This window comes from Ptychodera flava, chromosome 8 (genome assembly GCF_041260155.1).
Source record: "Ptychodera flava strain L36383 chromosome 8, AS_Pfla_20210202, whole genome shotgun sequence".
Classification (NCBI taxonomy): Eukaryota; Metazoa; Hemichordata; class Enteropneusta; family Ptychoderidae; genus Ptychodera; species Ptychodera flava.
Window position 1 is genome coordinate 24,387,505 of NC_091935.1, and position 130,626 is coordinate 24,518,130.

General features: G+C 39.7%; 3 protein-coding genes across 4 annotated transcripts; 2 read left to right on the top strand and 1 right to left on the bottom strand.

The window, feature by feature from the left end:
• Positions 1-2,783: 2,783 nt before the first annotated feature.
• Positions 2,784-13,983, bottom strand: LOC139138844 (uncharacterized). Its single transcript, XM_070707396.1, has 9 exons — positions 13,722-13,983; positions 11,240-11,472; positions 10,816-10,948; positions 9,534-9,931; positions 8,841-9,064; positions 7,827-8,087; positions 7,170-7,344; positions 6,095-6,240; positions 2,784-5,064 (listed from the first exon to the last, which is right to left on the bottom strand). The coding sequence occupies exons 2-9, from the start codon at positions 11,411-11,413 to the stop codon at positions 4,965-4,967; spliced, it is 1,611 nt and encodes a 536-aa protein (XP_070563497.1). The 5' UTR covers positions 11,414-11,472; positions 13,722-13,983; the 3' UTR covers positions 2,784-4,964.
• A 41,116-nt stretch (positions 13,984-55,099) lies between these two features.
• Positions 55,100-70,865, top strand: LOC139138031 (low-density lipoprotein receptor-related protein 8-like). Its single transcript, XM_070706252.1, has 9 exons — positions 55,100-55,812; positions 57,952-58,071; positions 58,406-58,534; positions 60,593-60,685; positions 60,720-60,962; positions 64,594-64,842; positions 66,243-66,666; positions 67,838-68,068; positions 70,548-70,865. Exons 1-9 carry the CDS (start codon positions 55,743-55,745, stop codon positions 70,711-70,713), a joined length of 1,725 nt encoding a protein of 574 aa, XP_070562353.1. The 5' UTR covers positions 55,100-55,742; the 3' UTR covers positions 70,714-70,865.
• Positions 70,866-89,354: 18,489 nt separating this feature from the next.
• Positions 89,355-115,621, top strand: LOC139138845 (low-density lipoprotein receptor-related protein 4-like). 2 transcript variants are annotated; one of them, XM_070707397.1, is made up of 14 exons: positions 89,355-89,691; positions 95,067-95,183; positions 96,131-96,247; positions 97,171-97,299; positions 98,049-98,306; positions 100,619-101,072; positions 102,181-102,411; positions 102,756-103,156; positions 103,750-103,932; positions 104,978-105,293; positions 111,483-111,695; positions 112,394-112,655; positions 113,896-114,043; positions 114,938-115,621. In XM_070707397.1, exons 1-14 carry the CDS (start codon positions 89,370-89,372, stop codon positions 115,078-115,080), a joined length of 3,294 nt encoding a protein of 1,097 aa, XP_070563498.1. In that variant the 5' UTR covers positions 89,355-89,369; the 3' UTR covers positions 115,081-115,621. The 2 variants fall into 2 exon arrangements, with proteins under 2 accessions (XP_070563498.1, XP_070563499.1); XM_070707398.1 differs by lacking the exon at positions 98,049-98,306.
• Positions 115,622-130,626: the final 15,005 nt, after the last annotated feature.

Below are 130,626 nucleotides of genomic sequence, written 5' to 3' on the forward strand. Positions count from 1 at the left end.
TGATAGCAAGGTAGCTGTTGACAGACGAAAAACCTGTGTCAACTTGTTAATACTATCCAGTGTATGGATCTGTCAGAAAAACGTGAATACAGAGCGACATTGTTAAATCTATTTCGTACAGTATGGCACTACTCAATATGAGGGGAAAATCAGTTCAAAAGACATTCTGCAAAGTAACTCTGAAAAAAAAAAGAAAAGAAAAAATTACCGACCTACCTACCCCAATTTGAAAAAATATAGCCCGTTGAACAGGATTTTTTTTCTTCTCTTAAAATTGGAAATTTGTTCCTTCAGTTGTGACTCAGATTTCCCCGTAACCGTCAGACACGCTCTGCTTCATGGACACTTTCACAACGTCAAGATAGGAAATTATTTTGCCCTCTTCCTGCAAGGACTTTGAGCTATAAGCACAGATGCAGCTAATTGGCCCATCATCAGTTTCGTTCTGCCTAAATCTGACGTCACAACGGACGATTCAGTGATACATACCTCATTGGTCGCTACGTTCGCAGAGGGCAGCACGAACTTTAGGATTACTCCGTTCACTATTAAGATTCTTTGAGGAGTACTGATGGGCATGCGCACTTTCCGCTATTCGGAGAAACGTGTTTCAGCCTTCGGTTTCATATTAGCTTTCGGCCTTATATATACTAAATAATTGATCATTCATTCATTATTAACTTTCCCTGTGCAATCGAAAGGGCTATCTTTAAAAAGATTTGGTTTGGATTTCATCGAATATTACAGACTTCTTTATTTCTCCTACGTAAAATCGGTTTCAAAGACATGGGGGAAAGGAAAGGAAATTGGGCAGAATTATATTGATTCTGACTAGATACAATTAGGTGACTGAAACCCTGAATTCGTGACTCACTTGTCCGTGTAAAACGGGCATTCTTTACCAACTATTTCGACATATAATATATAATCATGATATTATGGGCGTGTATTTCGAGGGATGATGGCTGTTACAGCTGCAGTAACTTTTCATAGTATTCTCATAATTTTTGTTCAATAACGAACACACTTCTCCCAAGAGTATATCGAATTACGATGAGGCTTGCATTGTGTAAAATTTGTAACGTTGTTGTGAATTCTAGGGCAGACTAAAATTTGATTAGGCCCCTTCGACTCTAACATGCCCTAGTTAAGGTCGTATGCGCCTCGAAAATGAAAGACTTAAACTTTTGCTCAACTTTTCTAAAGGACTCTCCATATCAATCTCTTTTAAAATCAAGAATAAAAATCGGGGGTCACCATGCAAATTTTAGAACTAGAGAATCAAACAACCCAAGATTTATCGATATTTGAAATTCAAAATGGCCGCCATCCCTGTGTTAACTCTATGGCGAAAAATTAAATTTTCGATTTTCGGAAAACTAAGACGGTGAAAATGGCTCTTATACCAAGAGTCTTAAAATGAGCTCCCACAAGTGGTATATAAGAAAAGAATTGTAAAAGTTTGAAAGTCCGAATTTCTGTCCCCGAGGCGCATTCTACCTTAAAATAGCTGAGGCAGTCCTCAATCCTAGGTTCTCGCATTGGTCCTTGTTGATATTTGATATTCACGTTTTGTTTGCCCTTTGTTTTTCGTTGAAATATTTATCAAGTTGGTCAATTTACTTTAAGATAAAGTTGACAAATAACCTGCAACCAAAACGTTGCTCCTTTGATTTTGTTGGCTGGGCAAAAGACATTACCAAATACATTAGAATGATAAATGTTGCTTAAGGCAGTATTCACCTCGAAAGTGAAAGACTTAAACCTTTGCTCAAACTTCCCTAAAGGACTCTCGGAATCTTTCAGCCATATTCGTCCAAAATAGGGAATAAAAACCAGGGTTCACCGTGCAAATTTTGGTACTAGAGAAACAAATTACCCAAGATTTACCGATATTTTGAATTATATTACCATGGCCGCCATCCCTGTGTTAACTCTACGGCGAAAAATAAAATTTTCGGTTTTCAAAAACTAAGGCTGTAAAATTTTGGTTAATAGTGGTAGATCAGAAAAGAATTGTAAAAGTTTGAGAGTCACAATATTTGTTTTTACCCGGGACACATTCTAATATCTGTATTTGGATAGAAATGAATAAACATTAAATGTTGTTTTTATCGCAAACACTCTTCAATTTGACGCCCTCTCACGGGCATTTTTGATACCAAGGAACGCCTCTTTTACCATAATACGGGCATATTTAGATTACAGGTGACTGTATACTTAGTGTCCCAGTGACATTGTTGACATTTTATCCACAATAAGTTTATGATACAATCTATCTAGCCGACGACAGATATTCTCTCACATTTTTAGAAAGTTTTTAGGTCTGCCTCTCCGGCGTTTGGCCTCATTTTCGAGCTGTTTGAGTAAATAACGTTATCACTCCTTTTTTGAAAATAAAAAAATTTCATTTCCCCATAGAGTTAACACAGGGATGGCCGCCATTTTAAATCTCCGAAGTCAGATAAATGTCCATGTTTGGTGACCCTTTCTTTAGTATCAAAATTTGCTCGTTGACACGTACCAGATTTTTATTCTTGATTTTGAAAGAGAACATCGAGCAAAATTTTAAGTCTTTCACTTTTGAGGCATTTACTACCGTAAGGTGGTGTTGCACATAACACAGCCTGGGGATTCTGATCAAAATCACTTGTTTACAAAATTTCATTCACAGTATGAGATTTTCACGTCATCTTTGATGAGAAGTATTGCTTTAAAAAAAGTTGTTTTTGGTTAAAAGTGCAACACCCCTTAAATGAACAACAAAATACACAACAAAATTACAGGGCTTTTTGTGCTATTTTATTTAGATATTAGAAACAATTTTGATCGCATATGGAGTACATTGCATGGATAATTATATGACATTAATATGTATACTAAGTATTAAAACCTTTACAAGTAAAATTGTTGTTGTATAAAAAATCTATTACTATAGTTTTAAAGTTTCATAATTACCACCAAAACTTGAATTTATGTAGACTATTTGAGTGATAGAATATATCTGTGATGCAAAAAATATATTAATAAATCTCTATGCAAATTTCAAAACAATTTAATAGACTGTGTGAGTGATAGCATATATCTGTAATGTAAAATAAATCTATGATAAAATTCTATAAAAAGTTCTAAACAAGAAATGCACAGTGGAAGCTACGGCCGAACAAGAAAAATTGTGCTGTTCCGATAACCCGACCTACCCTATTTTTCATCTGCTGACCCTAAACTTTTTAGAGCTACGTAATTCCAGAGCCTGTGTGGTGCAGAAGAGGGATGATGATACATTAAGCTAACACTGAAAGATTTTTGCTTGAACGAGGATGTCTTTTATGTTTTTTTTCCTTTTATATGCATGATACAATTTTCTGGAAATGTTATGGCCAGTGTTTGACTGCTGTGAACCCCTGAAAAATGCGTATTTAGAAATAAAAATAATTTGAAAAAAAAACCCTGCTGACCTACTTACCCTATTTTTGAAAACCATGTTATCAGAAAAGCACAATTTTGTTTGGGCAAAAATACAACTACATGTACAAACAAGTACATAATTTTAATATTGAATTTATAGATGGAACACAAAATTTAAATCACAAATCATTAAAAATCATACAGACATTGCACATTTCATTGGTTTTATATGATCCATATGGTTCATTATGTTGTTTGGAATATTTTATTTCAGACCAAATGCCCACAAAAATTAGGCCATGACAAAACCTACATGATCAGTATCAAGGAATAATGCGCATTGAAAAATGCAAAATATTTCAGAAATGTACGCTCCTGTACTTTGACTGATTATGTGTGATAAAATTACAGAACCTACGACATACTTGATGGCATTGATGTTGTTTAAAGGCATTGATGTTGTTAATATTTTCTGTAAACACAGTCTTATGCATTCACAGGTTGGCGTAACTAAAAGAGTTAGAAATAATGACATGGCCCTGTATGATACAGCCTAACAGGCAATTTCTACTTGAGCTTTCATGTTTAAAAATGACCTTGTTTTACAAGTATGTATCATTAAATTTCTCAATAAAAAACTCTAGGCATACAAATGACGACAATCTTGACTTAGAAAAATGCTACCCTGTAATGGCTATCTCACTGATTGAGAAGTAAAAATTTAAAATGCGTTTGCTGTGAGAATTAAAGAGTTATGTTGAAATAGTTCTACTTTTTTTTCTAAAAATGTTAAATTTCATGGTAGAATTGGAGCTGTTAGAAGTACGTGGGTTGCACAAATGTAGTTGCAGTTGCCAAAATACTGTGCTTGCTTTGAAATGGCCATAGCGCCCTCAACATTTATAATGGCAAAACAATTACTGTTGAGGGCGCTCTTTCTGTCTCCAACAGTTTGTGAAACACGCAATGTAGTAGCTCTTCAATAACGAAAACTGAGCTGTTCCAAAACTGGTTTTATCATTTTCATAACTTGGGAGGGTCTTCATCATCAACCTCTTGCTTGTCTCCTTTCTGTGAATTAGTTTTGCCATCGGTTGTGTCTGGTGTCTGCTGATCTTTGTCCGTCTCTGGGACCGTGTTGGCATCCACAGTGCACCCTTTATTGTTGCTAGGTTCAGTCACTGGATTGTCAGTTATGTCGCTCTGGAGATTGTCCTGCAGGCATGCTATGTCATCAGTAGAGTTTTGGTTATCCCCATCTTGTTTGTCAACAGTGCTATCACTATGTGTGTCCACTTTCGTCGCAACCTGTTTGTCGCCCTCCTGCTTGGAGCATTCCTTCTCATCACAATTTGCAGAATCACTGACATCCATCTGCTTGAATGCCTTGGTAACGCTCTTCGCCTTGATCTTGGCTTCCATGACTTTCACCTGCTCCACAAAGCTGGCGGAGTCCGCCGACAAGATCCCCAACAAGTTATCCAGCTTGGTCAGGTCCGGTCTGCCAGAGTCTAACTTAAACTGCATGCAGTCGATGCCTTGGCCCGACAGCTCTTTCACCATTTGTCCCTGGCTGTGTTGGTTTGGCAGGAAAGAGACAACACAAGCTTGGCTGGGTACACCTCCTCAAGGTATTTCTTGAAGAGCGGAGTGAATCTGTGATTAAACAATGAAAACACACACAAAATCTTAAAATTTCCTTTACAGGACAAAATATGTTGATATATGCGGCTAGAACTTACCATATTTGGTTTTTGATACTCATTCGGTAATTTTTAGCCTGTCAGGAAACCTTCAATAATTTTCACTGAAAAACGGGGTAATTCAGTTTGTAAAAAAAATTGCTAATATTTTGGCCTTTTAGAAAAGGTGTATCAGCACATTAGCGTACTGTACCTAGATCCAACTCAGTCATGCAACTGAGATGGGCTGCTTCTTGTCTCTGCTTGTCTTGATATTTCAGGAATAAGCAAGACAAACAAGCTGAACATTATCCCAGTAGTGCAGAGAAAATATGACCTTTCGTGCTGATAGACTTATCCATGCAACTTGGTTGAAATATGTTTACAACATTTACCATGACTACATTTCGCAGTTTGATAAACAAATTTGAAACCTATTCAGCAGTATCGTTAGAGTGACTGACTGGTTCAGCTTTCAACAGAGCAGAATAGTATGATGAAGTTAGAATGTGCCTTGGGGACAGATATACAGACTCAAGCTTTTACAATATTCTTTTGGCCTACCACTTTTTGGGGCTAATTTTGAAGCTTACGAAGTAAAAAAAAAGTTGTCACTGCCTTGGTTTTGTGAAAATCAGGAGATATCAGGAGATAACACAGGGATGGTGGCCATTTTGAATTTCAAATACTGGTTAATATTTGGCAGTTTGTTTCTCTAGTACCAAAATTTGCATGGTGACCCCTGATTTTTATTCTTGATTTTGAAAGAGAATGGTTGAAAGTTTGCTTGAGGAAAGTTTGAGCAAAAGTTTAAGTTTTTCACTTTTGAGGTGCAAACTACCTAAAATCATGGAAAATCGGAAATCTCAGTTGAAGTAGAACACCAAGGAAAAGCACATTCATATATAATTTCCCAAATAGAATCATTATCTCATTTCAACAAAGCACTAACAATTTTATTAAAATTACCAAGATTGGTAATTTCAGATTTCCGAGCTATTTACCTGTAATCTTTGTAGGATGTATTTTCTTCTTCGTCAGTGACAATAATGAATGTTTTCACGACTTCCTTCTTCTCATAGAAGTCGTACAGCCCAGCGGCCGGTGCCGTCATGTGGTCAGTCTGGACAGTGGTGGCCAATTCCAGAGCCTGTGTGGTGCAGAAGAGGAATGATGATACATTAAGCTAACATTGAACTTTGCCACGTTTGGAATACTGCGATAATGAGGTGCAACGCTCTTCCAGGGGAGCTTTAATTCAACCATTACCAGGGGAGGTCCTTCATTTGCTGGGAAGGAATGCCTGCTGTTTTACCTATTGCACGCCCTCCACCTTCTTTCTCAGCATTGAGACCAACCCCAATAAGGATTCAACCAAAGTCTGCAGACGGATGGGTAATAGTCATTTAACAGCCTAATATTGAGTTCATGAATCATTTCAGACAACATTCTGATTTACAGTAGTAAGCAACCGTGACTCTGAACTGAAAGTTTTAAACATGTGCCCATACTTTGTTCAACCATACTTTTGATTATTCTTTTACAATCAAGAATTCAAATCAGGGGCAAATATGCAGATTTCAGGATCTGAAAAACAGCATAAACCCATATCTACTGACGTTTGAAATTTGAAACAGCAGATAACACTGTAATGACTCCATGCATACATTTTTTTTTTCCCCACAAAAACAAGACCTTGGAAACTTCATTTGCTACACTGGATTTAAAAGGAGTTCATGCGAGCAGTGGATCAGAATTGTATTGCGAAAATTTCAGTACTGGATAAAACTCTCCCCCGGCCAGATTCACATTCTACCTTAACCTGTTCACCCCAATTCCCCTGTAAACAGGTCCACAATCACCACTGATATTGCAGGTTTGGGCCAAACCATTGTGGTGAAAGGGTTGAACCAGACTGAGCTGACTGATGCAGATATAGGTACAGTGCACTGCAGTTCACTGTTAGGACATGAATAATGCATGGATCAAGTAAAGAATGAAGAAAAGTCTGTGCAGCTATCATTTTTTAAGCAGCTGCACGCACAATGAGAGCAGGTAGCATATCATTAGTACACCTACCTGGCTGACGGTTTCTGGCAGGAATGGTGGCTCCATCAGGAACGAGTGGAAAAATACCAGCTTGGCACGGGCAATGGCACTCAGAAGACTGGCTATGATTGTACTGGTACGAATGGCCACATTCATGGATGGCGATGCGTCTCCAATAACAACTACCGGAGCCTCCAACGGAACACTGTTGAGTCACATTGATAAATATTTTTATCTTTTGTACACCTGAGAGCTAACATTTGTTGGACTATAAAGCAACTCTCGATGTCAAAAATAATTTCATCCGTATATTATCTTGTCTACATATCCAGCACTTCCATTCAATGGGTCATTCTCACGACTGATGTTTTGTCATGCTCATAGATCAATAAAGAACGTTTGCAAGAATGACACAAGTTTTGACCTTAACTCTCTTGCATGGAAACTTACATGTAAACAGATTCTGATGAATTTAGTACAATCTCCACAAATTTATCTTTTCGTCTGGAAAACAAAATCACAGCGTATTTTTCCACGTTCACACACCATGGTGATCACTTTTGTACACAAGTTTACCTTTTAACCACTACTTCCTTGTTCAGAGGTCTAATTTTCCACAGGTGCCGATAAGGTTGTACCAAATATTTAGTGATGAAAGGGTTGAAAGTTAAAAAAAATCTCACTTACCTGATATTCTGAAGTTGCTTTTCAGCTATGGGAACCAGCTGATCAAAGAACGGCGCCTTCTTCAAGGACTCTTCCGTGGCTGTTGAGCCAGTCGTAAACCCTCCCCCACCACGGCCCCGACTGGAAATGTTTTCTCTCAGCATCTTGAGGGTCAACAGTCTTTCCATGAGCTTGCCGTAGGGCAGGCTGACGGCGTCTCCTCTCTCCAATCTCTCCATGATGACCCGGTCAGTAGCCTCACATGCTAGATCTTCGTAGTACCTAAGTACAAATTGGACATGGTACGGTGGTCATCAGGTAATGTTCAAAAGTTTTTTCTTTTCAAGAGGCAGCAAACTGTCATTGATCAACTGCTGGTGGAGTGAAATTTAAAAACACCTACAAATAAATAGCTTTCCAGATTTTCATGAGAGACTAGCTAGCAACAAACATTGCCAAAGATCATAAGCACATCCAACGGTTCAAGAGTAAAGGGGCGCCCTCTGGAGGCAAGTCTCAATTTGGCCAGTGTCGAGCTAAATATCAACATTCTGGTGATAACAGATTTTGTTTTTCTTTATGTCTTAGCTCGCTCCTTCTAGATGGATCTATCTTGGCAGAATGAAGACTTTTGTCTGGTGAGCTTTATTTATTTTTGTTTTATATATCATTTGTCTTTTGATCTTGGCTTTCCGGAAACCAAGTCACAGATGCTTAGTATCGGGGAGAGGGAGCGCATAGGCTTCTGTTTTCAGTAAAGCGTCACCCAAAAATATTTTGTCTATGTCACTTCAGTGCTGTCAATGATGTTGCATGCTGACAGGAAATTCCAAAGACCGAAAGATCTGTCGCTTGAGGGCGCTCTCTATGCTCCCCTTAGAGCGCCCGCAAGCAACGATCTTTCCGTTTAGAAAATCCCCTGATACAGGTCACCGTTTCTGACACAAGTCTGCAACAATATAATCATTAACAAACAACAAATTGACTGCCAAAAGCAAAGTCAATGCAAAACACAGGATATCATTTTGTTCTTACCAGAGCACGGTGTCCAGTTCTCTTTCATATGACGCGATTCTGGATTTACTCTCATCAGTCAGACTGGCTTTGTAGCTTTTGATGTGTGCGTAGGGAACATCGTGGCCTGCAACCAGCTCATTCACGTTTTCCTTGTTCAAATTACCGCAGCTCTGGACCATTGATCCATTGGGAGCATCTCCACCATAGCAGTACCTCAAAAACCATGGCAAATTGGGGAAATCCTGGAGTTGAATAAACAAAAGTGAAGAAACCAGTTGTCAAATAATAAATATTGTAGATCACCCCTAAACGATTAAGCATTAAATGGATGCACATTTTGGAGATAAATTAAGTCAACAAAATGTGTTCTCTTTATAGCTGTTTTTTTTATTCTATTCTTTATCAGTGCATAATGTTTTTGAATTTGCTGTAATCAATTTTGCTACAGATAATTTGTATGAAGTGTACTGTAAAGTTTGAACAAAAATGTTACATTACCAAAAGATTCACTTTAATCAACAAATCCGACCAAACCACAAACATACACAAACCAAATATTCCCTTCTATCACATCATTTCTGTTCATGTACAATGATGGAATAAGATTGTCGAGCCTGCTTCAGCGCATACAATATTTGACAACTGGAAGAAACATGAACACCATGGCTTCATGTTGCTGACTAAGTGCTTGCACTTTAAATTGAAATATACCTTTTCCGGGTGAAAGTGACACATGTCTGCAAGGCGTTTCCATGGCTCCTTAGGAAAGTGCAGGGCGTAGAACTCAAGCTGCGCAGTTGTCAGTGTTCTGACCCACTTCTGTACGTGCTTGGCCACGGCACCGCTAACAGAACCGGCTTTCGGCTTCACCGCGTTCAAGTTATCGATGTTGGACTTGAGTTTGCCGATCGTCTTCCGCTTGACTTTTCCCTGCATTTCCAGACGTCGCATTTTCTTCTCAAACTCGCGCACCCTTCTGCCAGAGTCCAGCAAGGTTAGCGCTTTCAGGATCTCAACCAATCCAAAGCTGTCCGGCTGTGCCAGGAACATGTTCACGGCTGCCAGGTCTTTGCGGGCCCATGCTGCTGCCAAAGCCCGTATCCTGGATCCTGTTTTAAGTACATTATTAGTCAGCCATGAACATGTCACTGACGGAAACATGCAGTTCAAAGAGGTGTACATATTTTCTTGGATGTACATTTGACACAGAGGGCAGCCTTTCAGTAAAGTGCATTTCTAACTTGTTATCACAGTAATGGAATGTTGCATTATTACCAGTACATAACTTTGCAACCGTGTATAATTTTGATTTTATGGCTTTCAAGTTCATTACAGTACATGTACCAGATATATTACACTTTAAATATCAGCTGTAACTCTTGATGTCTTTTCAAATTTTTTGTTCTATGGACCAAAATCATGTCAAAATGCACTGCATATTGCATGCTTTTTTGTGTTTCAACATATTTTTTTTTTGTGGAGCAAGAAAATCAAGTGTATTTGTATGAAATGAAGATAAAGAATGTTCATAAAAATGGTCTGCTGTTGTCCCCGGCCCATTATGTATACGTGCTTTATCTCTAATTTATAATAATGCCAGTTCCTCAAGATTGATCGTTAGAGTTCAATTGATCACCTGCGTTGGCACCAGATTGTCTCATCAGAAAATTTACGTACTAGACTACAGTTTCAATGTAAAACAAAAGGCTATCACACTTCCATAGTTCTCTTAAATACTAGAACAAAGGCAATCCCAGGGATTGCAAAAAGTGCCTTTAAGATCTCGTACCAAACCAATTCTGGAACTATAGTTCCCGAAGAATGCAAGTGCAGTATACATCTCTACTATCATTAACACAGTATTTGTGTGATTGCTTATAAAGTTTCCTGCACTTACTTTAATATGAAAAGTCTTCTTGAAAAGTGTTGTAAAATATTGTTCAGAAATTGATGTCTTTTTTCACAAAGAGACATTCTACAACCTGTAACCAACCTTGAAGGACTTCCACTCCATTTTTCTCTAACACTAGCAGGGTTGCCAGGTAACCGTCTCTGTCTTTCTCCTGGGCGTCGTAGTGTTGATCTGTTGTACTGGCACCCACAAAGAGCCCTTGAAATCCCGCATCCTGTTGAAACAGTGAAGGGTCAAAGTTCAGCCGACATTCATTCAACACACAGAACGGCCACATTTTTGGAAAATATTAATTTTAGCAATTGGGTTCTTGGGGGACTTGGTATAAGGTTTGGCTGTAAAAGATATCAGGACAGCTTGAAAAAGTGGTTTATGGCCAAAAGCAACATGACTTTGAAATAGCCCTGTCACTGTCGTACAATTTACAGTTTTTGACTGCTAAAAATTGACCTTGTTATCTCAAATAAGATTTCAAAAAAGGATGAGACTGAGAGAAGTAACTCACATTGCTGATGAGGGCAACACCTGGACTTGGTGTCGCATCTACACCCCAATCAAGATCTGATTGCTGAACTCCCGTTGAAGACGCAGGCCTTCTTCCCCATCCACGTCCCCGTCCCCGATGGCCGCCTCGTCCTCTTCCTCGTCCCCCTCGACCGCGCCCTCTCCCTCTTGGCATTTTGCTAGACGACAGTTGAAACCTCTTTTCTAAATTTTGCACTTATTTTTGTTTACTCTCTGTTGAAAGACAGAGAGAGAGAGTAAAAAAAATGGTTTGTTGGAAAAGAACTGCATGAATAGATATTAAATTTATCGATACTATTTGTCAGAAGGTTTGATCATACTTAGGGCTGGACCAATATATCTTCTGAGAGAAGTTGTCAAAATGTCAAAAAAAATCAACATCTTACTACTTCCTTAAATATTCAGAGCTTCCCAGCCTTCAAAGAAAACTGTACACAACATTAAATTGACCAGAAAGTGACACCAAGTGAAATTCTGAAAATTAAGATATATGCTGCAGTGTTCTCCACAGCTTTGAAAAACAGAGGGGTTGCCAATTTACATAACAATGCATAATTTGCATATTCATGTATTGTGAGAGCAAATTCTTTTGTATATTCATTGACATATTAATAGTCTGCTACAATGAAAAGATGGGTGGCCCATCCCTAAAAATCCCCTTGTGGAGAGCCCTGATGCTTGCTCTCTCTCTCTACTCCTGAAAAAAATATTTCAAAAATCCCTGGAGAATCTTCCAAAGTGTATGAACATGCGTTTGAAAGCTCTTAAAGGGGCAGATTGTTTATCAGCTTCATCTAAAAGCAAATGGACCAACTTGATCAAAATTTCAATGGAAGGGACAAGCAGCATGTAAATATTTAAAGTAAACAAGAACTAATGTGAGAACCAGGGATTGCGGATTGTCCCTTTTACAGTGCTGTAAAGGAAATGGTTGTCAGAACTGCGCTGTGCGAGTTTCTTGTTTACAAACAATGTATTTTGTGCACGATATCTAGATGCACCTCATCATCACAGCTTCAGCATTTGAATTATACGATGTAGATTATGACAGACATTTTTTAACATTCATCAATCACCATCGTACCTTGGATACAGTGTTTACATAGGTCGTATGGGTCCCATATGACCTTTGAGCACAGTTCAGACGACTGTATCCCTTTCAGGGGGCAGGACCAAAATCACATAAATGGTCAACTGCCAATAATGTGAGACCAGTGATTGTGGACTGCCACATAAGGTAGAATGCGCCTCTGGGACAGATATTCGGACTCCCAAACTTTTACAATTCTTGTCTGATATACCACTTGTGGGGGTTCATTTTAAAGCTCTTGACATAAGAAAACTTTTCACTGGCTTGGTTTTTCAAATTTCGAAAATTTTATTTTTCTCCATAGAGATAACTCAGGGATAGTGGCCATTTTGAATTTTAAATATCGGTACCGTAAATCTTCAGTTATTTGTTTCTCTAGTACCTCAATTTGCACGGTGACCGTGACCCCTGGTTTTTATTCTTGATTTGTCAAGAGAATGGTTGACAGCTTTGTTGAGGAAAGTTTGAGCACAACTTTGTCTTGCAATATTGAACAAAGGGTAAACTGCTATACATTCTTTCAATAACATGTCCGTTCAAAACATGAATGATTTCAATATGCAAATTATGAATAAATAAAAGCTGCTGACTCAAACGTCCAAAACTGCTGACAAGGAGGAAAGCAACGTTTCATAAGCAAATAAAGAGTATGTCAATGCTATTGAACATAAAAGAAGGCATACTACACTAGTAGCAGTAATCATAGACGGTCGTCTAGAAACTGTCGTAAATCATTGTATTTACTAGGTGCGACAGGTATTGAGTTGATCTACACCTGTCACTACCGTCCCTGTAGGCTACTCATATGTACTTTGCATGAATGCAAGTATGTTTTATTAGCTATACAGAAACCTGTCGTCTTTTTTTACCTCCATGCTGGATTGCAACATGGAGGTGGCAAACAGTCTGCGCGCTGCGCCACAGGCACCACCGTAGTTGATAACGCTTTACTACTACGGGGGTGAACATGATTGAAAATAACGATGGCATTGATCAACCATGGAGGTCGAAGCGAGACCAGCCATGTTAAAATCAGTACAAAGATTGCCATAAATGTATGGACAGTGTTTCTTACAATGTAATTCCTTACAACTGAAAGAGTTGTTATGCTGTATTCCATATTATGTTTTGTGGAAAGGCCTTGTGCATGATGGTGTACTGTAACCTACAACTTTATGACTATGCGAACGTTCACGAGGTTGTGTTCAGAGACGTTACGCCTGGGAGATGGAACGAGCAGAGCTCACCTGCTGCATTTTCGTAGCCCCTGTAACTTTCTACAACAATTTTAGGTGGCCAGGAAAGGTGGCTTACTTCACAGCCAAAAATCGCCGGAGAAAGTTGTGGGCTACAAAACTGCAACAACACTCACCTCCGCGCGGTTTCGCCGTCTCAGCGTCTGTGGCTCGATAATTTATCGAGTGTCGTTGATCACCGTCAAGTCGTTGGCTTGTCGTTGGAACGTGTCTTCAAGTTCTACCTCGTCATTGCAGCTGCATATGTCTTTAGTGCTCGCTGCCCCGCCTTTTAAGGCCAAACAGGGACAGAACGTTGCACAATTGCAAGCAAGTGCAGGAGTATACACGTAGAGAATTGTCATGATCACCAAGGGTACGAAACGTAGTGTCTGTAATGAGATACGCTGACCTTTGACACGCCTGTGTACACAAGAAAGGAGAGAGGTATACATGTACTGCAATAACCATAGAGCTTGGAACGAGTAGACTGTGATGTATTTATGGCCCATTTTCAGACCCAAGTAGCGTCAATTCGACGGCAAGAAATTAAATACCACAAAACATTTCTGTAAGAGCATCACGCAGGGACCGCGGCGACAAGGTTTTGTGGGATCTACTTTCCAGAACACCAGTTCGCGAGATAAGGAGACAGGGCGTTTTCATCGCTGTAACGATGTCGGCCCGGCCGACATCGTTGCCACACTTCAAACAGTGGCGGCGCTCTCACTTCCGTTTCACTTCTGCTCTTGTCAGTCTCTTGCTACATAAGCCTGAATATGAACGTATCCATATAAAAAGTCGGCCATTTCTCCATGAAGTTTGTTTAATGCAAGATACTACTTATATTGATTGACATGTTGAAAGATGCTGAATGAATGGGTGACCATGCATATATTTGACCCCGGTTTTAGACACGATACATGAAACCATGGTGACAATGAATTAATGGTCATGACAATTAAATTATTTTTGCCATGGCTTCATTACAAATTAGTAAAATCACTGTTTAAATGTAAAATGAAGGCCCTATACTCATATAGTATACCACTTTGAATGTTAATCAAACGTTGTAGTTTATCTTTTAGGTAAAATTCGTATTAAAATTACTGGACAAGCCCACTACTGAAAAACTCATCCATGCATTCGTTACCTCCAGACTGGACTATTGTATCAGTCTGTTCTATGGTATTTCAAATGACCAACTAAATCGTCTGCAGTCTCTTCATAATGCAGCAGCCCGTCTAGTCACAGGTACACGTAAATATGACCACATCACTCCTGTTTTAATTGATTTACACTGGTTACCTGTGAAAGCGCGTATTAGTTAATAACTACTTTTAAGATTGTTAGTGGCGATCACCGCTTTATTTGAAATATTTAATTGACCTGTATGTAACGACAAGAAATCTACGATCTTCTAAGAAATTGCGTGTAACTCCTCCTCGCGGCTATTTTAATAAGCCTTACGGTCATAGAGCTTTTTCGGTACGTACTCCTTTTCTGTGGAATGCACTGCCTTCAGAAATTCGTTGCACCAGAAATGTTACATCTTTTAACAACAACAACTTTATTGTCTTCAGGCCTTCAGCCCATAATATCAACACAGATAAAAGAATTACATAAACATTATAAACAGATTGCACCATTACGTAAATAATACCAAGGCTTCTTTCCCTAATTCAAAAGCTTGATAAGTATAAACTTTGCTAAATGACATATATTGTTACTCATGAAGAGTTTCGTTAAATTTCGTAGACCTGGGTTTCTAATTGCCAAATTCGGCAGAAATGAATCCGTAGATTGTCAGTGGTAAACATTCGAACAGAAAATGAAACTCATCATCAATAGAAAGAGTATCACAGATTTCACACGAACGTTCTGATCGCTCTAAGTATTTACTACAACAAGTTTCAATCAATAGTTTGTGACTGGAACAACGTAACAGGGACTATGACAGTGCCTTTCGATATCTATTGATTTTAAATATAAAGTAAATAATTCTTAAATGATGGGTTGTGTTTGATTTGACAAAATAGTGTAAACGACGTATTCGAGACATCCTCCCACCATTCATGTTGCCAGTTGTCCTTGACTCTGTTCATAAAGGTGATAAAATTGTTTTGTTTATTACCAACACCTTACGCATGACCGAAGCCATACCTGAAGAGTGTATTTTGTAAATATCACTATAGGAAAATATTGCGAGAAAGTGACGCTTGACCGGTGATCTGCGAGAATGCACTCTTTGGTGAGAATAAAGTATGATAACAGATTCTCACCAGTGAAACTGTAAATTCTTACCAAGTACGGTGAGAATGGTAAGTTTCACGGTGAGAATGTATAATACTTATCATTTACTGGTGAGAATCAAGCAGACTCGCTGTTTACCGGTGAGAATTAATCAGACTCGCCGTTCATCGGTGAGAATCAACCAGACTCGCTGTTCACTGATAAAGTGAACAGCGAGTCTGGCTGATTCTCACCAGTGAACAGCGAGTCTACTTGATTCTCACCAGTGAATGGTGAGTCTGGTTGATTCTCACCGAGGGACGGTGAGTCTGGTTGATTCTCACTAGTGAATGATGAGTATGATACATTCTCACCACGCATGCTTGGTGAGAATTTCCAGTCTCACCGGTGAGAATCTGTTATCATACTTTATTCTCACCAAGGAGTGTATTTCTCGCAGCTCAAGTTCTCACTGACTGCGGTGAGAATAACAAGAGATTCTCACCAATTGCGAGAAAGCGTCATTTTCTCTCTCCAGTCTCGCAATGTTTTCCTATAGTGTATCCGACAATGTTTTGCTATATCTACCTTCCTTCAGTAATGATAATTAAATGTTATCGTTATACTCTTGTTTCTTTTGCATACACAAAGCTTTGAATTTTCGAAGTTACGAAGATTTTTGTTTTTCACAGACTTCAGCTGTTGACACCACAGGTCAAACCGGCCATGGGGCATGTGTACTGATGAATATTGGTGAATTTCGTTTCATTTCTTCAGCAGCACATTCAAAAATATCACATATATATACGTATACAGCTAGAAATATCAGAAATATCAAATGCAAAACGTACATTATCCCACATTTCTGAGGCACTCATGCGCTCAATAAAAATATCTTTCAGTTAATTTTCATTTAAATTTGACAGCCTTTCGTGTACCCTCATATTCATTTACAGAGGGCTTTTGAAGACTAGGAATACACATATTCACTTCAATGTTTGATACAATCGGTAAAATGATCAGACAGATCAATATCAATAACTGAAAAATATGTTACAGGTCTAAATAAATCAGTAGAGATGATTAAATAATCAACAGTGCTGCACCCATTATTTGAGATACATGTACACTCTCCAGGAATGTCTGGTTCGAAACTTCCATTGACGATATGAATATCAAATATTTTACAAATGATAAAAAGACTTACCAAAGTTATTGATGACTTAATTTGTCTTTTGATTTGCGTGGAAAGGTAAACGTATCACAGGAATATGATTCCAATGGTAAATAACCAATAGAATCATCTAAAATATTGCAATCCTCAGAAGAGGTTCTTGCATTAAATCTCCTGTTAAAATTTCATTTACATCAGGATAATCAGACAATATATCTGACATTCACTCTTCGAGGAGCACTATTCCGTTTACGTCAAGTAAACTATGGTATATAGTCGAGTATTCTGGTGCAGTGTAAACACAAAGTAAACAATATCTGTAGATGATTTAAAATGAAAGAAATCATTGTGAAACAGTAGTACAATTACATCTTGCAAATTGCATTTCAATTGAGTGACACCGTCTACAATATTATTACTAACATAGACAGCAACTCCCTCGCCCTGCGCCCTCGTTTACAACGTTTTACTCTTGGCATATTAAAACCAACGTAACCAGGAATACATGGCATTTCATCAGATCCACTAAGCCAGGTCTCTACAAATCCAAGGATATTGTGATTTGCAATTGTTAATTGAAACTCATCTGTGAAAACCTTAGCCCTCTTATTTTAAGTGTCAGCGTCTTCAAACATTAGTCGAAATATCAACAGCAGTATTAGAATGGTTTTCACAGATACAAGTTTTAAAGTAGACATCCTTATCATTTTTTATTTATTACACTTTAGACCTTGGCCTAGACCCTATTTTGATCTACCTTTTGGTTTGATATCATCGTTAACATTGTATCATACACAAACACTCTACCTTCGATAATAATTCTATCATATAAAGAAAGCCTACATCGTTGGTTGTTTTGCCGGGCTTGTCTAACAAATTTCGATGTTCTGTTTTAATGTTACGAACACGGATAGAGACATCTTCAGCAACAGGGTATTGTGTTTCAGAGTCTTGGCATTTCCGTGCAGCTGTTAACACCTGTTCCTTCTGCATAAAACTTGTACACTTGGCAATGATTGGTCGCGGAAGGGAAGGGGTATTAAGCCGATGAGGACGTTCAAATTCATTCAATTCAATTCAATTCATTTTATTACCTTTTTTTAAATCTTGACAAGTTCATTATTACAAAAACTGAAATAGGCAAAAGGCACATATGGATCCAGAAAAATAGCTGGGGCTTTCACTTTCTCCTCACTATCATCCCAGCTTTCTTTACCGTTTGCCGGCTCAGGAACTCCATAAATAATGAAATCATTGCGTTTTAATTGCGATGTAGTACAGTCGGCTTCAGATTCGAGTTTAAACATCGTGTTCGTAGTTCAGTTTCATTCCTGAGTAATTTAACATGTTCACATTCCCGCTGTAGCTCTGACCTGACCTCTCTCATTTCAGCTTCAATTTGTCCTATTTTGTTATTTATTTCATCAGAAAGGGATTCTACTTGACCGGAGATAGACAATTTCATAGTACCAAGTTCATCCATTATATCTTTTATCGTATCATCATTTTCTCCGGTTTTGCCGCTGTCAGTGTTCAATTCTTCAAGTGATATCGAGCGACCGCACAGTACTCGAACCCTGGTAGACATTGTCTCTGTAATTTTAGGCTGTTTTGGCTTAGTTGACTATGGCCCGGGATTAGATTCTATATCGCCACTTAGAATAAGTAATTATCGGAGACAACACATATAAGGCACACGTGAGGGCGTCAGGCAGTGGCTCAGTTCACGTTTGAAATGACCAGACAAGCCGTCACTCATATCAAACTATATTCTGACCGCAACAAAGCTTCAAACGCCAGTTTGTCTTGTAACGCTCTTGCTAGGCCAGAACATTTGATTTTGATTTGATTTATTTAAAAATAATAACCACACAATACAAACAAGGAAAAGGACAAAGAAGAAAGTTTTGGGATAACACAGAAAAGTTAAAAACTTATTTCCACTGTGGTCCCACGAAAAGCAAATTCACAAGCAATTGCAAATCGGTAAGACAACAATAAATAAAAAACAAAATCATTTGCTCACGTTGATTCATTGCTTCATAAAAATACTTCTTTAAGTTTATTTTAAAGAGAGAATTTGAAGTAATACTCAGTATATTTTTTGGAAATTTGTTCCATTCAACACTATAGCTGTATATACAAAACTATTCTGATAAACACCGAGCCCCACCTGGAATAATAATAAATAGGGTCCGGATCTTGTACTATGGACATGACTGTTAAAAAAAATTATCTGACAAATATACATGGTACATAAACAGGCAAACTGAGAAAATTATGAACCGTACCGTCTGAAAGAGCAGCACCAATGACGAGCAGGGTCGAGACAACTACCGTTGTACAGGCAAATCGATAGCCCAATTCCATTGTTGCAGATCACTTGACCATAGGGTTATACGCAGACGGTAGAGTTACCAGTTACCATGATGAGCTTATTGGTTGAGAAAATCAACCGATACGGTAACGCCAGGCAGTTGGCGTTATTCCAATCCTATGTAATTTCCTTTTCCTTAGACACAAACTTGAGGCAATTTTGTTCAGAAAGTACAAAGGGGAGGCCTGTACTTCTCACGAGTTATGGAATTCAGTCAACACGATGCACACCCTTTGAAGGCTCTACGTGCAATCTTTACATCATTTAAACGTTGTTGAAGACACATGTTTTTATTAAATTTTATTCGTAATTATAGTTTTAGCTGTCATGTTTCTGAATCCTTTAAAAAGTTGTATTCAGCGCACTGAGACGTTTGTGAAGTGTTTTTAAGAACATCATCATCATCATCATCATCATCATCATCATCATCATTATTATGATTATTATTATTTACCTTCTGAAATTTAATGTCTATACATCATATATATATATATATATATATATATATATATATATATATATATATATATATATATATACATGTATACTTGAGATGTACAGATAGCTCCCAGTGTTGTTCGTAGCGTGGTTTGGTAATAGCGGATGAATAAAATTGCACACATCTACTGATCTGCATCTTCAACCTGATGAAGTCCTACTTTTAGGACGAAACGTTGTATCAAAATTACCAACAGAATAAACAGAAAATATACAAGCAGATCAGTAGACGTGTGCAATTTTATTCATCCGCTATATATATATATATATATATATATATAGAGAGAGAGAGAGAGAGAGAGAGAGAGAGAGAGAGAGAGAGAGAGAGAGAGAGAGAGAGAGAGAGAGTTTTATTGTATTTAATGATAACGATTTTAGCATATTTCATTCATCGAGACTTTCTGCTCCATTCTAATGTCATGAATTACAATAATATCAACAACACGGCAATGAGATCATGGTTTATAGCTTACGATCACTGCATAAAAACAAATCTTTGATTCATTGAGATATTTAACAGATAAAAGTGACTTGCGAACACACTTAACAATTTACAATTGTTCTTTTTCGGAACCCATTCGAAATTTCGCCTACTATACAGTCAGGTAAGATATTTTCAATTTTAGTGTCCACTAGAAAACCAGCAGGATTCTGAGATCGGGAAAATGACACTTGAATTTACGCTCGTTAACCATGTATACATTATATGGGTCAAAGTTGTGTGATCGTGGGTCAAAGATGGTGCTAGAGTAAAATACGGGGAGTGTGTGAATATTTATCCGAGTACGTGTGATGAGATGAAAGGGGATGTAAAAAAGTTGCAGTTGAATACTTCTTCTACAGGAGGCGACTTAAGGGGTGCGGGGGCTTAAACATTTTCGCTTTTTTGGGCAGCGCACATCACGTACTCAAATTTATTTCTACAGACTACCCTTCCTCTGTCCTGTGATGTAATAAAATAAATTTTGGGACAATATTTCTTGTTTCGTGAGGGAGGATGGGATTTCAAAAGTAATGCAAGATGGGAACTTTTATATGTTGTTTTAGTTTTGTCAAGCAATATTAAAACAGTCAGAGACTTTCATAATAAACTGTCATGAATATATCAAGAGTGCCACAGAAAGCAGCTTCAATAATGATACTTTCCTATAGTTTTATCAACATATCACAAGTTTTCCAGTAGTCTTAAAGCGCAGTGGTCGTCGCGCCGCGCATGCCCTGAGGGGGTCCCCCTTGTTGACAACATATCCGAGAATGCCGCATGAGGTCACGGGTTGATTATTATGTTGCGATATTGCCACTGATATCTAACACGCAATGAAAGGTCAATTAATCTAAGTTACTAATAAATACTGCTGAATATTGAACAGTAATTACCACAGGCGCTCCTTAGCTGGGTCGTCTGCTAAGTAGATCGATTTTCGGATCGATTTATCGATCCCGTAGTCGATATGCCCGCCACTGCAACCTAAATACTCACAAGGTGTGCAACACAATAAAAAAAACACACCACCCGATTTGTCTACTGGCCGTGCGCTCACACAAAACATTCAGAACTACACTCCCATATACCTAGTTGTATCACAATTTAACCATCTCCTCGAAAATCATGCCAAAGAGCGTGTTACTCACGTCATCTTGAAGAAATCGGCCGTGTTTTGAGATCAAGCGGGGTGAAATGCAGCCTGCAGAACGATTCTACCATATGATGTAATTTTTTCCACTGCTGATTGGCTAATCAACGGCCAAAACAAAGGTCACTGCAAGACGTCACTTGTGAAGTACAGTTGAACCAATCAGCAGTGGAAAAAATTACGTCATATGGTAGAATCGTTCTGCAGGCTGCATTTCACCCCGCTTAGTCTCAAAACACGGCCGATTTCTTCAAGATGACGTGAGTAACACGCTCTTTGGCGTGATTTCGAGGAGATGGTTAAATTGTGATACAACTAGGTATATGGGAGTGTAGTTCTGAATGTTTTGTGTGAGCGCACGGCCAGTAGACAAATCGGGTGGTGTGTTTTTTGAGTGATTGTGTTGCACACCTTGTGAGTATTTAGGTTGCAGTGGCGGGCATATCGACTACGGGATCGATAAATCGATCCGAAAATCGATCTACTTAGCAGACGACCCAGCTAAGGAGCGCCTGTGGTAACTACACGCTGGATTGAGATCACATTTGATCATGGTTTTCTTGAATCAGTTGAATGGGGCTCGCTCATGGCACTTAGTCGTACGTGTGTATATGCCAACAGACTATCAATGACCGGGCTCTGGTCTACGACATTGCTAGCAGGACGACAACTTTCATAGGCCCAACAGGAGTACAATTGACAAAAACGCAAGCCACGTAAATCTACAGCTCGCAGAGCAACGCCGCTGTAGCAAGAAACATCTGTTCCGTGGTCTGCATGAACGTCGGTGTCAAGAGAACCAGGAATATGGCGCACTACACTCGGCTGTGGAGAATCCAACTCCACTAAGAAGTTTACCCGTTAGGGGTGCAAACGAGAATTCCGAGTAAAGGTATCAAGTCAAGCGAAGGACCTTTCATGTGTCTTCTTGTTATGTGGGGGTCATCTCATTTGAAAGAGGATTCAGACCTACCCGGCAATCAGGAGGTACAACAACGAAGTTTGCGTAGCACCGGTAGGCCTACACTAATAGCTAGCCGTTGGATCTCTGCCATGACCGTGCACAGGATCTCTCAATACGTCCCTATGTGTAGCCGTGCAATTTTCCTGCCAAATGCCGCAAAAACCCGCTCGTTTTGTCTATTGTGTCCTGTCATTTGACTATTTCTTGCCACGTACATGAATTACTAGAAGCAGTAAGAATTGGTGATCAACAGTGGGTCGTGGGCCAAGTCGTCGCGGGACCGGTACGTTGTACAGCTGGTTGTGGACCGGGTCCGTGTACGTCAACGCGGTGACCTTCTCCCTTATCGAAGCAACAGCATCTCCCGTGTCCTGCTCTGGCTTGCCGATCATGGTCTTGAGTGTAATTTTTGTGTTAGGCATTGTGCTTGTTGCTGGTCTACATTTATATAAACAATGTTGATCATTTTAGTGATGTATTTTTACTGTGCTGTACATAGCATTGTGTACAACCAGAGTGACCGCGCGCGATCAAACCCATTTGTTCACTGTGACTGTATGCAGTAAACTCAGCGACATAATGTGCAGAGTGTCTCAATGTTCGTAGCCTTACATGAGTTTATAGATAGAAATACACCACTGAAGTTCGTTTCCGATCTTAATATTTTACTATTGCATGATGTTGAGTCTTACAAAGGCGTTAACAAAGTGAGGGACCGCTCCCATCTCACTCCGATTGAAGTTGAGAAGACTTATGTTTACAAACATTTATGTTTATCAACAAAAAATCGCGCACGCGCAGCGCGACGACCACTGCGCTTTAAACATAAATTAACCCTTTAACATATCAGTAAGACTGTGACCTTAATGTAGTCAGTCATTGCGACTAAACGTATTGAAAAATGCATGTCCTGGTCTATCACTCAGTATTTATACCTACATTTTTTACTTTAAAAAGGGCAGGGAGAAGTATAGCCTTGATAGTTGTATAGCTGCTGCAATGAAAATATGCACCTTCCTTCAATTTTGTTATAAGTGCCATTACCTGAAATCACCATTCAATTTGTATCCCCATCTCAAAAACACTGAACCAGATGTGATTTCAGTATGCTTGATTTTACTCCCACTTTCATGCATGTCACTGCTTACAGAGTATCCAATGAGTTTCAGATAGTATTATGTCTACTACCTTTACACCCACTATTCAGACTTAAATTTTTAAAAATAAGATTGCATGTTATACATATACATGTTTTGTTGGTGAGCTAAATACTATGCATTTCAACATGCTTTTGGTTATATTCATGAATACTGCAGGGATCGAGGCTAGAGGCATGCATTCAGGGGAGGGGGAATCTGAAAATTTCAGTTCAGAAGAGCTGGAATGGGGACATGAAGGGTTTACTCTGAGTCTAAGGGAGGGGCTACTTAAAGTACTTTTTTTACATACTTTTTTGTATAGTTTGGTACGCAGGTAATTAAATGAGAACATTTTTACATACTCTTCCCATTCTAATGTCAGTAAAAAGTAAGCACAATATAAACCATTGCATCTCATTTCATGACTTTTTATTTAAAACAATCATCACAATCTCCAATCTCATGATGCCATTGAATTTTCACAAGCAAAAACAAAAATAGACCCTCATCACAGACACCAAGCTGCAGCTGATGAAATTTTTTAAATATTTGCATACAATATATCAAATACTGTTTCTTGCTGTCATGTTCAAACATACAACATTCCGTTTGTTAACAAAGCCTGTATATTTTAAAATATAGGTGATAATTAAACTGGAGTCAACAATGAAAGTCATTTGTAAATGATGCAAATCTATACACATTCACAGGTTGTGTTTGCAAGCTTAATACTGGAATGTTCAACATGCTATATGCAGTAGAATAGGAACACACTTGATTAACTTAACAATGGTATTGTTCACATTTTCAAAGTTAATATTTCTACTGCCTATGGGTAGTGACAGAGATAGCTCTGACTTTTAAGAGTTGAAGAACTCCCAATGTGGGTCATGTGACTGACGCTCATGACATTGACTGCTTTCATACAAAATATCAGGCCAGAGATTAACACATGGAAGATTGTTTTATAAATAATGCCATTTAAAACATGCCATTTAAAACATAATGAATACACTGCATTTGACTTTCGGGCTATAAAAAAAAGTCTTAACTTTCGATTAGCTGGCCAATCATGGTAAACTTAAGGTTCTCAGGGCTCCCCCTAAGTCACCAAAATGATTAGCCAACTGATTAGCCAAATCAAAAATTTTGTAGCCACTTTGAGCAACTTTTAGCCAGTTTATGATCTCACGCGTAGCAATTACAGCTTTCTCGGCATTCAGGTGTTCCTAATTTTACAAATCAAGATGTTTTGTATGATGTTCCTGATAGTTTTTACATTAAAGAAATATTTGTTCAGTTTTTATTGAATAATCTGGGTTTTTATGACATTTCCAGGATAGAAATACTTTTTCATTTCAGATGTTAAACTTTTATCACCAGAAATAAAATAAGGTATCAATTGAATTCTAAAAATCTGGTAGCAAAGTGAAGTGTATATTACAAGAGGTACAGAACATTTCTGCGGCATTCATTTAGTGTTCACAGTGTGATAGCTTGTCATAAGCTACAAGCCTCTCATGCGGCAAATTTATGTCAGTTTTCCATAACCAAAATATTTTAGCCACAAGAATAAAAAATGGTGCAGAAGAAAACATTTAGTAGCACACGGCAGTGTAGATATAGTGTTACTAGTATGTCATAGTTGTGATCAAGCAGGCTGAATAGCATTTTGTGTATGAGTATTTTTCTTGAGACCAAAGGGTTTGGCCAAACATAACTCTTGTAAAACAAGACACAATGATATATGCTCATTTGAATTACTCACTGCTTTAAAGTGTACATTGTTTTAATGACTATGATAACATTTTAGCACAGATATATTTTCATTTGATATTTTGATATCATCAAGAAATGTCTGGTGACGTTCACTTTTACATCATTAAACTGGTGGAATCTGCAAAAATATTAAAATAATTCAGAATCACATAATTTCTTGTATAAGTTATAGCAGTTTGAAATAGACCGAATTAATAATTTGTTGCTTTAATGTTTACATGCAAAATTGCAATTACAAACGTGAGGATTTGACAATGGATATGCTTACTGCAATTACTGTTGACAATGTCCCTTTGCGATGACTCTTAATGAAATTTAATTTAAAACTGACAGTCAAGCTGAATGCCATTTAAATTTGAAGGCACCAAAATTACCTTTTACCTATTGGACACCCTAGGTGGCTCTTTTGAACAATAATTGTACACTTAAGGGGTCTTCATGCATGACATCACATGATGAGATGACCTGGACTTGACCTTTCAGAAAACCTGAGTTTTTCTCCTCTTCCTTTGTATTATTACTCCGTTTGTAAAAGTTTCCTTTGAAATTATGGTTTTTACTATCAAACTGAGTAGTTGCAGGCCAAATATTGATTCTAACAAAGTAGGTAAAACTTCTGATAGACTGAAGGACGAACGGGACTCATAGAGGCAAAGTAAAGCCTCTGTGTACTGCTGACGGACGGAACAGCAACAATGTTTGTTTTACGTACCAGGGAATTTGTAACTTTGTAGAAAGGCGAGTGAAGTGTTTCAATACATTGCAACTTTGTATGAAGGAGGGTAAACTGTTTCAACATCTTACAACTTTTTTATTGTTAGCTGTAGTTTTTTGTTGAGTTGACACCAGGGCCGGGCAGTAAAAATTCATTAGCCACTAACTATGTTCGCCAAACTGGAATTTTTGTAGCCATTTTTAACTTTCTTTCACATTTGGCTAATTGGCGATCGGGTAGCGGGAGCCCTGGTTTCATCAATTATTACACATTCATCTGATCATATCATATAAAAATACCGTCAATGACAGTGTGCTCATATTTGGTCAATATGTATTTTTGACACAAATACTAAGATGGTAGGTCAGCAGTTTGGGAGCTTTTGCATCAGACTTTTGTAACAAATTACAAAGCTATCAGACAAGTAATTTTGAGAACACGTTTTCTTGACCAAAACTGACAAGTGACCCATAAAGCATACCATGAGGATAGTAGTAATATTCTTAATCTGCATCACCAGATTCCTGACAGAGAAACCATACTTTGTTATTTATTTTAAGGCACTTAATTGTTCTGTCTGTCGGCAGAGCATGTCTGCATCTTTCAATGAGATTCTTCTATTTTTTGAAACAAGAAATGTAACGGCTTCTTTATATAGGGTTTCCGTGATGTACTGTGGAACAAATCTGTAAAAAACAGAAAATTTACAGGATGTATCATTTAATGTGTTCGTTTAAGGATTGGTGAAAAATATCAATAAATCATTACATCTAAGCCGCACATTTTTACATGCTTTTACGACTTATCCGGACACCCAAGTTTCAATATCATCAGCGAAGTTGCTGGGTAATTAGCAAGTTTGGTGTCCGGATAAGTTGTACCGGTAAAACCACAGTTCAAGATGCATGAGAAACCACACACAACCTGTTTCGAAATGTGAGAAAAATATTCAGGGACTGCAGCTCTTTCTTGTGTTGGTCATGTTACTAGGGTACACATTTGTTTCGCCTTTGCTTAACTCTGAATTGACACATTCTTGCCTGCTAGAGCATATTTGTGTGATGCTACTCAGCATTCACTCTTACTTTACTCAGATACATTAACAATGAGTTCATTGTCATTAACCAGTGGTTGTAAGTGACTGTTTACAACTTGTGACATGTACTACATAGAATGAGCCACAATCTTCAGTTGATATTGTATGTGACTTTAGTTCTATTCTATGATCTGAGTCAGTGTAATTATTCAACTTTCAAGAAAGCAAAATCACAGTCGCCTTTTACTCTATCTAAATATGCAACATTGTCACAAAGATTAAACATTTGCCTTTTCACCATCCTGAGATGACAGAAAAAATTTTTAAACCTTTTTAAACAATTTTTACGCCAGGAAAACTTACAGAGCGGTGAATTTAACCCTGGTTGATATCTTTAAATTGTGCTCAACTAAAAACTAAGTAAGATATAAAAAATCTGAGACACAATTTGGAAGAGTTTGAGTCAGATATTTTTAAGTATTGAGACAAAACATGGGTAAAACAGATTTTTGAAAGGTTATGCAAATTACCTGCCATGTGATAGTTATGTAAACAATGGTGACACTGTGGTTACCAAAATCTTACCCTATATCTTGGCCTTCAGAAAATGTATAATTTACGGGGGTTCTCAGCTTATTAACTATCAGAGAATAGTAAGATTAACAAGTCAATTTCTTGTCTTGGAACCTTAACGCGCTCTCTCAAGTTCAAAAGGTGTATATGGCCAAGCATTCAGCATTGTAACAAGATGGCTAACATGAGTGCTGTCATATTTTCATACTGCCTGTTGCTGTCAACAACTTTTTTGTAATTCACTATCAGTGATTTTATCTTTCTCTGGAACTGATCAGCTATCCTGTTTAAATCTTTTTGTACAGCCCTTTCAGCAAATTTTTTTGTAAACAAGGCTGTCTCTACAGGTTCCACCCAGCATTCTCTGTATACTTTCATCTGCCCAGACTGAGATAAGCAAACTGAACACTCCAAACAGAACACTCTATTTTGAAAGGAGACAGGGGCATGGCTTTTGCAACTATAATGCCCCATTCTCTCAAAAACAATAAAATCAGTCTCCGAAGCCAGCCTTTGTGTACATTCCAGTCATATATATTCTAGATAAGTTCAATAGAGTGTTTGAAGTAAGAATGTATTGAAGAAACTCCAAAAAGAACACTCTATTTTGAAAGGAGACAGGGGCATGGCTTTTGCAACTATAATGCCCCATTCTCTCAAAAACAATAAAATCAGTCTCCGAAGCCAACCTTTGTGTACATTTCTGTCATTTGTATCCTATATAAGTCCAATAGAGTGTTTGAAGTAAGAATATATTGAATAAACTCCAAAAAGAATACTGTAATTTGAAAGGAGACAGGGGCATGGCTTTTGCAACTATAATGCCCCATTCTCTCAAAAACAAGTAAATCAGTCTCCGAAGCCAACCTTTCTGTACATTCCAGTCATATATATTCTAGATAAGTTCAATAGAGTGTTTGAAGTAAGAATGTATTGAAGAAACTCCAAAAAGAACACTCTATTTTGAAAGGAGACAGGGGCATGGCTTTTGCAACTATAATGACCCAATCTCTCAAAACAATAAAATCAGTCTCAAAAGCCAACCTTTGTGTACATTCCAGTTAATATATTCTAGATAAGTTCAATAGAGTGTTTGAAGTAAGAATATATTGATAAACTCCAAAAAGAATACTCTAATTTGAAAGGAGACAGGGGCATGGCTTTTGCAAAGATAATGCCCCATTCTCTCAAAAACAATAAAATCAGTCTCCGAAGCCAACCTTTGTGTACATTCCAGTCATATATATTCTAGATAAGTTCAATAGAGTGTTTGAAGTAAGAATATATTGAATAACACCAAAAAAGAACACTCTAATTTGAAAGGAGACAGGGCATGGCTTTTGCAACTATAATGACCCATTCTCTCAAAAACAATAAAATCAGTCTCCGAAGCCAACCTTTGTGTACATTCCAGTCATATATATTCTAGATAAGTTCAATAGAGTGTTTGAAGTAAGAATATATTGAATAAACTCCAAAAAGAATACTCTAATTTGAAAGGAGACAGGGGCATGGCTTTTGCAACTATAATGACCCATTCTCTGAAAAACAATAAAATCAGTCCCAAAGCCAACCTTTGTGTACATTCCAGTCATATATATTCTTGATAAGTTCAATATAGTGTTTGAAGTAAGAATACATTGAAGCAAACTCCAAAAAGAACACTCTATTTGAAAGGAGACAGGGGCATGGCTTTTGCAACTATAATGCCCCATTCTCTCAAAAACAATAAAATCAGTCTCCGAAGCCAACCTTTGTGTACATTTCTGTCATTTGTATCCTATATAAGTCCAATAGAGTGTTTGAAGTAAGAATATATTGAATAAACTCCAAAAAGAACACTCTAATTTGAAAGGAGACAGGGGCATGGCTTTTGCAACTATAATGCCCCATTCTCTCAAAAACAATAAAATCAGTCTCCGAAGCCAACCTTTGTGTACATTCCAGTCATATATATTCTAGATAAGTTCAATAGAGTGTTTGAAGTAAGAATGTATTGAAGAAACTCCAAAAAGAACACTCTATTTTGAAAGGAGACAGGGGCATGGCTTTTGCAACTATAATGACCCAATCTCTCAAAAACAATAAAATCAGTCTCCGAAGCCAACCTTTGTGTACATTCCAGTCATATATATTCTAGATAAGTTCAATAGAGTGTTTGAAGTAAGAATATATTGAATAAACTCCAAAAAGAATACTCTAATTTGAAAGGAGACAGGGGCATGGCTTTTGCAACTATAATGACCCATTCTCTCAAAAACAATAAAATCAGTCTCCGAAGCCAACCTTTGTGTACATTCCAGTCATATATATTCTAGATAAGTTCAATAGAGTGTTTGAAGTAAGAATATATTGAATAAACACCAAAAAAGAACACTCTAATTTGAAAGGAGACAGGGGCATGGCTTTTGCAACTATAATGACCCATTCTCTGAAAAACAATAAAATCAGTCTCCGAAGCCAACCTTTGTGTACATTCCAGTCATATATATTCTAGATAAGTTCAATAGAGTGTTTGAAGTAAGAATATATTGAATAAACTCCAAAAAGAATACTCTAATTTGAAAGGAGACAGGGGCATGGCTTTTGCAACTATAATGCCCCATTCTCTGAAAAACAATAAAATCAGTCTCCGAAGCCAACCTTTGTGTACATTCCAGTCATATATATTCTAGATAAGTTCAATAGAGTGTTTGAAGTAAGAATATATTGAATAAACACCAAAAAAGAACACTCTAATTTGAAAGGAGACAGGGGCATGGCTTTTGCAACTATAATGCCCCATTCTCTCAAAAACAATAAAATCAGTCTCCGAAGCCAACCTTTGTGTACATTCCAGTCATATATATTCTAGATAAGTTCAATAGAGTGTTTGAAGTAAGAATGTATTGAAGAAACTCCAAAAAGAACACTCTATTTTGAAAGGAGACAGGGGCATGGCTTTTGCAACTATAATGCCCCATTCTCTCAAAAACAATAAAATCAGTCTCCGAAGCCAACCTTTGTGTACATTTCTGTCATTTGTATCCTACATAAGTCCAATAGAGTGTTTGAAGTAAGAATATATTGAATAAACTCCAAAAAGAATACTCTAATTTGAAAGGAGACAGGGGCATGGCTTTTGCAACTATAATGACCCAATCTCTCAAAAACAATAAAATCAGTCTCCAAAGCCAAGCTTTGTGTACATTTCTGTCATATATATTCTAGATAAGTTCAATAGAGTGTTTGAAGTAAGAATATATTGAAGAAACTCCAAAAAGAATCGCCCATCTCTCAAATTATTAAATGTCTCTGAAACTAACCTCAACACCTTCTATCTAGAATGGTGATCTTGGACCTGTTTCCAGGAAACCAGGCTAATCTCTAGAATTTGAATGTCAAGTAAAAGTCTGTATTTTGACTCAAGGATGATTACTCAAGATTGAAGTGAGCAGATATGAGATAATATGACAAATGCCTAGGGTCGTCTCAAATGTGAGAATCTTAAATATGAAATATGTTATTTTTTATCGCTTTTGATGCCCATAAGAGCATGGAAATCTCTTATACTTCCATTCCATGTTTCTAGCATTCATCTAACACACATTTCTGTTCCATAACTCATAAAACAGTCCAAAGTGCAGTATTGGTGTACCTTCCAAAAATACACATATGCAAGGCCCCTAAAATAAATTAGTTGAAAAAGAGGGTCAACAATTTCCCATATCTATCTAACCGCTGATTCGTTTGGCACCATTGTGAGGAATCGGAACCTTGAACATGGTCTAAACATCTATACCAAATATCAACACAGTCTGTTCAGCAGTGTTTGACTTCTTGTCGTTTACGGACAATTTTCACTGTCCGACATCTACTCAACCCCATCACATCACAATAACATGATGACCTACGGTCATTATGTTAAAAATTATCAAATGTTACCGCTTCTCTCCCTACCGGACAGAACAAAGGGTCCTCAGGCTCCGATGATGATGATGATGTTGTTGTTTTTATTATTGTTGTTGTTGTTGTTGATAGTATTTGCAGAAAAGAACAAAGTATGCGCTGCGAAATTCAATACAGCCTAACTATACATGTGCGTTGCAGCCTAACTAAACTATGCGTTGCAAATTCAATACAGCCTGACTATACATGTGCGTTGTTGCCTAACTATACATGTGCGTTGCAAATTCAATACAGCCTACTGCGCAGTTCACCGAAGTGTTCAATGCGTGAAAAGATAAGCATCCCCGTCAGCGCGCCTGACTGCAACTTTTTATGAGCTGTCAGGCAACTTGTCACATGAAAAGTTTAACGCGCCAAACCCAAAACATTGTGGCGCGAAACAAAAAACATTCACTCGCCAAACCGCAAAGTCAAAGACACGCCCACCATGATAATATTCAGTTGCACGCTTTCAAGGCAGACAAACAGCTTCGACGGCCACGTTCACGTCAGCAGACTGGCATATTTAGCGACATGGCAGAATATAAGTTTAACTGGATGGAGATTGAAAAGGGGGAAAACGACCTCCCGAGATTTGCAGAACTGTATTGTACAGGAAATACTGCTGCCTGGAGATCCAGTTACTGGTAACTTTTCTCCATTTCGCGAGGTCGTTTTAGTGATCAAGGGGTACGAAAATTATGGTGCCGCTTTGTATCATGTAAACCAATAAAGGGAAACAGGGGATCGTACCGAAGCTTAAAGATGGTGACATTGAACTGGTTGAAACATTAAAACGCCCTCGGCCATCTATGACGTACAGGGCTATTCAAGAAAAGATAGCGGAGTATGGTGATATCTCTATCAGTACGATTGGACGAGCTGTGAGAACACGTCTATCGGGTGGACCCTGGACGTTCAAAAAATTGACGCCAGTTGCTTATGAGAAATTCACTGATGCGAAAACTACTGCAATGAATTCGTGAACTTTCTGCACGAACAAGACCCGCACAAAATCCAGTTCTTTGATGAGGCTGGTATAAAATTGCGAAAGAGCAGTTGAAATACAGCGGTATATGAGATCTCCTGTAGTAACTTTGCATTTGATGGTCAGTCTTGAGTACAACAAAGACCACATTTCTCGAAAAAAAATGATACATTTGGAGGCGTGGTTTTAAAAAATTGTTTTTGCGAGTGGATGTTTTTGGTTTCGCGCCACAATGTTTTGAGTTTGGCGCGTTAAACTTTTCATGTGACAAGTTGCCTGACAGCTCATAAAAAGTTGCAGTCAGACGCGCTGACGGGGATGCTTATCTTTTCACGCATTGAACACTTCGGTGAACTGCGCAGTAAACATTACCCAAGGGTTGTCACTTCATTGCCACACACTTTTTTTCAATCGCCAAAAATGCACCTAGCAAGCATCGAAATCGGTAAAATTCGACGCAGGGTCAAAGCACATTAGTCCTTCTCAATCATACTCAGACATTTTTACCTCTTGCCGATGAAAAGTCGACAAATCGGCAGGTTTTTCAATGCATCTAGTCGTCTCTTGATTCCAGATTTAAAAGGCAGCGCGAAAGATCTAGTCACGTGGGCGCATTTCAAATCGAACCAATAGCAGAGCTGGATGGGCCCAGCGTGAAAACCCGGCAGTAACGTAAGTTTCTTATGTCTTTTGAAGACTATGGGTGACACTGTCTGCGTTCGTCTGCGTATGAAATTCTGGTAACTTTAACAGTTCCAGTTCACCCATAGCAAGAGAACGTTCTTTCCAAAGACGTGAGAAACTTACGTTACTGCCGGGTTTTCACGCTGGGCCCATCCAGCTCTGCTATTGGTTCGATTTGAAATGCGCCCACGTGACTAGATCTTTCGCGCTGCCTTTAAAATCTGGAATCAAAAGACGACAAGATGCATTGAAAAACCTGCCGATTTGTCGACTTTTCATCGGCAAGAAGTAAAAATGTCTGAGTATGATTGAGAAGGACTAATGTGCTTTGACCCTACGTCGAATTTTACCGATTTCAATGCTTGCTAGGTGCATTTTTGGCGATTGAAAAAAAGTGTGTGGCAATGAAGTGACACCCCTTGGGTAATGTTAGGCTGTATTGAATTTGCAACGCACATGTATAGTTAGGCAACAACGCACATGTATAGTTAGGCTGTATTGAATTTGCAACGCACATGTATAGTTAGGCAACAACGCACATGTATAGTTAGGCTGTATTGAATTTGCAACGCACATGTATAGTTAGGCAACAACGCACATGTATAGTTAGGCTGTATTGAATTTGCAACGCACATGTATAGTTAGGCTGTATTGAATTTGCAACGCATAGTTTAGTTAGGCTGCAACGCACATGTATAGTTAGGCTGTATTGAATTTCGCAGCGCATACTTTGTTCTTTTCTGCAAATACTATCAACAACAACAACAACAACAATAATAAAAACAACAACATCATCATCATCGGAGCCTGAGGACCCTTTGGACTGAACAGCACTCTGAGAATCGATGTAGCACAACGTTATAGCTAGGTCCCATGGCATTTGAGGAGGGACCCTGATTATACCTCAGGTATGTGGAGTTGCCGTGTAGTAGTTTCTCTATCACGGTCCCTCCACAAATGTGGGGACCGTACGCGTGTCTCTTTGCCGCTTGCGTACACGATATAAACTCCACTTACTTGTGGGTTTTGCTAGCTTACATTACACTTGCGGTCCAGTGTTGAAGATCGTATACAGTTTTTCGATTTCATGACGTGCAGCTGCTTGGGCAACAGTTCGTACAGTGGAAAATTGTAACATACCGTGATTCGGCAGGATTCCTGGAGAATCAATCAAACGCAGGGAGCGTGGCCTACATGTACGTGCTCTCAAAACACAAGGCAGCATGGCGATAATCTGCCCATGCGCTTTGCAACGCTTTAGCCCTAGGGCGTTATCTTTGCGACCCAATGAAAACGGCCTGTCTCCTTATCTCGGGAACTGCCTCTATCCTACTTTCTTGCCGCGCAGGTATTGAGGGGAATCCCAATGGTGACAAGGTCGATTGCAAGAACCTTGCATCAGACAATTTCACCATGGAGGTTTATGATTGCACGAGATTGCTGTATTATTAGATCCAGGTCACCACCAAATCATCGTTTTATACAAAGAGATATTCGATTGCTAATATTCCACGCATTTCGTTGCAATTCAGGACCTATTTTCCAACAAAAATGCAGAATTGCAGAATGGGTCAACAAACGTTGTTTATTGTTCAACTTTTATACATTCTTATTTTATCTTCGATGTAATATTGTTAATTCCCTGAAAATTGCCCACAGTTATAATACATAGACTTACGCCAGTCATCACCATATGATTTCTTGGTGTTGTGTAGGGGTCAAGACGAAAGTGAAGTACGTGTATATAAATTACCCATTTGCAAGTGACCAGCATTAAGCTTAAGCTCGTTAACCCTTTATGTCTCACTCTTTCTACATGTTACAAAATTTTGATTTTGATAGCTTGAATTTAATTTTCAACAATAACAATTATGTACATTGCACGTACCGTAGCTGTCAAAATGTGTTTCGGGTACAAAAAAGCAAAACACAGAGTAAAAGCGCTGAAAAGGTAAAAGACTATTTTCCGTTAAAGTTGCTGGAATTTGAGGTTTAGGCCTAATATGATTGAGCTCTTTCACTTTACCCTTACTCCGTGATCTTGCCTCTTTCAAGGCTACCATGGAGAGAGTACCTTTGGGAGTAAAGAGGGTCTTTGCTCGCGTTCCGATACCCCGGCATTTTCACAATTGCCTGACAACACTATCACGTGATCTTAGTGATTTCGACAAGTATCCATCGAGCAAGGAGACAGTCTTGACTTCGCAACAGATTCCGTGGAATTCTAGGCTTGTTTTGCACCATGTAACAGAAACAGCACGCGTCAAATGATACAATCACGGTTGCACTGAAGGCGATTGAGACAAATTTGAGAGAATTAGATCTTTTTTCAAATTTCTCAAAAGTGTTAGGTGCCCCATGGCTGAATGTTTCTATATTACAAATTAAGAAAATAATAGCAGATGAGCTTACATTTGCAGATTAAATCGACATTACTACACCATCCAATTAATCCCAAATCTGTTCCAATCGTGTTACTGTAGAGTCATAAGCTTACCATTGGAATCATGCAAGTCACATCTTGCTGTACAACAGCACTTCATAAGAGGCAAGAAAAAGAGCCGAATTTAATATTTTTCGAAATAAAATTATGAAAACAATGCAGCAGTATTTGCAGTTAGTTTACGTAAGAAAATCAAAACTCTCCAAAAGTAGAAGTAGAGATTCCGACTAAGATTGTAAAGTAAGGTAAAGTAAGCCTTTATTGAAATCGTAAGTACAATAAAGGTTTAATTTGCGAAATCAACAACAAAAGAGTATTAAATAAAAGATATATATTTATATATATATATATATATATATATATATATATATATATATATATATATATATATATATATACACACACACACACATGAGGATATTACGTGTTCATCAATATTTTTACTTTTTTCATTTTTTCTTGTCTAAGTTTACTAGTAAAACATGTATGTATGGATTTTCCCGATGCACATAATGATGATTTGTCTGTTCTTGAAAAAAGTTTATAAGGTCTTGTGTGTCTCTGAATGTATTTTTACAAATGTTTATATACACCCGTGGCCACTTTACTGTTGATTAAGCCTACTTGAAAGAGTCGTCAGAAATTTGTATTTGTACAAAGACAAAACCAGCTCTTGTGATCTGGGGTTGTAAATGAGAGTTTACGATTTTGTCTGGCCACATCCGGTGCGTATAATCCCCTTGGCCCCTCGGCTTATGTTGTCCAAATAACTTTTTGTCGGAATCTTTTGGAATACGTTCAGTTGATGGAATCCTAGAATTTTAACTGTGGAATGCAATTTTGACTGGATTAGAATGCGCCTCGGGGACAGTTATTAGAACTCTTAAATTTTGGCAATACTTTTTTGTCTACCACTCCACTCGCGGGGCTCATTTTGAATCTCATGGAGTAAATAAAGTTTTCACAGTCTTATTTTTGTGAAAATCGAAAATCATTTTCCCCCATAGGCTTAATACTGGTATGGCGGCCATTTTGAATCTGACGAGTCACATACTAATATCGGGTATGGTAATTTTGCAGGGTGACCCCTGATTTTCATATTTGTTTTCGAAGGGATTTTTTTGAGTTCACTCACGGAAAGTTTAGGCAAAAATTTCAGTCTCCTAATTTCCAGACGTGTAGTACTTTACTTGACGGAGTGTACAAAAGAATCCCACATCTTATCTGTTGCCAACAATATTTCAAATATCTTCAAAGTAACTCTACACGATGGTTTCAAACTGTTGTCCCACATACGAATCGTTTGTTGAACTGATATAATAATAGAAGGATTTATCTAGATTGTTATCGTTTTGGGTGTTGTTTGCATCGTACGGCACCAGTATCTTAGTCATGACGAGATCCCTCAATCAGCGCGGAGATGACGTCACGGTGCAAAACATCCTGCTGTAATCGATTATGTCTGCTGGTACCAGTGGGCTGAAACACAACAAGAACAATGTGTCGTATCTCCCCTGACAATTGATAGCCACAATGCCGCACTTACCGGGGTTCGTACAGATACTCCCTATACACATTTCATACACAAAGACTGCTTACATGTAAAGGGCCAGTAATGCTTACTTTTGATGGTCTTTTTCATTATTTTCTTACGTAAACACGATTGGAACTAATTTGGAATTGGATCTTTGTATTTTTCAAATTTCTCAAAAGTGTTACGTGCCCTATAGCTGAATGTTGCAATTTTACAAATTACTCATAAAAACAAGTGTGTAACTCAAAAAGAAAAGCAGGAGAGATTACATTTGCGACGTTACTTCACCATCCAATTGCAATTATTCCAAATTAATTCCAATCGTGTTTGTATATATATATATATATATATATATATAATATATAATATATATATATATATTATATATATATATATATTGCAACTTCTCATTCTACTCCCAAAAGAATGTTGAAACACCCAATATTTAACTTGTCAAGTTAGCGTCTATATGTGTAAAACGCACTATATTAGTTTATATTTGAATTCTAGTCCAGACCAGAAGTCACTTTCCAACAATAACAATGCAGTTTACACACAGGCTGAGTCGACAAGCTGAATAATGTGTATATTAACCATCGTCGTAAAGTACGTGCCTCTTTACGGCAGCAGGTCAGAGCTACCCGTTGATCTTTGCGTAGGTCAGTGGAGCGGAATTTTGCTCTGGCTCGCGAGAATGATATTAACATGCTTTTTGGAGTAGAAAAATGAATTATGGTTCACATTCAAAACAGAAATGGTGAAAAAAAAATCTTCAAAAACTTAGCATTGCAGGCCTTTAATGGCCGAAAGGATTGAAGTCGGTTGATTATATTTTGAAGTAGGATTTGTAGATTTTACGGGAAATATCCACTGAATGTTTTCATCTCTTACTCTTACAATTTATGACACTTAACAATGATTTAGTCTAAGCATAGACACTGCAGAACAAGATATTGAAAAATGCGCAGATATAGCCGCTCTTTCGTGATCAAATCTATAATATGACAATACACCAGCGTTCTCCCTCCTTTCCATCATATACCTTGTATGCCGTACGTCGCACGCTCTGTAGAATTCAATGGTAACTTGTCGATGACGTCGCGGGCCGCAAAGTGATCATTTGACTGAAAGTGAACTTGAACTATATTCAATGTGACAACTTCAGGATTCAAAAATTATGAAATCACAATTTTTACTTTAGCAATACTGCTTTTACAATATTATGCATAAAAATTTGATAAACCGCATAACATTGATTTAAATATATCAATGCGCCGTTCGATAACGGAAACCGTTCTGTTTTTCAACGTTACAGATTTTCGTTTATTAAACGTGGAATTAAAGCATATGATTGCCATTTGTATGTAAAGTTTGGAGTGAAAACCATTCTGTTCTGCGAATGAAAGTGGGTGAAAGTGGACCGGATAGAGCGCCAGCTAGCGACCAGTCTATCATTTTTCGTATCACGTTTTCATAAATTTCCCAAATGTATAATTAGACTCAAGAAAATGTGCTTATCTGACAAATATGATCTTACTTGCAGCCTAGGGAGTCTCTTGGTCAAACTTCTGCAGCCAAAGGAAATGCATTACAAAGGGTGTTTGTCAATGGTATTTTGTCAAGTATCATTCAAACAAATACAGGTTCTCCTCAGGGTTGCGTTCTGTCTCCTCTGTTGTACATCCTTTATACTGACGATTGTAGAAGTACACATGAAGGTAGCCATCTTGTTAAGTTTGCTGACGATAGTGCTCTGCTTACACTTCTACAGGGATCAGAATGTCATCACGGTCCCGCTCTTAGTGAGTTTGTTGAGTGGTGTGATAATTCGTATCTAAACTTAAATGTTAAGAAAACTGAGGAAATGATAATTGATTTTAGGAGGCAAGAACGCAACCCTCTATGTCCATTGTTCACGATCAAGAAGTCGAGATTGTTCGAAGTATACATACCTTGGTTCAATATTTGACAACAAATTGAAATGGGATCATAACACCGATGCTATACTGAAGAAGGGGCAGCAAAGATTGTACTTTTTAAGGAAACTGCGTTCATTCATGGTTGATAGACAAATTTTATCTCTTTTTTATAAATCTTACATTGAAAGCGTTATCTCATTTTCATTCATTGTTGGTATCAAAATCTGTCTGTTAAAAACAAAACTTCACTTGATAGAATTGTTTCACTTAGCTCAAAATTAATACCCCAGAGAAGTCTTTCTACGTTTCATAATCAGCAAGTACTTAGGAAAGCCCGCTCAATTCTTTTGTCTAGTGATCACATTTTATCAGCAGAGTTCGACACACTTCCCTCTGGTCGGCGTTTTAGATACCCGGCTTGCAGGTCAAACCGGCGCAAGTTGTCATTCATTCGAACCGCTGTGCGGCTTTTAAATGATTCCTAAACTGTTTTTTTGTATAGTCCTGCGTCTCCTACCATTTTGTAAATTTGTATTATATATTTTTGATGTTGTATTTGAGCCACGCTTTTTAATTGCCCGTGTTTGGGATAAATAAAGTTCTATTGAATTGAATTGAATTACACTGCTTTGTAGAGTTGTCGCGATTAGTCCCGTCGTTCTAACATTATCGATATTGATAAGTAAATATTGTGAAGCATTCTCCCTTTGCCGACTAGTTTCCCGTTTCGCTAGTTCACGATGAAGTGAATTCAGCTTGTCACATTTGATGCTGTCAGCACATTGCTATTGATGCAGTCCGTAATTTTGAATCTGTTATATAGTATTTTATCGTTCAAAATATTTACAGATCATGCATCACATTTAGTAGGGCCGCCTCTTTGCCCGGCTCAAGATTGTGATAACGTAAGAAATACATTATTTTGGTCCACGTTCACACTATTTAAATCCCCCGCGTCTGAGTCACTATCGTCCTCACTCTAGGCCAGCTGTTAGCGTGTCAAAAATTACTGCCATCAAAAAGTATACGATGTCACTGATGTGACCCCACTCAGAACACAATGTCACCAAGAAGCCGGACTCCCAGAAGCGGCTCTCATCTGCGACCAGTGTCTGTCACGTAACATGAATGAGCCTGGCAGATGAGCGGGTTTTCGCAATTACTTCCGTTTACAAATTTTTGACGATAAATTTTCATGGTCGTAATTTTTGTTTGGTGGTTAGAATTAATGTACCAACTATACGCTCACTGTCTAACTTGAAGATCTCAATGGACACGAACCAATTTAAAATTCAATTCGTCGTCTTCATAAGGTCTAAGTAGGCAACTGATTATCTTGGTTTGTTTGTCTGTTTTTAAGAAATTAATATAGTAAAGGAGTAAGAAATACGTTATTTAAGTCATTAAAGTGTGAATATTAGAAGTGGCCTCAAATGAGACGCATAACACTTACCGTGGATCGTTCGTTCAGTGTCTCGTTTATCCTAGAATCTGTGCAAAAATTATCATTTCCAAGAAAACGCTGGTACAGATGTACTATATTTACTGAAGACAGAGACAAGGAAACAGAAATGCAGTTGTATATTTCAACGAAAAGATCTTGTTCGCAAAAAGTGCTGTCTCATGAATGTATGGTTCGTCGCAGTTCTTGAATGTCACACTCGCTTAAAATACGGATAATATCTAGCAATAAATATTTTCCCAAATAGTGATTAATTTATTGTCATATATGTAACAACTAACTGTCTATACAAGTTCTTCCTGTACATTCCGTGACTCGCGTGATACGCACTCGTATCGCGTCTCTCAGGCTGACATTGTTAATATCCACATGTTGCTGACATTGAGCTACGCGATTGGCTGCAAGTTTTTAATTGATATGCAAATTAGCTGCGCACGCCTTCAAAAACTTGAGTGTGTGGACCGGCATGACCAATCCCTCAACTTTGTGGGACCGTATACCATCGCTGATTCGCCGTTCACAATTTGACCTAACAGCATAGGGGTCGGCTTAAGATCTAGAATGCGCCTTTTGGACAGACATTTGGACTTACTATTTTATAGATTTCTTTTCAGGTCTACCGCTTGTGGAGGATTCATTTTGACGCTCTTATAGAGTGAGTAAAAGTTTGGACCGTCTTTGTTCTGTGAATATCAAACATTTCCTATACAGTAAACACAGGGCCAATTTCCAGTGTCGGAAAACATCGGGTAATTTATTCTCTTGTACCAAATTTGGCGAGGTGACCCCTGATTTTTATTCTTGATTAATGATTTCCAAAGGGTATTGTTTAAAGTGTCCTTACTGAAAGTTGAAACAACAAGCTGAAATTTGTCAATTTCGAAGAGCGTATTGCCGTAAACATGAAGCGGCAGTGAATTTCAACGTCCCGATATGGACGCCACGGTAAGAATAACGACAATTAAATGCATTGGCAGGTTTTGTCTTGATAGTGACGACTAAACACCTTATAGGTGCAAAAAGTGAAGTAGTATTGGACAATAATCTGACATACGGTAATCCCAGGACAGTAGAGGGAGGCCCCTCTCACTGTCTATGAGTCATCTTTAGCGATAATAGACTATGTAAGCGATGCGATCTACTTATCTTAGAAAAAGGCGACAGGCAACAGGTGTTAACGTTCGTGGGCGTGTTCACTACTGGGGATTGGCAGCTTCCGATTTATATTTACGGGGTGTTATTTACAGGAAGTACGCTAAATCGCACATTTATAGGTACCCAAGAACTTTCACTATCACCGCGCGGATACTTGACCTTTAGAAAATTGGCGGTAGTATAAGTTCTGTCACACAGATAAAGACTCTATTGTCTGTGCTTAGAAGCATGGTGACGTATTTTGGTAATTATAATATATATATATATATATATATATATAGATATATATATATATATATATATATATATATATATATATATGTCTACTGCCAATCGACAGGATAATTTGATGGCTAATGGAAAAAAAGATATGCTATCAAGAAGCTTGTTAATAGCATTGTGCGGGCGTAAAAATATCAAGAGAAAGATTTGGACATCGAAGATTGTGTAGACACGCGAATGACTGATAGAATTTGAAATGTAGAGCTTTGGAAAAGGACTTTGGTGGCCTACCATTTTGGGGACTCATGTTTAAGGTTGTGATGTTAATAAAATTTTCACCAGCTTCGTTTTGTGAAAATCAGGAATTTTGTTTTCCTCCACTGAGATAACACAGGGATGGCGGCCATGTAATTTGTTTCTCTGGTACCAAAATTTGCACGGTGACACTCAATTTTTACTCTTGACTTTGAGAGACGATGGTTCAATTTTTTTTTGAGGAAATTTTCAGCAAAAGTGTAAGTCTTTCACTTTCGAGGCGCGAAATACCTTTAATGGTAGGCTGTGTCATACTATGATGATGTTCATGGCGCTCAATCCCCTCTTCCAACGGTGACCGTTGGGAGCGCTGCAAGTGAAGGGAGGTATGCATCCCTGGAACGAGCACTCAGGTATGCAGTACCGGCATTGCTCTTTCACGCCTTTAAAAGTCAATAGCGGCTTGTATTTCATTCACGTTGACGTAATCCTGTTACATCATGGTTGTAAAACTTGTTTTAATGTAGAATGCTGAGCTGGTTAACAAGAGGTAAAAGCCTAATATGTTACATCTTCACTTCCATAAAAGTGTACGAGCGTCCGATTGGCCAGTGACAGCCACAGACAGTTGCGAGGGCATTTTATTTCAGCCCTGGAGAATTCAAAGTGAACCTCAAGGAGCTGAACACCGGCCTTAATCATTTGAGATGAGCAAAGCGCCTAAGGGGAGTCGCCTCTGCGTCATTACACGTAATTACTCTCTATTCAAGCCCTACAACTGGAATAAAAGAAACGTGCAGTTTGTACACAGTAAATGAGGCCAGTCGTTAAGGGCGCCCTCGTATGTTAAATATTTAAAAACTTTCGCTGGATACTTGAGCTTTTTTTCTCTCCAATATCACAGTGGAAAGCAAATTTCCAGTTATCCAACCGCTTATGCGAAAATGCATTGATCATGCTGTTCAAAGAAGATAATCACCATAAATTCTGATGATACTAGTTCTTTGAGTATTTTGACAAGAAAATCAAAGTGACTTTTTCAAGTTGTCTCCGTAAAGCATGTTGGAATTCCAATCATCGGCCTTGCCAACACAAGGTATTGTACACAATATGAGATGTACCTTGTTGTAAACAAATAAATAAATTTTTCTGGACTGAAATTATTCACTTATCAACAATGATATTGGAAATTATACAAATGGACTGCATTGACAAGCTTAAGATAATTCGGGCCTCGAAAGCAAACTTTCACTGAAACACCTATCAAGAATAAAAACTTGGGGGTCTCCTTGAAAATTTTGGTACTAGAGAAACAAACGCAACTGCCAAATATTGAACGATATTTGAATTTCAAAATGGCCGCCATCCCTGTATAATATCTAAGAGGGGGGGGGGGGAATATAATTCCCGATTTTCACAAAATTAAGCAGGTGAAAATCTTATTTTACCCCACGAGCTTCAAAATAAGCCCAAAACAATACTTTTAAAGTTTGAGAGTTCGAATGTCTGTCCCTGAGGCGCACCCTACCTTAACACCGGGTATTTCGACGTGGGATGATTTTAGGTGTAGCAAGTATAACCAAATTTCACAGATGTCATGCTTGTCTGCATGTGTTTGTACACATCTTCAGCATCGAGTCTATATTCAGAGATTGCTAGTTTACTCGCTAATGATCGTGCAGCAGAACAGTTCAGTTGAAATTTGAACACATTTCGGCAGGTGGTTCCACCTGTGAGCGTGACTCGTGCCTGTGTTGAAACACGTGTATGGAAAGGCGTTCCGTTTCAGTAAACCATGTTGATATCTGTTCGCAGGCATTATAAGTATGAATACCATATGAAGGCTATTTTGTTTTGTTTTTTTTACCAGAACAATACAATTCTCTCCGCTCACGGGACAAAGCAATCAGTGGCGGGGAGGAAATTCTCAACTAATCCCTATTGATTTATGACATCCCGTGGATATTTCCGCCGTAAGGGGAAAGAGAATTACCTTCTCCAGACAGCTTCAAAACTGTTAAATCCCTCCTAAAATCGAAAACAGGATGCATTAATGGGCCACCCGAGCGCTTTTAAATCCCTTTTGTCTACCACTGAGCGGCGTTGTGAAAGTAACATTTTACGGCGGGTCCTTCTCGGAAGCAACATACAGCACAGGATATTTGCCGCAAAATTAATACGTTTCGGAACGTTAAGTACACCCGTACTGTACACATTATTCGCTGACTCGAGATGAAACTCGTTTGCAGCCGACGAAATCTCATTAAAATCGGATGTGGAGATGTGCTCGGTGTTTGCCTTTTACATATTTGTTTTTGTTTGCCTTTCACGTTGGCTGTCCTCGTCTGTGTACGGGACCACCCGAAAACGAATACGGAGGACAAAGCAAAGGGGAGGCGACCGTGTAAATCCCTTACATATGAGCTCAATTAGATAGCTATGGATGATAAGTTCACCAGACACCGAGGTCTGTCTTCCATTGAGTTTTTCCTTTCACAAGCAACTCGATGGAAGGTGCAGCAATAAATCATACGAAAACTGTGAATTGTTATATAAATATAGGTAGATTTGACGATTATTTTGGCATGTTGTCGCATTTTCTTGTGTGTAGCGGATCCGCACTTGAGTATACATTGACTAACTTTCTGTAGACAATCGTGTTAACCTGCAAATTTCGAAAGATAAGATCACTATGAGTATATAAAAGCAAAAATATAAATATGTTCTGAACCAGGCAATAGTTGGGAAACCATAAGTTTACCACGGTCATTTCATAGCGCAGCCAAACTCCATGATATCTGTCGAGGGAACATGGATAATCTCGGTGATAAATTTGGAATGTTCATTTCAAGGAATATAATTGTCTGTATAGTTAGAGGGGCAGTACGTCTTTTATGCTTTGTTAGGTACTGTGTTGAAGAAAAGTCGAGAAGATATCAAGAAATTGACGCCACTTCTGATTGTAGGTTGGGTCTCGTTGATTTTAATCCCTGGTGTAGATCGGATCAAGTGTGTCGAAAGTGAATCGTTTTACACATACTTTTCAATCGCTGCTCTCTTCGGTGTGGTCAATGTCGGTCCCGAGACACCCATTGCGTGTCCAAAAAATACGCCGCGTCCTTGCCTCTCACGGTGGGCTGGCGTGTTTTGAGGGGCATTGGGAGTTTATGATATCATTTGTATCCGTTCTTTGCGAGGCGGGTATTCTCCACTGTTTCAAGAAGAGCATGTGAAAGTAGGGACGATCTCTCTCGTTTTTTTTACAAGTTGATGGATGTTTGGCTCAACATGCGTCGGTCGGCTGGACACCACCACCTGTATCGTGTCATCCTTCTGATGTTTCATAATAGCTACGACTGTGCTGATTCTCGTCGAAAGAGAGAGAGAGAGAGAGAGAGAGAGAGAGAGAGAGAGAGAGAGAGAGAGAGAGAGAGAGAGAGAGAGAGAGAGTGTGTGTGTGTGTGTAGTGTGAGTGCGATGACAACCTCCGATACATGTAATATGCTTTTGCAAAGAGAATTCTGAAGCCAAGCAAAATATTGTTCTTCAAAAATCGCCGCTGCTACATTTGCCAATTGTAATTTTTTTTGAAATTCCTCAAAAATAGCTTCAAATACACTCGCGCGCTGTTTTCATTATTTCTTGCAAAGAGGAATTCTTCAACTTCTTTCCAAGCAACCATAAAAGCTCTCATTTCTTTGTTTTGCGACAAGCTGGAACGTAAATGAGCCCCATCGGAAACGACTTACGACAGCGAGTGCAATATCTTTATTCCTTAATTATGCTGTTTGTATTATTATAGAGAGTAAGACAGTCTCCTGAAATACTAGGAAAAACATCAAATCTTGCGACTGAGCGTACTTCTTGCTTTATGACGAGTCGAACGAGAATAAGTGCATTGAAAACATCATACATATTTGGTCAGCATTCATTTTCATGAAATTATTTGGTCAAATTCGGAATAAATATACGCAAACATCTTCTGTTGCCAAACCGGAAAAAATCATCGAACAATGTTTTTTCTTATTTGGTCTAATACCGTTTCGCTTTGGTTAATCGGGAATGACTTCATTGTTTTGCAGGGCGGAAGGATAACTTGTTAAAGCCGGAAAGTGAATGGGTGCGGTGTGATATCGTTACGTCAAGACGTTCCAGGAAGAGGCAGTACGCCGTCCGATTGAATTGTACGTATATACAGCTATGACAAGACCATTTTTTTGCGGCTAACACTTTTGATCTTTATTCAAGCTGAGGCATAATGCAATGGGGTCATGACCTGGAAAGAAAACATGATAAAACAGACGTTCACAGTCCGATATATATGGCGACAGCCTTTCATAACATGTGGGCTTTGTATTTATTTTAAGAAATCGAACTATAAAGGAAAAAATATGGTCTCGCACCAAGCCCGGATAAATACACACTTCTGTCGCCAACTTGATATTTTGTGAATGGCGTCTCCTCAAAGATAATCTAACATTCTAGAGTACAACATTGTTTAAACTAAGGCACCGAAAATAAATTGGCTCATTGTTTGGAGAACTATCATTAGGTATATAAAATATAGACAGATTAAACAAATCAAAGAAAAATGTTGAACGTACTCACGAGCTTTAAACATTTATATTTGCCACCAAGTGATCAAATCGTATGTCTGTCGTGTACTTTTGACCAGTCTTGTACTAGTCTTGTACTCTGCGCCAGGCTTTCCACCCTTTGGACGAATAATTTTGTATAACACCCGCTCATGTATTTTGGGTTGCGCTCAATCAGTTTTTTTGCAGAGTCATCACTGTCAAAATTCGATTATTAGAGGAAACGAATGAAAATACATTGCAGCAAGGGTACACCTACCGATATGTCAAGCAAATATACCGTTCAAACGTTATTGTACATTTTTCCCTTTTTATAATCAAACTTTCTCGTTAAATGAGCGAAACCAAGAATACGTGATCGGGTGGTATATAAAGATCAGCAACAATACACACAAAACAGCAGGCGTACGCTCTCAAAGGGGTCCATGATCCTCAGTTTCATTTGATGGTTTTAGGCAGATTTCAACTCTGAATGCGCTTTGAATTTCGCTCTCCGGATTAAAATGGACGCATTTCAATCAGTATTATGAGGACATTTCGGCGTCACACTGATTTCCGGGCCTCGATCGTGCTGCATTGCAAAGACGCCACCAGCGGCAAATAGTCGAAAACGCGGACTTTGCAGAAAGGACGTTTGCGTTGACGGACGGCATCCCCTCACACTCTGATCGATCCATGGATGTGTACTGTTGTGAATGACAAGACTGCGATCAAGGTAATGAGATGCTCTTCAATTAGCCTGACAATCGACACTGCAGGGGGTGCACTTGATGACCTTAAACTAATTAACCTTTTGTGACCCTAGCTACTGTGTGATGTGACGTATACGGGGACAGAGTGATTTCATTGTATGGTGGGGCTTGCAAGTGATAGTTTTACATTGGTTTCGGGAAATGCTGTTGTTCCGTAGAAGCGGCTAATTCTTCTCTGCAACAAAAAGGGGAAAAATATTCGTTCGTAATGATGGCGGGTAGAGTGTACTTACCTTTGTTACTTGCAGGCATTTGCGGCACTCATTATACATATCTTTCTCAAGTAAAAGGATAGAATATGGAATTTCCGGGGGAAAATGCGATTTTCAGATCAAGTGTGTATTTCACTGTGCAATTGACAAACTGTGCAAATATGTGCGATGAAACTTCATGCAATTTCGACAAAGACGGCTCGTTTTGACGAAATGGAAGGCTGTGGTACTGACTCAGAAGCCTAAAGTTGTTTCAATTTCTTTGAAAAGAGCTGCCCTATGACGTCGTTGGCTTCTCAGAACAGGACAAGCCATCATGCAAAACGCGTTCTGATTCGAGGAATCAGGGTTACACACACTGAAGTAGCGCGCCGAAACGATTATCATTGAAAGTCACAAAATTCAAAAAAGTAGCTCTGGTCATTTGTGAGTGCACGAATATCTAGTGATTATTCAATCGGTATGTTTCGCGTATACGGTTACGAAGAAAGCCAAAAAAGCTGTATTTTCATTCATTTAGTTTATTAATGTAACAACTTAACAACTTATTAGAGCAATTAACAACTCATAATGTATCCTCAGCAGCTTTCAAGAAACTGTCATACTATGTATGTGTGTATGTCTGTCAATCCACACACACCGTATACACACACTCACACACACACACACACACACACACACACACACACTATCAATAATACATATATCAATATTCATATATATATATATATATATATATATATATATATATATATATATATATATTATGTATATATATAGCTTTCTTAAATCAGCGTCAAACCACGGATACATGCTTTCAACGATGAATTTGAAAAAAATGTGTTTGATCATGACCTATCCACCCACATTAGTTTTAGTTCTAAAAAGTTCAGCACAGGGTATGTAATCCAACTTGTGATTTCCAAAAAGACAAATAAGTGAATGGAAAACTATAACTGACATACTTTCACTTGCAAAGGTTTAAATCGTTTTTGTTATGTCAGGCGTTTTACAAACTCTTTTCGCCGCAATTAGCTTTACACCATCAGGCCAGTAACAGGCTTTGCCCTGATACGAATTGAAGTTTACGAATGTTGTATAAACCCTGTTTTCGATATTTGATGGGTGCTTGGTGCAAGATACCAATAGGGAAATTTCAATCTAAATATACTAGTAATTTCTCGTCAGGATTAATCACTCACTGTCTTAATCTCCTTAACTTCCACAGTATTTTTATAGATATATCCTCCCGACTGTATGTAGATACACAGCTTTCCCCATGTGCTCACTGTGAGCGATAAAGGTTTACATAGAAAATCGTATCGTTTTGCTCGGTTACGGTGACGATGCTCAGACGGTTTAGTCAACGGTTGAAAACCTTGGAAATAGATACTGTCTCCTTGTGAACAATGAACGACATTGAGAATGTGAAATTACGCATGGCACAAATTTTACAGCGCGTATATTATTTCATCTCTTGCAATGAACGATTTAAGTAACTGCTACGGCCTCATAGGGCGAACATTAGCACCAGATAATGTTTCCCAAACGTTTGGGTTATTAAACTTGACTACATGCTCCGAATTGCGATCGCCACGTGGAATTGCTTGGGACGCGTGCCCCCGGTCTAAAAGCGTACGGCGTCCTTGTGGGGTCAGCAGGGCGCCGGTGATGACCGGGGCCGAAACCGGTCTCTTCTTTGATATCGATACGGGGAGATCACAAGCCACGCACCGGGCAACGCTCGTTAGGTATTTTTTTTTCCTTATTCGAGGCAGGGCGTCCATGAAGTTGGGCCGATGCACGAGCAATCACTGTGGAACATCGGCGAGAAGTGCCTGAAGACATTGTCACATTCAGCGGCTAGTAAAGTGTCCGTATTTGTAACCTAATCGGGGCGCACGATTAATTCTTTCCTGTAAAGGAAGTAAGGGCGAACCATTCCATATTAAGGGGGGGGGCGGAGCAAATAGTTTCCAGAGTGTTTTTCGACTATTGTGACAGCATCCCCCTATTACTTTTGATTGTTTTTCATCTTGTTCTGGCAAAGTAAAAAATCTTTTGAAAAAACAATAATTTCAAAGTAACGTGATCACCGTATAATTAATTATTGCGTGTTTTAACATTCGTATTTAATACACAGTAATGCACGAATGATATATGTAATACTGCTTTAGTACACGTGTTTTACTGAGTACTTTCACATTACAACCTTAGAGATGAATTCAGAAGCACCCGTAGTCGCTATCTCTGTTTTCGGTCGAGAAGATGACCTGCAAAGGTTTGTATGCATGGGGATGATTGTCTATGAACTGCTGTAAGGTAAAGTTCACTTGTTATAACCGGGGGTCGGCTGGCAAATTTTTCTTGTTTCTCAGTCAAAATCAGTGACCCCATATAATAGACTAAAACGGAACATCGCCCCTTCAGACGATGATAAGCTTAGTAATTTCAAGATTCCGCAACTGCGAGAGTGAACTATCATATTTGATATTTTCGTTCTTTGTGTCGGTTACACTTCGCCTTCTTCTTCTCATCACACTCCATCTATCATATATGTATCGATGCATTCATCCATTCATTCATCATCATCTTCGTCGTCGTCGTCGTCATCATCATCATCATCATCATCATCATCATCATCATCATCATCATCATCATCATCATCATCATCATCATCATCATCATCATCTGCCAATCTGCCAGTCTATCTGCCAGTCTGTCTGTCTGTTTCTGTCCCTGTCTCTGTCTCTCTTTCTCCCTCTCCCTATGGGGTTTTGCGCATGTATACAGTTTCTGGAAATAACCGTTCTCTGTAGAACACCAACCTAACTGTACAAAATGAACTTCTGAACAAACGCTAAGTCATTGTTAGCCTTTTGCCCTCTGAGATCAGCCTAATCTCGATAAACGCCAGTCAGAAACCTTTCAAGTCTGCAGGTAGAAGTTATAGTAAGACAAGCCCTTATTAAGATGTTGATAAAACAGATCATAGATGTACCAGACTACAGTGCAATGGCTTCGGAGAATGACACCATGTAGACAAATACCCCTTTCCCGAAATGTTTTTGTACAGTGAAACAATATTAGACGAACAGCATCTTTTTCGTATTTGCCAGCAACAATTTGTTCCCAAATCCTCACCCCTTCTCTAGATAACAAATGGTCTGTCACCATATACATACATACATACATACAAACATACATACATACATACATACATACATACATACATACATACATACATACATACATACATACATACATACATACATACATACATACCATCATACACACACACACACACACACACATACATACATACATACATACATACATACATACATACATACATACATACATACATACATACATACATACATATACGCACGCGCGCGCACACACACCTACACCTACACACACATATAATATATATATATATATATAATATATATATATTATATATATATATATATATATATATATATATATATATATATATGGTGGGTATAAATTGAGTAACGTAGCAATTAATATTCATATATATCGGTTGGTTAAAGATAAATGTATATGCTTTGAGTCTATTTTTGGGTTGAACGAGAAGGATAGAATAACGGATGTATAAATCTACAAGTTCTGCCAACGAGAAACTACTGTCCCAGATCGGTAATATAAATGTTTAACTTCGACGAAAGTTGATATTTTGACTGTGTATATCATATATCGTCTGAGTACGCGACGTTCGCATGGAACAGTCTGTTCTAGTTTTGATCTTACAGTTTAAAACGACCGATTGACTGGCCGGCTGAAGTGGACGTCAGCTTTCGTCCGGTTTGTGAATAAGTACATGATCATAGATATTCCTGGCTGTTCGATTTGTAAAAATAAATATATATACTGCGATTTTAGCATGATTTATTCCGGCTGGACGGGGACGTTGAGGTTTCACAGGGCGATTGCTAAAGCGTGACAAGTCGCCACTTGGAATGACTAATCGATGAAAATAAAACATGTTTACTAAACAAAGCGCTGTCAAGTTACAGTCGAGTGCACAATTCGAGCCGGCGGCGCTACTCGACTGAAATGGATATCGCTTTAAAAGTGCAAGCCTGTTACGTAGCGGGCTGCAACAACGTCCTCATGGACAAGAATTATTGAAGCCGCGCGCTTATTGTCGTCCCTGACGTCGCTACATGGCGGAGATTCGCGATATCCGCTCTGCGTTTCCTGTGGACCTGTCGTCAACGCGAGCAAGGATGTATTCGCACCAGTGAACCCCGCAGTAGGGGGGTTTTCGTTCAGTGACTGGGTAATAACGATGAGTTTGGAGGGCCATTCATCATTTCGCAAACACACTAGTGTGGTGTGGCATCTTGTTGGTGACGTGATAGAAAGCCGGGGTTTACTTTTGTTGTACTGTAGGCAGCCCGCTCAGGGTTAACTTGCCAAATTTCATGGAAGGGGACCACTACATTTCTGTATATGCGCGAGAGGGAGTGCAGCCGAACTCGTATCGGCAACATTTTTAAAAAAGAGCAAATTCATGAAATTTCAGTATGTAGGATATTATCGTAAGGTTTTCCCCCCTTTCGGTCCTGTTGTGAACTTTCTGAATAAACTCAATGCGATATTCGAAGGATTTAACTCACTGGCGTATTTGCTAAACGCGCACTTTTGCACGTGGAAATTAATTACCCGACCTCGTTTTTTTTTTCAACCCCCATGTTATTCAAACAACTTAAAACCTAAAAAGGCGGGCGATATTGCTTCTATTGCATTGCAGTTTGTCACAGGTTTTAGTTAGCACTACCTTGAGAGACAAGGTCGGGCATGGATGATTTAATTGAGAACTAACATCCTGAAAATCTGTTCAAATTTAAACAACACTACAAATTAGGCCATAGCTATTTCAAATCAGGGCTTTAGAGAGACAGAGCTCCTAATCCATGCTCGGGGACACAGGGTGGTATTATTGTAAAAAAAGAAGATCGTTTATTGAAGTTATGGACGAAATTCTCAGTTACTGTTGCTGAAGCATCTTTCAACATTTGCCGAGCTCGATTGCATTCCCGTGTTATGAGTCTCTAGTCACTTATCGCAAGCCCTCCGTAAACCACAAAAAGTAATGTTTCTGGGCGTGTTGAATATTTCCCCTAGCAACCGTTGCTTAGCAGTTTGAATACCTGGGTTTCGTCTCTCCCCTAGCAACCGTTACTTAGCAACTTCAACCCCTGTGTTTCGTCTTCAGTAAAGAATACAAAGAGTTCACTATTACTCTCTACAAAAATCATTCCAACGACGCACAATCATTAAGATCTTAAACTTTTGCTTCATTATATAAAATCATGCAGAGCGATTCACCGAAACGGCACATTTCAGCCATCTCCTAAGTACATGAACTACCCTATCGAGTCCGGGACTACACGATCATACGGGTTCACGCACCAAGAACGCGCCAACAGATACTGCAATCACTTGACCAACATTAACTATTCTCAGACATAAATATATACGATATGAGATGTGGCAAGTAAACACTATGACGCCCTTTGGCTTTGTGGTGTATTTTTAATGTTAACAGTAGTGGCGGGGAATCAATGTTTGTGGGACGTTGGTAGATTCATTACAGTGCTGCGTATGGCGACAATTTCTTTTAAGTAGCCATGAGAGAGAGAGAGAGAGAGAGAGAGAGAGAGAGAGAGAGAGAGAGAGAGAGAGAGAGAGAAAATATATGTGTCTGTGTGACGGGCAGGAACACAGAAGCAGAGACCGTTTCATGGACTGTGAATTTAGCCCGATTGCAATCACTACGTTTAACGTGTTAAAAGCGATAAAGCAGCAGTGACACATTGAACACTTCGTCACAAAAGGTGAACAGATAGATAAAACAACTAAAGCGGGAGATGTACACGCGGTCACGTGGTTGAAAACCGTCAGCATGCGTGGGGAGACATGTCCGCTGGGCTCCAGAAATCCTGTCGGCGACCAGCCGCCTGGTGTCAACCGATGAATAAACGTGCAAATGGTGGTGTTTTATATGGGCAGATCGACCTGTCCATCTTTGTTTGATGTTCACAGAGAGGTTTATGGGAGTGGTCGTCGTGACTAAATGGACGAGAAAAAGTATCAAGTTTGTGACGCGTCTGTCTTGCAGACATTGCGAGCTGATGCGACATTTGGTCTTTTCATATGTCGCGCGATGTGACACTTTCTTGCAACGTCTGAGATAGAGGTCACGCTTGTAACCGTGTAAGAAAGTTAATTTGGATTGTCCCATTACGCAGAGAGAGAGAGAGAGAGAGAGAGAGAGAGAGAGAGAGAGAGAGAGAGAGAAATAAAAAACGAATGAATGAATAAATTTAGAATCTTAGGAATGTTACATACTCGTAAAAATTCTTCCGTCTTGCATTGGCAAGCTTAGTGTTAATAATCATGGGATTTTAGGAGGTAATATGATTTTACTAATTTAAACCCGTCGTCTGAACTTAATCCTAGGGAAAGAAGCTCATTATCCGCCGGTTCAGGAATCTCTTTAAGATAGTGATTTCACAGACTGATGATCAACCCGTTGCCTAATCCTGGCCACATTTCAAAATTCATTGACGTGCATCTATAATTAAAGCCTCTTCTGTTTGAGAGAGCCCTGGATTGGTTACAGCTTTGTTTTATCATGGGAAATAGCCCGGGGCAGGGCCCACAACTTTAGACAAGCCAGCGGTTTGGAATCCCATCAGAGCTCAACTCGGGTAAGTTTTGTTATTTAAATTGGTCATCAGCTTAACATTCTCTCCTGGCCTTAAATACTAGAAAGCATTTCCCCGGACTTGTTTTTTGACTTATATAGGGTTTTAAACTCAGCGTCAGCATTTCAAACGCACAGGCCCGTTTTTTTTTCCACCTCGAAAAGTGCTCCGAGCTCCAACGCCCCAAGTCAAGTTGACCCGAGGAAAGCGATTCCCCTTCACCTTACTGGGGTTTTTTTTCACCGACCGGGGTTGTCAACAGTTACCGCACTTCGTTACTTGACACTGTGGTGCGAACATACGTCTAACAGTTTTGCCTGTTTGTTGGCAGTATAAGCGTCGCTTCTTCCTTTGTACGCCTCGCCAAGTTCAATGGCACCTAATTATTCCTGAAAAGGCGCCGCAGACACAATCATATGGATTCCTCTGTTGGGTGAGGACATCGGAGAAAGTCCTACAGGTTCGTTGGTGGTGGCCACTTTAGAGCACGGACTATATGTATCCCTCCGTATCCTGTAGCCTGAAAACATCGGCGACAACGCCCTCAGGGGGTTCACATATTGTATATTTTCCCTCTTTTGTTTGCATAGTCATGGAATGTGGTTGTCGAGTAAACTATTTACTTGATTAAACATTCCATACAGTTCTACAAATTGAATGTCTGTGTCTAAGGCAATTGAAAAACCCCATGTGTCAGCTGGTTGGCAGCGTGTAAGTAGACCATTGTTGAACGTCGTTAGTATTGTTGCACTGTGACAACTTTTCTCTTTTCTTCCGATGTTTACGTCAAATACAGCCAGTACTGGTGTGTTCAAATAGAAACCGGAAGGCGGAAGACGTAGCCGAGGCTCAGTGCGCGACTCCTGCATGGTCCAAACACACGCGCTTCAATTGGCTTGCCAGTTTCTGCACACCGAATCAAACTTTCAAATTATAAATATCACCCAATCAGGAAAAACCTACTCGAGAGATACCATCGTGGACCTGGACAACTTTTGCGTGACTGTATGTTTCGCCGGCGAGAGGTGCCAAGTACCGTCTGGGCCTGTTGTGTCATGAAGAATCTGAGAGACAAAGTTGCCACCTCATTCCTCGAGCAGATATTAGTGCCCTGAATTTTCGACCTTGTCGTTTGGGCCAAAGGTCATGAAGAAAAACGTCTGTCTGATAATACTACTAGCGCTGCTACGTTTGACCCCGAAAGGAGCAGTAGGAGGTAGGTTGAATTCTGTTTATTTATCTTAATACCAACAAAACACCATAATTGCTTAATGAAGAGAGCTCCCTCCGCCACACAAGTGCCTCCCATCGAAAAACGTGTCATTTAGTCACCTAATCTTTGACCAGCAACTCACCACTACACTTTAGAGTTCTTATTCTGAAGATAGAAAGTTTCTAAGCAATACACTTGGCTATAATATTTTTTCTGGACAAGAGACCCTGCGGACGGACGTACGAAGAAATTGCCGCTCGCACTTAAAGGGAGAAATTTTTAGAGCAGAAAGACGAAAATAAAAAAAAAAGATTGTTTTGTTATGAGCTCGCCAGTATGCTTGGCATCATCATGCATGCGTAGAGAACGCTTGGCGGGAAGCATGTCCTAAAGGCCATCTACTATTACAGCCATCAGATCGCTATGCTAGAAGCTATTAAAAAGCCTAACCCCTTTCACCGACGGGATATGCTTACACATCAAGCCAGCGACGCTAAATACATGCGGCAAAATATGTGCAAACGTGAGGGCCACATGGATCGCGATGTTTTTAGTTTCAGCCGAGTAGTAATTAGGAGCCGTAACTGCGCACGCTCGAGTGGAGCTTTTCGCCCGATCACTGAGCGCAGCTTTCACCGGCATCGGACCATGCTCGTTTCAAAATATTTGGTGAACGCCCCCCAAGGTGGCGTGAACAATATTCAAGGGTGTAAACTTGATATATCATACCAATAAAGTGAATCCTATCGTGCGGTATTCGGGTTTATCGCTTACAGGATGCGCACTTTAGCGTTTTTTTTCCATTCGCCCTTTGAAACATGAAGATATATCGGATTTCGGATCGTGTTACGAGACGACGACCTCGGTAAGGCTAATTGCAGGCAAATTTCTCGTGCATCTTTTAAAGGTAACCTCCATCGATATTTTTTTTTGAACTGAATAATCGGAATATGCATTTTCTCGATGGACGCACTTATGAATTTACCGTCACGCGACTTCAGTATAGATAGGGTGAACCCCGTCGTCAAATTTGCATAGTCGTATGGCTCCATCTTAAACAACATTTGATTGTTCTCACATTTGTATGTACTCAACAAATGCTTTTGCAAACATGGAATACATAATGTGTGTCAATACATCGGGATCAGTTATTTTATGCTTGTGAAATATGCAGCGGCCATCGTTCGCATTCTGTCGGGGAATGGGAGGGGGGGGGGAAGGGGAGAAAAATCTCAGATCAAGGGATACTTTGCTTTACAATTCCGAACTCACTTCATCATTTTTACCTGCTGTGTGCTGACCAACCGCCTCGAGAACGCCAAGACGAAGTTCTCGTACTCGGCGCGGATTGCCGGTTTATATAATAATTTCCACCCTCAGCGCAACCGGCAAAATCGTGCGAGAACCAAACTGAGTTTTGCACTTTTCCTAAGATTATCCAGCTAGTTTGTTGCAATATATTGGAATGGTTCCAGGGTGTTGGATAATATTACTGCTCGGTCCTCGCCTTGCACAATCCCACAGGCTTTGTTTGAAAGTTTCATTGTGATCGCGGTATTACATCACTTCAATCTAAGGCATGTTTCGTGTCTCTATCATAGCTCACAAATATTGGCCAACCACAATTTTGATCATTCGAGAATTGAGACTTTTTAATCGAAGGTTCGAAGACACTCATAACTTAATAGAACAGTCTCACCATTGTAAGTTTTTAGCGACAGAAGAGAGTCGCGACCCTATGCCAGACAACAGCCCTTAATGTTCCTTGACAAGTCCGACCTACGTGCTATGGCGAACTCTCAGGAGACTCGTTTCTGCCGTCGTCTCGTAAGAAAAGACCACGGTTTAATGCCTCTTCGACCGCCGATCTGTAAGGAAGTCGATGGTAGTTAGCGTGTGACCGTAAAAAGGATAAAGAGAGCTTTAAGAAATTCCGCGCAGCGAAATGTGCGCTCACAGGAACACACATGAATCGCATTGTTATCCACCTTGTGGCGAAAGCCTGCGTACCTAGCCCAAAGCATATTCCTTACATTTTATTTCGTTCCAAAGAGAAAGGTGCGTGACGTTAGAACCTGACTGGCTTTAGGCAAGCGGGTCGATATTTCTCCTATTTGTCTTATACATATGTGTTTTTCTTAGCGACTACAGATGAGTGCCCCGGCGGAATGTTCACGTGCGCGAACCGACGATGTGTTCCGGAAAAGTGGAGATGCGATTCCGAAGATGACTGCAAGGACAACTCGGACGAAGAAGGCTGCCGTACGTAACTATTTCTGATCAGCTCCCACACTAAGTGGCGCGCTCATTAACAGACATTTAAAGGATATCTGCGGCTGCCAATAAAGCGATTTGCACTCTCATACATTCCACAAACAGCAGCATGCACATCTGTACTAAAACGCAGCCCTTGTGAAGGAAGCGTCATTTTTGCCTGCAGCCAAGTCAACGGAGCGTGGGACTGGCGTGTCCCGTGCTCTATTGATGGAGTGGGTACTGAAATTTATGGCCTTACGCCCTGGCATAGTGCCCCTAGATATGAACCTCAACTGACGGGTAAAACGACACTTGAGTGCTTTTGACATTGTATTTGCAGGTGCGAGCTCGTGTAGTAGCGATCAATTCACGTGTGGAGAGGACAAAGATGGGGCCTATTGCATCCCTGGTTATTGGAAGTGCGACGGCGAAGACGACTGCCGGAATGGAATCGACGAACAAGGATGCGGTGCGTAGAAGTTACAATAAAAGACAGAAACGTTAGATCGACAAACAAGAGGATACATGGTTCAAGGGGCACTGAATGTGTCGCTGCAGGGGGGAGGGGGTTCTTGTTCGCCATTTTACAGGCGCTGTCGCCTGGGGAGATGGGGGAGATAAAGAGGGGCTCGTCACTTGAAAACCAGCTAACAGAAGGTACATTTAACTTTACGAGGTCCATTTGCGACCTGTTCCCGCAAAACTTTTTTTTGCTGTTTATCGGTTAGTTAGTCTGCGATAGGATTTGCAGTAGCCTGTCTACAGTTGAATGGGTTTGTCACAAGAATGACCTAAGCCCAGATCTTGCTTCGGGCAAAAATCGTTGTTTCGACAAGACAAAAATACTACCTGTCAATTCGCTTGGATGTCTTCTTTTCACCTTGTTAAAACCCTACTAAACCCATTGAAACTCGCTAAAGTTTCCCACCCAAATTTGCTCAACAGATGTCGCCGTTTTCGCGAACTTTCCCGCCCAAATTTGGCTGGACAGATGTCGTTGATTTTCGCAACTTTCCCCCCTTTCGGCGTCGCCTCCACCATGTCTACGGCTCGTTGGTATCCCTTCTTTTGACCGTCTGAAGCAACTCGGATTTATTTATGACAATGTGATTAATGCTAACAAGATTCTATTTCTCTGGATAGGGGGTTTAAGAAAGAGAACGTTAGTATGTTTGCCGACAATTTTATGCATCAATACTGCTGATCTCCAGCCTTTCAGGTCGGTATTGCGAAACTTCGCAACGCTCCCACTGATACAGATCATTTCATTTTAGGAATTTTGAGTGTTCTCAGGCCAGCAACAGTTGCTGTAAAGAACATGATGGCCAAATGGCCACGTGCAAGTTACACAGAGGACTTATAGAAAGAACTCTTTTATTATCGACAAGCAGTCTATACATTTGTTATAAAGGGCAAAACGTCGACTCGCCGATAATAAATTTCTTTCTGGTGCTGAGTACGACAGATTTCTGGCGTATGAATCTTCGAGATTGACTCGGGTATTGTGTTGCGCCTTGCAATTACGCGGACCCTGTTTCTTAAGCTCTTCAGAGACAACGCTTCTAAATCAAGATCGTCAGAGATTTTTTTCCCGTATTTTCCGGAAACTGGAAGTTCAACTATGCATCCCCATACGAAATATCAAAAATCTAAGAGCAATACATATCACATGAACACTGAGATTTTTTTTAAATTTTATTTCATAGTGATTTTATAGACACATTTCTGAAAGCTTAGAGGGTTAATGCATCAACTATCAGGGCAGCAGAAGGTGAAATGTGACTCGGGGTTCCGTTAACTGTCACGTGTGATGTATTTTCTAGCGTTTTTGTTCTGTCTGTGAAAAATAATGTCTTGTTCGATTTCCAAATGCACGGCGGAAAGCCTAGTGTTCAGATTGTCAGCACGGACTGCATACACACACACATACACGCAATGTCAAATGCTATTGTTGACAACATATTTTTACTCCGGACTCGAAATTCATTTGTCAACTAATTGCTGCGGATTACGTTGTGTTGGCAAGGCTAGTGTCTCATGCAAGAGTAACGGAAATATATTATCAAGTTTTGTACAGCTATTGTCCTCTTAAGAGTTGATTGAAAACGGGTTTCACTACACACAGGTCGGGTAGTTTGTAGCTTAGTTACGTCATAGGACTTGTCTCGCAAGGCGGACAGGATAATGTAGAACAGTGCGTAATTCACCATCGGGCTTTACAAATCCATTGCTACACTTGTCATTTGTTTGCCAGTCGTATTATGTAACTTTTTTGGGGCCATAGTCTTTCCTTCCATATCATGGATTCGTGGCAAACGATATAGAAACCTAGGAACAATGCACTCGAGGGACTGTTGCACTTGCGGCCGGGCAGCACCTCCAGTCAAGTCTAAGAAATTATCCTTCGGCTTCAAAGATGCAATAAACAAACAGGCATCACACAGCAGTGTGAATTATGTACAATGTATGTACAGTGTATGTACAGTACGAATAATGTACAGTGTATGTGTTTCTTTTGTACGTGCAGGTCATTTGAACAGCACGTGTGCACCGGATGAGTTCAGGTGCCCGGATGGCAAATGCATCACTGCCCGATGGTACTGTGACGAAGACAAGGACTGTGTGACGGGTTCGACGAGCAGGACTGCCCGGAGCGCACCTGAACGCGCTGGAGTTCCGCTGCGTCGACAGCTACTGCATCTCCCAGACGTGGATGTGCGACGGCGACCGGGACTGCATCGATGGGTCCGACGAAGACCGGGACCTGTGCGACGTCACTGGCCCCTGGCTGTGTGCCATGGGCCAGTTCGCATGCTCCGACCGGCAGTGCATTCACGTCTCGTGGCGTTGCGATGGTGACATGGACTGTGAAGATGGATCGGATGAAGTGGACTGTTGTAAGTATGCTCTTTGAACTTGAATCTGTGTCGCTTACATTGAAACGTCATCACTTTTGACAATGCATCACATTTAAAATCTCCACATCCCATCACATTGACATCACATTCCACGATTATTTTTTTTTCGGAAAATAAAACTGAAAACAAGAAAGACGTGTACTGAAAACAAGAATGTTACAGCCAGCCATGCACAGTACTGTAGATTTCCCATAATTCATTGCGATTTGCATCCTCAGAGATTCCCCAAAGAAGTCTACCAGGTCTCCCATGAGTAGACAAATTCATAGACTAGTTGTAAAAATTCTGAAACCGTACTTTTAAGGAAACCATTCTTCTCAATTCTCATTTTAAATGGTTTGGAAAATAATGCAAGATCAAGAGAGGAGATAGCATTTTTGTAAATTTTCCACTGATTGTGTCTTCAGCCATACAGAATAATGTAATGGAAATTAGGGAGACTAGTCGCACCTGTTTTTTGAAACAAAAGGATATTGATTATTTCCAATGGAAATGACAAAAGAAATTTGCATTCAAAGTTTTCTCAGACAATGACCCTTCAGTTCGTCGTAACTTGCTACCTAAAAAGTATGGCATTTGTAGGACCTACAGAACGTGATTTCCATGGTTGTTTAATGGTTATTTGTAAACTTTCACTGAAATTTCTAACCGTACTTTTACTTATATTATTTATCAATTATTCTGATGCTGCACATTATTGCTTGCATACAGAACTGAAAAAGTTATAAGAAAAGAAACCTTCAAGGATACAAATCGAAGAGAATTTTGGGTAATTTATTGTACTGTGAGCCAGTCCCATCACTGATATTGTGTGGTGTTATTTCCAAGCACGAAAAGTTTGCAACACGTCACGCATGCGCATGCACGCATATTGAAAAGAAATGAAAATTTTCCAGGGATGAGATTGAGAGGGATTGACGAGATCTTCCGAAGGGTGTTCGCAAATAAATAAACATCTGCAGGGATGAAAATTGTGTAAGATTAGGCTTCTCTGCCCTAAATTTTCGAAAAATACTGGTCCACAAGACTGAAAACTGAAAAAGTGTATAAATTGGGGAGGGGGTTCCGATTTTCATCCAAAGCCAGCAAATGTATGTCGTTATTTTGAAGGCGGGATAGTGTTTCATGTCTCACTCCTGACCACACCCCCCCCTGGAAAGATAACGACCCGTCCCTATCAGGGCACTCCGACCTACATAGTCGCTTTGATCTTGGACAAAAATTACTGAAGACTAAGCATAACTGTGCATTCTCATGCTATCTGTCGGCGGTATATTCTCGGGAAGCGGTGAATAGAGCGTGGTAGGCTGGAGAGGGACTCCAGGTACTCTAACCGCACTGCTTGTGTAGTAATTGAGACCTAATCGATAGCTCAAATAGGGTGCATATAATAAAAAGTGGACTCACAACACGGTGATTACCGATGTCAAAGAAAATGAAATTAAAGAAAACAGCTCAACCAAGCAGGAGGTATTGAAAATGATGTAAGCCATAAAAAATCGTCGATTGCCCCGTCTCTTTTCATCCCATCCACAAGTCACACAAAAGGTATACTTTACTTTGTGGCCTCTGTATATGGGCAACATTGTAAACAACACATTATCTGGCTCGGCGGTTGACGTCTACGAGGTTCTAAAAACATTGCTGGAATTTACGATGAAGCATTCGGTGGCTTCATACCGTGAGATCGGAGGATGTCCAGACAGTCCTTTGTATGCAGTCAAGCGCGGCGCTGTTCAGCGCATTCGCATTGCCCACCGTGTCTTCTTGAGTGTTGCTTCGCACGGTAATCGATAACACACCCATCGCTAAGATTCTCAGACAGAGGTACACCTACGCAAGGCAGCATTCCCCGCCTGCCTCTGTTTTGTAAACAGCACTGAGGAATTTTACCACACCTTAGACAGTTATTTAAAAAGCACCGAATCGTTGCCGGTGTGCCATCATCGAGTAGGGTTCGCAGGGACCGAAAGCCGATCTGCTCTTGTTCTCACAGCCACTCCAAGCTGCCGTGACGTCATATGTGACTCCAAATAGAGACCTTTGTGTGCATAGTCTGTTTTGGGAGTGAGAAGGAATTCTTGAAAATGTATTTTCGGATTTTCGTTTACACAAGGGTCGCACGCAGTAGACGCTGATCGAAACCTTGGAAACGCGATCAGGTAAACTCGTCGTAAAATCAGAGCCCTTTTACGACATTTTGCCGCAATGAAGAAGGTGTTGCTCTCAAGTCTGTGACAGGTCTCATCAGATTTCGCGATTTTCCGCAGTACTCCTTCTTACCGAACATCGTTTTTAACCCTTTATTACATCCCTTTGCTGTCACATCTATGGGATATCGCCTTTCTGCCAATGATTGACGTTTTAGTCATGCTTTGATACGTCGTATAAATTTGTCATACATACCATACTTTATAATACAGTTTTTTTTTTTTTTTGCAATTTCTAGTGCACGCTTAATAATTACGCTCTGAAAGATTGATCCACCCACGAGGACCGCGGTTTAGAAAGATGGGATTACGTCATATATTTTCGTTTGATACTTTGGCATATTTCTGAAAATAAATATGCAGAATCGTTTTCTCTACCATTATACCTCGACGCCGTTGAAGTAAGTCGAATTAACAGATGGGAAATCAATTAAAATTTCAGGTCGCTCGTGTTCAGAAAAAGTAAATCGGGTGGGTACACCACATAGAATGTTACGCCCAGCCAAATATGACATATATACACCTCTACGATATAACCATAGGTGTGATGTTCAGCATGTTTGCGGCATAAGCATAGTTGCAAAACCTTCAGTAAAGAAAACGCTGATTGAAAGATGACGATTACTGGTAATTAAGAAATGACACAACAGCGATAAGTTTGACATTTCATAATTTTTGTTCTGTAAATATGTTTATTTACTTTATTCGTCCCCAAGGTAACTGATACACGAGTTATTAACCTTGTCAAAATAAGAATTGAAGCTCCATTGGCTGTCTTTTTTTGTGTATATCCCATAATTTCTTTTGTTCTGCGTGTACAGTTATCACTTTTTGGCAAGCTTTTACAGGACAAAGACGATGGAAATGTTTGGAAAACATACAGCCATTGTCCCTGTATTAAATACAATGACATCGTTGACAAATTGAGGTCTTGTCCGTTTCAGTTTCGTCATCAACAATGTAACAAAGGGCATTGTTAGAACAAGGCTGACAACTTGAAGTTGAGCGCTAGATACTTTTTGATGAATTTTGGAGCGGAGAAAAAAACTACATTTGATAAATAGCACAAAAATAATGGATATACATCAAATGTCAGTGCTAGCTTAGCTTCTGATGATCGCTATCTAGATATATTATATAGTAGCAACATTAGCGCGCTTACGCGTAGTTTTCCTCCGAATAGAGTCTTTCTGTAAGGAATCTGGTGACCCGATTACGTACTTCATAACAAATATACTTCACGGGATGATATCAGATTATAATACGGCTCAACAAAATCTACGTAAACGGGCAGTTCGGTGACTTTTCACGCCAATACAACAAGTGATAACACGTTGGCAGATAAATATTGCCTTCAAATATTTTCGTTTTTTTTCTCTCCCTCTCTTGTTTCTCACAAGACGACACGATATGCAAAGATTTATTCAATTGCGGTAACGGCGAGTGCGTCATGAATATGCTCAGGTGCAACGGACTTAGGGATTGTAGAGACGAGACCGACGAACGGGGTTGTCCCTCCTCTCCCTCGCCCTGTGACGCCAAAACGGAGTACCGGTGCGACAACAACCAGTGCATAGACAAGTCTAAAGTGTGCGATAGCCAAGACGACTGTGGCGATCAATCCGACGAGCCCAACCATGGCCAATGCCGTAAGTCAAGCTTTTCGTTTTCTACATAATCATACAATGGACAGTGTCTAATATCTTGACCGACGTATACTTTAATATCTTTTACGGGGACCCCATTTCAGAAATCCGACTTGACCGACCTACATTTAAACGTCATCGAGTCTTTAGTTGACTGGATCACGGGGCTAGTAGCGCCAGCACCTTCATGACTAAAACCAGTATACCCTTTACATCAACAATCTCTGTTAGTTGAACTTTGTAGACCTTTCGCCATTTGTAGTTATTTGTGTGTCGTAACAACTGGTTCGCATAATCTAAAACATCTCTCCAGTCCTCAGCTTCTGACACATGTAGTGGGACTCACGCGCACGCGCCGCAATGTTCCAACCAATCAGAACGACGATTTTGATCACGTGTATACATGTCTCCAGTATATTGGAAGGGATAAAATAATGACAACCAAACATCTGCAAATTATACCCATTTAAAAAAAACGCGTAACACGTATCGAAGATATTGAATAGTTGGCGAATTAAAGTATTTAAGGTTAAACGCGCCTCGGGGACAGATATTCGGACTCTCAAACTTTCACAATTCTTTTCTGATATACCACTTGTGGGGTTCATTATAAAGCTCTTGGTGTAAGAAAACTTTTACAAGGCTTAGTTTTTCGAAATTCGAAAATTTTATTTTTCGTCATAGTTAACGCAGGGATGGCGGCCATTTTGAAGTGTAAATATCTGTAAATCTTGTGTTATTGTTTCTTTGGTACCAAAATTTGCACAGTGACCCCCGATTTTATTCTTGATTTTGACAGTACTATAGTTTTAAAATACACCTACTTTTTCGTCACCTGCCTTCTAAAGTATGCAGGATTATTTTTGAGCATTTTCTGTAACATGCAATGTCACCTGACATTAATTAATTCTAGACTGGACTGAAATTCAGTCATCAACACTGAATATTAAACACGTAAGGCATATTTGAAAGGTGAGCATGGGGTATTATTGACTTAATTTTGTGCGTAGGACAGGAAAGAATAAAAAATAATTGGAAAATAAAATCGATAGGTTGCACTAATTGAAATTTAAAAACAGGAAAGAATAAAACATAATTGGAAAATAAAATCGATAGGTTCACTAACTTTGAGAAATGTACGGAAAAATGATGAAACATTCAAACTTTATAGCACAATCAGTTGTTTCGGTTACACAAAAACCGTATATTTTTTCCCAGTGAATGTAGATGTAAAGAGAAAGGCGGCCTCGAACTCACAAAAGACAGCGGAAATGGCGTCATTGCAGCTGACGTGTTCTTGCGGCGAGAAAATATTGCTCGCCAGCACAGCTGGGAAGTAGAGTTTGTTCATGATTTGTTCCTTCTTACAATCGCATTTTTTTCTTTACTTTTTTTGTTTTTAGTGGCCTGGAAATGTAAGGACGACAATGGAGGCTGCTCGCACATTTGTCACGACTCGCCGAATGGCCACACGTGTTCATGCAACGAGGGGTACCAACTCCAGGACGACATGAAGACGTGCTCGGAGATCAGCCCGTGCGAAGTGCCCGGCCAGTGTAGTCAAAATTGCAGGACCACCAGGAATGGGCACCGTTGCTCCTGCGTTGATGGCTACGAACTGGCCCGAGACCGCAGGTCGTGCGACCCGGCTGCCGGAGGTGACCCCTTAGTGCTGTTGGCCAACAGGCAAAACATTTTAAGGATCACCCCGGGAACGACGGTGACCCAAGAGATCGTTAGCGATATCGAGTCGGCCGTGGCGCTGGACTATGACTACCAGCGGGGTTATTTGTACTGGAGTGACGTCGGAGAAGAGAAGATACTTCGGTATGTATCAACATGAAAAAATATTGACAGTGTTAAACTGGTAAGCCCTTGCAAACATGAACGAGTCCATTGTGTCGTCTTCTTGGGAGGTTGGTCTGCATTCCACACGTTTTGTTCAGTCTTCTTTCCGTCGACATGCGTGTGACAGTGTCGGCTAAATATTGTACACTGATAGCAGTGTATGTACGGGGCCTAATCAATCACAGAAACTGCAGGAAAGTACGGTCGCCTCCGTAAAATTATGTAAATAGGGTATGTGGAAAATTGAACGTCTGCGCACTAGACTGCGCACTATCATAACTTTCGGTAACTTCATTTAGAAAGTTTTCTACACAAAACGACGCGTGCTTTGACGCAGCGGTTGTCAAAGCCGTGCTATGTGGTTTTTTTAGAGTTTTGTAAAAGCCCATTTCACAATAACTCTGGTGAAGTCTTTTTGGTCTAGTTAGCGTTGTTCAGTAAAGGTTTTTCACCTCATACGCGTGCCACCACAATAGACAACCTTTGAAGTGTTTTGGGTTGTTAATAACATATTGCGTCCAGGTTTTTAAAAGTACATGTGTAAGCACATAGCGCTTGTTTAAATCGCCATGCTTGTAAATATACTTTAAATGCATTGCGATTCATGTATTTTTTTGTCAGGGTACATGATTTCTCCCAAAGGGTGGCCCCTCCAAACCTTGTGTCATCTCTGCACAGAGGTCAAAGCTGTTAAATTCGCCATGAAGGTCGTGAAACTGTTTGCGCGTACGAACACCTGCGATGGCTTGTAGACAAAAGCAACATTGCGTAGCCTTACCTACGTCATTTTCCAACAATCCAATTGCCTTTTTAAATCAAAATAAATTTCACAATGCCGCACTGCATTTTATTTGTGTCTGATAGTATTACAGGAATGAATATATATATAGAAAGTTCTCCCTTAGACTCGATGACACACGACTGTCTCGCCTATTAATTTCCTAATTTAATCCATCATAGCGTTACATAGATCTTCAGGCCAATTCTTCCCATTCGTGTTATTAATAGAAAACTCGAGCTTCTTTGTAAATTTGTTGCACCAACGAGCGTATCTGATGATGAGCATTGAACAAGCTGTCATTGATTGAGTGATTAATTGAATGATTACCTGATCGATTTATTTATTTATTTATGTATTTATTTATTTAAGGAAACCAATTAATGGTAACGGTGAAATCGAAGTGTTGATCGAACAGCGAGTCAATACCCCCGACGGAGTAGCCGTGGACTGGATCTATCAGAATCTCTATTGGACAGACACCGGCACCGATACAATCGAAGTTGCCCATCTGGTTCCGAGACATGGCGCCATTCAGCGAGCGATCCTCATCAACGAAGGGTTGGACGAACCCAGAGAAATCGTCGTCGATCCAGCCGAAGGGTAAATGAATTAGCATTTCACGTCAAATTACATCTGAACGAAATACCTCAACGGCTTCTCTGGGTTTGAAAAAAAACTGACCGTAAACTACATTATTGAGTGATTGCCAACGCAGTCTGGTGATCCGTTGTTTGTCATTGGACCTTTTCTTTCTAACCCTAGAATGCCCTATTGCAAAGGGCTGCCGACACTCACAAGAATATTGTGTAGAGTTAATTAGAAAAATAGCACGACTCCGAAAATCGTCTTTTTCAAGCTAATTGAAAAGCTCAAAGCCCGTATTACTCCTATAATGAAGTGAACATGCCCCTCACAGATTACAGTTCCCACCCATGTTGCCATGAGGGCCGGCTTTTGATCACGTCCGACTCACGCAGGTGTCTGCGCAGATCTAGTCGCGAGTCAGTTCTGCTACCTGTGTAACTGGCGGGATATCGTGTTTCTCCTCCCCCCTTCCAGTGTGCACCACACATTTTCTTTATTACATCGGCAACTGCTGCAATCGTGGGAAGCGCTGGAACTTGTAACGATATCTCCTGGTCGTGCCCATTAGTAACAAATGGTCAACACAGTGCATTTTTGGCAGCCGAATTGCGCCGTTTTTTCCTTGGCCGACAGCCTCCGTCGAGTTTATTTTTATGCCATTTTTTAGAGTACTTCTCTGGATGACATATGACCGCAAAACAATCAATTGTAAAAGAGTAGTAAAGCCGCATCAAAAATCAACATAATAGAAATGATAGCGACAAAGTCTGTCTACAATGATCCTTCCCGTATGTCAGGACGCCACCCTACATAATTATTTCTCCCGAGAGAAGGGTTCATTAAATAGCTCTCCAACCGGAGTCGTTAAGTATCGGTCTTTGGAAGGGTGAAGTTTTACCAATTCGGAGTGGACATGAGTGCAGAACAAATCGTTCAAGAGCTGATTGCTCACTTTGGCGATCAACAAGGTCAACAATAACTTTCACCGACGTGTTTCTTGCTAATCCGCCGGCAAACACACGTTTTCTTAAAAGCTGTGACGCCACACCCGATGGTGCCAAGCCGAAAAGTAAATAGTTTACAACGGATATTTGAATTAAACCACGCCGCCACTTCAGCGGGCATTCTCCCATGCCGAAGACAAGTCGGTTGCTATTTTATAAATTACATTCGGACAGTAAACTTCAAAAGACTGGCTTAACGGCGACTCTGGTTGTGTTCAGCCTGTTTCCTAATTCTTCGAGTGTTTTGCGAAGATAGCAACAAAGACCGGTGTAGTTGTGCGATGTTTGTTTTCGTTAGCGCTTCTTTTGAAGTTCCGAGCCTTAAAAAAAATGTGTCCACCCGATTCACTCTCTTCAACTATGATATAACACATCACATATCGTTACACAAACAAGTGGGACTTTTTTCCCCATTTTGGTTACATTTGAAGCTACCATGCGCTTTTCAATAATTTTACTGCTTTCCTTCTCCAAGTAATGTGATGAAAAACAGTTTAGTAAACACTGACATATTCAAAGTGCTATCGAAGGACACCCCTGTCGACACAACCAACACAACCAAGTATTCCGTAGAGTTCGTGTAAATTACGCTTTATATAACACAGTTGAACAGTGATTTCCAGAGATCCAGAGAGAGAGAGAGAGAGAGGGAGTTCCAGAGAGAGAGAGAGAGAGTTCCAGAGAGAGAGAGAGAGTTCCAGAGAGAGTTCCAGAGAGAGAGAGAGAGAGTTCCAGAGAGAGGAGAGAGAGTTCAGAGAGAGAGAGAGAGTTCCAGAGAGAGAGAGAGTTCCAGAGAGAGAGAGAGAGAGAGAGAGAGAGAGAGAGAGAGAGAGAGAGAGAGAGAGAGAGAGAGAGAGAGCGCGTTGGTGTATTAAATGGACAAGCTTTAATTATTACACTACATGGTGGTAAAAGCATATTTTCTTTGTCTTTTCCCAAAAACTTGATGTATATTCAAGCATGTTAGTTAGTATAACATCCTCCCAACTGTTCTTGCTTTTGTTCCTTTAATTTTTGCTGAGTCATCTATCGTTGAAGTTCGATCAAACTAAGAGCAACTACACAAGAATAACTTTATAAGGGTATTTATGCTTCAGCAATGGCAGATGTAGCTGCAGTCGGACCGTCATGACTCAGCAAAAAAAAAACAAACAAAAAAACCCAAAAGACAAAACAAAACAAACTAAGGGAGCGAAACCCCAAATGGTGCCCGTCGCGGGTGTTTTTCAAGAAATGAAATATGCAACGATACGTCGACAAATTCATTCATTCTAGTGTAGGGCCGAGTTATCATCTATAATAAGTATACATTGGGCTCCAAGGAGTCAAACATTATACAATATATATATATATATATATATATATATATATATATATATATATATATATATATATATATATATATATATATATATATATATTATTATTATTATTATATTATTATTATTACAGTTGTATTGTTATGATATTATTATTGTTGTTTTATCCAGTTTCATGTACTGGACCGACTGGGGAAGAGTGGCAAAAATAGAAAAGGCAGGAATGAATGGTTGTGGGCGTACCACCATCATAGAGGAAGACGTACTTTGGCCGAACGGTTTAACCATGGACTACGTGGGACGTCGTATCTTCTGGGTCGACGGGAACTGCAACTGATGGCCAGCGCCGGTCTAGACGGCGGGAACCGAGTGAATATCATGGTCTCCAGTTTCCTCTTGAAGCACCCGTTCTCACTCTCCGTGTTTCTGGATCACGTCTACTGGACTGACTGGGAGACAGAGAAGGTGTTTCGCGCCAATAAGTTCACCGGAGGGGAGAAGACGGTCATCGCCCAGAACTTATACTCACCGATGGGAATAGTCATATATCACAGCTTAAAGCAGATGCCCAGTAAGTACAACGCCCGCAAGGTTATAGTGAATATATTCCCCTTGCAGATCGCCTCGGTAAGGGGTCGACCATTGATCTACTAGGGGTAATCTACACAGCAGTAACTGCTGAAAAAATTAGGCCATAGTGATTTTTGAAAAAAAACACCATTAACCTGGAGATGGGCCGAAAACAACCTGCCCCCGGAAAACAAGTAGTTTGTATTTCACTCAAAACCTGAAGAAAAACATTTGTAAAGTTCTGAAACTGCGCCAAACTATTTCATGCTGCCACCCCGACCACTCCCTCGTAAGGTCTTATCGTTCATCCCTTAAAGCGGTGTCAAACAGGCACTCCATCTGTCTTTCCGTGATGGGAACCTTTTTTTGCTGGTCCCAGACTAATAGATCTGTGAATAACAGCATACCGTCTGACGACGAGTCAATCAAACAATCTGCTCTGGAATGCAAAGGACGTTGACTGACGGGAGTGCATACTCACTCCGCCATGATATTCTTAAGCCATGCAGCCAGCCACTTTATTATTAACCAATATACCATTAGATAAATGTGACACTCAATGATTCAATAAGAGGCGGACCCGGTCATATCTTAAAGCTAAAAATCGAGTATAACGCCGGTGATGAGAATTCCAATAACATGCAAGTCAATTGGCCCGTCCCGTGGACCACCTAATTAGTGTGTCGCAATTAACTACTTTTATTAGGCAGGGAAACATCTCAAGACAAAGCAGCTAAACAAAACAATAGACAGTTACACTATGAGGATGAGCTGTAAATAGCCTCGTTAACAAATCACAAACAACAACGGCGGCAGCGGAATTTTCTCTGCCGTCTGCGGCACTGAATGACTCTGCGACTCGCAATAACGCTCTTTCTCCATCCAGGTAGGAATAACTGCGGCGACAACAACGGCAAGTGCTCGCACATCTGCGTGGCCGGACCAGCCACCACCGACTGCGAGGCCAAGTACACGTGCCTGTGCCCCAGGGGTGTCAAGATGCGGGATGACGGCCACACGTGCAACGTAAAGGGGATCACGCCGCATCCAGACCTAATCACCGGTAGGTTAATTTGATTGGAGCCTTTTGCTGCCGGGAATTGCCCGAGCGAAAGGTTGTTAGGGGAAGGGTTGGCGTGGGGGGGGGGGGGGGTAGAAATTTGTTTATAACTATAGGATTTGTATAAATTTCAACATCTCAATGATTTAGATTAGGCCTACTCCAATAATGGTGCCATAACGAGAATTATAGAATTTAGTAGTAGCAGTAGTAGTAGTAGTAGTAGAAGTAGTAGTTTTTAGTTTTCAAACCATCGTTTATTCACTTTATACACAAAATTGGACAAAGACTAAAAAATCAGAAAATGAAAACCGGTTTCCAAAAAAAGGGAGAAAACTGAAAGGGAGAACCTACGAAATACAATGAATTTACAAATATTTACAAAATAAGTACAGAAAAACTCAAAAACGGCGTGAGATGAAAAAGACGAAATCCTGATGACGAAAGATAATTGAGGTAAAGCTACATGGACAGATATCGATCATAGTAGTAGTAGTAGTGGGACACCAATTACTTACCTGTAATTCAGGAACTGTTTTTGTTTTATTACGGCAATGATCGAACACTATCCGTAAAGTAATTATTCAGTTTGCACTTGTAAGAGCTCCCTCTGACTCTGTGTCTCTCTGCCTCCCTCTGTCTCTATCCCTCTGTTTCCTAGTCTGCTCTCCGACTGCCCTTCTTTGTGTGTCTGTCTGCCTGTCAGTCTGTCTGTCTGTCTCTACACTCTCTCTCTGCGCCCTTGGACACTTAAGGTAGTATGCACCTCGAAAGTGAAAGACTTAAACTTTTGCTATAACTTTCCTTAAAGAATCTTTTAATCATTCTCTTTCAAAATCAAGAATAAAAACAGGGGTTCACCATGCAAATTTTGGTACTAGAGAAACAAATTACCCAAGATTTACCGATATTAGAAATTCAAAATGGCCGCCATCCCTGTGTTAACTCTATGGAGAAATGTAAAAATTTTCGGATTTCGAAAAACTAAGCCGGTGAAAAGTTTTCTTTAACCAAGAGCTATAAAATGAACCCTCACAAGTGGTATATCAGAAGAGAATTGTAAAAGTTTGAGAGTCCGAATGTCTGTCCCCGAGGTGCGTTATACCTTAAACTCATCTTTGTTAAATGGTCACAAGCGTGACCTCAATCTCCTCTCTGACATCAAGTGTGACCTCACACTACATCAATGGAAAGCCAAAATATCGCATCCGTCTTGCGCAAAAGCGTCAAATTTTAAACTTTTTCTCCTCCATATACTCTCATATAGTCACGGCAGTGACTCCCAACCGAACATCTGATTTTTTCACCTTAGAGGCCAGGGACACGAGTCGAGCTTGCCTCTTTCAAGCGTTCACACGTGTCTAATATACCCACGGCAAGATAACATTCTATCTCTCATTAGGATCTTTTACAGCCAGGTCCTTAAGTTCTTACAGTAAAGAACCTTAAACATTCGTTTTGGTATGGTAGACAGTTCTCATTTCAGTTTTACGCTGCAGGGTGATGATATCATCTGATAGACTAAATGCTCCCATAAATCGCTGTGTTGCATTTAATACAGGGTAACGAGTAGACGTGGTTGGGGCCGCCGCTGGGTATGCTAATCTTGCTAGATCTACGGCGTTTGAGGATTGTGCCGGAATGGTTTCTCGACAAACTGTGCGGTCAACCATATCCGTGCGCGGGTGCTTGCCCCTTCTCTCGTCTCTGCGCATGTAGACCCTTTCTCTCCATCTGGTTTTGACACTATTCAACACCTGTTTGACAATGTCAACTTTTAAAGATGCGATTCAAACAACTATGCCGAAGTAACTACTTGTACATATCTACGCGTTCCTTGAAAATGTTCGTTGAAATTGCATCATGGGATGTGTTCACAACAATTATTAACCCAGAGAAATATTATCATACACCTTAGAAGTACAAAGTCGCTCTTTTTTGACGTTTTGCGATATCAAGAAAACTTCGAATACTTGCATAAAGTCACTCATTGTACAAAATGTATCCTAAAATGTGTATTCTTATCTATATGGAAGGCACCGACAATTAAGATTTCATTCAAAAGCTCGCATGAGGTCCAAACTTTTGCAACAGTGTATACTGTGTTCAGCCATGCATGGTGACAGTTGTACACGGAACTTGATTTTTTAGTACAGACCGGAAAATATTTCTCTGAATGTTAAGTGTTGTCTGGCTGCAAGAAGAGTTAAGGTTCTTCACAGTTTACCAGTATTTCAGCATGTTTAAAGAAGTAAAACAACACAAACTAGTTTTCATATCAAAAACAATTCTTGAAAAGGTAAAAAAGAGGGACTTTGTCCCTTTAAGAAGACCTTCCTGTGTATACAGTATAATATATTTTAGTAAACAGCTTCAGCACAGTTCATAATTTACATAATATGTACCTGCGTAGTTCGAGCGAATGTGCTACCACCGCTTACTGACAGTTTTAGCGCCATCAGAACATTTGTAAAGTGTGAATGCACTTTGTATGCACTGAAGAGTATACAAACCAAAAAGTCGCTATTTTTGGATAATAATTTGCAAGCTTATATCATTTTGTAGGTCAGTCACATTGTCCGCCATCTTGAAATGTGATCATGAAAGGCTGGTGGACTGAACACACTCCTGAACTCACAGATATAGAACATAGTCTGAAAGAGGAAAGCGATGACGCAGTTCTGGTTATAGAAGTTTGGATATTGTACTCGTAACTGCTTTGGCAAACTTTAAACTTCATAGATTGCTTGATAATTTATTCATTGTAACCTAAGTCGAATGACACACATGTACTAGGTACCAGGAGCCCACTTAAATTCTATCAACCATTTTTTTCTCCCAACAGCCGAGGTAACATATACAATCAGCGTGTACTTGGACTCGTTATTATTCGAGAACCCCGGCAGGAAAGGCGTGAGGTTCACGCTCAAGTGCACCGTCTCATCTAAGAATGGCGGGAAACAGGAAATCCAGTGTCGCCCGGGCGATGAAGACGAGAATTCCACCGACGCCATCGTATTTCAGTATAAATGCAGCGGAAGCAGTAGTGGCGGCAAGAAAAAGTCGAAGAAAGAAAGGAACAGACGAGATGCTTCACAAGGTTACTATGTTTACTTATAACAGTCATGTATTCTCCCTTTCTCTCTCATCTCCCTCTACCAATATATATATATATATATATATATATATATATATATATATATATATATATATTATATATATATATATATTATACTGCCTATGTATATAATATATACAGATAGATAGATAGATAGATAGATAGATAGATAGATAGATAGATAGATAGATAGATAGATAGATAGATAGAAAAATAGATAGATAGATAGAAAAATAGATAGAAAAATAGATAGATAGATAGATACTTCGAAGTTTCCACATGTCTGATTGAAGAATCGTATTTACAATATTTACACTTCATCTTTCGTTTTTGCACCATAGGTCGAAGCATCCCGAAAGTTTCCCTAAAAAAAGTCGGCACGGAAATGTTGCAAGCTGCTGTGACCCGTGACATTCCATTTGTCTTGCGATGCAGAGCGAAAAAGCCTAAATCCGGAAGTCAAGAGGGAGAAGCCGCGAATTGAGCGTCGGATGTTCACCGTCTCACTTTGAGCTCCCCGACGGGAAGAAGGAGAAAATAAGGAAGGCGCGCAAAGGGGCAACGTACAAATGCAAGTCACAGAGTAAGCGGAAACGAGGGAGGAAAGCTGATAATTAGAAGAGCTCTCATATTTTGACTCTGCGTTGTTTCAACGAATAGCGAGATACTTTTTACGCGCGCTGCTGTGAAGTGAGTATTTTGTTGGACTCAACAAATATGCACCGAAGTTGGCGATGCGGAGCTGGACAACGCCATTTGTGCCCGCATCATCTAATGGTTACGACAATATATAAAAACGCTCACAAAAAAACCGCTTTTTGTTACCTTTGCGAACATTCATATTTATATGAGAACAAAGACTTTGTTCCCTGGAGACTATTTTTATCAGAGACAGCTTACTGGTAAAGTATCCCTGCTTGCTCTTTCAGCAAAGAATTCTGTCCAAGATGTAAAGGATTTAAGAAACGTTTTATTGTCTTCGACACAGACAGTGGGTTCGAGGGCAAGCAACAAGCAAGACACGCTTGGCCCATAGCGTATGACTCATTTCGGCGTTTCCCGCCAGATTCTGCAAAATTTATTGACGAATCGCACGCGCATGTTCATAATGAACACATCATGCGTGCAACAGTGCGTCATGCGTAATGCAGTCGCTCATAAATTGTTTTAACAATACTGTCGAGCCATCATTTGAAATGATTGGCAAATACAGGAACACATTGCCGAGGTGTAAAAACTGATGACCATGACCGGAGTTCAACGGGACAATGATTTTGGTGTAATGGTGAAATGTACCGTAGTATGATGACGCAAACTCCAGCGTTTGTGTCCAAACATTGTTGTGATTTATAGTGCTTTTGGTAGAATGCAATTTACATACAGTATTTCAGCATCTTAGTGCCCAAATACATATAGCTAGCACGCAGATTTTACCATCTTTTGAGACTAATAGAATGTCTTGACCCTATTATCCACAAAAATCTCGACCAAGCTGGTTTTGAGTTACATATTGATCACTAGAGAACTTTAGGAGAAAGTTTTATCGGACTTCGTCTAAGTATTTATTAATTCGTAAATAGACATGAATTCGACAGCTGACTGCCGACTCCCGAGCCCTAAACGCAGACGACAAGTGGGCCATTTTCGCGCGCGCAACCCCCACTCATGTGTGTTTGAAGCACCATTGATTATCGAGGCCCCGATGATCTTCGATGACCTATCACTAGGCCACAAGATCTCATTTGTCTGGGTGAATGTACTGGGCGCGGTGTTGTCGAAAGGCACGTAAAAAAAATAATAAAAAAATTACACAGGATCAGCCAGCTCAGATGATCCCAATAGCAGTAAATAAACATAACATATTGATGCCATTTATCTCCCAACAAATGAATTAAGTACTTTTTACGTACCATGATGGCAAGTTAGCAACTAGAAAGTATCATTGCCTTTACGTTTTCTGCAAGAGTGTAAATTTGCATGAGCCAATGGACGTTTTTGTAACAGGGTTTAGTTTTGTAAAACGAAGGTCGGTACAAGAAGTGAAAATCACGTTATTTGTGTGAACCTCGAGTATTTTAGCCACTCCTTAGTTTCTTTATTACCTGTAACACGCTACTTTCTTGACATTGGCCTGGTGCCTAGTCTTCAGCGAAAATTTTAGCCTAAAGTTGTAATTGACAACGACCATAACGAAACGACTAAAAAAAAGTAAGAAAATGTGTGACGTTGACTTCATCCCACTGCCTGGCATTTCCCGCCAAATCGAGAAACAGTTTCTCGTGAGTGTAAACACGTTCTACCTTTTTATGTATTTACTTCCAGTTGATTAATTTCCAAATGCAAGTAGATATTATCCCATTCATTGGGTGTACATAGGGGGATATTCATGTTGTAATAAAATGAGAAAATCCAGTGTCTATCAAGATTACATTTTGCGGTCACTAATCTGCACATGTTAGATTCACAGCCAATGTTACATGCTGTCGATGTCGAAACTGTTGCGGATGTCGGGTTTTTTTTATTTCACAGACGATGAAAGCTTTGTTATTAGCAAAAAAAATCCGTTTGTTCTATTTGAGAAGGGGTGACGCATCAGCGGTTCTGTTCAGAGCAAATATAGTCTGAAAAACAATGGGGGAAGACAGGAACGATCAGCTCACAACCTCGTGGCATGTCGCCTTTTACTGTTTTGCTTTGATATATGTTTTGTTTCATTTGGTCGTTTATTTATGTTTTGAATTCTGCTAACTCGTGACTGAATGTGCAAACCTTTTTTGTGAATCTTACACATTGAAATGAATAGACAAGACTACACGGGGTTTAAGTCGTGGAGAACTGTGCGGCTTTGCCAAATCTGCCTGGCACTATCTCACCATAATGGGCCCGTTGAAAAGACCCCACTTATGTCGTGAAAAGGGGCCGGTTGTGTTAGTGTTTATCCTTAGCAAAGCGATCGCATGGCAGCATTGACGCAAAATGGGCTAATTTTAGCTCTGCCGCTGGCCAACGTTTCGGCGAAGACTCGGACTTTAATTCTCCCCGAAGACATAAACTGTAATACTAAGAGAACTGATATTTGACATCTGAAGAGTACGCCTTTTTTCAGAATTAGTGGTAATATGTAACTCCTTGCATGCAACGACTTCCGGCGAGCATAGCCGTTTACAAACTCGACAGAGAAGTTTCCCGCCTTGCTAATAAAACACGAATTTTAGGCCTATACATTGTAAGCGATTTCGATTAATTACAAACCCTTTGACGTTAGAGGTAAAACACGTGTAATTTGATCGCATCTGTTCATCTAGTGCGACAACAGTAGCTTGTGCCCTGTCTTCACTTGTGTTAAAGCGTGACATGAAGGAAAGAAAATTGTCCACTCTGGTTTTAGATGTAGACGCGATTTTCTTTTCGCTAGAATATTTCGAGTGGGGTTGTCTGGCGTTTCTGTTTATTTTACCTGGCTTACATCAGTATGGGAACATTTCTTAATCCATGACAAGCTTATCGTGGATGGGAAATGTCATCAGACAACAGCGGTCACAATAATGGAATAAATGTTTCTGGCGACCTAAGAAACAATTCGAAAAATGTCTCCTTAAACGAAAACACAGCAGATGCCTCTGCGGAAACAACATTAGCTGCCCCAGCATCGTTGGCGCGGATAATTACGTAAAATGTACAGCAACTCCACGGTTTCTGTAAAATCGTGGGGTCAACTTGATCAGACGCCAGTTTTAAATTAGGGGGACTTGTAATCCCTTCGTTGACACGCTCTCCCATAACCTTTTCTAAGTGTCCGCAAGAATACTTCAAATATGTACATTATCGAGGAAGGATAACACAGATGTAACATTCTGGAGCCGTTGTGTCATGAACTGATGATTCTCAAAACGGAAACCGTACCGTCAGCCAAGGGATTGTACTTTAGCGCTAAATGCTATCGTCATCGGGTAAATCCCCGTTATTAGTAATGACCTTTCAGCATTGCGAAGCAAATTGATCACGTGATGTCGTGGGGGGCGGGGGGTTTCAACTTTACACAAGCGAGAGTTTTAAGGATTATCTTGTATTTATTCGAGACATTGGTTTCAATAAACCTTTTTTTTTTAAATTCGTAATCATTTTAAGAACTTTGTGCGTTGAGCCATTTTTTATAATCCCTTGTTCCATGCCTGGCTAATCTTCTCGCTTTCGAATGATTACATAGAGTGTTTAATCTCCGCCCGACTTAAGATAAACTGCCTTCAAATCTCAACTTTGTAGTGTTCGTTGAAGGTTATCATAACACGATAGACCGAAGGGTAAACCCTGACTTGTATATCTTCCCCTTTTTGAAAAAAAGATCTGAATCAGAGCGAACAAAGTCTATATAGGAGCGCCCTCATATCTCCGATGGAAGATTTCAAACCCTTAAATACCACTCATTCTGCTTTGTCGACTGAAATGTTACAAAAGTACAAATAAAGGCAGTTTGACGTTTTCTCTTTCTCTTTCTGAATGTCAAATTAAGGCAAAATTTATGTAACTTGAACATGGCTTTTAGCCCCAGGGCGTCGAATTATGGCGACGGATTCATTAATGGATGCTGCTCAACGAAACTTTTATTGCATCATTCAGTGTGACAGTGAAATACAGAGGAAAGAGAAACAGGCGGGTTACACATGGGCAAGCAGGCCAGTGACCTTCAGAAATGTAATGATCTCCATTAATGCAACAGCAACCATAAATGTAATATGGTTTATGAATGTAATACAAACATCAACCATAATTGTAGTAACATGGTAACCATAAATGTAATAGCAAAAATCGGACGACAAAAGTAAAGCAAACACACATGCAATAATTCTACATTGCTAAGAATTATCACTTCAAATTTTCATCTGTAAAGGTATAACTATTTCGGTCGTTTTGTTTTTGTTAGTTGATTAAATATTGCAAAGAATGCTTCGCCCAACTCGATGAAAACTTTTGTCATTTCATTCATTATGACATGGATAGGCTATCAAAACTAAGCAAAGTCGGCTCCTGGAACGAAGACAAAACCAAGTCTTTTTCCCTCTCTTTCAACCAAATCTGCTATTATTATTCAAGACCGGGACAGACAACTGCTGTACAGATTTAAACAAACCACCTTGAAGATGGAAGCGAGATCTCGCGTCCACCTTGGTCACGTGGTCACGTGAAACAACCGAAAGGCGTGAACAGCAAAAGTGAGGAAATGTCTTACATGTGTTTGTTTAAAAGACATTCACAACAAACATTGACAAAGGTTGGCAATACAACCCAGTTCATTCCAGGTCAAAGTGTGTATCATCAATCAACCAGAGCTCCAGTCCATATCTTTTCAGGTTTTGTTACAGGTTTTCGGTTCAAGTTTTCGTTCTTTTAGTAGTGCATTTATAGCGTGCTGCTGCATCTATGGTTAATTGTTTCCCGTTACTTTGGTTGACATTTTACAGTTCGGTTGCTATTAGATTTTATGGGGGTTACAACTTCATAGTTCACATTGCAACAACAACAACAACAACAACAACAACAACAACAACAACAACAACAACAACAACAATAATAATAATAATAATAATAATAATAATAATAATAATAAATAAACAAATAGGTAGACAGATCCTGTCAGAAACCTGATGGGGCAGGCGCACAACTATAGACAAGGAGACGGACACAACCCGACAGACAACTTGAAAAACGGACAAATGTGCTGACAGACAACAGAAAGATAGATGCAACAGATGGAAAAGACAGACAGACGGATAGGTCCGGTCGGTCGGTCTATAGGTAGTCATAGGGTAGGTAGGTAGGGAGATAGATAGATAGATAGATAGATAGATAGATAGATAGATAGATAGATAGATAGATAGATAGATAGATTGATAGATAGATAGATAGATAGATAGATAGATAGATGTATTTAGATCCATAGATACACAAATCGATAGATGAATGGATAGACAGACGTAGACAAAAGGACAGACAGATCGGCCGATGGCTATATAGAAAGATAAATCGAAAGATAGATAGATAGATAAGAGATAGATAAATAGATAGATGGATTATAAATATAATAGCTAGATTATAGATGATAAAGAGATAGATGGATAGATAGATAGATAGATAGATAGTAGATAGATAGATAGATAGATAGATAGATAGATAGATAGATAGATAGATAGATAGATAGATAGATAGATAGATAGATAGATAGATAGATAGATGAGTGGATGGATGGATGGATTGGTGAATGGGTAGATAAGTAAATAGATAATAGATGATTAACAAACTGTCCAACAAACAGATAAACGTACACTCGAACACACACAGAAAGTACGATAAGCAGATAGAAGACCGACTGACGCACATGACGATGGACGAATGGAACCATTTGAACGTAAACGTTTCAGGGTTTAGTCAAGCGTTTGTCAGATAAAAATCGCGCGCTCAACCGTTTCGTGTTGCACGATCCTGGTGTTGAAATGTACCATCGGTACACACCCACATCCCAGCTGCAAAATGGTAGGAATGGGGCGTCTCATTCCGCTGATGGATTATGAACATAAACAACGGCAAAAAAACAACAAACAAACAAGCAAATAAGCCAGACATCAAACAAACAAACACATCAACTAACAAATGAACAAACAAGGGCCTCAGTCCTCGCCGCAAGAACGTTTTCAATCGGGGGGCTGCTCCATTGAAAGTCCTCTTTGTATGACTGGGTTGTAATGAGTTCGATGCGAACAACGGGGCCATACCTAATGAGAACCATAATTACACCCATTGTATCGCCCCTGAAATGGCCGGCACATTGTGGGCGAAAGATGTTTGGTTGTTTTTCAAAGATTCACCCCTTTGATGACCAAAATGTGGATCTTATCCAAGACAAACAGCCATTGTGTCCGCTGAGCGGTAACAAGGCTCATTTAGAAGTTGGGATTACTCGGAAGAAAAAAAAAAGGTTTCTTTGGTAGTCTTTCCTTTGTTTGGTACAATATTTTCGCGTGAAAGTAGCTTATATCTCGTCGAAATGTTGTTCTCAGAAATTGACACTCGGCCTACACGCTGAAAGGGTTAAGGGCGAAATCTCACAATCCGTTCAAGTTGTCGAAGAACGAGCGAATCCGATTTACTTCATTCACCATGTATCACTGTGCAGATGTCATAAATAAAAAGATCTCATTCAGACACATCAATTCATGACAAGAATATAACCGTTTCAGTGGTATTACTGTACCTTTTTTTTTTCTTCATGACAAATGAAGTAAATACGCGAAGCGGACGTTTAAGGAGACGCTACATTAAACCAACACGCTAAATCTATTGGATAATACTTGCGCGGAGTAATCCTTTGTAATTGCGTATTACTGCCTTCTTACCCAGAAAAGTCTTCGCTTGGTTTTACAGTCTGAAGCCTAATCATATGGCATTACGATTCATTTCGAAGATATAGGCACATTCTTTTGGCTTTTATTCAACAAGCGATTGCGCGGTTTCTTAAACAGAGAAGTACGGCCGGCGCAGAAACGCGGGACGCGCGACTCAGAATGGGTAATCTTAAGCTACTTGTATCATTAGTATATCTGCTGGGTAGTTTTCGCTTTATCCTGGGATATAGCTAGCAAAGAGTTTTCAGAGAGACAATGCCGCACGTTTTTTGTTGCTTTTCCGGTGTCGTGAAATCAGCCGTGAACCGAGCGGTAATCGTATCTCAAAACCTTCGCGGAATTACACGCTAAAGTTCGCAATTTTTGGACAAGCAGCCGTTTCCGTATACATTGTAGTTCTGAGTGATCCGACCTGTTTACTCTCAAGTGTCTGTGAGCGCGGTCGAATGTACGCTTAAGTTGTCAACCGCAGTGCTCCAGCTCGTTTCTGAGGTTCTGTCAAATGTATATGTGAATTCACAACTGATGCAAAAATAATCGATTAAAAATATCGCCTGAAGACAGGAAGTTGTCCGTATGTATTCTGGTATCAAAGTTAAATAAAGATTCGTACTAATTACCAAATCGTGTTCCACTACAGCAGTGCCTCTTTTCGAGGACACTTGAAATAAAAAAAAGCTTTCAATTTATTTGTAAGACCATGTGCCGTGTGCATCTTTTGTGTCAGGTGACTTGTGCTGGCTCCTTGTGATTAACTGAACATGTCCCAAGAAAGAAAGACATTACTGATGGGGTGTTTTTTGGTGTTAATTTTATTTGAAAAGTGGCAAGGATAGTAATTTCGTAGTACCACAAATTCTTGAACCGAACTTGTTGTCGGCGAAACATAGAGACCAATGATTTACTTTATTGTCACGGGTATCTCATCACACTTTATCTGAAACAACGGCCAGTAATTTGCCGTCAGCGGCACCACGCCAGATAGATTTCACGATGCCGATAACTCCTCACCCACACTTCATTACGTTTGGCGACTTCGACAGTCTAGCAGTTGTTCGCACTGTCTGCGCTATTTTTGGCGCCGTTCTAGTGCACAGTACTGCGCTCCACAATTACAAGGGACTCCCCTTTCATTCCCATCACTGTCGCCTCAAGTTTTGGTGTTTTAGTCCCGCTTTAACTTCTAATCCGCATTTGGTAACATATTTTCTGTTTCAGAGCTGCCCGCTCGGCGCCGATGTATAGTTCCCCCGCAGGAGAAAAGTAAGCTTATCCAAGATTGGTGTGTGATGGAGTATTTCGTGTACAGCCTCGGCTCCTCCCCAACACCCGGGGCGGACTAAAGCACCTTGTCTCAGCATAAAAGCCCTTATGTATGACTGGGCAAAGCCCGACCTTCTTTTGGCTTGACCCCAAATACAACATCTGCATATTCATGTTGCCTTCCACTTGTATATGTTAGGACAAAGTTGGTTGGGGTCATATATCTTCAATTTGGCCACAGCAAGAGAAATAACCAGGGTCTACAATTACAGAAATGACACAACAAGGCGCCAATACAGCAAACTGGGTATTCTTGATGGTGTTAAGAACACCACCGTTCAAACAAAAACGCCCTCCGGTCTACTGGCACAATTCGGTGAACGGATTTCTGTATAATCATTGCTGTTCGAGGCATCAGATGAGACGCCTTCTCACTAAAAAAATAATACGTTGCAGGGAAGCAAGCTCCGATTGGATGTAAGTTTTCTCTAGCGTTACGTTAAAGGTAGGCAGTCGACGGAACCGCGCGTGTGCGACTTTCTCGTTTACAATCTATTTCATGCGTGATATCTAGATGCATCAAGTCAACATCGCTACAACATTTAAATTTTACGATATTTATTGTAAACAAACATGTTTTAACCTTCATCAACCACCAGCGTACCCTAGATACAGTGTTTACATCCGTCGTAGGGGTCACTGGCAACCTTTGAGCAGAGTTCCGACGACTGCCTCCCCTTAATGTTATACCCGAGAGTGATATCACTAGAATTGTTTTGTATAACATGCGCGGACCAAAAAAAATGGTTCAGTACACCTCTGAACATTAAAGGGACAAAGTCGGCCATTTTTCATGAATTTTGTTTGATACGAGATACTACTTATATTGTTTGACATGTTGAAAGATACTGAATAAATGGGTGACCATGCATATATTCGACCCCGGTTTTAGACAAATTAAATGAAACCTTCGCAAAAATGATTTAATGGTCATGACCATTAATTAATTTTCGCGATGGTTTCGTGTATCGTGTCTAATATGTCAAACAAAATCAATAGTATCTTATATCAAACAAAATTCATGAAAAATGGCCGACTTTGTCCCTTTAAGGCCAAACTGCTCGATAGAATAAGCTTGCTCTTCTCCAGAAAGCGCGATATCCATTACTGCGTAATTCAATAGACTGGTGAGTTGAGTAGACACACATATGGACCAGTGCAAACGAAATAAATTAACATTCCCGCTGCCATGCAACCACTTGATAAACCCATTACATTAGTACACTGAAATTACGAAGTTCTAGCCACGTGTCCCGCTAACAACTCCCCTGTTGAAAACGACAACATACTAATTGCAGCCCTAGGGAACGTCAAAGTGCCCAGACTTTGCTTACCACCAAGGAGTGAAGATTTTGTGGCGAAGGAAATCTTCGCGTAGTTAAATAGTTACGGGTTATATATATATACTATATATATATATATATATATATATATATATATATATATATATATATATATATATATATATATATTATATATATATATATATATATATATATATATATACACGGAGACAGCACATCTAAAATAAATTAGTATGAGAGTGTGTCGATATCCAGATAACGTTCGGTGTTGAAAATGTAACAATATTAAATGTTTCAAGGTTACGGTCGAATTTCGAAAGATTTCCAATTTGCGCGAACCGTCAGTGATTTGTGCGTCTAAATGTCAGGGGTCGCTGTTGAAAACGAGCCTATTGCGTCAGATTCTGACGTCAGACGTGATTGCATCTTAATTCCCATATCTTTTCAATTTACTCTAATTGGCGAGTGCAACCGTCCAGATCGCTGAACTCTGAATCATTGAACTTACTTTGGTCTCCACCGTATCAGAGTTCACCACCTGCCTGCGTCTCATTCTCTCCAGTTTCATGAACTGAAACAAATTAGTGAGATTTGAAACAGACGTGTGAAAATCTTTGTGAGATCCGCTAGATCCTTGAACTGGATGTAACCTCCCCCCCCCCCAAAAAAAAAAAAAAAACAAAAAAAAAAAACACGAAAAAAAACACAGGCCCCATCAGTATTTCTAGGAATTGTTTTGGAATTTTAAATCGAATCAATCTGGCATGTTCCCAATATTCTCTTCATCGACATCCTCTGATGAGTCAACAAAAACAATGAGTCGACTTTGTGAAATTTCGGCATAAATTCACTTTGTCAGTGACAAGCCATTGACGTAAGTCCCATCGAGCTAGTTTGAGTGAACATCCAGTAACCGTTAGTTCGCCGTGTGGATTGCGCTCACCCTTGGTCCTGTAATACTCTCTGACATTGGAAAGTAAATATACATATTTTATTCTCCTCTCTCCTAAGAATCTAATGAAACAAGGTTGTGTCCAAGTGCAATGAGGTCAAATCCAGATCGTAAAGAAGAGAGCGTTTGACAGACACAGAGTAAGGTCACAGACCCCGTGCAAAGAAACCCTGGCGTTCTTCTCTTGTAAACAAGAGACGCAGAGAACAGAATAAGACGCAACCCGGGGATAGAGTGGAGAAGGCGCACCACGATTTTCTCCACTTTCACCACCGTGTAAATACTGTTTGGCTTCAGAATGGCCATTGGCCTTCCTGCTATTAGTAGTATAGTGTGCCAACTACACGTTTTTAATTTCCTTTCTCTCACATTCACATTTACTCGACGTTTGATTGTCGTATCTGGTGTGGTGGCGAGGGTGAACGTACGTTTTTTGTTGTGGTATTTTTTTGGGGGGGGGGGCTGGTTAAAGGTATACTGTCACCTGTTCCAATTTTGCCACAGTAACCATTGAAAGAGAAAATCTAACCAATCACGGATTTTAAGCGGGTGGCCGCTTTTTAAAATAGCGCCATCACATGGGCATTTTGAATACCAAGGAACGCCCCTTTGACCGTATATGGGCATATTTAGATTACAGGTGATTATATACCTTTAAGTTACGAGAAGAATTTGCAAACAGTCACAGATTTTCATTCTCGGTCAAAGACACCCAAACAGTTTTTACAGACGACCTGCAGAAGTGACAAATTTACATCGATTTTTGAAAAATTCTCAGCCACACTCCCTGCCATACTAAGGTGTCTCCTACCAAAGTTTCTCCTCATGTGTTCATGTATACGGCAGGTAGCCCCTGTGATGTACAACCATTTATGCAGTTATACGGTCTGTCCGCCGTATACTGCAAGCCAACGTGTCCAATGCCGCGTGATGTTGTAAAAATAAGCCGATGACGTCATCAAATAAATATTAAATACAGCATTATTTACCAAATCTTTGCCTCATAATGTTTCCAAGTTATCGTTTAACAATATGAGTAGCCTAGTGACCGCACATAGTTTTCTCATCCTGCAGGGCTTAAAAATCGTACGGAGAACGATGCCTTGTTCCTAGGGCCTAGACCAAGTTACAAATAATATTAGTTCTGATATATTTTATATTAATAAGTATTAATTTGAATGTTGAGGTGGTTCACTGGTTTCCCTGCAGTGTCCATCTATCTGTCAATTTATCTAAGAGAAGGGTATACATGACTTGAGTTACACCCATAATAGCGATCAAGAGCAAGAAAGACACACACAAACACACACACAGATAGATAGATAGATAGATAGATAGATAGATAGATAGATAGATAGATAGATAGATAGATAGATAGATAGATAGATAGATAGATAGATAGATAGATAGATAGATAGATAGATAGATAGATAGATAGGTAGGTAGGTAGATAGATAGATAGATAGATAGATAGATAGATAGATAGATAGATAGATAGATAGATAGATAGATAGATAGATAGATAGATAGATAGATAGATAGATAGATAGATAGATAGATATCAAAGTATACAGATGCTCTTCAGGGAAATTACAGTGCTCGATGCTAAAGCAGAACGTTACAAATAATAATGGTTCACTGGTTTCCCTGCAGTGTCCATCTCTCTGTCAATTTATCTAAGAGAAGGGTATACATGACTGAGTTACACAATAATAGCGATCAAGAGCAAGAAAGACACACACAAACACACACACAGATAGATAGATAGATATATAGATAGATAGATAGATAGGTAGGTAGATGGATAGATAGATAGATAGATAGATAGATAGATAGATAGATAGATAGATAGATAGATAGATAGATAGATAGATAGATAGATAGATAGATAGATAGGTAGGTAGGTAGGTAGGTAGGTAGGTAGGTAGGTAGATAGATAGATAGATAGATAGATAGATAGATAGATAGATAGATAGATAGATAGATAGATAGATAGATATCAAAGTATACAGATGCTCTTCAGGGAAATTACAGTGCTCGATGCTTAAGCAGAACGTTACAATAATAATGGTTCACTGGTTTCCCTGCAGTGTCCATCTATCTGTCAATTTATCTAAGAGAAGGGTATACATGACTTGAGTTACACCCATAATAGCGATCAAGAGCAAGAAAGACACACACAAACACACACACAGATAGATAGATAGATAGATAGATAGATAGATAGATAGATAGATAGATAGATAGATAGATAGATAGATAGATAGATAGATAGATAGATAGATAGATAGATAGATAGATAGATAGATAGATAGATAGATAGATAGATAGGTAGGTAGGTAGATAGATAGATAGATAGATAGATAGATAGATAGATAGATAGATAGATAGATAGATAGATAGATAGATAGATATCAAAGTATACAGATGCTCTTCAGGGAAATTACATTGCTCGATGCTAAAGCAGAACGTTACAAATAATAACACAAATTTCTTCAAGTGCAAAGTAATGATATCTGTTTCTTAAGTTTCATGCATCCTGCAATCATCAGACAGAAGAAGTGAAAAGTTTCTTAGCTCAACAGTCTCATATATATGATCGGGACGTACCACCTACCTCTTCTCTGTCTGAAGATTGCAGGATGCATGAAACTTAAGAAACAGATATCATTACTTTGCACTTGAAGTAATTTGTGTTAATATATATTTGCGGGAAGGCTTTAAAATCTGGCTGAATATGGACGCACGAGTAAATCTATTTAAACCTATTTTGGTCTGTTCTTTTCTTTTCTTTGGAGAAGATAAAAGACAAGAGCTATATAATATTCCTCCTAGGCTTTTCTTCCTCATTTCCCTCAAATGCACAAAGAAAAAACCTTCTCGACAACTGTCTCCCAGTCTGATGATTTCCCCTCGCACTGGGAAACCTCTGATAACTATGTGGGTGTATTATGGCTTGCTGGAATTTTTTCAAGAGTGTCCGCTAAGCGACAGAGTAAAATCACTCGCACGATGATGATAAATTGTTACCCAGTCTGACCTGATTACAAGAAATGCATCTTTTGTCCGCTGAGAGACCGCTGGCGAACAATATTATATTTTATGCGAAAAGCTATGTTGACGGTAAAGGGTTATCTGTCGACATCAGTGAAGTTTGATAGAAAGTTATTTGATATTCCTGAGCTCTGGCCTGTGGGCTTGCTGGCCCGCGACCTTGGCGGCACAATTTTAGATCGGGATCAACATATACCTCTTCTGTGTTCCCCTCAATGGAGAGTTTAAGTTTATATGTACGCCACGAACTGTGGTTGCATGCGACTGCAAAACGAGGTCAAAATACCGGCCATGAGGAAGTAAGTTATGTTCCACAAGAACAAAGCAAGGTCACAGATCTAGGGCCGGAAAAAGGCCTTATGTTTCCACTGAAAATAGACAGGACATATCTTTTGAACTGCAACGGTCACCAGAACAGATTCTTCAGATGCAACAAAGGGACGAAGCGGAGAATCCCAAGCCATGATTTCTCGACTTTCCTTGCCTTGACCGTTGCCTTGATACTGTGTGGCTTTACATTGGAAGTGACCAGTGTCAGTAAGTACATCGACTTTGTGTAATTACCCGTTCTGTTTGTCTTTTCCCGCTGTTTCAGCTTAATCGAAATGTGTCCTTGAAATAAGGTGTGTGGGTTGACATGCGTCCCACGGGAGGGGGGTGGGGCTGATTTTGCCGTAGGATATTTCGAAATAATCAAATTTGATTAATAGAAACATTTAGTTTTTATTTTCGGTCGCAATAATGTCTAAACGACCAAAAAAGTGACAAAACAACATCGACCTTAGCTTTTTTTCACCACGCACACTATTATTAGGACGTATCCATTATCATTCTGTAGGAAGTGCCAAACACACCGTTACTTTACTATAGCACCAAAGGGTAGAACCAATTGAATTGGGGGGGTTTGAGGCTTTGGGGAAATATTGTTGTCTGAAGAAGAATACAAATATTTTGAGTGTTTAGGAGCGAAGCACTTTCAAAGTCAGTCTTCTCCACATAGCTTTTTTACCACGTAACTTTCGTTCATGAAATTGAAATAATCAGAAAGATAGACTGTAAAATTGTACTGATACGGAACACTACAAGTTTATTCAAGATGCAGTTGTGAACCGGTTACAGTAGGTATAGTTGTTAATTGTACGTTTCAAATCTGTTACCGAGAAAATAGATTGCAATGCGACCCACAACAGAAAGAAAATCGCTGCTAAACCCACTTCCTCGGGCCTCCAGTACCCCCAAAGATCAAATACTTCTAACCCACATTCACCAGTCCAGTCACAAGAACCATGTAATGTAAACTCACACGATGTTTTCTTGATCTGCAAGCCTTAATGGCCAGACGATGACTCTCTTTCCCTTTCGGTCCCTCCCTCCCTCCTCTCTTGCTCACTCCCTCACCCACTCTCGCTTTCTCCCTCTGTCTGTCTGTCTGTCTGTCTGTCTGTCTGTCTGTCTGTCTGTCTGTCTGTCTGTCTGTCTGTCTGTCTCTCTCTCTCTCTGTCTCTCTCTCTCTCTCTCTCTCTCTCTCTCTCTCTCTCTCTCTCCTCTCTCTCTCTCTCTCTCTCTCTCTCTCTTGAATGAGTGCGCATGCGTCTACCAAAGTCTTAACTGTAGGATTCCTTAGTGGAAATAATAATTATATATTACTGTTTTGAGTTATTTCTGTTTGTGCCTACCAAATTTGATTGCATATTCTTATGCATCAAAACGAAGGGATCTCAGGCAGAGTGAGTGTAACGTATGATCATGTGAACGCTAAACCAACCGTGTGAACCGTTTCGAAAGTTATCTACCAGTTCTAACGGATGAGCAGTACTCGCTAGCCAGCATGCACACACAGCTAAGGGGAGAACCATTGATTTCTGGGGGGATGGAGGATCTGGGGAAAAAAATATTGTCGGCAGATGAAGGACAGAAAAAAAATTTGATCCAACAATGGCTTGAGGAAAAAAAATTGTTCCAACAGACAGGAGAGAAAAAAAAAATTGTCGCCATGTGCAAAATCACCAAAGTTTGGGACTGATTTAAAAAACGCTGGAGGGCGACCGCCTACGGCGGCACTAATATTTTCAATATTTTAGAGTGAATCCTGATGTCAAAAATCTGGCATATAAAAAACTTCAATACTACACAATGTTCAAAGTTTCATTGTGATGACAGTGTTTTAAATATGTTGCAATATTTTTTTGGTATGACGCAGATTTCTTGTTGAGTTTTTCCACGTCTGCTACACAGCTTGAGTACAGCTGGTCAAGTTTGTCAGTCTGGTTTTTACTAGTTATTTGTTGTACATAAAATTTTAATAGCAGAACCATAAACACAACAAGTTATTAAAACATCCGGTTTTGAACCATAACCTGTATTATAGCATATTGTATTAAAAATTGGCAAGCGAGAAAAAAAAATTGCTTTGCCACTGCATACAGAAAAAATAATTTGATGCAGGACTGACAATAGAAAAAAAAATTTGCTGTCACAGTCATGGGGAAAAAATTTGTGCCCCACCCATTTCCTCCATCCCCCAGAAATCAAATGGTTCACCCCTAAGTCGTTTACGACCGAAGGAGGTTTCGGCAAAGTGGTTCTTGTGTGAGAACGTTGGTATTTCCGTAATACTAATACTCGTATCAGTACTCGGAGTAATGCCGGGCAAGCAATCACTGAGTCGTCAGCGTGCGGGCAAATGAAAAAAAACAGGCAACGGGTAGGCCAGGAGAAACACCTGCATGGTCGTTTCGGCCGAGGTTGGTCTGCCTATGGGAAGAGCTACATCGCGGCTTGGAGATGACGTTGATGAGTATTATGGATACGGAGAGGGCCAACAGGCAGTTTTCCTTGGGCGGGGATGGGGTGGGGGTGGGGGTGTGGGATACTTAATGGGCGGCGGCGAAACATGTCGAAATCACTGTGGCATATGGTTTCGAATAGCTCTATAAAACTGTCCCCTCTAAATTTAAATTTTGTGAAAAAAAATACCGATTACTGCATTTTTGATAAACGATATAAGACACCTCACGTCACAATTTCTCTAAGGCTGCCGATAAGCGCCCTCTGGCCTGTTGGACAGAAAGTTTGTTTACAGTTTTATGACAACGTAAGAAATATTGGAAGAACGAAAAAACGACCATGCCAACTGACCTCAGGGGTCCAGCAGACATGATAAATCAACCGCCGATAGCAGATATTTTTCTCCATCGTATTTAGTCTATGCCATATCCTGTTTGTCACATGTTAATCCTGAAGTCAACCTGTTACCATGGTAACCACTCTACCCCCGGAGTAAGTTTAAGCGACAGTGTAAATATATACTCGATTTCGGTAAATTCACCACATGCACACGGAACCCAAAACGTCTTCCCTGCCTGATATCAGAGACTGCCCCGGCGGCCTTGCCCGCTTTGGATTGCCATTCAGATGGAGATTGCCGAAACCGCAAAATAATCATGACAAAACAGTCAGAACAAAAACCAGCAAAACGAACAAGCAGATAGGTACAAACCGCCGCAATCGATGACTGCATCAATTACTGCCGTTGTGGTAAATTTTACGACCACTTCTTTCAATTAGAAAATGCCTCAAATGAGAATTATATTATCACTCTCTTCTTTCTCTCTCTGTCTCTCTCTCTCTGTCTCTCTCTGTCTCTCTCTCTGTCTCTCTGTCTCTCTGTCTCTCTGTCTCTCTCTGTCTCCCTGTCTCTGTCTCTCTCTCGTGTCTCTGTTTATCTGTCTCTCTCCTCTTTCTCTAATGTCTCTCTCCCTGTCTTTGTTTCTCTGTAACAGTGTCTCTGTCTCTGCCCCTGTCTGTCTGTCTGTCCGTCTGTCTCTTCTCTCTGTCTCTGCCGATCTCTTTCTCTGTTTCTGTCTCTGTCTCTGTCTGTCTGTCTGTCTCTCATAGATCTATAAGACAAGCTCTTATGCAGAAGAAGACATTTCCCTTCATTTCCTTTCACATCGGACCTTTTCGACCGCGACAACATTTTGATTTTCAATTCAAAACTACTTTTCCCCCTCAAATTTACTGTATCACTGCTGTAACAGTCCATGCGTACCACCATTACCTTATAATCAGAATCAGGAGCATGAACAGTTCAGATCTAACAAGAATGAAACATACGAAGCCTTTCCACTTCATCTTACTAAGTCATTCTTTTGTTATCGAACACCTTGCAAAATTGCCTAGCAACACGAACATCGTCGGGAAACGCCCATCGGTATCCCAGCACGAAGCCGTCGTACATCGGAATTTTCCGTCTTGTCCATCGAAAAAAAAATAGATTGACGTCACGGCCGTGGGACATGCGAAATGACCTACAGTAACCCCTCATGATGTTGACAGGCCGTGGTGACGTGTAAAGCAAATTTGACTTGTGACGATTTTTGATGGCGGAATTAGTGCCCCATTTAGTTGTAACGAGCGGTAAACAACATTATCGACGGGGCTCGGCCATTGCTAAATCTTCGGAGACAATGCCTTTATTGGCCGTTAATTGTGAGGCAGAATGGTACAAACGGTGGTACCAGATAACGCGGAGTCGCCGCTGACCAACAAAAAGAAGCCCCCGTTATCATGCGAAAACTTGCCAGGAGCGAAATGCGAATCTTTCTCAGCAATGTAGCGATTGTTTCGCCATTGAGTGATGGGTGGAAGAGTGTAGGAATTGTAAAAGAGTGATTTGGCCCAGTGAAAAACTTTAATCACACCTTTCAAATATCTGAAGGTATACCCTTGAGCGTAGATCGTGTTTGACACTGAATCTAGAGGCTCACTGTTAGTCAGCGTGAAACAAAACACATCTTAATCCGTGTCTTTCAAGGCCATTTTCACTACAAAAATCTCGTGTTTTTTCGTACCATGGAGCGACATGCCAAGAAATATTTTTCATGGACGTTGGTCAAGTTTCAACACAGCTTTCTGTTCGTCGGGAAGGGATTTCCACGGCACCCAACCCCCCTCCCGAAAGATGTTTTTTTTTTCAATCGTTTTTGCTTTGTTATTTCTTTGTTGATTTTTACTTGTTCGTATTTGTATTTCTCAGCGTTTACGAGTTGTCTCTTTTTTTTCAATCGTTTTTGCTTTGTTGATTTTTACTTGTTCGTATTTGTATTTCTCAGCGTTTACGAGTTGTCTTTTTGTTTGTATTTGTATTTCTCAGAGTTTACGACTGCATGTCTTTCAATCAATGGTAATATGCTATTGCGTGATTATGGTTATCGCAGACACATTTTGATTTACGCCTTGCCAAACAGCCGTCGAACACGTCATATTACCGTACGAACAGTAATACGACGTGTTCGACAGAAAGCGTCCGCAGCTCGAGGGAAATCTTGTCCCTTATATCGTACGGATATCGACACCGTTTGCTTTCCCGATGATGTCACGACCGACAGTTACCTGTGTCGGCGGAAAAGACTCTTTTTAAATAAGTCCATCTCCTGAGTACCCTACACTGCTAAACTATGCCTGTTGAGAGCAACTGCCTTTAGTTATAGCGCCACCTAGAGATGGAACATGCAATTAAGGTAGCATGCGTCTCGAAAGTGAAAGACTTAAACTTTTGCTCAAACTTTTCTCAAGGAATATTTCAACAATTCTCTTTCAAAATTAAGAATAAAAATCGGGGGTCACCGTGCAAATTTTGCTACTAGAGTAACAAATTACCAAAAATTTACCGATATTTGAAATTCATAATGGCTGCCGTCCCTGTGTTAACCCTATGCAGAAATATAAAATTTTCTATTTTCGAAAAACTTGGACGGCAAAAAGTTTTCTTACACTAAGAGCTTTAAAATGAACCCCCACAAGTGGTAGATCGGAAAAGAATTGTAAAAGTTAGAGAGTCTTAGGCACATTCTACCTTAAGTACCACTACGGCATGATGAAAATAAAGTGTTATTTTACTGACTCTGTAGGGTGCCCAAACGACAATTTCAGATGTAGTAACCAGCAGTGTATACCTCAGAGATGGATCTGTGATGGCGATAGGGACTGCAGCGACGGATCCGACGAACAGCCTGAGATATGCCCAGGTAAGCGCACTCCGCGTGCAATGCGCTCCGGGGTCCTATATACCCACTTATATTGAAAAAAAATCTCCCATACAAATAACAAAGGGATGGTAGTCGTTTGTAATTTCAAGTTCTGGCAACTGTTGAGCACAGACAAGGAGAAACAAATGTTTGTGTATTAAGTAATTTGTTTCTCTGGTACCATTTGCCAAAAGTTGTATTCTTGATTTTGAAAGTTCATGGTTGATAGGTTCGTTCAGGAAAGTTTCACATCAGCTGAACTTTAATTCTTTTAATTTTAGGCATTCAATACTATCCTAATGTTTTCGACCAAACGGCAAGATGAAAGCATGAAACTTGCGTGACCTTTTTGCGAATGTGAAGGTCTTGTTTTTGTGTACGGATGCCGGGTTCTTGAAAGGGAAATGGTCGTCGGAACTGCGCCCTTGCGACCTTCTTATTTACAAACAAGGTATTTCGTTCACGATATAATTATGCACCTCATCAACATAGCTGCAACATTTAAATTATACCATGTAGATTATGTCAGACATGTTTTAACTTTCATCAATCCCCATCGTACCTTGTATATAGTGTCTACATTGGTCGTATGGGTCCCATACTACCTTTGAGCGCAGTTTCGACGACTGAATCCCTTTAAGCCCTTCAACCATAACGTTTGATGCATTTCCATTAATATGATCCTTCGGTAAAATTTGTTTCATTTAACAAGGCAGCATAAGACTTTATCAGTCAGCAAATGTAGCCTCCAATAGTGTTTAGCCTTCGTCGAGATAAACGCGCATCGAATTCTCACTATAAAAGGAGTTAGCACTCTGCATGTTTTCACCGTCAGTGTGTTGACGGTCAATTATGATGGTACTTGCACTCCTACAATGATGACGCCATCAAGAGAAAGGACAACACTTTGAGAGCTAATAATGCTTACCTTACTCTCAACGTTCCAGGTCGTTCCTGTGCACCTGATCACTTTAGCTGCAAAGACGACGGTTTTGAATGTATTGTCGAGAGGTGGCGCTGTGATGGCGACGAGGATTGTTCCAATGGACGAGACGAAGCAGATTGTAAGGTTATGCGCCGAGCCACTTGACTCGAAAAAGCGCATAAATTAGGAATTTCAAGTGTTTTTCTGACTTGTCGGGAAGTGGGCATGTATTAAAAATTAAAAACCGCAGCTTTGATACGATCATCTAATGCTCACTCTCCTTGATACAATAATCATTGATGTAACCACCACCACCACGACGACACCACCACCATCACCACACACCACCACCACACCACCACCACCACCACCACCACCACCACCACCATCATCATCATCATCATCATCATCATAATCACCACCACCACCACCACCATCATCATCATCATCATCATCATCATCATCATCATCATCATCATCACCATCATCATCATCACCATCATCATCATCATCATCATCATCATCATCATCATCATCATCATCATCATCATCATCATCATCATCATCATCATCATCATCATCACCACCACCACACACTCATCATCATCATCATCATCATCATCATCATCATCATCATCACCACCACCATCATCATCATCATCATCATCATCATCATCATCATCATCATCATCATCACCATCATCATCATCATCATCATCATCATCACTCACCATCATCATCATCATCATCATCAGCAGCATCAACCACCACCACCACCATCATCATCATCATCATCATCATCATCATCATCATCATCATCATCATCATCATCATCATCATCATCATCATTATCATCATCACCATCACCACCACCAGTATCGCTGTCATCACCACCGCAATGGTTACTATCATCTCCGATATCGATGTATACTTGACCGTATAGTAAATCTTGGTAGCCACCTCTATCAATGCCATCGGCTGAGTTAATTGTTCATGAAACAACGTAGACGCGTGCTGCATTTCGCTGCCATAGTAAAGTTTGCCCAATTTGTGCAATTCCAGGTGACGGCCCCAAAACATGTGGACCCGAAAAGTTTGCTTGTATAGATGGCGCCAGCTGCATACCACGTACCTGGGCCTGTGACGGGCAAGCAGACTGTCAAGACAGCAGCGATGAAGACGGCTGTGAAGGTTAGATATCTGCCTCTTTATTCATTTTTGGAACAACAAACATTATGTATGTATCTCTTGTATGTTTTATCGGCCAGTTTTTTTAATGCACGTCTCAAGGTTCCATAAACCTGACCTTGTATCCATTGATTATTAGGAAAAGACCATGCCAGATGATGCGACGTTTCGCTGCGCTCACAGCAATAACTTCGACCACGTCTCCTTTATGGTAGTATGCGCCTCGATGGTGAAAGACTTAAACTTTTGCTCAAACTTCCCTCAAGGAATACTTCAACTATTCTCTTTCAAAATAAAGAATGAAAATTGGGGGTCACCTTGCATTTTTGGTACTAGAGAAACAAATTACCCAGGATTTACCGATATTTGAAATTCAAAATGGCCGCCATCCCTGTGTTTAATCTATGAAGAAAAATAAAATTTTCGATTTTCGAAAAACTAAGACGGCGAAAAGTTTTTTTTATACCAAGAGCTTTAAAACTAACCCACACAAGTGGTAGATCAGACAAGAATTGTAAAAGTTTGGGAGTCCGAATATCTGTATCGTTCTCATTTATTCGCTCAGCCGGTTTACAACAGAAGGGTTATAAAAGTGATAACATAAATATTTACCTGACAGTATTTTGAACTCCACTTTTCCGTTACTTTCTCACAAATCTTTGTTCAATATTGACGCTCACATTTCAGATTTCAGTATTCAGAAGTCGTTTCATCATGTACAATTTATTGTTTGTTTGTTTGCCGTTTTCAAGAACCCGGATGCGACGACACCAGCTTTCAGTGCGTTGGACCCATAACGTGCATTCCACTGAGATGGAAGTGCGACGGCGACCCCGATTGTTCCGATGGGTCGGACGAAGCTGGCTGCCGTATTGAAGAAGTGACCCCCAGGGGTTGTACTTCCAGCGAGTTCCAGTGCTCAGACGGAGAATGTATACGTAAGTTCTGGCAATGTGACACTGACAATGACTGCGCAGATGGGTCGGACGAAGTTGGTTGCGGTGCGACAGGTACTTTACATTGCATCTTTGTGTAAGTGTGATGTCATATCTAAGGGTATGGTCAGTGAGGTCATATTTAAGGGACTGATATCAGCAAGGGTTGGTGGGAGGCGTCATACCGTCTTTGAATAAAGGGTAATCCCCCCCCTCTCTCTCTCTCTCTCTCTCTCTCTCTCTCTCTCTCTCTCTCTCTCTCTCTCTCTCTCTCTCTCTCTCTCTCTCTCTCTGGCGCTTATCGAATTCTGAAGACGCTATGTGACTACCTATTGTCTCTTTTTCGTGGCTGTCCAGCATAAACAACTTTCTCGTCGCGCTTCGTATGTCATAAATGAACATAAGTTTACAATAAAAATGTTAGCTTTCCTGTCTTGACTGCGTCGCAACTAAACTAGATCCCTGAAGGCATTGCGTCACTTCCGCTGACCAATGCAAGTTGCAGAAGCCAGAGACACAGAGTCTCAAGTGAATGCTTCCCAAAAATATCAGCTCTTTCAGTCTTCATAATTAAAAAGTGGAAAAGCAACATGGTTAAAGAATAAATTTGAGAAAACATGGCTTTTCTAGAATATTCTGAATGCTTGAGTTTACGGTTGTATCAGTAGATGGAACAGGACTATGGAGGTTTCCCTCGTTCCAAGTTCATGGCGGATTGTGTTTTCACATTTCAATTATTTGTATTATTCATAGAAACTGAATAATCAGGACGATTGCTTTATTTTCCCTAAAGTTTACATTTGCATTTACCGACCTATCTCTCACCACAATTGTTTGACTGAAACCCGCCCCATCCCAATAAATTATTCTATTTTATTCATTTTATTTTATTCTCGTCAACTGCGCCAGCGCAAGTTAAAATATGAAATATATAAGATAAGTATAATAAAAGACGAAATTGAAAATGAAGAAACTACATACGACAGAAAGATTGAAATCACATCGACAAGACCGCCATGATATTTGTTTTTGAAGTTGTAGTGAATTGCAAAATATATCAATATTACTATTAAATGAATGAATTAAATAAGCGGGACGTGCACCAAAGAACCCTCTCTTTGTAACATCGACTCTATTATTATGAGGTATAAAAATTAGGTCCCTTCTGGTGCTCAAACAAGAACGCTGAGACCAAACAAAGAGACACTATCTGTACAATTAAAATGTGATAAAACACTTCTTCGCAGGAATCCACAATAAAAAAATCCGTACGAATATGTCAATGTGGACTATTATAAATGTGTAAGTCATAGTCACAATTACACCGTACACTGCAGTCCCTATAAAAGCCATATTTAACATGTAAAAAAAAACACGGAGAAGGCGTTTTTTTATTTATTCAATTCTCATTGCTTGGTGCTTTGAGACAGAATTGAAAATAAGTATTGCATTGTAAAATTGGATGATCAATTGTCACAAACAAACGACGAGCAGGAGCATTGTCAATAAGACTAAAATTAAGAGTAATAAAACCTGAATGCGGTTTGCCTTGGCAACAGTGTGGTCTACATGTTTGTTGATAGAAAGCTTTTGTCAAGTATGATGTCAAGGTCTTTATGATGATTGAGCCCGACGTATATAACAAATAAAGAGGACCTAAGATGGATCCTTGTGGTACACCAGACGTTATGTCACACTACGAAGACGAGGTACCATTACATAAGTATGTAGAACCTTTGCCTTCTGTTCAAGTGCGAAGCTTCTTTAAAAGATCCTTATGAAAACAGTTACCATGTACTTATGAAGAAAGACAGCGTGATTTACTTTATAATAAGCTTTGCTGAAATCAGCGTAAATGACATCTAATTGTGCTCTATTGTTAATTGCTGTTTTGGTCTCTGTAAGTTTGAATGAAATTCTCAATCACTGTAAAGTTATATCATAAAATAGTTCAATAGAATCATCAATATGTATACCATTTAGAGAACACCATGACAGCAATTCAAGAGCTCTAGTCCATTGCATAAAAATTAGCTTTTTGAAAGTTATAGATTAGTCCATCCTCCCGACAGGACTCTGTCTTATTCGTGAATACGTATGAACACAACACGTTATCGTGGTCTTACTCAAATTGTTCAAGCCGGTTCTGACATTATGGATATACACCAGTGGAACACAAACCAAACTTAACCATGGTTATTACAAATAGGGTGATAATTACATTGATATGATATCGATGTAATGTCATGATAATCGACGATGGTACCGGATGATCCTGCTTTTGTTTATCGGGTTCCAGTTGTCTTGGCCCCGGGCATCGTGCACTACGTCAACGCTGTAATTTATGACTGAAACAACACAATTTCACCATTTTCTTTGCAATTCAGATGCCCCGCGATGTACAACTAACAATGGAGGTTGCTCGCAAATTTGTCAAGATACCCCCGAAGGACCGACGTGCTCATGCAACGCTGGTTTCCAACTCCTCGAAGATCAGAAGACGTGCTTGGAGATCGAGACAACCACCGTGCAAGCACCGACTGCGCAGACAGGCGGGTGCGATGTTCCAGGACAATGCAGCCAGCTCTGCCAGGACACGAGCGATGGACACCGTTGCTCGTGCGTCGATGGCTATGAGCTGGGTCGAGACAACAGGTCGTGCACTGAGGCAGCCGAAACGGTTCTGCTCTTTGCTAACAGGTATGACATTAGAAGGATCAACCCGGAAACTGGGATGCAAGAGGTCATTGCCAGCGGCTTAAGGTCAGCCGTATCGCTTGACTATGATTACAATCGAGGATATTTGTACTGGAGTGACGTCAGTGAAGAGAAGATATTTCGGTACGTATCTACATAAAAAATGCTATAACATTGTTTAACTCGGCATACTCTTCCAAACATGAACGCCTCTACTGTGACGTCATTTCTTCGCCCTTGTTCCTAAGATCCCTTGTTATTTGTTATATTTCCGCAAACATATTAGTGATGTTTGTCAGTAAAGATCCTTCTTTCTCATATAAATGTTCAAATAGCGATGTTTCGTCAAACGAACGAGGACGACAGTTCCCTCGAACTTGTTTCCAAACATGCCATCGGTCAGCTTTCGTCACATTTTTGCATGTCTCGTCGCGAATTTGATGAAGTGATTGGAGAGTTTTATGTGTACGCAACTTGTGTCGCAATTCAATCCAGCATGCCCCCCCCCCCCCCCGTAAGTGGCCATTCTGTCATGATTTTTTCATAGCGGAGCAGATCGATTTTCGTCAGTCTTGATACAAGGGCAATGTTCTATAATGTGCACATGCATGTCAATTTGTGCGCGTGCTACGAAATGTACCATGTCTTATATCATTGTCCTGTCTCAGCCACAGGGCAGCCTGTGCTGTGCCTTTTTTCAAGCGTAACTTGTAAATCAATGGCACAAGATTGTCACTCACCAATGATCGACAACGACATGAGTTGTAACAATGAAAGCAGGTAGTCAACAGCTGATAAAGTGGGCTCTGCGTCACGATAACTTTTTACATATAAAGAAAGCTTCTCGTGATTGTGAATGTTTGATAATTCTTTTATGTATTTAACATCAATTATCTCCATTCTGTCAATTGGCAAAATTATTGTCCTTTTTCTACTCCCGCAATCAAAACGCCTCATGTTCATTTTCTCAACACAGCCCGTACGTATATGAAGTCCAACGTAGTATTTCAAGACTAAATTTATTTGATTTCTTTGCCTCTAGATTTTATTGTACACAGCACATGTATCTTTAAAGCTCAGCATAGTATTTCGTATTCAACAGAAGAAAAAGCACATTTATTTTTGAAATGATCTTTGTCAAAAGTTGTGGCTATATATATTGTCCTGTCAAATCATGTAAAGCACACTGCACAAACATAGTAATTGACATGGCTGAATGGATTAATTTATTCATCTTTTTTATTATTTGAAGGAAAGCAATCAATGGTGTTGGTGAAGTCGAGGTGTTAATTGAACAGCGAGTCAATACCCCCGACGGAGTAGCCGTGGACTGGATCTATCAGAATCTCTATTGGACAGACGCCGGCACCAATAAAATCGAAGTTGCCCATCTGGTTCCTAGACATGGCGCCATTCAGCGGGCCGTCCTCATCAGCGAGGGGTTGGATGAACCCAGAGCTATCGTCGTTAATCCAGCCGAAGGGTAAGTCATAGGCATTGTTTCACATTTATTCATACCAAAGTGAAATACTTCAAAAAGCAAGGATGTGAAAATGGCAAATGATTGCACTGTAAGCCATCAACAGAATGATACCTCATACTTCTCTGTATCTTCATGGCTATCTCTGAGTTTGCTGTGACGAGAGAGAGAGAGAGAGAGAGAGAGAGAGAGAGAGAGAGAGAGAGAGAGAGAGAGAGAGAGAGAGAGAGAGAGAGAGAGAGAGAGAGAGAGAGAGAGAGAGAGATGTGCCCCTTTGAACTATATATCGTAATATCGGGCTAAAATATCATCAAGAAAAATTTACAGAATTACTTTTCTTCACAAAGTTTCATGTACTGGACCGACTGGGGAGACGACGCCAGGATTGAAAAGGCAGGGATGAATGGCTGTGGACGCACCATCGTCATACACGAAAACATAGAATGGCCGAACGGTTTATCCATTGACTATGTTAATCGCCGTATCTTCTGGGTCGATGGCAAGCTCCATCTATTGGCGAGTGCCGGACTGAACGGTGAAGCCCGGGTCGATGTTCTTTCCGATAACACTGGCCTTGCGCACCCCTTCTCGGTGTCTGTCTTCCTCAACCACGTCTACTGGACTGAATGGGGGACGGAAGCTATATATCGTGCTGAAAAATTTGACGGAGGGCATAAAACCGTCATCGCCCAGAACTTATACTCGCCAATGGGAATAGTAGCATACCACAGTTTGAAACAAATGCCTAGTAAGTACACGCCAACTTCCTTTAGACACGGAAAAAATGTTCTCCGCGGATTTTCTTGCGCGGCAATAAAAGGGAGGAACAAAAGTTGTAGTTTGCTTATTACACATTTTGCACAGTGATCACTGGTTTTTGCGCTTGCTTTTGAAAGAGATGTTTAAATTTTCATTGAGGAAAGTCTGAAGAAGGTTTACGTGTTTTGATTTTGGTGCGCATACTGTCTTTAGTCCAATACCAACTTTCCTTAAAGCTGGGCGTCCATATCATGCGATCACCGCACTCCTTTCGAAAACACTGTCTGCAGGCTATCCAAGCCGGGTTTGTTAAAGGGATAAAGTGGTCGGAACTGCGCTCAAAGGTTGTATGGGTCCCATACGACCAATGACAACACTGTATCCGAGGTAAGATGGTGATTGATGAAAGTTAAAACATATACATGTCTGTCATACTCTGCATCGTATAATTTAAATGTTGCAGCTATGATGATGAGGTGCATCTAGATATCGTGCACGAAATACATGTAAACAAGAAACTCGCACTGTTTCCCTTTAATCTTAGGACTCTTAATGATCCAAATATGTCCCTCTTCGATCCAGGTAGGAACAATTGTGGTGTCAACAACGGGAAATGCTCGCATATCTGCGTGGCAAGCCCCGCGATCAGCGACTGCGGGGCAAACTATACCTGCATGTGTCCCGAAGGAGTCGAGTTGCTTGAGGACGGACATACATGCAACGTCTCTGGGATACTCCCACATCCGGACCTCATAAACTCTACAGGTATGGTTGGTTTTTGTTGCTCAACTTCAGCAATCATGATGGCAGAACCTTTTCGAAGTCTTGCTTCGCCTTGGCTGTACGTGTTTACAAAGTTTTCCACTTGTCAGATACGGGCTTTAGCCCTGTAGCTGGTGCTGCATATTAAGTTCCTTGGAAAATGTAGATAATTCTCTTCTGCATCTACAAGCCGTCTCCGTAAGCTTATCTCCGCCTGTTTGTTTGCCTCTCTGTGTCTCAGTCTCTGTCCCTCTTTGTCTGTCTTTCTGTCTCTGCCGGTACTGCTCTTTGTCTTTCTCTGTCCATGTCTAGTCCTCTGTCTGTCTGTCTGTCTGTCTGTCTGTCTGTCTGTCTGTCTGTCTGTCTGTCTGTCTGTCTGTCTATGGTTTTCCCTCTTTCCTCTCAATGTCTCAAGAGTTGATCGTTGACCAAACAATAGGAAAATATAAAGATAGTGTTATTAAATATATGTCAAGACGTTTCAAATTGACCTCATGACGGACTCTGCACACATGCTCCCGACTTTCTCGACATTAATTATTGTATAGTGCCTTTGAAAAATTCCCTTTCTCTAATTTCTGCAATATATTTCCTGCCAATGCGGTCGCTTATTGTTTCAACGTATATCCCGCTACGCAACAGTGGTCCCGCTGTCGCCATATAGGGCAATGACGAAATCTGGGTTCGCCTTAGGGACTCCGAGATAAGCTAGCCTGCTGGACCATATCTTGCCGCCGTCTCGATTTCGGTCGGGGCGTCGTATAGGCCTACGTCTTTCCAGTATCCGCTGTGAAGTTGACTTTTCTGGAGGGGTTGTTACCTCTTCACATTGCAAGGATCTTTGAAGTCAAATCAGTAATGTCAATTGCATGAACAAATGTGATCGATAAAGCTATTTCCTATCGATTTCATATGACCACGTTCAATTTTATATAAAATACCAAGTTCGCTGCTAGTTAAAAATTACTAATCACAAACTAGCGATATAGAGCGTCCACTACATCGGATAAGAACAATTGTTTATCGTAATACAATTATTATTTTCTAGGCATCAACGTATGTTTTGCGTATCCAGACGTTTGTGGTGGTGCATTTTGCCGTAAGCGTAACTTCAATGGTAGGCCTACCTATGACTGCCACTGTCCGCCAGCGTACGACATCGACGAATATGACGGCAAATGCCGCGCCCAGGGCCGGGAGCCAAGCTTGGTCTTCTCGGATGGCGGACACATTGGGCGGATATCCCTCCGATCCGGCGCCAAGGAAACGCTGATCGGCAATATCAGCAAGGGTTTGGGTGTGGACGTCGATGTGCGCCAGGGACTGATCTACTGGGCTGACGTGCGAGAAAGTAAAATATCAAGGTGAGTTGAGTAAATCTCACGGCTGAGAACAACGGGCCCGTCCCACGGGCGAACATTAGCACGAGTAGTAGACTGTCCGCAGAGGGAGGGAAGGGTGCCATCAGGCGGCGGATTTTGAGGCTCACGGTTAAGGTTCGAACCCCGTCGTTCGGAGAGCCAGACCGATCTGTTGATTCGGCAATACTTTCTCCACTCAAAGAGAGTATTGTCCAGTTTGATTTGATTTCATAAACCAGAGTTTACCTATAGTTCCGTGTATTGTGGATCAAGGCATACTACTGAAAATCAATCCAGTACACGACACAGCAAGTGCATCACAATATGAACATATTTAAATCGTAAAGCTGGTGCAAACATACACTGAAACATCGCCAATTGTTTATTTGTATGTTTTGATAAAAGGATTGAAGTTCAAGTTGCTGTAAATACTAGTCGACTTCCTGAATTCAGAAACCATATGATCATTGGTCATTTAAAAATAGTCGTTTGAACCTTGTTGAAGGGGTAGTGCTCAACAGCAAGGTAGATGTGGAAACACAGAGGTCACGGGGACATCTGGTTTTAGGGAATTATAGACAAATTTAATGACACAATAAAAGCCAGGTAGGTAGGTAGGTAGGTAGGTAGGTAGACAAGTATAGGTAAATCGAGGGCGCTCTGGTGTTCCGAGCGAGCAGCATGTGTTTGTCTGCCGCTCCGTCTTTTCGTTAGTTTTTCTGACCCCGGTACTCTTCAAGTGTTCATAACAACGTGTTTTACAACAACACACCGACGCAGAAGATGCTATCGTTACTGTCTCAATGAGGCATAAACGTAATAAGCGTAAAAATCGTCGAATTGCGACTTCCACCAGTGAAAGCGACGTGGCAGCCACCCAGAAAACAAAAGGACTAAGATGGCCACGTCATCTCCACGTACACCTGACAGTGACACAGGTACGTCAAACATGTCAAATGAAGAGTTATACAGAAAATTGTGTAACAAGATATCCACTTCAACTTGTGAACTTCGAGGTGATATTGCGGACATTCGTAAGTCATTGGAAAATATGGAAGAAACTACGGCCGGTCATGCCGCTAAACTTGCCAGTTTGGAAATCGCAATGGAAGTCGCCCAAAAGCAAGTGGAAAAAGCGAACGAACAGTACAATACAATTGAACAATATACAAGAAAATATTCCGTTGAGTTCCATGGAGTAAATTTACCAGATAGGTCGGTCAAGACATCAACAGAATGTGTGATGAAAATTTGCAGCTTTCTTGGGTACAAATTGGTTGAACGCGACTTCGACATTTGCCATCCATTGAAGAGAGAAAGTCAAGGTTTACCGGTCCTTCTCGCCAAATTCAAATCCTGCCATTCAGCCAAATTGATCTACATGTCCAGAACAAAGTTAAAGGATGTCGACGGAGCACGAATCGGTCTTCCAGAAGGTTCAAAGCGCCTATTTATTTCTGAAAACTTGACAAAGATCAACGCTGATATATTTCACTCGGCAAGGAAGATGGTAAAAGACAAGAAATGGCACAGTACGTGGACACTAAATGGTGTGGCCTTTGTGAAGAAAAGCAAAGCAAGTTCTCCGGTGAAATTCATCGAAATTGACTTTATGGACACGTAATTCAGACTTCACAGTAGATAATTTGGCGTTCTCATATTGACAGTATAACTTTGTATCGGTAAAGATATTGCACAGATTTTTTTCTTTGTTGTACACGTGGCTTAGATTGTATCGGGGCAGTTTCCAGTTTTTTTCTCTCTCTTGCCTGTTTCGCTTCTTTTTCTTGTCCTTTTCGCCCTGGCCCTTTGTTTTTCTTTTTTGCTTTGCTTCTTTGGTTTTTTTGCTTTGTTTCGTTTGTTTGTTTTTTGTGATGTTTCCGTTCGGTTTGCTCTCTTGTCTTTCTTCTCTCTCCCTCCTTGCGTTTTTGGCCTTCTCCTCTCTTTCCTTTTCTCGGTTCCTTCTTTGCCCACGTTTTTTTATGTTTCGGAACTTTCCCTCAGTAGTCTATGTCTCTCCCTTTTTCTATTGCTTCCCTTAATGTACGGGGGCTGAACAATACTGAAAAACGTAAAGATGTCTTTAATTGGCTACGTAACAAACGTATTTCAATAATTTTCCTCCAGGAGGTACATTGCCCTCCTGACCAGAAAAACATTTGGGAGCTACAATGGGGTTTTTCCTGTATTGTTAATTCAACTTCTGGTCAAAAAGGTGGGGTTGCAATTTTGTTTAATAACTCATTTGAATATAAAATCCATGATACTAAATGTGATTTAGAGGGTAGAATTATTGCACTTGATATTTCTGTTAGTGATAAAAGGTTGACTCTTGTAAATATTTATGCTCCGAATGACGACAATCCTCAATTCTTTAACGATTTGCAGATTTACTTTGATTCCTTTGAAAACGAGTCTATTATCTGTGGTGGGGACTGGAATGTTGTACGTGACTATCAGCTGGACACTAAAGGTTATATGAATATGAATAACCCAAATGCTAAACGAATTGTTGACGGGTTAGTTGATGAATATTATCTTGTTGACATATGGCGTTCATTTCACCCAGACAAGCATGTTTTCACCTGGCGTCAGAAACGACCTTTCAAGCAAAGTCGTCTTGACTACTTTCTTCTTACCCCTGATATTGAAGCTCGGACAAGTAATTGTGTGATCAAACCAGGTTACCGCACAGACCATTCCTTAGTTTGTTTGAGTTTAAATCTGTTCAAGTCTGATAGGGGGAGGGGTTTTTGGAAGTGGAACGCAAGTCTTATTACCGATAATGAATATGTAAACATGGTTAAAGATATTATAAATGATACTTTATTAGCGTATTCTAAGAATAGTAATGTAGATGATATTAGTTCTGCAGAGTTTACAATTAGCACTTCTTTGCTATGGGAAACTATCAAAATGAAAATTCGTGGAGCTACTATTCAATATACTGCAAGGCTGAAAAGAACAAGAGATAAAAGGAAAGAGACACTTGAGAAAGAAATAGATTGTCTTGAACAGCAGGTAAATCTCCATTCAAATCAAGATACTGCCGAGGTGCTAGAAAAGAAAAAGCTTGAATTAGAGTCAATACGTCAGTATTATATGAAAGGAGTGCTCCTCCGTTCTAGAGCGAGGTGGGTCCAAAATGGTGAAAGAGCTACACGTTACTTCTGTAATTTGGAAAAACGTCGCTTCACTCATAGAACCATGGAAACGCTTACTTGTAATGATGGAACGATTTGACAAGCCAGGAGGACATTTTAACTGAAGCTGCCTCGTTTTATAAAAAGTTGTTTACCAGTCAGGGGGTTAAAGATTCAATTAACTCCTTTATGTCCGACTTTCGTCTCCACGATGTACCCAAATTGTCGGAGGAACAAAGTGAAAGTTTAGAGGGCTTATTGACGATGGAGGAGTGTAGTAATGCTCTTAAACATATGGATAATGGGAAAAGTCCAGGTTGTGATGGTTTCCAGGCTGAGTTTTATAAATTTTTCTGGAAGGACATCAGTAAACTGATTGTAAGATGTTTAAATGAAGCGCTCGATACTGGGACACTTTCGATTTCCCAGCGTCGAGGTGTAATCACCTGTATCCCGAAACCAGGGAAAAAACAGACAGTTTATTAAAAACTGGCGGCCAATTACTTTGTTAAACACCGATTATAAGATTGCTGCATCTGTTATCGCTACTCGTATTAAACGAGTTCTGAATATTATCATTAGTCCTGATCAAAAGGGTTTCATCAAAGGTCGTTATATTGGTGAAAATACACGTTTAATTTATGATATTTTACAGCAGACAAATGTTCAAAATGTCCCAGGATTGCTACTGTTAATAGATTTTGAAAAGGCCTTTGATTCTGTTGAATGGACATGTATAGATAATGCTTTAAATTTTTTTAATTTTGGTAACAGTATTAGAAATTGGATTTGGACTCTTTATAATGATACTAGCAGTTGTGTCCTGAACAATGGTTATTTCTCACCCTTTTTTAATCTAAGTAGAGGAGTAAGGCAAGGAGATCCCTTATCTCCTTACCTTTTTATTATTGTTGTTGAGCTAATGGCAATTGCTTTAAAAAATTCCCCCGATGTTCATGGTATTACTTTGTATAATGAACGTTATCTTCTCGGGCAATATGCTGATGATACTTTCATGTTCTTAGATGGTACTGAAAATAGCCTTATTTCAGTTTTGAATATTCTTGATAAATTTTCTGATGTTTCTGGCCTTAAGATTAATGTTGAGAAACAAAGGCGATTTGGATAGGTGCATCAAGACATAGTAAACGCATCCTTATTCCTTATAAAAAATTAAAGTGGACGGACGAGCCCTTCACCGTCCTCGGTTGTACCTTTGATGTTGATTAGAGATGTTATACGATTTGAACTATTCTCCAATCATTACCGAGATTGAAAATCTTCTACAAAGTTGGTCTAAGCGTCCACTAACACTGATTGGTAAAATTACAGTTATCAAACGTTAGCGATTCCAAAACTGACTCATTGCCTCTCAGTGTTCCCAAATTTACTTACTTCGCAGATCAAGAAACTTGAGTCTTCTTTTTACAACTTCATTTGGGGTGGTGGAAAAGATAAAATAAATAGGAGCAGACTTTGCTTAAATCTACTTGATGGTGGGCTAAATATGATCCACCTGTTGACTTTTCAAAAATCTTTGAAGCACGCCTGGATACAGAGACTACTAAACCCTGAGAGGAAAAGTCAGTGGAAGAATTCTGCTTTCCAGCTTTTTGAAATTAGACACCAGAGTCTTTCGATATCTTGGGAAAAATCACATTAAGACTTTAATCAATTGTAAACTAAAAAAGTATGTTTTTTGGAGTGAAATTTTCTATGACTGGTCGGAACTTTCTTATTCACCATGCAATGTTAGTGATTATATACACCAAGTGTTATGGTTTAACCCGTCGATACGTGTTAACGATGACGTCATTTTCTATAAGTCATGGGCACAGCAAGGTGTTTACTTAATAAGAGATCTTGTGGACGAAAATAGAAATTTTCTATCTTTTACAAGTTTTTGCAGAAAATATGAACTTTCAACCGATTATGTAACTTTTTATGGTATTATTGATGCAATTCCCCCAGTTTGGAAGAAGGCAATTGTTTCAGGTTTTGAGATGGATGACAATTTCAGTCGCAATCCTATTATAAACAAACAGATTTGTAAAACCGTGTATGCTAAATATCTTGAATTAGATGTAAAAGCCAAGATTAAACCACAGCCCTCTAAGGAGAAGTGGTGTACTATTTTCAATGTTTGTAAAGAGAACTTTTCGAAATATTATATTTTACCCAAAAAAGTGACAGATGATGTGGCTCTTCAAAGCCTTCAATTCAAAGTCCTTAATCGTATTATTGTAACAAACAGATTTCTTTTCCTGAGAAACCTTTCTGAACATGAGACTTGTACTTTTTGTAACCAAGAGACTGAAACCATTAGACATCTATTTTACGAATGTTCCCAAGTAAAAAAAATTGGAATTTTCTTTTCACAAGAAGCAATGTTAACTTTACAGAAAAGGAAGTAATTCTTGGGATCACAAATACAGAAACTTTGTTTCAGAGCTGGAATCTTATTTGCTTTTAACAAAAAGATATATTTACAGTTGTAGATTTGCCAAAATCATTCCAAAGCCGGCCGTACTCGTAGAAAAGCTTAGATATTATAGAAAAATTCTCGAATATAATAGCAACAACCGTAAGACTAGGGATTCTATGCAGGTGTTAGATAGAATCTTAAAAGACTTGTAAAATTTATTTTCTCATTTTTTGTAGTTTTTCCCCGTGGGTTTTGTCTTTTCCTTTCCTCTTGTTTTTCTCCTTTCTTGTTGTGCTTTTTTTTGAATTAAATTAAAAAAAAAAAAAAAAAAAAAAAAAAAAAAAAAAAGTATAGGTAAATCGGTAGGACGGTATTAGACACCCGGCTATTATGATAAAGAAGATAGCCATTAACGGCAATAAAGCACAACTTCCTTCAGGTGTACGGCTATCGAATTTTCATTATAGAAAGAATCTTACATGTTGAAGTTTCTTGGCAAGAGAAATGATGTGTTTGTTTATTCTGACAGTGGTACCAAAAGCACCCTTTATCAAATTTCTCCATTTTTAGCATTTACTTCTCCAATTTTGAATGTCTTTTTTGTTTACACCGTAATTGGTTCAGGTCATCGATCGGCAATCTCGACAACACCACTGTGTTATTCTGGCAACATCTTCACATGCCGAACGGCGTCGCTGTCGACTGGGTGACGGGCAATGTCTACTGGACCGACCCGAACGCCATTCACATTGGAAACCCTGGCCTTGGGCGGAGAAAAAAGCTCTTCCGTTACGACATCGATGAAGCTCGAAGCATTGCATTGGATCCACTGAATGGGTGAGAAATTATTAAACTGCAGCAAAAAAGTAACAAATGAAATTAAACAAAAAACATTACAGTCAAAACATTGAATAGGTCAAGAGCGCGATCTGCGTGTACAAACAGTCGCTGTAAAGAAATGGGCATGCGCATTTAAAACTTTTACGAACGGCAACTGAAACCATGGAGACACATTTAGGTTAGGGACACCTTTGAGATCTTCACAAACATCGCATCACGGAAACAGGCTCGCCTGCCTCGTCTATTGCATTGATAATCTTGTACATGGTAGGGAGGTAGTACACAAATGTAAAGTTGATAGTGAACAAGTGGAGTACGCATGCCCAGTGCATACAGATACATGGCAATGAAGACATACAATCACGAGTGATGCAAAATATCGACGACATAGACGATGATGATGGATAACTCTGGACACTTTAATGATTAAGTGAAGAGGTAGCCTTCCCCATCAAACACATATCTGCGACCCCCCATTTTCACACAAAATATTAAGTGGTGAGAGTTGGCCTCTTTACACCTCTATAGTTAGTATTTCTTATTGTCACAAAATATTTTAATTGTACTCTTACAGTCACAAAGATAGTTTTAAATGTACTAATACCTAAGACAAGGCGTCCAGAGATAGTAAGTTAAACGTATTTATGATGATCTTGAACATTGTCCGTTATTTGACAAACTTGATATTATTCTAGGTGGCTTTACTGGACAGACTGGGGCAAGGAACCGAAGATAGAAAAATCTGGTATGGATGGATCGCAGCGCCACGTTTTGATCGACTCTCATATTGGGTGGCCAAACGGTTTGGCCATCGACTTCACCTCTCGAAGGCTGTACTGGATTGACGCTAAGCTTCACGTGCTGGCAACATCTGACATGCATGGAAAGGACCGTATCGACCTCATCAAGGGCGATCACCGGCAGCTGAGACATCCATTTTCTATTGCCGTGTTCGAGGTCAGTAGATTACTTCTGTTTAATCCCTGGTCGTTCACTCTCGCCGGTGGATACTACGCTCTATGTGTGATGTTATGTTATTCTACGCTCTGCTATGTTATGCTACGCTACGCTATGCTGTGCCAGTATGCTATGCTATGCTATGCTATGCTATGCTATGCTATGCTGTGCTATGCTATGCTATGCTATGCTATGCTATGCTATGCTATGCTATGCTATGCTATGCTATGCTATGCTATGCTATGCTATGCTATGCTGTGCTACGCTATGCTATGCTATGCTATGCTATGCTGTGCTATGCTATGCTGTGCTGTGCCAGTGTGCTTGCTATGCTATGCTATGCTATGCTATGCTATGCTATGCTATGCTATGCTATGCTGTGCTGTGCTATGCTATGCTATGCTATGCTATGCTATGCTATGCTATGCTATGCTACGCTATGCTGAGCTATGCTATGCTGTGATGTGCCAGTATGCTTGCTATGCTATGCTATGCTATGCTGTGCTATGCTATGCTATGCTATGCTATGCTATGCTGTGCCAATGTGCTTGCTATGCTATGCTATGCTATGCTATGCTATGCTATGCTATGCTGTGCCAATGTGCTTGCTATGCTATGCTATGCTATGCTGTGCTGTGCTATGCGATGCTACACTATGCTATGCTATGCAATGTACGCTACGTTATGCTATACTATCTCATACCATGTCATGTCATCTTTGTTGCTTGGTGTCATACTTCGGTTTACTGTGTTGTGCAAGAAAGCATTTGATAAAACGATTTCTGTACTCAAATTGTCGTGGCATATTGCTCTTTGGTTTTTCGCTCTACTTTGCATGGAAATAATGAACAGCAGTATCCAAATTTTGAAAGAAACTGATTGTAACTTTGGAACACATTTTCACCATCTTTGTTTTACAAAACAAACACATTACTTCGTTTTCCCTCTAGAGGATGTTGAAATTATACAAGTATTAGCATAGCAAAGATAGCGCATTATGGAGATTATGGAATATCATGGTCGACAAATGAAATCATGGTCCGGACTTAAATAAAGTCGTCAACGATAACATTGAATATTCAACAATAAAGGCTGTGTTGACAAGCTCATAAGAAGGGATATGATTTGAGGACTTTCGCGAGAAACTGCATTTTACAAACCAAGAGCTGCAGCCGATGAAGCTGTAATGTTTCTGTTAACCCGCCTTTCACGATTCGTGCCCTTCTCTCTCCGTCTCTAGGACAGGGTCTACTGGAGTGACATCATTCATAGTATCATCAACTCGGTGGATAAACTCACCGGCAAGGACCTTCAGATGCTGGTGGTTGGCGGTGACTCTCGAGCGATCTACGGTATTAGAGTCGATCATGAAGTGGTTCAACCAATGGGTGAGTTTCTACATCACAATAGAGATGATTATTTGTTAAAAGACAAAGATAATCAGTAATTTTTTTCAATCAATTTTGATTTAGACAAACAGTCCTAGACATATGGTGCACCGCACTTACTAAAAATTCAGAGCCAATCACGGTAAATGTTGAAAACCACGTCGGTCAAATTCATTCCATGATATTGCCCGCCGATAGATTTCTTCAGTAGAGGATGTAGTTACTTTCTGTTGTACCCTGAGATAGCTGATCATGAGAATATCACATGATCAGCTATCTCAGTGTATCGCGGAAAGTACCTGTAATTTTCCGATTAAATTCAATTAAATTGAAATGTTTGGAGGTAGATTGTAGAAGTGTCACAAAGACATCCAAGACTCGAGGATTAAGGTAATGGCGAGACTAAAATAATAATGACACTTTACGAAATTATCAATATGTTGAAACAGTTTATGGACATCAACAAGATACGGGTATCCCTCTTGACGCAATTGCAGCGACGGGTTTATTGATAGATGGATCGATGGATCAATCAGGAGATCATGCAGAATGACAGGGAGAGGTGGTGAACCACTAAAGGCCAAAGGTCAAGCAGCGTAATGTCAGAAAATAGACAACGTGACTTGTGCAAGATAATACGTGAACACAACAGCGGCTCTTTTCATTAAAAAAAAACTTAAGGAAGGGTCGTTTAAGTTGATATGAAAGTGCCTTCGGTAAATGTCTCAAAGTGTAATAGCCGGTTTTACTCGTTTTATGTTCGTGAGCTATACTTGAGTTGTTTGTGTTGAACTTGAAGTGGATGTATATTTCAAGATGAAGTCCAGCTAATTTCTTTTAATATTCAATGAATTTATGCTTTCTATATATTTTTTTCACATTTTTTAAAACCAGGTGTCAACTATTGTGCCCAAAACAACGGTGGTTGCGACTTTCTCTGTCTACTCTCCCCTGTGGCAACAAATTCAAGCTACCACGCCTGCGCATGCCCAGACCACATGGAACTCAGCGATGACGGGCGGAGCTGTATGTCCTGATCATCTCAAAACTAAATTATTCAGGGACAAACAAGAAACCCCGAGGATGTATCTCAGCAGATATTGAGAAAAAATGACTTGAGGGCATTTAAATATTCCTTCATACCTGTATTGTTGACGTTCCAAATGTCATAAGGCTGGACCAACTTACTCAAGACTTATGACTGTCATTTGTACCGAAAAATCAGACCAAAGTATCTCTACAAATATTATTTCTTTATTAAAATAGTGATGGCATACCTTACGAACACTCAGGCTGGACCTTACTGTGGTAAACCACTGTCCAGCTGGCGGTGGTGCCTTATATGGTGAATGAATGTGAAGGTGACCGGCCTCTGAAAATATCGAATTGTGGTAAAAGCTTGGCGCATGCCCAGTACAGTACTTTCAAGTTTGTCAGTTACAGCTTGGAAGTTACCGTTCCACTAGTTTTTTTTTGAATCATTATATTACTAATTTTTATAATCTCTTAATGCTGAATACATGCTTGATGAATGAATAAAAGATTGCATAAGTTTTTAAGGCAATCACAAATGCTGAACTAGAAGAATCTTCTTTTTCTGCCTCGTGCTAATCTTTAGATCTTTGTTCGGAAACTTACAGCTATCTAGAATGTACCTCGAGGACAGATATTCGGACTCTCAAATTTTTCGAACACTTTCCTGACCTACAGATTGTGGGGGCTCATGCATCTGTTGTATCAACATTTGCACGGTGACCCCTGATTTGATTCATGATTTAGTTGAAGAATTGTGGCGAGTTTCCTTAAGTGGAGCTACATGTTGCCAACACATTTTCAAAGTAATATTTCTCATCAAAGATGACAAGGAAACCCCCTCATACTATATATTTTCAAAAAGCAGAGACTCTAAAGTTTAGTATGGTAGCAGTAGTACACTCGAAAGATGAAGTGGGTGTATAAATTAACACTTCTTTATCACGAAACTTACGACTGCTTGACAAGCTATAAGGTGAACCCCACCAACATTTTAATCTTTGGTTAACATATTAATTAAAATTAAATGAATATTTGCAAAAACGTGATTTTTGAGCAAAATATGCTGTGTTGGTAGCCTAGATTCTTTCCGTCCGCTTGCCTCCGTACCTCCGTCCCCACGTCCGTACGTCCGTGGGGACGGAGGTACGGAGGCAAGCGGACGGAAAGAATCTAGGCTACTGTGTTGGGTGCAGCGCCCCTTAAGTAAAGTTTGAGGAAACGATCAAGTATGACACTGTCTAGGCGCGCACCAACAGTTTTATGGCGATCGCTGAATATTTGCGCGCATGAACATATGCAAATTAATGCAAATTAATGGCGAAGCAAGAGACACGTACTACGCTAAAGACGTCGATGATATTATTTCTAAGAAATTGTTGATACAAAACAGGTCAGAAGAGTTCAGAGTATACATATAGATAGAAAAAAGGTCGTTACACGGTCGTATCGGTTCATTTGACGCTCGAGACTTATTTCATCATAGAGGGCACTTCGCTTACAGCCAAGTGTTTTCCTTGTAAATTATGAGCCTTCAGGTAAAAACCAAGTCGACTAAAATTAAAACAGCCGCAAGCATGCTCAAGAAATCCTTCGATGAGCAGAAACCTAAGTTCATATGACTGGTTAGTCAAATTAAGAACATTTCTAATTTTCCCACCGTGCGTTGCAGGAACAGCATGCGGCCTCTGCATAGGCAGTAACATGGGAAAAATAATTCCAGATTTGTACGACAATTGTGAAAGATAAATATAAAATATCCGTTCTAATCCTACGGCTATTACAGATTTTCCCGTTATTCATACAGCCAGAATAATTTCATAATGATGCTTTCATGAGGAATTAAAAGTTCGTATGATAACTTTGCTATCCCAAGTGTATCTCTTCAGTGCTTATGCCTAGCTTTGCAGACCTTGTTACGCCCACCGCCTTGAGGGCGCAATCTCTTAGAACAACTGCAATCCCCATGCTATACTCCACCACCTTGTTCAATTTTTACGTAAAGTGTGAGCTGCAGAGTGAATTACGTTTCATGGACAATGTCTTTGACCACTTTTGGATCGGTTGAGTCAAATATTTGCGTTGACAGTATATCCTCCAAACCTACAATGATAAGCCCATCCCTCAGTAAGGCAAAGCAATACATTCGTTCATCCATAGATCGATCGATCGAGCAATCCATATCGATCCATCCATCGATCCATCCATCCATCCATCATCAATCCATCCATCCATCCTTCCATCTATCTATCCCTCCCTCCATCCATCCATTCATCTATTCATCGATCCATTCATCTATCCATCCATCCATCCATCCATCCACCCATCTATCTATCCCTCCATCCATCCATCCTTCATCTATCCATCGATCCATTCATCCATCCATCCATCCATCCATCCATCCATCCATCCATCCATTCATCTATCCATCCATCCACCCATCCATCCATCCATCCATCCATCCATCCATCCATCCATCCATCCATCCATCTGCGATGACTATGAGGGCGGTGGTGTACCTATTGGGTAGAATTCACGAAGTGATTTGTATGTAAACAAAGGGAAAAGCTAGCAAGTCAATTTGTGCTTAAATGTTTCCGCCATTATTCCTACGACCGGGCTAGCTGTACGCGTTTACATTGAGCAGAGTTACTGTATGTGTGGGTACTGAAAAGTTGTGGCTTTTGATGAGGGTGGGCTCCCTAGAGGCGACGTCTCCCTCCTCCTGGACACGCCAAGGTTTTCAATCCTTGGGGGTTGTTATTGACTGGACTGACAACTTGAATTCCACCACACTCTGAAGATCATCTTACTGACACCCTCTTTCGCCATCGTTACTCTAATGGGGTAGAGTAACCGTGCTCTAGTGAAGACAAACGCATCAGCTTGTCAGCGGCGTGCCTGACCCGCAGTTCACCCTGTGACGTAAACCCGGCACGTAGGTCATCATTCATGTGGTTGGTCTTGCGGTGCGGGATGTCGTCGTTCCCCGGTGAGAGTAACCACGGCTGTTAACTATTTCCGATTCATCGGATTATTTGTCTTCATGTATGGTATTATTGACTATTTACATTCAATGGGAGATTGACTGAAACACTGCTTCGATAAATGTAAAAAAATTATATCTTTAAACCGTTTATATTGAAACTCTATAAATTCCTAACGGACGCCTCCGATAATTCATGGTCCCTGAATTCTGGTCTGGGATAGATTCCAAACGTAAACAATAACAGTGCATTTTACACATATAGACGGTGTGCTAACAAGCCAATTAGTGGGTGTTTTACCAGGTTTTGGCGAGTAGAAAAAGAATTTGCAGAATAGATACAAAAGGGAAACAGTGAATAAAATCATCTGCAGCGACGGGCCATCAATATTGTGCGTGGATTGATGAATGCCGTGTTCGACAAATCTCGCCTTCTTCAATTAATTTCATTTCAATAATTCGTAGAGTTTTGTCGTGCCCCTACCTAACATTCAATATACATGATTTTTGTATTTCTTAATACCGCAGGCTAATATCTTAAGTATCCAACATTCAAAAGATGCAGAGACGGCGATACGATTCCGCCTATGGGAACTTGTTCCTTCTGCCCCATGCGTCTGCCAGTAATTGCCTGCTGTATATATTCAACTTTACAGTTTCTGTCTGTATACTTTATCGTCTAAATGTGTCTACATGTGTGTGTCTGTCACACTGATTGGGTTTACGCCGAAGTTATATCCAGAGTCGCTGTTGCTAGGCAACTATTGTGGTATCACTACATAATTAGCATAACTCAATCTCTTGCGTGTTTACACTGTTAGTTGTACTTCCAAACCGATAGACAGCTTCTATATATGGGACTATCGACCTCTTCTTTCAATTAAATTTGAAGTCAAAAAGACTTAGCGAAGGTTTCTTCAAGATATCACATTCATCACCATCTCTTCAGGGTTATCATTCGTCCAATGTCTATCATGGAATCTTGTGTGCTACAGGGCTAAGTCGCTCAGAACATGTCAAAAGTTGAAATTCTTCTTGACGTCACGTATTGCCGAGCAAAGGAAACATAATAGAACGTGACGCTGGAACACGAAAACGAGTCGTAGAAGGACGTGGATATCTGTAATTTTCCCCGAGAAACTGCTGTACTTAAAGCTCGTCAACACTCGAGATTTACGATGTGATTAATGCTTCGCACTTTGGTGGCAGAAAGACATCATAAGTATAGTTGAATTAAACGGCAAGATCAAATGACTGAGATTAAGACGCTGGTCCTGAGAATATTGCTTTTTTTTCCAAAACTCAGCAAATCGACGATGTGGTTTTTAGACTACGCTGACAAGTCCCATAGATATTAAAGTGCAGATGTTTATACTTTCGAGGATTCAATCACCATGGCAACAAGAAAAACGCTGTGAAACTTTAAGTCATCTCAGCGCACCAAGGTCAGCTCTCGACTGTTCTATTGTTGCTGCCAAATTGTCCGGGAAGCTTCAGGGACTTTCTTAAAGTCCATCACAGCAGAATATGTTCCCCAAGCGACTAATTATTAGTCGGAAATCGACCTCGAAGGAGACCATGAAATTCAATTAAAAAAAACGCTGCTGAGAATTCAATCACGGATGCCCTTATGCTGGATGTAGCAGAGCGGAAGGAAATTGCGCCAAGCCCACCGACGCGCCCCGCGCCCTTTCAATTGGAAACCCAATTCACTCGTTTGTTGTGTACAGATGGGATCGATTCAAGTTTTCCGTTGCTAGGGTCAACGGCAGCCGAGCCGAACAGAACTCTGAATCAGGGTACCCGCAGTTGCCCCGGTGACTGACATTTCAGAATGCACAGAAGGGGAAGGACCAATGATCGTTTTATAGTGAGTTAATTTACTGCCTGTTTCCTCGATGAGAATGGAATATGACGTGTGTTTGAATGTACGCGTATGTATGAAGTACTTTTACATGAAATAATGTAAGAAAACGCGATTATTTAATTTTGATTTCATTACTTTGCACATCTTTTCAACAGAAGCACCTCCTGCCCCTTCGCCCCATTCTCGCTTTCAGATCAGTTCTTTAACGTATCAAATTCCACGTGAAGAGTGTCGGTGAATTTGCAAGAACAGGTACTTGAAAACTACCTCTTGAGAATAATAAGCGAACAAACATTTGTTACGCGTATCGGCAAATTGGCCACCTATTCAAAATCTCCGGAAGTGGAGACATTTCGATCGAAAGCACACCGTGCGTTGTTTGAGGTACTTCAATTACCTTCGTACCGATCAAAAATACTCCTTTTTTGGGCAATTTCAATAACGATGCTTTGAAGACTGAGAGTCAATTCGAGCAATTTTAAACTTCGGTACCCTCAGCGGCTGAGTTATCTATTCAGTCTTTAAGGTCTACTTCTACAAATAAAATGTATTGCAATTACATATCTAGCTTCTCTATTTATCTTTAATTGTTTTAGCTTTTATTTAATCATTACGACTGACTTTGAATTGCAGTGTTTCTGGGCGAGTCCCCGCACGGTTTAATTCACCAAGTTGACGCGCCAAGCTTCGCAAGCCCCCTCCCCCACCCTTTCCTAGACACCTTTCTCCACTGATGAAGATCAACGCTATTGAGAGCGGACATACATTCGACGTAGTATGGAAAATTGAAATGGCATTTGTTTGTCGATTTCAAGGAGAAAGTCCGCCAATGAATATATTATTGTGTAACAACGTCGAAATCAATGCCGCAATGTACATAGAGATAACGTTTATGATCAAGTTCAATCATATATGTGGCAAAAACAAAGTCATAATCGTCTCATTACGATATATCAGGGATTGCATACATGTTCAATTTAAAGGTATACTGCCACCTGTTCCAAATTTGCCACATTAACCATGGAAAGAGAAAATCTAATCAATCACAGATTTTAAGGGGGTCACCGCTTTTTAAAAACAGCGCCCTCACATGGGCATTTTTAATACCAAGGAACGCCCCTTTCACCATATGGACATATTTAGATTACAGGTGACTGTACACCTTTAATGCAACATATTCAACGGCTCAAATTTTGCTTTTGATTTGACGTTTTGTAACATAAACGACCACTCGATTATGTCTTGTGATGTCACCGCAACAGACAGTGAACCTTTCCCTCGACAAATTCGTCAATTAAATGGGATTAAAACTGATTCCACTGATGAAGGAATGAGGACTTCTGGGATTGTTAATATAACGAGTGAGTGGAATAGAAGGGCCAGTAGTTGTAACTTCCAAGTATTGCTTTTTTACTTTTTGTCTTGTATGTCAACTGCAAGTTCTTGTTCCAGCCCCAAAAGCATGTTGAAGCATCCACTATTTAGCTTGCCAACACAGCGCCCATGTGTCTAAAATGTTATTGTTAACATTTGAATTCTAGTCCGGACCTAGATTCAATTGTTAATAATGGTTCACACGAGTACAGCCTAACTAAACAAGCTGAATACTATGTATCTAAGCGCGTTTCGGGGAGCAGAACAAGAAACAGTAGTTGACAAACAAAGAGAATAAAAATACTGAAAAAAGTTACAGCTACTGGCCTTGAGTGATCCGAATGAATTGCAAGGACAGACTATGCACAGAGTAAGGCAGTTGGCTGTGTGGTACCGTGTGGTGGCGCACTGCAGGTTTGGCCTGAATAATCTGATACTGTTTTGAATTCTGCGCAGACCATGAGTAGGCCACAGGGAAACGACGTGTTTTGTCAGTCGATCAGTTGTCAATTAGCCAGGAAACGTTCTGTCAGGAACATGTACAGCCGGCCAATCAATCAATTATCAGGTAATCAATAGATTGATCTTAAATGTAATCAATCAATCAATCAATCAATCAATCAATCAATCAATCAATCAAATCAGTGTTTCTTTCGGTCTATCTCAGTTTGTCAATCAGTCCAAGCCTTAATAGCGAAACCAGTTTATCCGTTTATTACTCGACTGACAATTGGCAAATAAAATTCATTTATTTGATCAAATAAAAGGTTAACTTTGCGATGGTCTTAGCCGACTCATTATCCGTAGGTTACTCATTCGAACGTATAATACCGATTTTGGTCAACCCAACCACCAGAGGGATCTCAAATTTATGGTTTTTATGAAAGAGGTAAAACCTCATAAGCTTACAGATGGATATTGAAAACCTGCCTTTTACAAATTGAACGCGTAAACCGAAACTCAATCAACAGCCATTTCCTCTGAGTGAGGACGATTGATTCTGTTCTCGACATACATGTTTCATCTCAAATGTGGATTGCATTTCTAAAACACATGATCTGTGTATAGGTATTTGTCATTAGAAAAAAAAAACATGAGCAGAGCTAAGTAATTAGCTTTATTACGTTCAGTTTCTAATTAAGGGTTGTGTTCTTGGTAGGCCGCTGAGGTTGGTTTCACCGCCCCCAGATCTTGGAAAATTTGCATGTTTTTTCCTCGCCAGATACTCGTGTGGGCCAGTTTAATTCTTATTTTGAAAAGGGTGAGAAAGAAATTGAATCACATCTAAGTCTTGGCTATCGACGTTCATTTGTCGACAACGCCAGCTCACTCGCGTTGTGTTGACGCTTGTCCACGTGATCCGTAAATTGTGTGATAAAGCTCCCACTGCGCAGGCTCGAGCATCTCTATGATCACCGAATGAGATTGAAAGCAAAACAAACTGCGGAGGAACGTCTTATTTAGATCTCGATCACAAAGTACCGAGTATATGAGATCTCTCCAGCGCTCTGAGGATTGGAGGAAAAAAAGCGAAAGTCACCACATGTTCTATGATCTAGTCTCAGCCATAAACTGTAAGTATCTTTTTTCCTCAAAGACGTTCGCTTATGATGTCAAGACGCTTGCAAGGTGTCCCCGACAAACCCAGTATCGCTTCTAGAAAACACCGACTGACAAGGTGCAATGTAGTTTTTACATTTAAAAAGCGTTCTTTTTTCACTATAGAAATTTGTCGGAAGACCAAATAACTTGAAATGGGAAGTCAAAACTTAAAAGGGAATATATATATATATATATATATATATATATATATATATATATATATATATATATATATATATATATATATATAATAAGTGTATGTACAGATATCCTCGTGTGAAATTACAGCACTCGATGCCAAAAGCAGAGCGTTAAATAATAAGACATAAACGGTAACATTAGAATTTTCCCTCAAAAAAACAGTCAAATTATTAATTCCAGTGATTTTAAAAGCCAGAGTGTAGATGACCGTGTGAAAGCGTAGATACGAAACGCATGGTAGAATTTCAGACAGTCACTTTTAAATGGTATACGTACTGTATCAATGATGAATTAATGATAGTTAACATGCGGTCGCTGACAATGCATTTCCTTTAAAGAAGAGCTTACAATTATTCGATCGTTCGTGCCGCTGTGCTAATGATGTACAACACTTTATGCAACGTCAGTAGTCGTCCGATTTTGTATTTCTTTTTTTTCCGAGCCGATGAGTAACTAACATCTTCTGAACCGTGCAACTTTTAATCCAAGAATCGCTCTTAATGATGTGCCTTCTAATTTTCCGCCTTGGTTCACCGTGGCACGGTGGCGTACCTATGTATTAGATCGGTTGTTCTCAGTCTGGAGAGTGCCTATGATATATGCATAATCACCAGTGGTTTCTACTCCTTCGATTGATTGGAGAAATATGCTCGTGACGAAGCAACCCTGGGTTATGGCAATCTTACAGACAGGGAAGAATCTGTGATGCGCGACGAGTAGCCTGATTCATCGGGGACGCGCTGATCACGATGTCCATTAAACGCGATTGGAACTAATTTGGGATGATTGGATCTTTACATTTTTCAAATTTCTCAAACTGTTAGGTGCCCTATTGCTGAATATTGCGATATTACAAATTACTCATAAAAACAAGTGTGTAACTGAAAAAGAAAAGTAGATAAGGTTACATTTGCAGATTATATCGACATTATTTCACCATCCATTTATATATTCACACGGCAAATGGCGTAATCAGTCAGCAGGAAAATACGACATATGTTAAATTTGATATCACTCAATTGGAAGGCCAGCCTCGTTGTGATGTTATCGTTAAAAAATCTCAAACCGTGACACTTACGATTCCGGACAAGAGACTTGCAACATTTCATATCACATCAAACCGTATCGTATCATATCATATCATATCATATCATATCATATCATATCATATCATATCATATCATATCATATCATATCATATCATATCATATCATATCATATCATATCATATCATATCATATCATATCATATCATATCATATCATTTCATGTCATGTCATGTCATGTCATGTCATGTCATATCACATATATCTCACACATTTATATATATATATATATATATATATATATATATATATATATATATATATATATATATATATATAATTATATGTAAGTATTCTGACAGCATAATGCAATAAAACTTTGTCAGAATAATATATATATATATATATATATATATTAATATATATATATATATATATAGTGCTAGACGTGAACTTGTCGTAATTACTCTACATATATATATATATATATATATATATATAATATCTATATATTATATATATAATATATATATATATATATATATATATATATATGTATAAAGTATTCTGACAGTAATAATGCAATGTAACTTTGTCACCGAAAGTTTCCAGACATACTTTGATGTGGCCGTATGTCCGTCTCTTTGTCTCTTTCACCGTTTGTCAGTCTTTATATAGGAGTATGACTGCTAATTAAGAAAATTTTAGGTAATGCAATGTGCATCCCTCTAACATAATAATTCTGAAAGACATCAACGATCGAATAATCTTGCTTGGGGCGTATTTCCTTTTCAACAGCAAACATTCTAGTATATGAAAAATATATTACAGCTCCTCAGCTTGTCGATAGTAAGATCTTCTCCGTGGAGAATGTTTTCAGGACTAGAATTGCACACACTTTGTGTATCGAAAAATCATTTCACTTTTCAATGTTTCAAAATTGGGTCTGAATGTCTCGTCAGCCGTAAGCGATTGTTCCAAATAAACAGTATGTACGTTTCTGGTCTTCTGAACCTACCCTAAACATTTTTTTTCTGATTTTCATAAATCAGCGTGATTTTTTTCATAGTTTTCTGTTCTTGATGAGTCACATCCAAATGAAAATACAAAAATAAAAAAAAAATTCCGGATCAACCTAGCATACCTTCTGAGCGCACATTAAAGAAAACCCACGATATTTTGTTTATGCCTTACTACTATCTTAGAATTGCACTCCTTATCACCGAGAAGTTACCACAATGCTGTTTTAGTATCTCATCGACCCGGCGTGCTCGTGGAGTTTTCTCGTTGCAATAACGAATTCTGAGCTGTCCAGGTCGCAGATAGCACTGCTGAGAGCGATCATAAATTGTCATGACTTATAACAGGATTTAAGTGACTCGAACGGTGTACAATTTAAGGTGCGTAAGTGAGTGTTTTGTCGATGAAGTCGTAGGGAGGTAGGGAATTTTCAAGTAAACGGATTTGTTGTTGTAGCATTTGTGTTCCATGCTTATTCCCCATGCAACTGTTCAAAAAACCACGGCTTAGGAATATTGGTATTGTAAATACGTTTAAGGTAATTCTCGCCTCGAATAGGCAACGCTTAAAAGCTTTTGCTCAAACTTTACTCGATAAAACATTCAACCATTATCTTCCGAAATAGCGGGGGGGGGGGGGGGGGTTACTGAGCAAATTTTGGTACTAGAGAAACAAATTATCAAACTTTCTCCAACATTTGAAATTCAAAATGGCAGCCGTCCCTGTGTTATCTCTATGGGGAAAATTAAAATTCGCGATTTTCACAAACTGAGCCGGTGAAAACTTAAAATGAACTCTCACAAGTGGTAGGACAAAAGAATATTGTATACGTTTAAGAGGCGCGTTTACTTTAAATAATCTTTCCAAAAGTAGCGAATTGTGTAGAATGTATTGAGGAATACCAAAACCCCTGGCAAGTTAAATACTTCTTCCGAACGTGTCATTTTTTAGTTCGTTAAATGACGCTTTTCTGAATTTCAAGTTTTCCTTCTTTGTTTCTGTATCATGGAAGTATCAGCTAATGCCTAGAAGTGTTGTCGTGAGGTTCGATCGAAACTCGGTCCCTTGAGGAAGTGAAATAGAGGGCGGACAAGGGAAAATTAAGCTTTAAGAATAGTTCAATGTGTCATGCACGATATATTCATCGGTAAAAGTAAAGAACTTGAATAATGATAATTGTGAAGAACGTTGAGACACTTCATAGACCCTCTAGAATTTTCTCGAGGGTCTATGGACACTTCTTTGTTGGGTATAAATTTCATGGAAAGACAATGTACACTTCGCTTTATTTGGTTTACGTCGCACTCTCACATGTTTCGGTATGCTGAGAAAGAAAGTACCCGACAAACGTTGCGGCAATGTCATTTTCCTTTCGGCCTAGATATCTAAACCGTATCTCCATGTTATAAATAGCTTTCAAGCATATATGGAAAACAAAACAAACTTAGTTACCAACTTGGAAGGACAAGATTTAAGAAATTTTGGATCAGCAGTAACTGTTTTTCTCTCGCAGACTTATGGTTGTAAGCAACTCGAAACGGAGATTCGAAATTTCTCCCGTACTTTTTCTCAAGGAAATTCTTTCCCAAGACCAAGAATGAAAAGCTGGGGTCACCGTGTAAATTACAGAAGTAGAGAATCAAATAATCTAAAATTAGATACCGTCGGATCAACACGGTCGCTATCCCCATGTTAACTCTATTGAGATAAATTAAATTTCGATTTTCACACAAAAAACATTCTTTGCACCCAAAGCTTTAGAATAGATCTACACATGCTGCAGACCGGAAAAGTACATGTACCATTGTAACTCTTCAGTGTCTGAATGCATGGCTCCTATGCGCGTTCTAAATGAAAGACACAAAAAGAAGTATTCCATTTTTTCCCTCGAAGTCAAGCATTTGCAACATTTTTAACTAGTACATTTTTCAATACCGCTTAGCTGGCGACGTCTTTTGTGAAAGTTCCAAAAGAAGGCAAAACGTGTAACAGAATTTTCTCGCGATTGCAAGTCGACGGGGTGATCTGACGCCGCATTGCCATGGGGAAGTCTGCCTCGATAAACCAAAGGTCTGCCGAATCATTCATCACAAATGTAAATTAAGACGACACGGAGTCGACGGCTTGATTGGGACTCTTGAGTTAAATGTTAATTCATGGAGCTACACATTCAGAAGTCGGTTAAATATTTTCTGTGTTGACTTGAGAAGTCTGCTGCGTGTTCTACATCGGATTCCGTAAAAGGGACTTTTAAGGTGGAGCTGCACGTTGCCAACACAATTTATTTCAAAGGAATATATCTCATCTAAGATGACAAGGAAACCCCCTCATACTATATGTTTTTAAAAAACGGAGAATATAAAGTTTAGTATGATAGCAATAGTTTACTAATAGGATGAAGGGGTGTATATTAGGGGTAAAAAACCCCTGCATTGGTATTAATGATAAAAATTTATTTAAGTCAGAAACCTCCACACTATTTTCTAAAATGTAATGTTTCACTTGAAAGAAGAGTATATGTAAAAAAAACGACTATTTTATTTTGCATTATCTATCCTCATTCTAAAATGACATAGGTTGAAAGAATGACACTCAAAACAATCATTAAAACATGATTAGCAAAATTAAAATGCCTCTTATTCAAAATGTAAGAATTTTATTGCCAGACAAAATAGTCGTTTTGTTATATAGCATTTAAAGAACATAATGTGAAAATTTCAGAAAATTCGACCAAGCCAGGTTAAACTCTTTTAAATCTTGAAATTGGGGGAAAAGAGAAGCCTGGATATCCGGTGATTTGCATACATTTGCGTAAATTAACACTTCTTTGTCACGCAACTTACGACTGCTTGACAAGCTGAAAAGTGAACCCAACCAATATTTTAATCTTGGGTTAACAAATTGCTTAAAATTGAATAAATATTTGCAAAAAATGTGATTTTGAGCAAAATACGCTGTGTTGGGTGCAACGGCCCCTTAATACATCCGTGCTTCGTTATAGTGTACACATATAGTGCGGAGTCACGTTTTCTGGACGTGTAGATTCCAACTAATATATCAACATCAAATTTTCGTATTATTTATCTAAAATGTACATGTCTGAGACAAAACGCGTAATCCCGGGGCCATTATATTTTCGCTGAAGGAAGCGCAGAGTAATAATGTAAGTTCGAATGTTAAAACCACACGTGAAACCCAAGAAACGCTTTATAAGATTGCAATGTTAATGGATGCCGTCTACCCTGGGTAATAGGAGTCTCGTGACCCAGTCTCTTTCGCAACGACACAAACAGTTTTCTAGTATCGGGAGCTATATCAATTTGTCGCCACTCTATGGGTAAACGTCGCCTTTATTTCCGTGAACACGTCTTTCATCTTAATGGTGCATAACTTTGATGGCTGGTAGCACACACACACAAACTAATTTGATATGTATGCGTTGTATGTTACCTTTCGTGAACCACTGCCAGTAAATGGATCGCGCGGTTCATGGGAATGTTATTTCATTTTTCGCATAAATGGTAACCTATAGGATGTGGGTTTTAAAACCAGAAAGCCCAAAGGGGCAAGGGCGAACAAGACTTTGTGCAAGGTCATAAAGTGATTTTGATTGAATTTATGACCGATAGATTTTAGAAACACAGAGATATAATGAGGAATCATCAGAAGACTTTGGAGGTGGAGATTTGTTGAAAGGACTGAGAGGGGAGTAAAATGTGATAATAGTTCATGAATTTATCCACAGTCATCATGACATCATCATCATCATCATCATCATCATCATCATCATCATCATCATCATCATCATCATCATCATCATCATCATTATCATTGTCCATTCATCAGGGTGGGAACACTTAACAAAAACGTATTCGTTTTGACTCGGTTTTTTTTCCAGGCGAAGCATACGACGTAACGAGGTGAATGATTGAAAAAAAATCAGCGCGTACCTCATTTTGATAAGTGCTCAGAATCTCGACCAACTTTACAACACGCTCGACATCAACAGTCATAAAGATACTTGCATTGAGCGAAAATGTTTCTTTCACGCCTATACATGGTCGCCAAACAGCCGCGTTCAGCGCGAACGTTTTGGTTCGACTCGTAAAATCGCGCCAAGCTTTTATTAAAATATCGCCCAGTGTATAGACGGTGCCTATAGATGCTGACGAATTCCAACGGCAATTTGACAAAGTGATTACGATCATCTTCTTTTCTTCGATGAAGAAAGACTGACTCGCTTTCAGAGAGATGTAGTGTCGAACCCTGAGCTGCATCATAAGCAGCTGCATGACCGACTCAGCGTCCTTGCTAATCTTCACGGCGTACGCTCACCCCCGACCGGGTGAACATCCTTCGCTGGCTGCGCCGACAGCAATCGCAACGTGACTCTGAAAGCAAACAGGACTGGTTGCTTCCAGTGTCGTCGTTGTCGGAACGTGTAAATAATGACATACACCGGAGAACGGAAAAGATATGTTTGCTAGAAAGAGATACAGGAAATTTTACCCCGGAGCGGTGACAGAGATAAGTTGGGTAAAATAAACCTGCTATGAATAAACTTACTTTTCCGCTCACCCCATTGGAAAGTCATGATCAGAAAACGAGATCGCAGACAAGGAGAAAGCGGCTATCTTTGGCTCGAATTGTTTGAGTTGCTGTTTTTAAATATTTTTCGAGAAGATGACATACGTGCTAATTCGAAAACTGATAATCAGTCCGCTGGTACGTTGTGGAACGCTACACATTGATCTTAACTTACATATTTTAAATTGAGGCTTTTCTATCTCTATTAAAATTGACATTGGTATAAGTCCTTTAATGCTTTGCCAGTCACATTCACGATTTCTGCGACGTCGTACATTACTGAGAAATTCAATTCTGGATCGATGGACCATTCTAACCGATCCTAATTCGTTAGTTTGTTACCATAGAAAAGAGCAATCGAGGTCTGTTTAAATTTCAAACGTATACTTTCATGGGTGTCGCCCGATCAACTGGAGGGGGGGGGGGGGGGGGTGGTGGACGCTCGTAGTTCTAATGACAAGTAATCCGAACTCTTGAAGCAATTTCATGTAAGTCACTTTCGCCCAAAGCTACAGGGAAACCTGCCTAAAGTTGAGAGAACTCAATCAAGACAATGACCAACAAGCTAACATACGCACAGCGAAACTATAGTTATGAGGACAAAAACATTCCGTGACGTCATCAACGAATTTCCCGTGCGAGTGTCGAAGTTAAGAGATTGGTACAAAACAAAGACAAATTGTACATTCCTTCCGTAGTGGATGGACATGTACCAGCTCACGTGCATTTCTCGTTTCATCAAATTTTGTTTTGACAAGTTAGGTGATTTTGAGGGGTTACGTAATCCTTTTTTTGCATGGCGTTGACGAGCGTGACAGTCGGTGAAATTCTATTGAAGTGAGATACTCCTATTTGATATAGAATTCGAG

Bases quoted from the DNA above. Each gene is read 5' to 3' on its own strand.
- LOC139138845 (XM_070707397.1), top strand. From the start codon at position 89,370: ATGGAGAGTTTAAGTTTATATGTACGCCACGAACTGTGGTTGCATGCG. The intron at 96,248-97,170 runs GTAAGGTTATGC...GTGCAATTCCAG, and splicing joins TGGACGAGACGAAGCAGATT to GTGACGGCCCCAAAACATGT. The intron at 101,073-102,180 runs GTACGTATCTAC...TATTATTTGAAG, and splicing joins AGTGAAGAGAAGATATTTCG to GAAAGCAATCAATGGTGTTG.
- LOC139138844 (XM_070707396.1), bottom strand. From the start codon at position 11,413: ATGCCAAGAGGGAGAGGGCGCGGTCGAGGGGGACGAGGAAGAGGACGA. The intron at 10,949-11,239 runs GTGAGTTACTTC...CTGTTTCAACAG, and splicing joins GTGTTGCCCTCATCAGCAAT to GATGCGGGATTTCAAGGGCT. The intron at 9,065-9,533 runs GTATATTTCAAT...ATTCAACTCCAG, and splicing joins GTCACTTTCACCCGGAAAAG to GATTTCCCCAATTTGCCATG.
- LOC139138031 (XM_070706252.1), top strand. From the start codon at position 55,743: ATGAAGAAAAACGTCTGTCTGATAATACTACTAGCGCTGCTACGTTTG. The intron at 60,686-60,719 runs GTGTGACGGGTT...GACTGCCCGGAG, and splicing joins CTGTGACGAAGACAAGGACT to CGCACCTGAACGCGCTGGAG. The intron at 68,069-70,547 runs GTAAATGAATTA...TGTTTTATCCAG, and splicing joins GTCGTCGATCCAGCCGAAGG to TTTCATGTACTGGACCGACT.